This window comes from Sphaerodactylus townsendi, linkage group LG07 (genome assembly GCF_021028975.2).
Source record: "Sphaerodactylus townsendi isolate TG3544 linkage group LG07, MPM_Stown_v2.3, whole genome shotgun sequence".
NCBI lineage: Eukaryota > Metazoa > Chordata > Lepidosauria > Squamata > Sphaerodactylidae > Sphaerodactylus > Sphaerodactylus townsendi.
The window spans coordinates 77818103-77955204 of NC_059431.1; the positions used below are offsets into that span (position 1 = coordinate 77818103).

The 137102-nt window shown below is 47.2% G+C and overlaps 2 protein-coding genes across 2 annotated transcripts; one reads left to right on the forward strand and one right to left on the reverse strand.

Moving 5' to 3' along the window:
* Positions 1-34441: 34441 nt before the first annotated feature.
* On the forward strand, positions 34442-38725 carry TMEM252 (transmembrane protein 252). The gene is made up of 3 exons (XM_048504381.1): positions 34442-34740; positions 37112-37447; positions 38328-38725. The coding sequence occupies exons 1-2, from the start codon at positions 34442-34444 to the stop codon at positions 37371-37373; spliced, it is 561 nt and encodes a 186-aa protein (XP_048360338.1). The 3' UTR covers positions 37374-37447; positions 38328-38725.
* A 12453-nt stretch (positions 38726-51178) lies between these two features.
* Positions 51179-120850, reverse strand: PGM5 (phosphoglucomutase 5). Its single transcript, XM_048504613.1, has 12 exons — positions 120145-120850; positions 103972-104134; positions 102925-103071; positions 101077-101202; positions 99310-99500; positions 97605-97759; positions 78193-78308; positions 71929-72064; positions 67193-67376; positions 66484-66618; positions 54344-54737; positions 51179-54283 (listed from the first exon to the last, which is right to left on the reverse strand). Exons 1-11 carry the CDS (start codon positions 120403-120405, stop codon positions 54648-54650), a joined length of 1704 nt encoding a protein of 567 aa, XP_048360570.1. The 5' UTR covers positions 120406-120850; the 3' UTR covers positions 51179-54283; positions 54344-54647.
* Between the last annotated feature and the right edge of the window lie 16252 nt (positions 120851-137102).

A 137102-nucleotide genomic window follows, 5' to 3' on the forward strand; every position in this document is an offset into this window, starting at 1 on the left:
GCCAGCTGAAACGGAACCCGGAGGTCCTGTGGCTGGGCCAGGGGGACTTGCAGGGAGATGGCTACTTTTAACTCTTGAAGGGGTGCAGCTAACACCTATACCAACCACCAGGATTTGGGTTGTGATTCTTGATGCCTCCTTATCTATGGAGGCTCAGTTCACACAGGTGGCAGTTTTTCGTCTTCCCCAAACCGGGTTACTCGCCCCCTATTTGTCTTTTCCTGCCCCAGTGATCTATTCAACAGTCACCTCCAGATTGGACTACTCCAACTTGCTATATGCAGGGCAACCCTAGAGACTGTTCTGGAAACCCCAACTGGTTCAAAATGCAGCTGCCAGGGTCCTTACAGGGACACCATGGTGAGAGATTATACATCCAGTGCTCTATCAGCTTCCAGTAGAGTACTGAATCAGGTTCACGATTTTATTTCTAACATTTAAAACCCTAAGCGATCTGGGCCACAGCCGTAGCAAGGGGGAACTGAGTCTGGGGCACATGTGTGCCCTGTGCCCCTGCCACACCACGCCTGCCCCGCCATGCCTTGGAATGCCCCTGGAACGCCCCTGGAACGCCCCCGCACTGGTGTATGCCCGGTGCAAGACACCCCCCTTCCCCTGGGCGCTATACCACTGGTCTGGGGCCTTCATATCTTCGGGACCACCTCTCCATGTGTACCCCCCCCCCCCAAGAGCCTTGCACACTGCAAATAACAGCTTGGTGGGCCCTGGCCCCAAAACTATCCAGCTGTCCTCAACCAGAACCAGAGCTTTCTTGGCTCTGGCCCTGACTTGGTGGAATGCTCTGTCAAAGGAGACCTGGCCCCTTAAGGAGACCTGGCCCCTGCAGGATTTATTACAGTTCTTCAGGGTCTGTAAGACAGAGCTGTTCTGCCAGGCCTTTGGCTGAAGGCAGCAACAGCGTCCAACTGACCGTAGTCCTAATGATGTTGCAAGAGACTTAGGGTTCCTCCTTTAGATCAGATGCAGAAATCAGATGTCTGACCAGAAGGAGCTGCATACTGTCCCACAAGTCGAACCAAGGATTTAGCCACAGAACTTTTCAATGCTCGCTTAAACATGTGAAGTAATAATTAAAAAGGCTGGGCCATTAAGAATATGCAAAGTGCACTATTATCTTAGTACAATGCTTCTCCCACATTTAGCTTTAGGAGGATATTATTTCCAGGTAGGCTGGAACCCTGGTGGCCATTTTCAAAATCAAGCCATAGTCATTCATTCATTCATTCATTCATTCATTCATTCATTCATTCATTCATTCATTCATTCATTCATTCATTCATTCATTCATTCATTCATTCATTCATTCATACATTTATTTGATTTTATCCCACCCTATCCACGCAGGGCTCAGGGCAGGTCACAACATAAATTATAATAACAGTCATAAAACATTTTAAAATAGAAGGGTATTAATACAAATTTTAAAACAACGTACTAGAACGCCAGACTGTTAAAACAGAAGTTAAAAACAGATGGCCATAAATAATCCCCTCTACCACCTCTTTCCCCCCAGTATTGTTGTTTTGAAGGCTTCAGACTCCTTTCTAGTGTTTTTGATTAAACAGAACATTTGACACAAGGGGCAGGTAACAGTTTTAATGAAAGCATCACGCTCAGTGAACTTCCTAGAACACCACAGATTGCACCATGGCTATGGACGTCAAACCCATAAAGCAGAACGCTGCTTCCCTGAGCATGTTTTGCGCCAGCTCTTCCTCTGACTAGCATCAACCTTTACACACTATTAGTTAACCAGTTTCCTCCACCTGATCCTCATTAGAGATAATTCTCTTCCTGGTTTACAATATGAGAATGTAGCCTGCTCACTCAGTGTGAAAAATGTGCTTTGCCTAATGCAGATGAGGAAATGGGCTGTCTTCAGATGGAACTCTCTTTGCTCTTTTCCAGTGTTGGCAAATAGTACTATCCTTTGTAAAGATCCTTTCTAAAGAGCCTTCATGGATGGTGATATATCAGTCCGATGTCTTCTCAGAAGTCCTTTAGGCCAGTGTTTCCCAACTGACCAGTCGGGACTCCAAAGTGAGTCATGAAGCCTCTGAAAGTGGATTGAAAGCCCTCCCCAACAGCCACCTCTGCTCTTTCCACTGTTCTCTTTTTGTATAATGGAAACCAAGATCTGATCCTGAAAACAGTAACTTCCATGTCATGTATGAATTGGAATTTTTTTCCTCACTGCATATGCATGTGGATCAAGGAAAACATTTCCTGGTTACTACTAGAGTGAGTTTCTTAGAATCGTAGGAGGGATTAGAAGAACTGGAGCATGAAGGATGAGAGGGTGGTCAAAGGTTGGAATGTAACCTTCCACAAGCAAAAGCTGAATATGTCAGAATGGCACTTGCTTGGAATTCATAGTGGGGGCAGCTGCATTATTTGTATAATGTTTCTTGGGTTTTCAAATACATCTGATTATCCATGGTAGAAAATGGAATGCTGAATCATATGGGTGCTGAGGTCATAGTTTGCCTGGATGGGTCACCATACCAAGTAAATTTGGATTTGTGGGTTACCATACTGAAAACACTGAGAACCACTGCTTTAGGCTGTAATTCTCTTTCCCAAGAGTATTGAATAACATGGGACTCACTTCCAACCAGACTGGTTTAGGATTGCTCCTAGTATCCTTTGGTATCTTGATATTCTTGACAGGGACATCAGCCTGGTAGCATCCAGGTGTAACACCACACAGTTCTTATTATGCCAGAGCTAAATGTTTGCTTCTCCATCACTGAATTATCAAGCACAACCTTATGCAAGGCAACTGGCACAAGTGGCACCACAAAATCCACCTTATTGAGAGCAAACAGTAGAGATGAATAAAAAAAAGAGAAGGAAAGAGGGAAAATGAAAAGGAGGAAAGGACAGTTGTGTCTAGTTATAGGAAAGTATGGTGTTATTAAAGTACAACTAATATACAAAAGTAGCTTTTGTGGTGAAGGTTGTGTTTAAAAGTAGGTCCGGGGTCTGAGAAGGTTAAAGTCCACTGTCTTAGATTACTTAAATTACTTTAGCAAAGTGGCTGCTCAGCATTCCAGACACAAGAGGGAAACAGAGAGCCAGATCAGAGGTCCATTTCTTTTCTTTCTGTTCTGGCTGAATCAAGAGTCTGTTGGAAAGGTTTCACCTATGAGACTTAAGTAAACTTTCAGTTGTTCAAGAAAATGTCTTTTATAATTCCTGATGGGATTCATCTGGAAAAAGAAAGGAATTTGAAATGCAAATGAGCATGCTGACTTTCTTTTTATCTTGCAAGCTGAACTGAAGAAAAAGTAAACGAGTGGCAAATTAAAAATAACTGCCATTTTATTTCAGGAGGGCCACAATAGAGTTGTCGCATCCTCCCTGACCACCAGTGGGAAATGTGGAGCAGGGTTGTCAGTTCTAGGTTGAGAACCTCCAGGAGATTTGAGGATGCAGCCTGAAGAGGACAGAGACCCAGAGGAGTAGCAAGGGGGGGGGATGCGCCCTGTGCACTGGTGCATCCTCCACCTCACCCCGGAACGCCTCCACCCCACCCCGGAACGCCCTCGCCACACCCCCACAGTGGTGTGCGCCTGATGCATCGCACACCCACTGGCCCCCTTGGACCTACGCCTCTGCAGGGACCTTGGTGGGGTGCACTACCATAAAGTCCACCCTGTAAAGCATCCTTTTTCTACAGAGGAACTGATCTCTGTAGTTATGAAATGAGTTCTAATTCTGGGGTATTCCCAGGTCCCAGAAGGCCGGCATCCCTAGGCTACAGCAAGTGTCACTAATAGCCCTTCAGCCACTCATTGTACCTGAAAAAATGGGCTCTAATCTGTAATAGTTTATAACAAAATGTTCCAAGCAGTTACCCTCTGAACTGAAACAAGGTCCCTTTGGATGACTACATTCTACACACCTGTCATTCAGCCGGTACAGCTCTCCCAAGCTTGTCTGCTGAAAGCCACCATATCAGTCGTGTGTGTGTGGGGCGGGAGAAGCGCTGCATTCCAGGCTCCCTGCCTTGCCAGGCCCAGTGAAGGCCACTGCTGGGTGCCCCTGCCTGGCCCCGCCCCACCAGCGAGCCCCCCCTGCCCAGAGCAGCATGGCGAGGCCGGGCCACAGGGCTGGGTGGCGGCCCAACCAGGCTATTTTTTAAGTCAGCTGCTCTTTGCAGCGGGCTGAACTAAGGTGGGTGGGGTGGGTGAGCAAGGGGGGCCGGGCCCTGCCCCCCACACTTCCTGCACCCCTTCCACTCCCCCACTTACCTTAGTTCAGCCGGCGCCTCAAGGGTGGAGCGAGGGGAAGCTGAATCCGGGGCACATGTGCACCCCACGCCCCTGCCACACCCCAGAACTCCCCTGGAACTCTCCCACAGGGGCGCGTGCCTGATGTGTCGCACACACCTTGCCCCCTTAGCACTATGCCACTGCGGTGGCCCAGGCAGGTTGCTTTTTCAGCCGGCTGCTCTTTGCAAGTTAGGTAAGTAAGGGGATGAGGGGCCATGGGAGCCCACAGGGGTGCAGGGGCGGGGCCTGGGCATCATTTTGCCCTGGGTGCCTTCCCCCCACGCCTTTGCACCATAGGTTTCCAAGCCAGAACTAGCCCCTCCTTGTACATTTCCACTCTAGTCCACATATTGTATAAAAACAAATCAAATAACTAGTGCACCTCCATAGCCCTATGGAATAGCCCAGAACGTTAGAACTTTGTCTCCCCAGTGCCCTTTCTCAGTGGTGATGTCATCAGGGATGGAGTTGAGAGACACAGTTGGTAAGAGGGACAGCAACTCTATTCTTAGCCTTGCTTTTCAAAGTGCTCATTGATTTTGCCAAGTCCTAGCCTCTTTTTCTTCTCTGTGGTTTGATTGACTTTGCTCTGCTTTGTCCTTTATTTTGCAGGGTTAAAAATAACTCTTTTCTTCTGGGATTCCATTTTGTATGAAGACTTAATTCAAAATCCCCATCATGCCCTGAGGCCTACTGTGCCACTTTTGAACTACTTGCGATTCTGCTATGGGAGCTTGCTAGGTGACTTTGGGCCAATCGCACACTCTCAGTATAACCCTCTTCATAAAGTCATCGTGTAGATAAATGGAGAAGATAATCGTCTAAACCACTTCGGGTCCCCACTGTAGAGAAAAATATGGTATAAATGAAATAAATACATACATACATTTCCCTCAGCCTGACCTGCCTCACAAGATTGTTGTGACAATCAAATGGGCAGGAGGGGACTGCATACACACTCTTGGAACAATGAAAATTTGATTGATTGATTGATTGATTGATTGATTGATTGATTGATTGATTGATTGATTGATTGATTGATTGATAGAAATTGAAAATTAGTGCTCTGGTGTAGTCGACCCGCGCGGTCAGCGTAAGAACGAGACGAGACGCGGAGATAACATCTGGTGGAGATCGCCAGCAGCGGGAGACCGGAGGTCCGCGGTTCCTAGCGAAGTCTCCCCGTCCGGCCGGGTTCCTGGCACCTTTATTGTTATCCTATTGGGGCGGTAGGAGGGAAGACCGGGGAGTTCCGGGAGAGCTGAGGTCGTGGGAGATCATCATGCGTGATGCATGATCTCATCTGGCTACGCGGGGAGAGGAGCTGCGACATGCCTGAGCTTCTAATCCTCACCTGGGGCAAGACCATTGTCCCTGCGCTCGTGATTGAGTCAGACAGTTCATGACCCGTGACTCATGGGGGATGAGGAGTGGGGTGCGATGGCGACCGGGCAAGGCCGCAGGTCCGCTACGCCCCAACATTCTAGTACTGCGCACTGCTGGGTCGGTGGCACTACTACATCTCCTCCTTACATTTTGTGGTGTTGGGGCCAAACGCTAAAGGGCGCATTTAAAGGACGCTTGTCTCCTCCGCCAACAAGCTTACTGTTGACCAAGCTGCTTGTGTAACATTAGAACTTGCTATGGGTAAGGGAAATTCGAGGGGCTTCTTACACTCGTTACAGGCAATATTAGACACGCATTGAACTAAACATGATCCGATAATAAGGTACACACAATTAAACCAATGCAGAGCTGTACAATAGCACTCAACCATCCTCCCGGCAGCTAGCTCCAGAGGCTGGACCACCAATGGGGCAAAACATCATACTTCAGATTAGATACAACTTCTTGCAGCCTTCACGACTTTCATGTGAATCAACTGGGAACTATCGAAAGATTAAAACAACACATATTATGTACATTCTCACAACCTTGGTGGTGTAACAACAACAAGTAATCAATAGCTGCACGATTGTTCAGGGTCGCTTGACGAAGTTCCTGCTGCCTCGGAGGCCAGGCGCCCAGAGCTGCGGGGTGGAGGTGGAGTTGATGGACTTCGCATAAGCAACAGGCCAGCCGGCCAATAGTCTTAGTGATTGTAGGAAGCGAAGTCCGGGACTCCCACTCAGGGAAGCTGGCGAGGGAGACTTAATCCCTGCTTCGAGAGAGGCGACCGCCACCTCGGCTGCGAGGGTCAAAGGCAGAGCGGAGCGGCGGCGGCGGGCGTCCGCCCCGGTGGAGCCTGGGGTAGGACGATGGTGAGGCGACTGAGGCAACAAAGAGTTCCTCGCAGAGAGTCAAGCGGAATATAATTGAACGCTCTCCCCGGCAGGTCCAGAACCAGCCCCTGGGGAGCAGGTGATAAGCCTCAACATGGGGAATGTCCTCCGTGGTGCGCAGCAGTTCCAGCTGGCCGAGCCGATGAATGGGCCCGGTCGGTTCCCGGGCTGGCGCTCGGTGATGCGGGCGCAGGTGTTAGATTCGCTATGGTTAGCGACAGTCTTGGTGACAAGAGAGAGAGCTACTGCCGGAGGGTTTGGACGACAGGTCCCCAGTCGGCGCCATAGAGTACCTGATGGATGAGGCATTCATGAAGGCTTAGCCCAGACTCGGCTTAGGAAGTCTCCGGCTTTGTGACGTGGGGAGCAGGCAGGAGCTTAGCAGGCTCCCTGACTCCCAGGTACTGGGCCCAGGCAGAAGGATGAGACGTTGGCAGCGGCAGCAAACTGCTCCCAGATGTTGGTCTGGTGAAAGCTCGTCAGGGTGGCCGATCGCCATCGGCAGGAGGCGGGCAGAGCAGGCAAAGTGATCGGTGGTCGCCGAGTTGGCGGTGATGATCGCAAAGAGAGCGTACAGAGGTTCTCGGGTGTCTCGGGTGGTCTTGCTGGCGCAGTAGCTCTAGGGCCTGGCTGGTGGTCACTGGACGCCTCCCCCAGGTCATTCGGTCTTTGGGCATTGGCTAATGCCCTGTTGAGATCAAGCAAGGGATCCTAGAGATGCGCCCATCTCCTGGATGGGGTTGGTTTCTCCCAGCCATTCCATGGGTTGGCCTGTCATGGCTAATCGGAGTCCACGGAACCTGTAGGAAGAGGGACTGAAACACACACCCCTTCCCAGGTTACGTAATGGGTCCCGCCAGGCCTGCCCTAGAGCCGGATGGCGGGAGATCGGATCGAAGTTAGTGTTTAGATTTAATATAGGAAGGAAGAAGGTTTGTTTTGCAGCCTGTGAAGGTTGCTTTAATGCAACCCTCCTAAATTTCACACTCCTCTTCTTTAGTTGTTTGACAGGGAGTGGGCAGGAGGTAGGCACCCTGGTGGGAATTGGCTTCAGAGTCATCAGGGTGCTGGGCGGTGGGTCCCAGCCTCGGCGGGGGAGGGAACAGGCGGGTCCTGGGGATTGTGGGTATGCATGCTTAATCAGCAACACAAAGGGGCTTTGGAAGCACCTTTGGGGATGGGTGCATCCGGGAATGAAGCAATCCGCAATTAGGAGGCAAATTCCTCGCATTACCACAAAGGAAAAAGGGGTGGGGGGTTTCTTTGCAAGGGGAGTTGCAATCTCACCGTGACCCTGGTGGCTAATGCAGGAAGCTGGATGGTGCTAAATTTCAGGATCGACTATCTGAATTGCCGCCGAGACCGCCTCTAAGGGCTGCTTCGGCCGAAGGCAAGTGGCAAACACCACCCACCCAAATCATGAGAGGATCTGTGTTTGCAGCAACCCCTTGTGGGTATTAGGGCATAATGGCGGCAGCCCCTTTTAAACTGGGGCCTGTCCTGATACAGTGCTACGGTATCAGGACGGGCCCAGATTTTAATCCAGGGAGGCCAGTCAGCCAATTGGCCCTCCCGCCTTTACTGGTCGAAAACAGAAGGAGGAGGAGGGGAGAGGGAAACGGTTTTCCCGCGAAATTAGAAAGTAATTTTCGGAGGGCAAAGATTGATCAACGACCCATCTGTGACGGCTTTACCCGGGCCCCAGACCAGAATCGCTTTGACCTGACTCATGAGGTCCCTTCCCCAGAGATTGACATGGATGTTCAGCCGGTCATGGACTGTGAGCTGCCGCCGAAGTCCTGGGTTGTTGGACCGTGAGCGTGGCGGATGCTCCGTCTCGCGTTTGTCTCCCCACCCCCCCAGATGCTGGCAAGCCCTCGGTCGGCCACTGGTCGGGCCACTCGCTGCTCTGATGACGGTAACATCAGCCGTGTCCACCAGGCCCTTGAACTTACACCCTTCTATGGCGAAGCTCCAGATATGGACGGGAGCTTGATATATGCGTCTCCACCGCCGCGACGGTGGTGTAGGCTGCTACGCCATGTTGGCTGCTGGGGCTCGTAGGGCCTTTATTGGGTCGGGCAGCTGGCAGCATGGGGCAAAGAGAATCAGCTGAGCTTGTGCTGGTTCCCGGCAGCTCCTGTGGGATGTTTGTCCAGACCTGGAGATGGATGGGTCCTGGTGCGTGGAGTCGATCACTCGGACGAGCGAACAGTCCCTGTTCAGCGGGCGGAGGTTTGGCAGCACCAGCCCAATAGTCCCGTAGGGATGGGCCTGGCCATACCATTGGGGCGCATCGAACCTTCGGGGAACTTGAAGGAGATGGGCTGGGTGCATCGCAGCCAGATGCCACGAGAGGTGGGTGGTTTGGCAGGCCTTGGCGCTGGGTCTGCTCTAGTACCTCCTCCTTGGTCCTGGTTGGGAGACGCCCGGCGGGAGTTTCCACGGACGTCAGTCGCTTTCTCCAATGGAAGCCCTTCTGGCAACGTGGGCACCGGTTTTAGGTGGTGGCCTTCTCCTCCTGGGAGGACCCTCCTCCATCGGGTTGTAGGCCCCCACCGGCTGCCTACACTCCCTTCGGAAGTGTCCGGGTCTGCCGCAGTTAAAGCAGTCATCCTGAGACTGTCTCCTCACCGTGGAGAGTGCTGCGGCTAGGAGGCTAGCTTGGTGGGCGGAGGACCCGATGGTCCTGGCAAGCCTTAAGCATGTCGGCCAGTTCAGGATTTTCTTTTCCCAGGCCCGTGATTGCTCTGGCGGCATTCCGTGGAAGCTGCTCTCTTTGGCGAGGCGCATGAGGAGCTCGTTTTGGGCCTCCTCGCTATCTACCTGCCTCTTGAGCTTCCTGGAGCCTGTTCGCCAAATTCGCATAGGGCTCTTGGGGTTTTGGCCGAATGGAGGAGAAACTCTGGGTTGGCTGGCCGGCATTGGGGACTTTGACAAATGCCTTATAGGCACTCCAGAGGCTAATCGTAGCGGGGTGGCCTCAGGCAGGACAATCTGATCGTTGGGATTGGCAAAAGCATCGAAAACCGTAGTTGAGCGGCGGGTGTAGGCGCTTCGCCAGAGGTGGCTGCTCTGTTGAAGCACTGCTGGCGGAACTTCACTTTCCCAGACCACAACTGTGCAGGGCTCAGGAGCATCGCGAAGGTGGTCTTCCAGTCATCTGGAACCATTAGGTGGTTCCTTGCGATGGCCTCCAGCATGCCTCTCACGTGAAGGTGACTCCTCTAATGTCCGCATTGCTTTCATGGAGCTCGTAAGGATGTTATAGTTTAGTGCACCGGCTACAACCCGCCGGATGACGCCACCCTCCCCTCAGTATCTGGTGAAGTGGACGGGCACAATGCAAGAATCTCGGCATCGCTCTTCCGTCAGGGTTTCTTCTGCAGATCGTGGCTAATAATGCTCTAAGTAGAGTTTTGAAACCCGCCATTACGCATGCTTGACGGAGGTGCAGTGGTTTCGGAAAATGAAGGGCGGTTGGGAGGGGGCGGCTGAGCCGCTGAGAGTTTGGAAATGGGTGAAGGAGCTTAGGGCAGAAGGAGGACAGGCGCCCAATTTAGTGGATGGAGAAAAATTCCAGGGTTGAAATTGAAGGTGAAAGATCGAAGGGAGGGCTGCCTACAGCAAGGGAGCCATAGGTCTGCAGGCTGGATGGCGACAAAACATTGTCTCCATCGCCAGTAGCAGCGACATCGGCGCTACAGGCTCCCCAGCGTAAGAGTGCGCCCGATGTTTTCCCAGTCCTTAAGATTCAATGTCCCCCTCTGGGTACCATGGACACTGAGCTTCAATCTCTCAACCAATTTATGCAGCTCCCTTCTCCTTACGGGGACTCCTGCCGATTTCGTTAACGCTTTCAGTTCCAACGTGCTTGTCATAAGCCCTGCTTTGCAAGCTCCCATACTCACCGGTGTTCCGCCGGACGAGAGTGTCCTAGGACGCTGTCTCTGGATGCGCCGATCCAGAGGACAGGCGATACCGAAACGGTGGTCCCTGGATGCGCTCGCATCCAGCCGGACTTCGTATCGCTGACCCTTCCCCAGCACGGTGAGCAGGGTGGAGGTTCGAGGATTCCCGGGTTTCGCACCAGCTTGTAGCTCCGACCCGCCGTCAGCGTAAGAACGCAGAGCGACGCGGAGATAACATATGGTGGAGATCGCCAGCAGCGGGAGACCGGAGGTCCGTGTTCCTAGCGAGTCTCCCGTCCGCCGGTTCCTGGCACCTTTTATTGTTATCCTATTGGGGGCGTGTAGGAGGGAGGACCGGGGGGAGTTCCGGGAGAGCGGGAGGTCGGGAGATCATCATGTGATGCATGATCTCATCTGGCTACGTGCGGAGAGGAGCGTACGCGTCTGAGCCTAATCCTCACCTGGGGGCAAGACCATTGTCCCTGCGCCCGGTGATTGAGTCAGACAGTTCATGACCCGTGACTCATGGGGGGATGAGGAGTGGGGGTGCGATGCGACCGGCAAGGCCGCAGGTCCGTTGGCGTCCCAACGTTCTACTGCGGCACTGCTGGGTCGGCAGTGCACTACTACACTCTGGTTTTCTTGATCTCCATTGGCCATTCCATTTCTTCTCCTATAGCCACTGGGTGGATGGTGCATTGGATGGCCTACAAGGTAAAAATCAGCTCCTGGTTTGTCTAGTAGGCCGGAATCCAGTAAAACACACAGATGTGTACACGCCTCTAAGTCATTTCCTTCAACTTCAGCTGTTTGTACAGCTGAAGAGATCAGCAGGTTTTCTCTTTAATTTTTTTTAAAAATATGCCTCTGTTAATAAAATCTCCAAACAAACTTTACCTCACCTATGACTGGTGAGGACCAGTAGCACTGATTCCAATCACTGGCCGTGATCCAGCAAGCTCTTTCATGCACATATAAGGGATTGCCCATCTTCAGGGGGACTTCTGTTTATGTTTCAGAGCAGCAGCAGCAGCAGCAGCAGCAGCAGCAGCAGCAGCAGCAGCTCTCTCTCTCTTTCTCATTGTGCTGCAAGGTTCTTTTAAGAAGGGGGTTTAGTTTTTAACTAGGAAAGTACGGTAATGTGCAATTTGGCCTATAGGGGAGTGACGACAACCTTGCTAATCCTTCTCCTGTTTTCTGGATGTAGGTTTTTCCTAAAAAACAAACCCACAAATGCCCCTCAGAAAGGCAAGAACAATGAAAGCCACTTCATTCCTGATAATTTTTCTGTGCTTGCATGTTGGAATTTCATGAACAATATCACGTATTATACGGTTGCAACTGCACCCCATGTTCCTCTGAATACACTATACATGCGAGTTGGTATCTTTGAGTGCCCCCGGTTTTTGGGCTGTAGACCTGGAATACCTCTGGTAGTTTCCCTGCAACCAACTGAGGTGGCTAGATCAGCCTGTTTCTTTTAAAAGGTGTTCGCAGGTATATGTTTGGGGTAATGCAGAGCTTCCTATCTCCTCAGGTTTTTTTCTGATAGCATGAGTTTGAATGGTCAGTTGATGAGAAAAAATAACCCAGAAAGTTCTGCAAACATAAAGAACAAATTGTGAAAAGGTTTTATTCCAAGGACACATAAATAAACTAATATGTGAGACCCTGAGTCATCAAGCAGTCAAAATGCTGGACTATAGGAAACCTTATGTCTGAATCTCCATTCTATCATGGAAACTCACTGGGTGAGCCAGTTACTCTTTCTCAGCCGAACCTACTTCACAGGGTTGTCATGAGGATAAAATGGAGAAGGGGAGAATGATGCTGTAAACCTCTTTTGGTTCCCAGTTATTTATTTTTTTCACTTTTTTCCCAAGTGGAATCCCAAAGTGCCACTGGGGGAAAAACTGGAGTATAAACATCTAAATGAATAAGCGGAAAAAATCAAACAATCTGACAATTAAAAGTACAGAAAACACAAAGGGAAACAGTTTGCTTGTAGAATAAACTTACAAGATAGTATAGATTTCTCATTCTCCACAACTGAGATTGGGCTTGGCAAAAGTGTAACAAATACTGGCACCTTTTTGGGTCATATTTCAACTGGTCCTCTAGAATGGAAAGTTTGCTTTTGGCCCAATCAGCAAAAGGGAAGTTTATTCAAAACTCCTTAGCATCTCACTTTATTTAGAGCAGGGCCTGAAATTCTCCATTCATCTGTACCTGGGCAGGATTAATGGAAGAAATTTGTAAGCCACTTTGGGTCGTCATTGGGGAGGGAAATACGGTAAAAATGAAGTAAATAAGTCAGGTAGTAGACAGGTCATTGTGACAAATGTCAAATACAACATGTTTGTTGCTTCTCATTCTTTCTTCTTCCCTCAACTGTGCTGCTTACATGCTGTGTGTGTCTTTATGCAATGGAGTTTGTGGCTCAACTGAATGTTCAAAACAGGACAGAACTTTTTCTTCCTAAAACGTAGGGATCCTTCCATAACAAAACTTACTTTTTGCAAGTGTGAGTTGTTTCCCTACTAACAGTGTTGGTCTGATTGACTGTGCCCATAAACACTGCCTTTCCATTGGGATATATAAACACGATAAAAGCACATACATTTGATTTAATAAGTGTTTTATATGATTTCTTTAAAACACATAAAGGCCTGGTGTCTATACTGGACAACCATCAAAAACCAGGTCACAACAATAAGTGGGCCATGTTGTTACATCACTAGATCCCACGCCATGACACCACCATCAGGCCTGGCTCTGGGAATGTTTGGATGCTGCAGAGGTGGCACAGTTAGGATTCATACAGATTACATGACTCAGTCAATTTGCATGACTCTAGATCAGGGGTAGGGAACCTTTAACACTCAAAGAGCCATTTGGACCTTTTTTCCCAGGGGAAAAGAAAACACTTGGAGCCGCAAATAATTTTTGACATTTAAAATAAACACTATATATATAGGGGTTTTTTTACCTTTTACTCCGCTCATTCTGAAAAGCGCATGGATGCGCCCACCCTGCTGCCTGCAGGGCAGGCAAGGATGAAGCCGGCAGCTCGGCCTCGCCAGCCGCCGGGAAAGCGCCCACCCCGCTCCAACGGGGCGGGCGAGAGGGGAAGCCCACGGCACAGCCCAGACAACCGTGGGCAGTTGGTGCACCCACCCTGCTGCCTGCAAGACGGGCAAGGATGGGGCCGGCAGCTCGGCTCGTGGAGCCACAGTGCAAGGGCAGAAGAGCCGCATGCGGCTCTCGAGCCGCAGGTTCCCTATCCCTGCTCTAGATGGCGTGAAGACCATCTTCTAATTCTACAGATACACTGCAAATTGAAGATTCAGTTTGCCTTGGGACTGTACCAAGAAGAGAGGTGGGGTCTGACTCTTCAACTGCCATTGGTTTAACTATTCAAATCTTGGGCCCTGCTTTGTTAAAATGTTAAAGGGAAAAATATCCTAGCTGTCAGTACCTTTTGATAGAGTTCCTGTAATTATTTCTTGTGGCACAGCTTCATTGACAACTAGAACAAGCTGATCTGACTCTTCTGAGCTGGTTCCCGCTGCAGCCAAATGGGGCATAGAGTCAGAAATTGCTTGAGGAATCATCACATTACTGGTAAGGGCTGCAGGCTATACCACTGGTGTTGGTAGTCTGCATGTGGCCACTGTGTTGCATATTGCGCACCCCTGCCTTAAATCTTTTCCATGATCATACAAGTTGATGGCAGTGGGCTTCTGTTCATATGCCTCTTGCTGGAGAAGGACTATTTTCACAAAAGAGCACTACAGCGAAAGAAGCATACAACAGAGAAGCACCAATCAATCCCCTGTCCAGGGAAGGAGAAATGAAGCCAATTGGCTCCACTTTCCCTGCTTTCCTGTACCTGAGCATATGGCAGTGCCAGTATGGATCACTGGTCTTGAGATTTTTCATGTGTAGCTCTGGATCTGCAGTTCATTTAGACTCATGCACACAGCAGTCTACACAACATGTGTTTATCGTTCGATCAGGCCCTGAGGTCTGGGCCTTTGGAGATTCAAATATGGGCGGCATTCCTGGTGGCTTTCTTGTTGGGCAAGTAATTCATGTTTTTAATTATTTTGTTTTGATTATAGGAACAGGCTTCTGATGAGAAACAGGTATATATTTCTAACATGCATGCACCTCTAGATATAATCCAGAAAAGACGAATAGATAATCTTATCTGGCTAGATAAGAAAAGAATATTCCTTATCAGACTCGCACAATCAGAAGGCTCTGAAGAGATAGAGTAATGAACTTGATAATTATTTCAGACATTTACTTACTCCCTTTCCACCGCAGTGTGTTTGGGCAGTCCCCAATAAAACAAAACAATGCAACAAACCAATTAATAAAATAATCCAGAAACAAATGATTCTTGATAAAAACAGATCAACTAAGCATAGGAGACAGAAACATAACTATCAAAGGAAACATCAATCAACCAAGTTAACGAAAAGCCAACTGAATTTTTTAAGGATTGGTTTGGTGCCCAAAGATATTTAAGGATGGTGTCAGGCACTGGGAGAAGGAGAAGGCATTAAAAAGCTGGATGGGAGAAGGAACAAAAGAAAAGGGCTAGCCTTTCATGACCACCTCATTTCTGAAAGTAGAAGATGAAGAAAGACGTGGGATGCTAAGCAAAAGACACCCTTCAAGTACCCTGGCCCTTGGCATTGTTAGGGTTTATTGGGGAACTGAACCTCCTTGATTTGGGGCTAGAAATTAAGAGATAGATAATGAAATTTAAGCCTTGGTAGCCTACATCAGTTTACAATCTTCCTTCTGCATTTTACACTAAAATGGCCGCACAGGCAGAATAATGCACTTTCAGTCTACCTTCACAATTGTTTGCAAGCAGATTTTGCTATTTTGCACAGTAAAATCCAACTACAAAGTGCATTGAAAGTGGATTGGAAGTGCTTTATTCTACATGTGTGAAAGTGCCCTTATTGGATCACTATGGCCAGATGACCCTTCCTATAGAAGGATCACAGCCACGAACTAAAGACTGGTTGAAGTGAGTTGGTGTGGTATAGTGACTGAGAGGATTGTGAAGATAAAATGGTATAGAGGACACTATTGTTAGCTGCTTTGAGTTACCATTGAATAGAAATGTGGAATATAAATGAATGAAAGAATGAATTAAATTGATAAAGATTATATGTACTATTGATGAAATCTGAGTATCCAACCTGCTCTTTCAGGGGAGTACAATCACATTCATTACCAAATGTCATAACCAGCACCAATTAATAATACCAGAGTCTCATATTAAATTTCAGTTTGTTGGTACTCATCCAGCCCATTTCCATGTCTAGATACTGATTCAGAATATCAACAGTATCACTTGATTCAGATGGAAAGAAGAAAAAGAGTTGTATATCCACATATCCACATATTGATTACATCGAACTCCAAATCTCCATTTCTGCCAGCAGTTTCATGTAGACCTGGGATCCCCAACCTTGTGGAATCTGAGGGTACTTTTTGAATTTTGAGAATAGGTAGTGAGTGCCAAAACAAAATGGCCACCATGTGGGTTGTATTCACTCTCAAAATGTTGGAATGTTCCACATTTGGAGGTTCTAAGTTAAGCATCCTAGGAGGGAGACAGAGGTTTCCAAATTGGTGCCTCCTGGGAGTACTTTCCCCTCGAGTGAATTGGACACAAGCCAGGATTGACTTTTTGTGCTAGGGAAGAAGCAAGGGGGCACAGGAAACTCACTGGTTGTCAACATGGCACCCACAGGCTCCATGCTGAGGATCACTGATGAAGACATTAAATAGTACTGGGGGAGAGAAAAGCTTCTTGTGAATGGAGTATTGGACTTCAGCCACATAGATTAAATCTTTATACATCTATTAAAAAACCTTAGGTCCATATTAACTCTCACTCTAACTCTACTGCCATGGTGAGGATGAAATGGATGGATAGACCTGAACACTACGACAGAAGTAAGGGATATTTACCGTATGTATATGCTAATAACAGTGCTGACAAAAATAAACAGCCCCTTTCCATTTTGCTAAGTATCCTAAGAAGATTATGTGCATTTTATTACAGTGTTAAGAGTCAACCCTCATTTTGAAACAAAAATTGCCCTTGAAAATAGCATTCCCATCAGACGTAACAACTTTCTATGCCATATCAGATATCATCTGCAAAGAGTGGCAACACATTTTAGAAACCAATGCCATCAGAACGTTATGCTATCTAATCTCTGATGTTTGGGTGGTGATTCTGCTAAACCTTATGGCAGGCTAATAAAATAAGTCAGTGAGTGCATCACCAATTCTTTCCCAAGAGTCAATGAGTGCAATGTGTGCTCAGCACCTTTATTATTGCTGCTGTTCTCATGTGCGGAGGTCAACCAGGTCTGCAAATAACCTTACAATAATCTTAATTACAGTCATCTCATCTTTCAGTAGACACTATGACCTGTCAAATGTCCACATTTCATGCACTGGTTCAATCAGCAAAACTGCAAGAAGTAAGACTGGGGAGAGTGAAAGTAACAGAAGAAGAAGAACGAAATGGAGAAAGAAAGGAGGCTGGACAACCCCTTTGATTGATCTAATAAATATAAATTCATGTATATTCAGCTGCTATTTGTTGTAACAATATTCAGACACATAAATGGGCTTTAGAGTAGAGCTTTTGTTAGCAGGATGCTAGATGTGCAGAGAAGTGGCAGCCATGCTGATTCAAAGCTAAAGGTAAATGTTTCTAGAGAACTACAATTCAGATAGGAAAGCTGACAGACAGGGATAGCCTGCCGCTACCTTGGTAACTAAAGGAGAAAGGACTGATGTTCTGAGAAGAATGAGGAAGTTGGACATGAACAGGAGCATTTCTACTAAAGATGGCATATGTATTAAAGCAAGCACTGCCCAGCACTGAGGTGTGTACTCCTCCCCCTACCTCCACAACTCCACATGTTTAAGGCTGGGCTTGGCTGGCTCTAGCTTTAAACTGGGGACTCTACTTCCTAAGCCCTCAATTTAAAGCTAGACCCAGCTGAGCACAGGTTCTGCCCTGATGGTGTCCTGCTTTATACTGCTTGTTTCACCTTTGAAGCTCCACCTTCATAGTCACATAAACTTTGAAGGTGGAGCCAGCAGTATAAAGCTGGACTCAGCCAGGGTAGAGCCCACAGTTCAAGCCTGGCTTCCACCTGATTGGATCCAGCTTGATACTGCTGGGTCCCCCTCTTGGAAATGCCATTTCCAAAGTCACATGGACTTCAGAGGCAATTCTAATAGTATAAAGCACAACGTGGCAACAGACTGGTAATTCCTTCTTGTCCTCTTCAGATCTTCCAGACTGATGAGCTAAAAGGAGTATAAAGAAAACTTCCTCCAGCATGACTGCATTGTGAGAGAAAGGGGGAGGACATCATTGGTAGAGAAGGCAGGAACAGTGGGGTAGAATGTAACCACAGTGGGATGGGACGTGGCCACACCAGAAGAAAAAGGCTTGTGGTAATGGGGCCTATAAGACAGCCTTTTCCCAAGGATGCATATAAAACTTGCAACTGGCCCTGCCAACGAGCCACAGGATTATCTGGCTAGAGAATAGATCATCCTGTTACTCGAAGTGGTGGGAAGTCTGTCCCTTCTAGAGCAGGGAATCAGTGAGAGCAGAGTTTTGACTTAGCGAAAGGTTGGGCAAGCTCGAGACCTTGATTGCCTGTCTATATGGGAGTCAGCTTTTGCAAGAAGCTCACAGGAGAGCAAATAAAGTTGAACAATTTTTATTAAGGGATAATGGGGTTACACAAACAAACAATAATCAATGCAGCAGAGCACACACAGAGTCCTAGGATATAAGCAGTTGTAAGGGGATAAGTCTGGAATAGATGAGAAAATTGGGGAGTAAGGGTTATAGTCGCCTGATCTTGGAGTGGAATTGTCTGATGAACAGAACTGAGCAACCTGCTCTTAGCTCTGGAAGAACAGTGCTTCGTGGAGCAATATCACAGGTGTCCAGAGATATTGAACACTAGCTACTAGGAGAAGGGACTTCTCATAGGGGAAAAACGGACCCTTAGGGTTATGCAGATTCTTAATCTCCCAGGACAAAGAGAGTCCTGCCTTTCTGGGGAAAGACAAGAGACCAGGGGCGTAACGAGGCAGCCCTGGGCAAACTGTAGCCCTGGGCAAAACCTGAGTTGGATGCCCCCCCCCCCATGGGCGGCCACTCCACCACAACCAAATATTTTTTTTGCACCAGGACATTGGTGCCTGCAGGGGGTGCATTTTTAGACATATCAGCACCAATATTTCAGCGTATCATCAGCACCAGAATTTCAGGGTATCATCTGGAAACTGTCCTTATGGTACGCCCAAAGTTTGGTGCAGTTTGGTTTAGGGGGTCCAAAGTTATGGACCGTCAAAGGGGGTGCCCCATCCCCCATTCTTTGCTAAGGAGGGGACCCCCTTTGGGCCCCCTGAACCGAACTGCACCAAGCATGGGGAATGCCATCATCTCCAGATGATACCCTGAAATTTTGGTGCCGATACATCCAAAAATGCACCCCCTGCAGGAACATCCTAGAAATTTGCCCAAGAATCTTTGTTCTGCATTGAGTTTTCTGCATTGCTGTCAATTGGGGTTGCAGGCTGTGGGGGGCACATTTCTGAAGACACAGTCTCAAAAATTTCAGGGTCTCATCAGGTGACTGCCATAATGATACCCCCCAGGTTTGGTGCAGTTTGGTTCAGGGGGGTCAAAGTTATGGACCCTCAAAACTGTAGCCCCATCTCCTATTAGCTCCCATTGGAAACAATGGGGATAGGGGCACCCCCTTTGGGAGTTTATAACTTTGGACTCCCTGAACCAAACCTCACCAAACTTGGAGGGTAGCATAAGGACAGTCTCCTGGCGATATGCTGAAATTTTGGTGCTGCCAGCCTAAAAACTGCGCCCCCTGCAGGCCAAAAGTGGAAAACCACTAAAATACCCCAAAACGAACCCAGCATTTTGATGCCCCCCCCCACAAGGTGATGCCCTGGGCAGCTGCCCACCTTGCCCAATGGGCATTACGCCAGTGCAAGAGACAGACATAAAACTTAAGGGCTGGGTCGTTGATCTAATGGATTGAGGCTCCAAGCTTGGGAGTGCCTCCAAAGAGGAAGTTAGCAGATGAAATTACAGTTGTAAACCAATGACAGTGTAAATGAGGTGGTCATTAAAGGTATCAGTCAGAGGAAGAGGCATTGGTTAGGACAACACTGGGCAGGCAAGCACATTAACACATCCACTGTCTACACCAGGAGTCTGCAACCTGCGGCCATGCTGGCAGGGCCTGATGGGATTTGTAGTCCATGAATATCTGAGAGCCGCAGGTTGCAGACCCATGGTCTACACTGAGGTATATGGTACAGGGCTTGAGATGGGAACTTTTTCCAGGGTGAGGTCTTTGTATTCACTTAATCCTGTCAGGAAGGGTGTGAGAGAGATATTATGCAGGGCTGATGGCCCTGCATTGCTAGACACCCCCAGGGTTGACTGAGAGAGGTGTGAGAGATATATTATGCAGGGCTGATTTGGAGGAAGACAAGTCCAGGCAGTTTTTTCCCCTCCTTGTGGGTACACTGAGGCAATGCAAAGAATGGACTCTCCATTTTGGCCCTGCATTGCTAGGCACCCCCAGGGTTGGCTGAGATGAATAGAGACACACTGTGCTCCAGACAGGGTTCCCTTGGTCCACCATAGGTCAGTCTGGCATTAATGCTATCTAATAGAAACAAAGCAATATGCTTATTGACCCAAACACTTTCGCAGTTAGTGGGCTAAATTATGTTCTTTAGGATTCTAATGGATCTCTGTTCTGCCTCTGCAGAACTCTGGTTTTCAGAGGCCTTTATTTCCCAGACACAGCTTTAAAAACACACCTCGATTAATAATAGCTGTTAGTGGGAATCACCTCCATGCTTCTGGACACTGTGGAAAGAGGAAACTGCACGTTCTATGTTCTTTAACAGGCTCAGCAGCACACACATGCGTTATCATTGTTCAGAGCTTTTTTATAATCAGATGGTAGAACACCTAGTACTTGGCAATCGTCCACCAGTCATCAAGCCCTCATCAGAAAACACAATTCCCTGTGTTTGCTGCCTGGTACTCATACTACTCCCAGATAGGGAAAGTAGTTCAGCTTTCTTGTGTATAAGAAGGCCTTAGGTAAATAATCCTTGATGCCTGTTCCTGTTTCACTTCTAATATATTTTCATTCTTTCATTCATTTAACTATTTATATGTTACTTGATTAGCTTAATGCTGTGCTTTCAGACTCTAAAATAGTGAAAGATAGTAGTAATAAAATCACATGTGTAGAACTCTGTAAAGACTTATTAAGCAAAAATAAGAAACTGATAGCAAGTAAGCTAGAAGCAGAATACAGCCAGAAGGCTTCAACGGCTGAATGAGACATCAAATGCTTGCCTGGAAAGGAGAATTTTTTTTGTTTTTGTAAATGCTGAGAGAGAATAGCCAGTCATATCTTTTTTGCAGTAAGGCCTCTTGCTAGCAAATCTGTTTTGGACTTCTCAGTGTTTTTCTTTATGGGGGAGGGAGTTCTGGTACTCATACTTGTGCACCAGTTTCTACCAGTTCATTCCTAAAGGAGAGCACCCCAAAAATGCCAGTACTCAGTACCTGAAAATACCACTGCAAAAGAGTTTTGGAGATTCCAGGTCAGTGGAACAATGAAGTACAAAAAGAGAGCACAGTACCTGTGCCTTTAATAACTATGAAGAAGAAGAGATTTCAGGCTATGTGGCATTCCTCACTTATCAATGATAAAGTGCACCTGTTGAAATATTCTCTTGTGCACAAATTCAAGAGCTCCTTAGTCCACTGTGTGTGGTTACCATGCCTCTCATAGAAGACCTTCATTTTAGAAAAGGTTTGCTCTTTAGCAACAGTCAACTGCGATGTGTGTTTTAAGTGCCATCAAGTCACTTCCAACTAACAGTGGCCCTATGAATCAATTTCCTCTAAAATGTCCTATCATTGACAAGACTTGTTCAGGTCTTGCAAACTGAAGGCTTTCTTTGTACAGTCAATCCACGTCATGTTGGGTCTTCCTCTTTTCCTGCTGCCTTCAACTTTTCCTACCGTTATAATTTTTCCAGTGATTCTTGTATTCTCATAGACCGTTTCCGCACTGGCGGAAGAAGCGGTTGGCCACTGGCATAATTTATGCTGGTGGAGCCTCAGGCCATAGGGGAAGCTCCGCACGAAGCTGCCTCCAGTTTATTTGGTTTACCTACCTTTTCTCCCTGTGAAGCTCTGGACGGAGGAAGGGACACACCCCCTGGGGGTCGGAGGGCAGTGTGGGTATGTCCCTCCTGCCCTCCAGAGATTAGTAGGGAGAAAAGGTGGGTAAACCAAACAAACTGGCAGCACCTAAAAGTGGTGCCCTCATGCCCATGCGCTTCGCTCGGCACTGGTGGGAAGACGCCGCTTTTCCAAAAGACTAGCTCAATGAGAAAGCTGCATTTTCCCGTTTTGGGGGGGGGGGGGAGCACGGCACTGCTGTACTGCAGCAGCATCAGTCATGCAAACAGTGCCGCAGGGATGGTGTTTTTACTGTCCCTGAGGCGCTGTTGTTGGCCTGTGTGGAAACAGCCATAAAGTGACCAAAGTGCAAAAGCCTCAGTCATTTTAACTAGGGACAGTTCAGACCTAATTTGATCTAGAACCCACTTATTTGTCTTTTTGGGTGGTCCATAATATCTGTAAAACTCACCTCCAACACCAAATTTCAAAGGAATCTACTTTCTTCCAGTCAGCTTCACTGTCAAACTTTCATCCCCACCCATAGTAATAGGGAATACTATAGCATGAATTAACTTGTTAATGTTCCTCCTCCCAGTTTTCACTCCACCTTCATATAAATCTAATTCATCTTTTCTCATGATATGTCCTGCATATAGATTGAAAAGATAGGGTGACAAAATGCATACTTGTCTGACTGCTTTGCCAACTAGATACCATTCTGTTTCTCCATGTTGTGTCCTAACAGTAGCTTCTTGTACAGGTTATACATCAGAAAGATCAAGCGCTGTGGCACGCATATTCCTCTTAAAGCCAGCTGTAACTTTTCATGATCAGTCAAAAGCTTTCCTGTAATCTGTGAAACATAAGCTGATTTTCTTCTGAAATTGTCTTGTATGATCCAGTAACCAACATAAATTTACAACATGATCTCTAGTGCCTCTTTCTTTTCTGAATCCAGCTTGAACTTCATGCAATTCTCGTTCCATATATGGTAACAGGCTTTGTTGTAAGATTTTGAGCATCACTTTACTTGTGTGAGAATTTAATGTGATGGTCCAGTAGCTGTTGCAGCCTTTGACATCTCCTTTTTCAGAGATGGAATGTAAATTGACCATTTCCAGTCTGTGGGGCACTGTTTTACTTTCCATATTGGTTGGCATATTCTAGTTAAGATTTTGATGGACTCCATTTCAGTGGCTTAGAATAGCTCTATTGATCTATTCCTAGTGATTTATTTCTTCTGATTGCTCTCAGTGCAGCTTTTACTTCACTTTATATAACTGTAGGTTCACCTTCAAAATATTCTTCTTGGAATGAATCTGTCATGCTTTCATATCTTCTGATGGTTTTTAGTGCATTTGTTCCTATATATTCTTTATTTTGTTCTGTGCAGTTAGTATATTTCCATGTTGATCTTTAAACATTCCAGCTCTCTTTTTACAATTTCAAGTTTACCTTGATTCATGCTTTTCCCATTCCATATTCCTATTATGTCTAACAGCTTTGGACGTTCCTTTTGCATTCATTCACATCAACAACTAAACATTTTCAGAAATATGAACATTTTCAGAAATATGCATTTCAGAAAAATGCATATAAGAAACTGGGAGCTGTCAGAGTTTCTCTTCAGACAGACCAACACTCCTGACAGTAGAACATAAAGATTATAACCACTCCTTGTTAATTTATTATCAGCATGTGGTGACAACCAAATGAGATGTATTGCCTCTTTTCGTGACAGTTCCATTTTACTATCTTATCTAAGAACTGTAGGTTGTCCTATGTACAGAGGCAAACCTATGTCTGAGTAACAGACGTTGAGAATGGTCATTATCTTCATGGAAGTAAATATTTTTCTCATTCAATCAATTAAAAAATGAAGTTAGGATGCGACATTTATCAAAGGTGGCATATTACTGCATGTCACAGATATTACTATTGCAGAATTTAATAACGAACAGCACAGGTAAATGGAGGGGCGCAATCCCCACTAAAACTGTAAACATTTACAAATATTTTTCCTTGTGCTCAAGGTGACCCAAACATGTTGTTGGCCTTTTCTACACACTGCACATACCACATCTAGAAGGTATTTTCAATTGTTTATCATTGACAAAGTTTGTCCACACTCCCCTTCTTCAAACATTGATTCATGGCTGCCATTAATTTTTAAAAGCTTTTTTAAATGCAACAATGCAACAATGATTCATAGCATCGCCAATGTGTTGATTCACATAATGGAGGGGGAGGGGGAGGAAAAGCCAATTAACAAAATTTAAGGGCAAAGCAACAAGGTGAGGGATAAAAAATGGTGGTGCAAGCACTAAAGGAGAGGTTTGGCAACTGCACAGAAGGCATGGTAAATGATTTGTAGTTTTGGCGGGAAATTAAAAAATGTTTCTGTGTGATCACACTGTGAAGGAAACCAGCTAAGAAATGTTTCAGCAAGGCGTTTTTAGAAACAACAGACAAAAAGTTGCCTGGTATCATTTTCAGAACCAAATTGGAAGGGTGTTGTGTTGTGTGTGTGTATGGGGGGGGGGGGGGGCGACATGTGGAACTCCATGGAGGAAACATTTGATTAGTGGACAAGAAATTGATTAAATAGCTCGTGTGGTCATTGTGTCCTTAATGTTAGGCATTAAAATAAAGGGAAAGGATAGTTTCAAACAGAAGCAATTTAATAAGTTCAGACTTTTCTCTGTCTGGAGCTGTAGGGAGAGCAACTCTCTTTCTCCCTGTTTCTGCCCACAACAAATCCTAGAGTGGACCAAGGCAGTCTAAAACACTGACCCAAATTAAAAGAACAGTTATCAAAACACCACACCTATAACTGTGCTACCGGTTACTGACCATTACTGCAACACTTCCCAGCTACAGCAATGAGAAATCCTAGAGAGCTGAGGAAGGCAGTCTGAGGCCTAGTTGACACAAACAGATATTGCCGTGAACTCTGTTGAGCCAGGACCACAATTAGCTGCCTCTTCAAAATGGGAGGTCATAAAGTCACTTCCTGCCAAAACAGTATTAATATATGACTAAGGTGAGCCATAGCATCACTTGTAACAGTTTAATCAAAAGTGGGCTATGTCCTTCTTGTTTTTCCTTGTAATGGGCAAAGCCCACGAACCACCAGTCCCGGTCCTCAGGGGCAGTGCTAATTATAGAAGCCATGCAAGACTTTGGAACGGGAATAACTTGTTTTCTTTTAAAATGGGCATGCTGATGCGCCACCTCACACATTTTTTACAAGCTATGCTTGTAAACATAAATTAAGTAAATAATTATTTGAAGCAAGTCTGCCTCTTTGTTTCCGTGTGCTTGTAGTTGTTTTTGAATTTTTTTATGATCTGGGACCTGTTTGTCCTAATAACAACCTATGTGCTAGTTATGTACTTCACAACACTTTCTCATTGTCAGCCTGTTTACAGTCCTTTTGGGTAATACCTCCAGCTCACTGAGATGGCTTCCTATTAGGAATTGATCTGCTCAGCTATCCTTTAGAAGGCATGCAATGCTATCTTATTTAAGCAGCTTTTTTTTTTTAAAAAAAAAAAAGCTACTGTTTTATTGTTTATTGGCAGCTACTGTTTTATTTTTGGTTTTTGTACGACAATAATTAATAAGGTTGCCAACTTCTAGATGGAGCCTAACTAGGGTTGCCCTGTATCCCCTGGCCACCAGCAGGGAATCACCCCAAAATATAAAAGTTCTCTAGACTACACAAATCAGTTCCCTGGGAGAAAATGGCTGCTTTGGAAGGTGGCATTATGCTAAAGTTCCTTCTTCCCTCAAACCCCCAAACTTTGCCCTCTCTAGACTCCACCCCCATGACGTCAGGAACTTCCAACTTAAAGTTGGCTATCCCACAACAGTACTTATTTGTAATACCGTAGATTAAAAAAATGTTTATAGATGGGTGGGGTTTTTTTGCTATGCCCCTCAGATTCCATTGGGTGACGGAAGGAAGGGAAAAATATATCAGTGAATGATTTATTTAAAATGGAAAGTAGCTCACCAGCGTGAGCCACCTCAAGGCTGTTGATATTTCTGCAAAAGACATCTATCGTAACTCCTTGCATGCCTGTCTTTCCATGGCAGCATCAGAAGCAAGTCTTTTCAGACAGACCTCCCTGAGACATGATTTTGGGCTTCTAGTACATGACTACATATTATCATTCCATAAATGTTAAACACATACACATATTTAAATATAAAGTACAAATATGATCTTATAAAACACACTTCACTACAGTTTATTCAATTGTATATGGATTCTATTGTGACCTTCTTTAGTAACTGCAAAATTATTTTATGACCATTTACAAGATACGTATAAGAATGAGTCAGAAATTCACTGAGTTCATTCTTATCAGGGACCTAGAAAAATATCACGTTTCCCCAATAAACCAAATTCAATAAACCCAGTTCAAATCTCAAGGTAATTTGAAAAATAATTTCATGTAAAGAAATAAGTTCAATGCCAAAAACAGGTGCACTGTATCTTTGCAGAAGAATTATGGGAGAAAATAATAATTGTATTGTTCTTAAATAGACCTAGTATTCTATTTTAGCCTTCTTTAGTGATTCTCTCCCCACCCCTCCCAAAGTTCTAGTTCTAATATAGCAGGAAGGAGTTTATGGTAAAGCAAAAAATGAAGAATGCCGCACAGCTGCATAGGTCTGGGTGGCACAAAATGGGATCTTTAGGCCACAAGGCATACTGGCTGTACCAACATTAGCTGCTGCTTGCAGCTGTCTTGCTGAGGGCTTCCTGACCTTTAAATCATCAGTGATGTATGTTAGGATGACCAGTTAGAGAAGAGGAAAGCCAAGTGTCATTGCTCTCAGTAGCAGTTGGGATTTTCTTGGGGCAAGTAGATAAATGTGCCAATTGCTGCTTGCCCTATTTCTCAGACTCTTTGAGGAATCAGAAGGCAGTTGCTGCTGCTATCCATATGACACAATGTTGACAAGTTCAGATGACAAGAAAGTCTAAAAGTGGCCCAAGTCAAGATGAAACAAGAAGTTGGTGTTGTTGCCTGCCCCCTTTATCTGGATGGCAATTTGTGTCCAAGGGCAGTACTAGACTCTAAACTTTCAGGGGCTCACGTCATGCTAGCTGGGCCCAACTTCAGGTCAGCCCCAATTAGGTTTTGGCACAAGAAGCCACAGAGTGGGGCAGGGAAAAGTCATTCGAGCCCAGCTAGTTGCAGGCTGGAGGAAGGAATGCTGGCAGTCTTGCAGGAGAAAAGCCGGAGGAAGGAACAATTGCCACTCCCCAAGAATAGGCCAGATGTGGTTGGAATGATGAGGATTGGTGAGGGGGTGAACAGTGAAGCTAGACAGTTTCTTTAAAATGGTGCCTATAAGTAGGGTTGTCAGATGGCTTCAACAAAAATACTGGGCATATAATTAAAATGTATTGAAACCTTCCCCCACAAGATATGGGCCATTTAACAATGACATTCTACATTACGAGAATTGCCAGGTACCTCCTGGCAACCAGAAGGGAGGGTGGAACCAACCAGCAGTAAACTTAGGTTGAGACCCTGCAATACAAGCTGGCTCTACATTACAGCAACATCATATCTGGCATGCACCAGAGATATTGTTACCATGTTGCCAGTGACTGCAGGGACACTCTGGTATTTTGGCAAAACTCTATGGTTGAAGCCATTTTCACCATAGAGTTTTGTCCATATATCAGAGTCATTGGTGATGCAATGACATAACTTCTGGTGCACATCGGAAATTATGTTGCCTTGTTGCAGCTGCCAGAGGCCTTGACCTAAGTTTGCTGCTGTTAAGTTTCCCTGCTGGTTGGCTAGATAGCACTGGGGCATGACATGGCAAAATGGGGATCCCCCGCTACCAGTGGGAGTCTGGCAACTCTATACATTACATCTTTTTTCCCCTTTATTAATCAGATGCAGATGACAACCAGCCATTTCAGCATAGACATATAAAATATTGCCAATACCAAACAATCATTACAAATAAACAAATTCAAATAGAACTGATCCTAATGTTTGCCATATCTCAACTTTTCACTAGACCAAAATATAATAAAATGATTCAGTGAGATAACTTGACTGCAAAAAAGAAGGTCTATCATTCAGGACTCTATAAGACAAGTGGAGTGTAAATAGTCTTAGCACTTATTCATATTTTCAACATTTTGCCATAGCTCTAACCAACAGATTTAACTAGACAAGAATAATATTAAATTAATTGATAAATTGACTGTAAATAAGTAGGCATATTATCCAATATGCAAAATGAACACAGCCAGCCCTAATGTTTTTAGATGCCATGTTAAAATACTGCCAGTGTAAGTTGCTATTTTTGTCATTCTTCAGGGTTTGGCTCTCTCCCAAAGATCTCTAGAGGACTTGCTGTTCTGGGATAGAGAAGGAATCAGGTGAAGCAACCTCTTCTCTTCCCATTATGAGGCTTGGGAGACTCACAGGCAGGACCCAGCAGGTTGATCAAAGAGCGGCCAATAGAGCTAGAGAGGAGAGAGCCTCACATATCGGCTCACTAGAAAAGCAGAGGTGGTGAGCAATAGTGACAGATTATAGATGCCCCTTGTCCTCTTGCTTCTTGATGTGTATGAGGAGGAGAGTGGAAGTGTTACTGGCGCTGCCACCACAGGCAGTGGTGTGGCACAGATCAGGGACCAAGGGCTACAAGTTCAGGCGTCATCCATGGGTCTTTCTCTGAGGCCAGTCCAAATTTTTTCTGTCTCAATCTCAACTCTTTCTAGAATGCCAATAAAAAGGGAATTGACCAAGCCAGGGTACAAACCAGCATATCCAGTCCTATTTCCTTGCCAAAACAATGGAAAATGAGGGGCAAACATTCTGGTTCCCATTTAGCACTTACCGGTATTTTTTCACCATCACAATCTCTGAGCTCCAAGTTCCATGCTTTGGATTAATCCTCCTAAAAACACATTTGTATTATTTTCTACTGACACATCAGATCATGAACTAGATCAGGGAACATCTCTTCATCCCAGCTGCCCACATCTATTGGAGGCCAAGTATAACCTTGACACCACAAATGTGCATAATTTTTTAAAAATTAAACACCCAAGTTATATTTTTTCAGTTCAGAATTCATCACATACACAATTGCTTTTTAATATTCGTTTTCCCAAGAAAAGATGACAGTACATTCCTGTATTAATCCACCATTTCCTGGATCTTCTTTGTAGTAGAATGCTCCGCAGGGATCCTAGTGCCTAATAGGATGCTCCCCACAGAACATTCTACTACAAAGAGGGTTCAGGAAATGATGGATTAATATTTAAATTTACTGTCATCTTTTTGTGGGCAACAGTGCAGAGATAGATAGAAATATATATCTGTGCAGGAATGACGAACACTTCCTCCAGTTTCCAGTTTTCTCTGCAAGCTTTCAGTATGCTCCCCCTTCACCCAGAGCTAGCTAATTTTTCAACTCAGAAATGACTGCAGCTTTGGAAAAACACCCCAGTAGGACAGCCCTGCATAAAAGATCTGGCAACTGGGAGAGAGGTAAACACCTGCCTGCTGCTTTCCTCCAACAATTGTCTCACTGCCTCTGAATATTAACATTATGAGGTAAGAACAGTGTTGGAAATCCCACATGTCTCATAAAACGTAATTTCATTTTTAAAGGATTAAAATCAAAGTTTTTTTTAAAAAAAACAATGGCTTGGATCTCATGGAACATTTCTGCATGTGCAACATTTGTTACATTAGTAAAAACTAAAATAAATCTGGCAGTCTACTTGTGCTGTGTAAGGTACTGTTTCTACATGCACAAGATATAGTGTGGAATGTCATTCAGTAGGATCAATAATGTATATTCCTTTATGTTATCAGGACAGTTTCAGGAAGTCACTGGTACAACTTCCTGTTTCAAAATGACCCCCAGAGAGGTCATCTCAGGTTGTACATTTTTAAAATAATTTTCTGTATTATGAAAATGCCCTTGTCCACAGTACCTGTGGTTAGTTGCTAATTTGGATTAGCATACAATTGAAAGTTGAATGTGGACTGTGAGAACCCATGATCATGTGTTCATGATCAATGAGCACAATAGTTGATGAAGCACTATGTATTGGAGTAACTTTTGAACTATTGCTTGTGCATGTAGAACTACACTAAGCGTATGGTCCATTATACATGGGCCCCTTAGCTATGCAGTGGGGCTGTGCTGGGGTCTCCTCACATTTCTCTGTTTACACGTGACGAGCCAGCCTACAGCCTGCAGCACAGCTTTTCTACTGAACTCTGCTAGGCCTTTAGTTCTCCTGGTTCTGTCAACTCCACCCATCAATAGCCTTAAAGGCCCAGATTTCAACACACCCAGGAATCTCAACACTAGAGCTGATAATTTCTCCTCCAAGATTGTTGCAAGAGGTCCTGAGATTACTTCTGCTAGTGCTTTTAATACCCTTGGATAAAGGTGGGGAGGCAAGCAGAAGCCAGCGCCAGGCTGGCAGCCTGCTGCAAGCCCACCAAAGCGCCCTCGAGGCCCGCGGTTGGCTTCAGAGTGTGGGGGGCGATTTTGCGCCCCGTGTGATCTGATGGGCAGCGCCCATACTCTGGCAGATATGCCCCTGCCTTATAGTCTTGACAGGATTCCATCCAGTGGTGGGATTCGGCCACCAGTATATACCATCCGCATTGAAGGTGTTCAATGCTAAATGCGGCTCTCAGCTCCTCTATGGAGCACCTATTTGGATCGGAGCTATAAACAAAAATATAAACACAGCCCAGTCCCGTTTCTTCCACAAAATTATGGGCTTACCAAATTGTGCTTCATATGCAGCCCTATGTTTAGAACTCGGGCAAATATCATATGCCACGATGGCCTGGCTGAGAACTGTCAGATACTGGCTACGTATCCACTATTTGCAGGATCACTCCAGTTTGTTACACCTCATGCTTTCCGACTATGCAAATTCTAGGTGGCTGAAACTAGTTGAGGGAAAAATCAACACTCTTGGCTTTTCATTAGAGTCGTTAGTCCCTCTTTCCCTATCAGAAGCATATAGCTGCTTGAAAACTAAGCTATTAGAACAAGAGTATCGGGATATGATAACAGCTGCGAGGAAAACGTGTTCCCCCCCTGACCCTGCTTATTCCACTTGAACAAGGAAACACGGCCAAGTATATACAGTGGATCACCAACCCTAAATTAAGAAAGAGCTTTAACACTGGCCAGATTCAATCTAATGCCTTCTATGCTGCTCTATGGCAGATATCAACAAATTGATAAACAGAGGAGGCTATGTCCATGCAATATGGGTCAGGTGGAGACACTCGATCATACCCTCTTTCATTGTGTAAGGTTTGCAAAAATTAGAATGTCACAATCTGCACTTATCCCATTTCTGTATAACAATCTAACTGATGCTCTTAAGATACCTATGCTTTTGAACAACATGGATCCCACAGTGTGTGAGAATGTAGCAAAATTTCTGCTAACAATAATAGACGTAAGTCTAGATGAATACCAACCAATGTCTATGTATTATGACCGCATATAGCCAGCAGTGATTTTGCTGGCTTCTGTCAGTGTCCGATGACGTTTGGGTGGGTTAACTTAGCTGAAGGAATGTCCTGTAGTTACAGAAGGACCATGTATATATTTTAGTATTTAGTATTTTAGTACCAGTGTCTATAATTGTGAGCAATAATGGGCAAATTTTGTATGCTGATTTTGTATATTTATTTTATGCCAATAAAGGCTTGTGACTGACAGTGGTGGGATTCAAATAATTTAACAACCGGTCCTGGTGGTGGGATTCAAATAATTTAACAACTGGTTGTTTACAAGCACAATTTTAACAACTGGTTCTGCTGAAGTGGTGTGAACCTGCTGAATCCCACCACTGATTCCATCCCTTCCACCCCATTAACTAGGTCAGTGATGGCGAACCTTTTCAAGACTGAGTGCCCAAATTGCAACCCAAAACCCACTTATTTATCGCAAAGTGCCAACATAGCAATTTAACCGGAATATTGAGGTTTTAGTTTAGAAAAAACGTTTGGCTCCGAGGCATGCGTGACTCAGGTATAAGCTTGGTGGTAGTCGGTGGCTTTGCTTTGAAGCAACTGTGCAACTCTTCCAACGGGTGAATCACGATCCTAGGAGGGTTTACTCAGAAGTAAGCCCCATTGCCAGCAACCGAGCTTACTCCCAGGTAAAGGACCATGCTTTAGTTTTTCACATGAAAATCAGTGCGGTTTAACAGCACTTAACAGGGTTAACTACACTGCTTCCCCAAAACTAGGTCTTAGGTTTAATGCTAATAATCGAGCCCAGCGGCCCAGGCCAGCCTAGGTGGGGGGGGGGCTATGTTTGCACATGCCCACAGAGAGGGCTCTGAGTGCCACCTCTGGCCCCCGTGCCATAGGTTCGCCACCACTGAACTAGGTCATCACTGTTGGGCCCCTTCTGCACATGCAAAATAATGCATTTTCAAACCACTTTCACAACTGTTTGCAAGTGGATTTTGCTATTCCGCACAGCTTTAAAGAGCACTGAAAGCAGTTTGAAAGTGCATTATTCTGCGTGTGCGGAATGAGCCTTGGTTAGGATTGGAGCTAAAATAGCTGATCGCCTTGTTGCTTCGTCCACCTCCTGGACCATGAAACTATCTGTAAGGGAAGTGATGGATTTGTTGGACCTCATAATCTTCCCACAAATATCAGGATAATTGAAATATCCCAATTCTACTACATCTCTCCTTTCTGAAAGGTTGGTCATCTGTTCCAGGAAGGCATTATTCAAGTCTTCAGTCCGGCTTGGGGATCTGTAATAGACTCTCACAATGACATCACTGTTATTGCTCTCCCCCTTAATTTTTACCCAGATGATTTCAACCTGACTTCCAGGATTTAAGTCATGGGCCTCCTCACGGGTGTAATCATCCCTATCATATAGTGTTACTCCTCCTCCTTGCCTATTTGGTCAATTTCTCTGAAATAGGTTGTACCCTGTTTAGTTGTAGTATTTGAATGCAGGTAGTTCATTAGCTGGGATTTCAAACTAGAATTTATGGCTGATTTGCTAATTACAGTTTATCCTAATTTTTACTTCTGAAATCATAAACCTCAAATTGTTGAGTAGAGCCATGCCTGATGGCTAGAGACAACTTAGCAGGAATATGTCTGGGTGGTAGAAGAAAAACAGACAAACTGAGGTTTACATGCAAATTTGAAATTGCAATTTATGTCTGGCAGATTGCCAGAGTTATACCAGGGGGAGTTATACCAGATATGATTTTAATAGACCACAGCTTATCATTGTGCCTGAATGCAGCTTTTAAGTTTGTCAACTGTAACTTTTAGATTTTTTTTTCTGTGTCATATTTTGTATTTAAATTTTGCAATACTTCCTTGTGCACCTTCGTTATTGTTACTATTGTTAAACATTTAGCACATTCCAAGATCCCTGGCAGGTTTGCACAGAGAGATTCTGTGTCGTATAGACAGATACAGTGAGGAATGACAACACTGAAGTTCACAGCAAATGAACTAGCACTGGGTTGATTTATAACAGTTTAATGGTGTGACTGGGTGGCAATTCAGTGACCTTGATTCCTTTGCACATTTTCTTAAACGTGACAAGGATGTGTGCAGTTCCCAGGCAGTGTGCATAATTATAATCACGTTGCAAAACTACTTATTTGGAACACTAACCAAATTCACAGTGGTGAAGATCTAAAAGCAAGCTTTTGTGGAACCCCTGAGCCCTGTTTGATGCAAGTGAATTTCATTCCCCCTCCCCTCCCTCCATTACTCTTTTCACTGTTCATTTCTGTCAGCTTTTTCAAATCCCATCATCACGACATGAAAGGTGCATGAAAGCCAGAGAGAACACCCTCCTTCCTATCCCTATACCTTTATCAAGCCACCTCAAGAGCACAATTTGCCAGATCAGAAACATCAAAGGTTAAGGTTGCCTGCAATGGAACTGGAGTTGGCTAAAAGAGAGTTAGAAGCAGGGCTGCCAAGACAAGTTTGAGCAACTCCAGGGTTTTTTAGACTGTCTGCATTGTGTAAAACATGGTTTCCTGTGATGTCTGAACTCTACCTGACACTTGCAAGCAAACCTCACATATAATTTTAATGTCAGGCATATAGCAGCTGGATAGACTTCACAGAGATCATCAAGATATTGAAAGATTTCAACAGCCAAGAACTGTTTAACATACCACAAAGCTTTCTCCATTCATTGTATTAAGGACAATGAACATTTCTTTCTTTTGTTTTTAATGAAAAAAAAATGCAAGTATAGAACAGACTAGGAAGAGCTTGCTTCTGCTGTTCCAATCCATGTTTCCATTTGCACGGCTAGCCATTTTCAGCCTTAGCAGGAAAAGTTTGCTGAGTTTATTCTGGCAGCAGAACAATACAAGGAAGTGTTTGTTGTGCCTTCTTGAGCCATGTTTTGATTATAAATTAATCTCTTGGGATATTACAGCTGCATCCAATGGTTAATGAGTATCTTAACAGTACCTGCTACTTTTCCTTGTCCAAAGACCAATTGATGCCTGAACGTATAAAACCATCCAAGACCTAGCCAGGAAGCAGAGCTGAAGAAGATCTAATCAGGTGAAACCAAATGCGTGGGCTGACTGCAAAGATGCCAAAGAACCTTTTATCATTTATTCGCTTGTGCGTGCTCCTGCTAGGCTTTGCCGTTATCTGCTCCGGAGCCTTTTGCATCTCGACAGGCTCCTCTACCTGCAAATGCAATAATGTGCCTATTGAATATTTCCTTTTGCCATTGGGGTTTCTCCTTCTCATCTCTGGAATTTTCTGGAGCACTTATCACGAGGCCAGCAAACACAAGAGCTTATTCCACAGAATTATCCAGCGAAATCCTAGATTTCAAGATAGTCACATCACTACTATAGACAGGTATGTCTGATAGGATTCAATGCATAACTTTTAAAAATACTATCTCCACTTTTCCTGTCTTTTCATATCCACAGATGCCTACATCCTTTTCATCTTTCATTCTGTAGCCAGGTCTTCCTTCTGCTGTCTTTCTGTCCACTTTCACTTTAGGAATACCTTCAATGAGCCTTACTACATTAGAATGCCCCTTTATTCTTTGCTTCTACCCCTTTCCAGCTTATTAAGTATCTGCTCATTAATTTCCCCCTCCAACTAATTCACTTTACACATTCTTTGTTCTGTAGACTTCCTGTACATTTTACCAAGATCCCTATTTCACATCTTTGTTGAACTAAATTCCATATATTTATTCATATACATTTCTTTCTCTCATGCCAGCTGGCACAATTACAGGTTTTGCGTACCTACTCTATTTTAATTCTTGGTCTTGATCTTTCATTTCTATTATTTAGTTTCTGGATATTTGTTTCATATCAACCAATCAATCAATTTGTTAAGTGTATGCCCTAGAAACACCTATCCTAAGTGACCTTACAAGGCAGTATAATACTATACTTTCCTAATCATCTGTCCTGTCTACTTCAGTATAGTGAATATTTTGTTCTACTTCAGACTTTTGAAGGATTTTCTTGGTCAATTAATACTATAAAAGAATCCCAATTTCTTGTCTGCTATCAAAATTGTATTTCAAGAATGCCCTTGATCCTGTTTGTTCCTCAAATCAAACTGATTTCAATTAATTTTGGTCCTATCCGTCTTCAGCTTGGATAGATACCAATGGAAACGTGAAATGGTGCTTCTAGCCATTGTGTTGGGAACATTATCTATTTACCACACTCTGCTATGGACAGAGGCAGTGTAATGTTCAAATGTAAGGAAACTAGATAACGTCATTATCCAGCTTCTAAGTTGATTGGGTTGTCTGTCTTGGATATGTTATTGCCTCTCTGGCTGGCCTGCTTCATAGAGCTGTTGTGAGTACAAAAGGCCTCTCTATCTACCTTAGCAGGTCAGCAATATGCACATAAACATATGAAGCTTCCTTATACTGAGTCAGATCATTGATCTATTAAGGTCAGTATTGCCTATGCTGACTGGCAATTGATCTTTAGGGGTCTCAGTTCTAAGTTTTTCACTACCTGAGTTTTTAAACTGGAGATGCTAGGGAATGAATCTGGGACATTCTGCATGGCAAGCAGATGTTCTGCATACACTGCCAAGTCCCACTCATACAACATGTAACAAGTACATAACTAAGTTACCAGGGTTTATAGATTCTTGCCTGGGGTCATACACCTTATCTCCAAGGGCTGCTGGTACGCAGAGTTTCATGATGGGAGAGATGGTTCAGACTCAGTATATCTGAACTATATCCTGGCAGCTGGAATGTGTAGCAGACACAGTGAGTGCATTTCTAGGAGTTAAAGTGCAATTTATATAGAAGCAGTGTATGCATTAATGGGTTAATGTAAAATTATATAACCTGCAGGCTCAAACCTATTGGTGCATTTGGTCCTGCAGTATCCCCCACCCCCCAATGGTAATTTAAATGTTATACTTTGTGTATGTACAAAATGTCACTGAGTCACAGCCAACCTATGGTGACCTCACAGGGGTTTCAAGGCAAAAGATATAAATTACCTGTCTCTGTACAGCAACTTGGTGGTCTGCAGTGCATGTACTAACCAGGGCCAACCCTACTTAGCTTCCAAGATCTGACAAGATTGGACTGGCCATCAGGGCACACTTTGTATCATTCAGTTTATTGCTTCAGTAATTCTCACAAAGGCTTTTCACAGCACAGCCTGTGCCTTAGGTTCCTGTAAACGTCACTTGTCTTTTTCATACCTACGCAAAGACTGGCGCTTTGACAATGAACACTTCCTTAAGTCAATCTGCGCTGACTTGCTGCCTGGCAGAGTCTGTTAATGGACCATGGTTACAAATATCACTTCCTACTCTGTTGTGGTAACAGCACCATAAACACACACAATAGGCAAAGCAGCTGAACTATAAATACGACCAAGCACATACTCTGGTTAGATAAGCAGAGAAAGACTTAGCCATTTGAACAAGCTTGTGGACCATACTGCAAAATAAATCTCCCTATGTAGTCAGCTTAGAAAGAATAAGTATTTCCTTTTCAAGTAGAGGGTTTCTCATAGAAGAAAAGGAGTGGGAAACAACTGGACAAAAATAAGGTGCTTTTTACATTGACAGATGAGAGGGCATTGTGAAGAGCAGACATGGTCTTTGAAGAACAGGGTGGGTGCACATTGGGGTGTGATGCTGCTCCTCTCGAGATCTACAGCCTGTTCCAATTCTACACAGAAATAACTCAGTATGTGTTTGTCTTGATGGTGTCATACAGGCCTGACTTCTACCCCCCATCTTATGAAGACAGCACTGATCCTGGAAAGCAGACATTCCCACTGCCAGATTGCCTACTGGAAGGAGAAATGGTTTCCTACAACATACCTCCCCCACTATACACAGAGAGCAGTCTGCAATTCATTGAGGAGACCAGCTCTCAGGAACAGCAGCCACCATCATATGAAGTTTCCGTGCAGCAACAGCAAGCCACTGAACTTGATTCGGCACTTCAACAGACTTCTAATGTGTCTGTGGCATAGTCCTAATCAAACAGATGCCAAAGGACATACAGAAGAGTTAAACTGTATCTACTGTTGAGGGATAACAGCAACAGGTAAAGCACCTGGTGCAAAGCAACATCAAACAAACACAGGACTGTCCCAGAGTGTGAAGATAAGCTTGCAGTAGTAGCCTTTAATGGCTGGTTGTGTGGAATCGCAAAGTAACTTGGTATTTTAAGATTCCTAGGGCTGATACGGATATGAAAGGTGTTGCTGAGGGAGACTCAGTATTAATGTCCAATATGTATGTTTACATATTATACTTCTATTCCACTTGTAAGAACCAACATTATCTTAAAAGAAGTAGTAGGAGCAAGATGAGGGTTCAGAACCAGGGCTGCACAGAAAGAAAGCACCAGGGGAGAAAAATTCACCACGAAGGAATGAATCTGAGGAGGTCCACATATGTGTACTTAGAGACTGTTGCTAAGAAGCAAACATATTCTTCGCTGGTGTAAGAGGCTTTCCCCCCCAAAGCTGACATTTCTTGGACCACCTTTGGAGGCATTCCTCTGTATAAAGGGATGGATTTAACAGGTCTTACTGGAGAAAGTTAGATCCAGATTGAAATGGATTGTTTAATAAGCTTAAGACATAATTCTGCTGGACCACCCAGCCAAAGTAAAGGTTTGTGATTTACACTGAAGTAGTTCCATTGACGTCTATGCATGTTAAAGACATTAAATCCAAGTTTTCCATTTTCATGTTGCTTTTTCGAGCATTTTGGTACTCTTGTACAAGTTCCGTGTCTAAGGAACGCCTTGTCTAGCCGCAAAGGCATGTAAATTAAGCATTTTGACTGACAGAAGATTCAATTGTACTGTTAAAATGTTAATAGTTCAGTCTCTCTTCTTTTGAAAAAGAGCATTTTTAAAAGCAGTAATAATGTAGCAGCTTCTCACTATGTCCTACCCCTGTTCCAATGCTTCTCAGATTTCTTGTGAAAATGCCCTGAGCTTTAGACTGGCCCACACCTTGAAGGAAGCCCACCAGGGCAGTGGAAACCATGAAGACCAGCACTGCAAGTTTGATGGAGAAAACCTAGCCAGATCTACTCAGAAGAAAGTCCCACAACTCAATGGGACTTCCTCCCAGGAAACTGTTTTTAGGATTGCAGCCTTGAAGTCATTAAAATCCCATATTTATCCATCAATTTCATCTTCTTTTAATGTTGGTTAATGGTAGATTAGAAAATATCTTGGTTCGTTATATAACAGCTGGCATTTATTTGCTGTTGTGTAAGGCATTTGCACTGTGGCTGAAGCTATCTCGTTTACATATTGGTTAATATTGTATTGCATTAACTTTTTACAATAAAATTTTGTATTTTTAAAAAAAAAGTTATGTAGAAAGTGGTATTTGCTTAAAGAATGGAGTAAATGTCTGGTGACCATTATGAAAGCGTAAATGTAACTTGAAACATGTTGTAACACATTTGTTACATTTGTAACACATTTGTTACAACAGAGTTTCCGAAGGTTCCAATCAGTTGCTTCAAGAAAAGATGGCCTGAATAGCGCCTCAAGTTCTGTAATAAACTTTCCTTGATTGGCCTCTGCTTCTCATCAAATCAACTCATCTCTGCGGCAATTTCCCCCCCCCCCCCATTCCTAAAGTCACAGCAACCAATTTTTTAAAATCCATATGTCCTATGGCTTGCCCATATTTACATGCTTTGTCACACAGTTCAATGAAGGAACCATTTTTGGTTTGGAGAATTCTCCTCCAGATCTCTTAGGTTTTTAATTTATGTAGCACTTTACAGGTGTAAACAGCAAACACTTTGCATGCCACTTTATTCTTATGGTCATATTGCAGCTTAGACTGAGACAAAAACTTCTCCGGCGAACAAGAAGCTAAGCATGGACCTGATGTCCAGAGCTCTTGAGGTAAAACCATATTTAACCTCTCCCCTGTGCAATGCTATTTCCATTTTTTCTCCAAAATTTCCATTTTTTTACAAACTTACAACCTGCAGCTAAAGGATGACAGTTACTAAAACAGAAGGAAGCATATTACTAGTTTCTAAGCTCTGGATTTGGGCTTCACAATCCAATTCCCCCACCCCCAACACACACACCTCCCTCCCCCTACAAGCCCTTTCAAAATGGAAGGAAAATTCAATCACAGCAGAAATGCTTTTGATAAATAAAGGTAAAGGTAATTTCCTCAGCAAGCACTGGGTCGTGGGTGACGTCACATCAAATTGCTGATAAAGAAAGTTGCATGCTAGTTGAATAGTTTGGCTTGTTCTGTAAATTCACTTTTAGCTCACAGAGTCCTGGTAAGCTTAGTCACACTATTCTTATGACGGTAATAGACTTCGGGTGTAACCTTACTTAGCATGGTACAGTTAGTGACTGTAAAGACCAGGTTCTCTCTTCTTATTTTATTGCCCCACCTAGGCCTGCAGTTAATTTTCTTACCTTTTCCAATTCCACTTTTTCTATTTTAAGCACATGAATCCTCTGTAAAACCTCACATAAAAAGGTAGCTTTTTTTTTTGCCTTCATGTTGTAGCTGACTTATGTGACCCCACTGAACAGTTAGACAGGTGTTGAGGCATGACTATGCAAGAAAAGTCAAGTAGTCAATAGAATCAGTCAATTTTAACTGATTTGGCTGTTCATCCATAAAGTGTTATAAATAATGACATCAGCGAAGCCTGGGGATGATGAAGCATTAGCAAAATAACGATGAAATAAAGACAATGCCACTCACTCCTCCCTGGCTTCCCCCACCCATACCAATCTACCTCTCACTCTACCTGCAGCCATTTCAGGCAATCAGATTCTCCTGCTGGCTTAAAAAAAAAAATCTAGAGGAGTAGTGAACTTGGTGCAGTTGACAAGGCTGGGTTTGATCTTGCCTGCCTTGCCTTCCCCATCTCTCCCCCACAACTGCCGCCGCCCTCTTTCCCCCTTCCTTCCCTCCAAAGCCTCCAGCAAGACTATTGCTGTTAGTGCTCTTTCCAAGATGGCTTGTGGGTACCTGTAGTCTGAAGTTCTAACTGTACAACCAATTATCAATAGATTAGAACCCACCCACTTCCAAAGAAGTCGCCACATCTCAAAAAGGATATCGAAGAGATAGAAAAAGTGCAGAGAAGGGCAACGAGGATGATTGAAGGATTGGAGCACCTTCCTTATGAGGAGAGGCTGCAGCATTTGGGACTCTTTAGTTTGGAGAGGAGACGTCTGAGGGGGGATATGATTGAAGTCTATAAAATTATGCATGGGGTAGAAATTGTTGACAGAGAGAAATTTTTCTCTCTTTCTCACAATACTAGAACCAGGGGGCATTCATTGAAAATGCTGGGGGGAAGAATTAGGACTAATAAAAGGAAACACTTCTTCACGCAACCTGTGATTGGTGTTTGGAATATGCTGCCACAGGAGGTGGTGATGGCCACGGGGGGGGGGTGGGGGGGGGGGGGGGTGGGGGGGGGGGGGGGTGGGGGGGGGGGGGGGTGGGGGGGGGGGGGGGTGGGGGGGGGGGGGGGTGGGGGGGGGGGGGGGTGGGGGGGGGGGGGGGTGGGGGGGGGGGGGGGTGGGGGGGGGGGGGGGTGGGGGGGGGGGGGGGTGGGGGGGGGGGGGGGTGGGGGGGGGGGGGGGTGGGGGGGGGGGGGGGTGGGGGGGGGGGGGGGTGGGGGGGGGGGGGGGTGGGGGGGGGGGGGGGTGGGGGGGGGGGGGGGTGGGGGGGGGGGGGGGTGGGGGGGGGGGGGGGTGGGGGGGGGGGGGGGTGGGGGGGGGGGGGGGTGGGGGGGGGGGGGGGTGGGGGGGGGGGGGGGTGGGGGGGGGGGGGGGTGGGGGGGGGGGGGGGTGGGGGGGGGGGGGGGTGGGGGGGGGGGGGGGTGGGGGGGGGGGGGGGTGGGGGGGGGGGGGGGTGGGGGGGGGGGGGGGTGGGGGGGGGGGGGGGTGGGGGGGGGGGGGGGTGGGGGGGGGGGGGGGTGGGGGGGGGGGGGGGTGGGGGGGGGGGGGGGTGGGGGGGGGGGGGGGTGGGGGGGGGGGGGGGTGGGGGGGGGGGGGGGTGGGGGGGGGGGGGGGTGGGGGGGGGGGGGGGTGGGGGGGGGGGGGGGTGGGGGGGGGGGGGGGTGGGGGGGGGGGGGGGTGGGGGGGGGGGGGGGTGGGGGGGGGGGGGGGTGGGGGGGGGGGGGGGTGGGGGGGGGGGGGGGTGGGGGGGGGGGGGGGTGGGGGGGGGGGGGGGTGGGGGGGGGGGGGGGTGGGGGGGGGGGGGGGTGGGGGGGGGGGGGGGTGGGGGGGGGGGGGGGTGGGGGGGGGGGGGGGTGGGGGGGGGGGGGGGTGGGGGGGGGGGGGGGTGGGGGGGGGGGGGGGTGGGGGGGGGGGGGGGTGGGGGGGGGGGGGGGTGGGGGGGGGGGGGGGTGGGGGGGGGGGGGGGTGGGGGGGGGGGGGGGTGGGGGGGGGGGGGGGTGGGGGGGGGGGGGGGTGGGGGGGGGGGGGGGTGGGGGGGGGGGGGGGTGGGGGGGGGGGGGGGTGGGGGGGGGGGGGGGTGGGGGGGGGGGGGGGTGGGGGGGGGGGGGGGTGGGGGGGGGGGGGGGTGGGGGGGGGGGGGGGTGGGGGGGGGGGGGGGTGGGGGGGGGGGGGGGTGGGGGGGGGGGGGGGTGGGGGGGGGGGGGGGTGGGGGGGGGGGGGGGTGGGGGGGGGGGGGGGTGGGGGGGGGGGGGGGTGGGGGGGGGGGGGGGTGGGGGGGGGGGGGGGTGGGGGGGGGGGGGGGTGGGGGGGGGGGGGGGTGGGGGGGGGGGGGGGTGGGGGGGGGGGGGGGTGGGGGGGGGGGGGGGTGGGGGGGGGGGGGGGTGGGGGGGGGGGGGGGTGGGGGGGGGGGGGGGTGGGGGGGGGGGGGGGTGGGGGGGGGGGGGGGTGGGGGGGGGGGGGGGTGGGGGGGGGGGGGGGTGGGGGGGGGGGGGGGTGGGGGGGGGGGGGGGTGGGGGGGGGGGGGGGTGGGGGGGGGGGGGGGTGGGGGGGGGGGGGGGTGGGGGGGGGGGGGGGTGGGGGGGGGGGGGGGTGGGGGGGGGGGGGGGTGGGGGGGGGGGGGGGTGGGGGGGGGGGGGGGTGGGGGGGGGGGGGGGTGGGGGGGGGGGGGGGTGGGGGGGGGGGGGGGTGGGGGGGGGGGGGGGTGGGGGGGGGGGGGGGTGGGGGGGGGGGGGGGTGGGGGGGGGGGGGGGTGGGGGGGGGGGGGGGTGGGGGGGGGGGGGGGTGGGGGGGGGGGGGGGTGGGGGGGGGGGGGGGTGGGGGGGGGGGGGGGTGGGGGGGGGGGGGGGTGGGGGGGGGGGGGGGTGGGGGGGGGGGGGGGTGGGGGGGGGGGGGGGTGGGGGGGGGGGGGGGTGGGGGGGGGGGGGGGTGGGGGGGGGGGGGGGTGGGGGGGGGGGGGGGTGGGGGGGGGGGGGGGTGGGGGGGGGGGGGGGTGGGGGGGGGGGGGGGTGGGGGGGGGGGGGGGTGGGGGGGGGGGGGGGTGGGGGGGGGGGGGGGTGGGGGGGGGGGGGGGTGGGGGGGGGGGGGGGTGGGGGGGGGGGGGGGTGGGGGGGGGGGGGGGTGGGGGGGGGGGGGGGTGGGGGGGGGGGGGGGTGGGGGGGGGGGGGGGTGGGGGGGGGGGGGGGTGGGGGGGGGGGGGGGTGGGGGGGGGGGGGGGTGGGGGGGGGGGGGGGTGGGGGGGGGGGGGGGTGGGGGGGGGGGGGGGTGGGGGGGGGGGGGGGTGGGGGGGGGGGGGGGTGGGGGGGGGGGGGGGTGGGGGGGGGGGGGGGTGGGGGGGGGGGGGGGTGGGGGGGGGGGGGGGTGGGGGGGGGGGGGGGTGGGGGGGGGGGGGGGTGGGGGGGGGGGGGGGTGGGGGGGGGGGGGGGTGGGGGGGGGGGGGGGTGGGGGGGGGGGGGGGTGGGGGGGGGGGGGGGTGGGGGGGGGGGGGGGTGGGGGGGGGGGGGGGTGGGGGGGGGGGGGGGTGGGGGGGGGGGGGGGTGGGGGGGGGGGGGGGTGGGGGGGGGGGGGGGTGGGGGGGGGGGGGGGTGGGGGGGGGGGGGGGTGGGGGGGGGGGGGGGTGGGGGGGGGGGGGGGTGGGGGGGGGGGGGGGTGGGGGGGGGGGGGGGTGGGGGGGGGGGGGGGTGGGGGGGGGGGGGGGTGGGGGGGGGGGGGGGTGGGGGGGGGGGGGGGTGGGGGGGGGGGGGGGTGGGGGGGGGGGGGGGTGGGGGGGGGGGGGGGTGGGGGGGGGGGGGGGTGGGGGGGGGGGGGGGTGGGGGGGGGGGGGGGTGGGGGGGGGGGGGGGTGGGGGGGGGGGGGGGTGGGGGGGGGGGGGGGTGGGGGGGGGGGGGGGTGGGGGGGGGGGGGGGTGGGGGGGGGGGGGGGTGGGGGGGGGGGGGGGTGGGGGGGGGGGGGGGTGGGGGGGGGGGGGGGTGGGGGGGGGGGGGGGTGGGGGGGGGGGGGGGTGGGGGGGGGGGGGGGTGGGGGGGGGGGGGGGTGGGGGGGGGGGGGGGTGGGGGGGGGGGGGGGTGGGGGGGGGGGGGGGTGGGGGGGGGGGGGGGTGGGGGGGGGGGGGGGTGGGGGGGGGGGGGGGTGGGGGGGGGGGGGGGTGGGGGGGGGGGGGGGTGGGGGGGGGGGGGGGTGGGGGGGGGGGGGGGTGGGGGGGGGGGGGGGTGGGGGGGGGGGGGGGTGGGGGGGGGGGGGGGTGGGGGGGGGGGGGGGTGGGGGGGGGGGGGGGTGGGGGGGGGGGGGGGTGGGGGGGGGGGGGGGTGGGGGGGGGGGGGGGTGGGGGGGGGGGGGGGTGGGGGGGGGGGGGGGTGGGGGGGGGGGGGGGTGGGGGGGGGGGGGGGTGGGGGGGGGGGGGGGTGGGGGGGGGGGGGGGTGGGGGGGGGGGGGGGTGGGGGGGGGGGGGGGTGGGGGGGGGGGGGGGTGGGGGGGGGGGGGGGTGGGGGGGGGGGGGGGTGGGGGGGGGGGGGGGTGGGGGGGGGGGGGGGTGGGGGGGGGGGGGGGTGGGGGGGGGGGGGGGTGGGGGGGGGGGGGGGTGGGGGGGGGGGGGGGTGGGGGGGGGGGGGGGTGGGGGGGGGGGGGGGTGGGGGGGGGGGGGGGTGGGGGGGGGGGGGGGTGGGGGGGGGGGGGGGTGGGGGGGGGGGGGGGTGGGGGGGGGGGGGGGTGGGGGGGGGGGGGGGTGGGGGGGGGGGGGGGTGGGGGGGGGGGGGGGTGGGGGGGGGGGGGGGTGGGGGGGGGGGGGGGTGGGGGGGGGGGGGGGTGGGGGGGGGGGGGGGTGGGGGGGGGGGGGGGTGGGGGGGGGGGGGGGTGGGGGGGGGGGGGGGTGGGGGGGGGGGGGGGTGGGGGGGGGGGGGGGTGGGGGGGGGGGGGGGTGGGGGGGGGGGGGGGTGGGGGGGGGGGGGGGTGGGGGGGGGGGGGGGTGGGGGGGGGGGGGGGTGGGGGGGGGGGGGGGTGGGGGGGGGGGGGGGTGGGGGGGGGGGGGGGTGGGGGGGGGGGGGGGTGGGGGGGGGGGGGGGTGGGGGGGGGGGGGGGTGGGGGGGGGGGGGGGTGGGGGGGGGGGGGGGTGGGGGGGGGGGGGGGTGGGGGGGGGGGGGGGTGGGGGGGGGGGGGGGTGGGGGGGGGGGGGGGTGGGGGGGGGGGGGGGTGGGGGGGGGGGGGGGTGGGGGGGGGGGGGGGTGGGGGGGGGGGGGGGTGGGGGGGGGGGGGGGTGGGGGGGGGGGGGGGTGGGGGGGGGGGGGGGTGGGGGGGGGGGGGGGTGGGGGGGGGGGGGGGTGGGGGGGGGGGGGGGTGGGGGGGGGGGGGGGTGGGGGGGGGGGGGGGTGGGGGGGGGGGGGGGTGGGGGGGGGGGGGGGTGGGGGGGGGGGGGGGTGGGGGGGGGGGGGGGTGGGGGGGGGGGGGGGTGGGGGGGGGGGGGGGTGGGGGGGGGGGGGGGTGGGGGGGGGGGGGGGTGGGGGGGGGGGGGGGTGGGGGGGGGGGGGGGTGGGGGGGGGGGGGGGTGGGGGGGGGGGGGGGTGGGGGGGGGGGGGGGTGGGGGGGGGGGGGGGTGGGGGGGGGGGGGGGTGGGGGGGGGGGGGGGTGGGGGGGGGGGGGGGTGGGGGGGGGGGGGGGTGGGGGGGGGGGGGGGTGGGGGGGGGGGGGGGTGGGGGGGGGGGGGGGTGGGGGGGGGGGGGGGTGGGGGGGGGGGGGGGTGGGGGGGGGGGGGGGTGGGGGGGGGGGGGGGTGGGGGGGGGGGGGGGTGGGGGGGGGGGGGGGTGGGGGGGGGGGGGGGTGGGGGGGGGGGGGGGTGGGGGGGGGGGGGGGTGGGGGGGGGGGGGGGTGGGGGGGGGGGGGGGTGGGGGGGGGGGGGGGTGGGGGGGGGGGGGGGTGGGGGGGGGGGGGGGTGGGGGGGGGGGGGGGTGGGGGGGGGGGGGGGTGGGGGGGGGGGGGGGTGGGGGGGGGGGGGGGTGGGGGGGGGGGGGGGTGGGGGGGGGGGGGGGTGGGGGGGGGGGGGGGTGGGGGGGGGGGGGGGTGGGGGGGGGGGGGGGTGGGGGGGGGGGGGGGTGGGGGGGGGGGGGGGTGGGGGGGGGGGGGGGTGGGGGGGGGGGGGGGTGGGGGGGGGGGGGGGTGGGGGGGGGGGGGGGTGGGGGGGGGGGGGGGTGGGGGGGGGGGGGGGTGGGGGGGGGGGGGGGTGGGGGGGGGGGGGGGTGGGGGGGGGGGGGGGTGGGGGGGGGGGGGGGTGGGGGGGGGGGGGGGTGGGGGGGGGGGGGGGTGGGGGGGGGGGGGGGTGGGGGGGGGGGGGGGTGGGGGGGGGGGGGGGTGGGGGGGGGGGGGGGTGGGGGGGGGGGGGGGTGGGGGGGGGGGGGGGTGGGGGGGGGGGGGGGTGGGGGGGGGGGGGGGTGGGGGGGGGGGGGGGTGGGGGGGGGGGGGGGTGGGGGGGGGGGGGGGTGGGGGGGGGGGGGGGTGGGGGGGGGGGGGGGTGGGGGGGGGGGGGGGTGGGGGGGGGGGGGGGTGGGGGGGGGGGGGGGTGGGGGGGGGGGGGGGTGGGGGGGGGGGGGGGTGGGGGGGGGGGGGGGTGGGGGGGGGGGGGGGTGGGGGGGGGGGGGGGTGGGGGGGGGGGGGGGTGGGGGGGGGGGGGGGTGGGGGGGGGGGGGGGTGGGGGGGGGGGGGGGTGGGGGGGGGGGGGGGTGGGGGGGGGGGGGGGTGGGGGGGGGGGGGGGTGGGGGGGGGGGGGGGTGGGGGGGGGGGGGGGTGGGGGGGGGGGGGGGTGGGGGGGGGGGGGGGTGGGGGGGGGGGGGGGTGGGGGGGGGGGGGGGTGGGGGGGGGGGGGGGTGGGGGGGGGGGGGGGTGGGGGGGGGGGGGGGTGGGGGGGGGGGGGGGTGGGGGGGGGGGGGGGTGGGGGGGGGGGGGGGTGGGGGGGGGGGGGGGTGGGGGGGGGGGGGGGTGGGGGGGGGGGGGGGTGGGGGGGGGGGGGGGTGGGGGGGGGGGGGGGTGGGGGGGGGGGGGGGTGGGGGGGGGGGGGGGTGGGGGGGGGGGGGGGTGGGGGGGGGGGGGGGTGGGGGGGGGGGGGGGTGGGGGGGGGGGGGGGTGGGGGGGGGGGGGGGTGGGGGGGGGGGGGGGTGGGGGGGGGGGGGGGTGGGGGGGGGGGGGGGTGGGGGGGGGGGGGGGTGGGGGGGGGGGGGGGTGGGGGGGGGGGGGGGTGGGGGGGGGGGGGGGTGGGGGGGGGGGGGGGTGGGGGGGGGGGGGGGTGGGGGGGGGGGGGGGTGGGGGGGGGGGGGGGTGGGGGGGGGGGGGGGTGGGGGGGGGGGGGGGTGGGGGGGGGGGGGGGTGGGGGGGGGGGGGGGTGGGGGGGGGGGGGGGTGGGGGGGGGGGGGGGTGGGGGGGGGGGGGGGTGGGGGGGGGGGGGGGTGGGGGGGGGGGGGGGTGGGGGGGGGGGGGGGTGGGGGGGGGGGGGGGTGGGGGGGGGGGGGGGTGGGGGGGGGGGGGGGTGGGGGGGGGGGGGGGTGGGGGGGGGGGGGGGTGGGGGGGGGGGGGGGTGGGGGGGGGGGGGGGTGGGGGGGGGGGGGGGTGGGGGGGGGGGGGGGTGGGGGGGGGGGGGGGTGGGGGGGGGGGGGGGTGGGGGGGGGGGGGGGTGGGGGGGGGGGGGGGTGGGGGGGGGGGGGGGTGGGGGGGGGGGGGGGTGGGGGGGGGGGGGGGTGGGGGGGGGGGGGGGTGGGGGGGGGGGGGGGTGGGGGGGGGGGGGGGTGGGGGGGGGGGGGGGTGGGGGGGGGGGGGGGTGGGGGGGGGGGGGGGTGGGGGGGGGGGGGGGTGGGGGGGGGGGGGGGTGGGGGGGGGGGGGGGTGGGGGGGGGGGGGGGTGGGGGGGGGGGGGGGTGGGGGGGGGGGGGGGTGGGGGGGGGGGGGGGTGGGGGGGGGGGGGGGTGGGGGGGGGGGGGGGTGGGGGGGGGGGGGGGTGGGGGGGGGGGGGGGTGGGGGGGGGGGGGGGTGGGGGGGGGGGGGGGTGGGGGGGGGGGGGGGTGGGGGGGGGGGGGGGTGGGGGGGGGGGGGGGTGGGGGGGGGGGGGGGTGGGGGGGGGGGGGGGTGGGGGGGGGGGGGGGTGGGGGGGGGGGGGGGTGGGGGGGGGGGGGGGTGGGGGGGGGGGGGGGTGGGGGGGGGGGGGGGTGGGGGGGGGGGGGGGTGGGGGGGGGGGGGGGTGGGGGGGGGGGGGGGTGGGGGGGGGGGGGGGTGGGGGGGGGGGGGGGTGGGGGGGGGGGGGGGTGGGGGGGGGGGGGGGTGGGGGGGGGGGGGGGTGGGGGGGGGGGGGGGTGGGGGGGGGGGGGGGTGGGGGGGGGGGGGGGTGGGGGGGGGGGGGGGTGGGGGGGGGGGGGGGTGGGGGGGGGGGGGGGTGGGGGGGGGGGGGGGTGGGGGGGGGGGGGGGTGGGGGGGGGGGGGGGTGGGGGGGGGGGGGGGTGGGGGGGGGGGGGGGTGGGGGGGGGGGGGGGTGGGGGGGGGGGGGGGTGGGGGGGGGGGGGGGTGGGGGGGGGGGGGGGTGGGGGGGGGGGGGGGTGGGGGGGGGGGGGGGTGGGGGGGGGGGGGGGTGGGGGGGGGGGGGGGTGGGGGGGGGGGGGGGTGGGGGGGGGGGGGGGTGGGGGGGGGGGGGGGTGGGGGGGGGGGGGGGTGGGGGGGGGGGGGGGTGGGGGGGGGGGGGGGTGGGGGGGGGGGGGGGTGGGGGGGGGGGGGGGTGGGGGGGGGGGGGGGTGGGGGGGGGGGGGGGTGGGGGGGGGGGGGGGTGGGGGGGGGGGGGGGTGGGGGGGGGGGGGGGTGGGGGGGGGGGGGGGTGGGGGGGGGGGGGGGTGGGGGGGGGGGGGGGTGGGGGGGGGGGGGGGTGGGGGGGGGGGGGGGTGGGGGGGGGGGGGGGTGGGGGGGGGGGGGGGTGGGGGGGGGGGGGGGTGGGGGGGGGGGGGGGTGGGGGGGGGGGGGGGTGGGGGGGGGGGGGGGTGGGGGGGGGGGGGGGTGGGGGGGGGGGGGGGTGGGGGGGGGGGGGGGTGGGGGGGGGGGGGGGTGGGGGGGGGGGGGGGTGGGGGGGGGGGGGGGTGGGGGGGGGGGGGGGTGGGGGGGGGGGGGGGTGGGGGGGGGGGGGGGTGGGGGGGGGGGGGGGTGGGGGGGGGGGGGGGTGGGGGGGGGGGGGGGTGGGGGGGGGGGGGGGTGGGGGGGGGGGGGGGTGGGGGGGGGGGGGGGTGGGGGGGGGGGGGGGTGGGGGGGGGGGGGGGTGGGGGGGGGGGGGGGTGGGGGGGGGGGGGGGTGGGGGGGGGGGGGGGTGGGGGGGGGGGGGGGTGGGGGGGGGGGGGGGTGGGGGGGGGGGGGGGTGGGGGGGGGGGGGGGTGGGGGGGGGGGGGGGTGGGGGGGGGGGGGGGTGGGGGGGGGGGGGGGTGGGGGGGGGGGGGGGTGGGGGGGGGGGGGGGTGGGGGGGGGGGGGGGTGGGGGGGGGGGGGGGTGGGGGGGGGGGGGGGTGGGGGGGGGGGGGGGTGGGGGGGGGGGGGGGTGGGGGGGGGGGGGGGTGGGGGGGGGGGGGGGTGGGGGGGGGGGGGGGTGGGGGGGGGGGGGGGTGGGGGGGGGGGGGGGTGGGGGGGGGGGGGGGTGGGGGGGGGGGGGGGTGGGGGGGGGGGGGGGTGGGGGGGGGGGGGGGTGGGGGGGGGGGGGGGTGGGGGGGGGGGGGGGTGGGGGGGGGGGGGGGTGGGGGGGGGGGGGGGTGGGGGGGGGGGGGGGTGGGGGGGGGGGGGGGTGGGGGGGGGGGGGGGTGGGGGGGGGGGGGGGTGGGGGGGGGGGGGGGTGGGGGGGGGGGGGGGTGGGGGGGGGGGGGGGTGGGGGGGGGGGGGGGTGGGGGGGGGGGGGGGTGGGGGGGGGGGGGGGTGGGGGGGGGGGGGGGTGGGGGGGGGGGGGGGTGGGGGGGGGGGGGGGTGGGGGGGGGGGGGGGTGGGGGGGGGGGGGGGTGGGGGGGGGGGGGGGTGGGGGGGGGGGGGGGTGGGGGGGGGGGGGGGTGGGGGGGGGGGGGGGTGGGGGGGGGGGGGGGTGGGGGGGGGGGGGGGTGGGGGGGGGGGGGGGTGGGGGGGGGGGGGGGTGGGGGGGGGGGGGGGTGGGGGGGGGGGGGGGTGGGGGGGGGGGGGGGTGGGGGGGGGGGGGGGTGGGGGGGGGGGGGGGTGGGGGGGGGGGGGGGTGGGGGGGGGGGGGGGTGGGGGGGGGGGGGGGTGGGGGGGGGGGGGGGTGGGGGGGGGGGGGGGTGGGGGGGGGGGGGGGTGGGGGGGGGGGGGGGTGGGGGGGGGGGGGGGTGGGGGGGGGGGGGGGTGGGGGGGGGGGGGGGTGGGGGGGGGGGGGGGTGGGGGGGGGGGGGGGTGGGGGGGGGGGGGGGTGGGGGGGGGGGGGGGTGGGGGGGGGGGGGGGTGGGGGGGGGGGGGGGTGGGGGGGGGGGGGGGTGGGGGGGGGGGGGGGTGGGGGGGGGGGGGGGTGGGGGGGGGGGGGGGTGGGGGGGGGGGGGGGTGGGGGGGGGGGGGGGTGGGGGGGGGGGGGGGTGGGGGGGGGGGGGGGTGGGGGGGGGGGGGGGTGGGGGGGGGGGGGGGTGGGGGGGGGGGGGGGTGGGGGGGGGGGGGGGTGGGGGGGGGGGGGGGTGGGGGGGGGGGGGGGTGGGGGGGGGGGGGGGTGGGGGGGGGGGGGGGTGGGGGGGGGGGGGGGTGGGGGGGGGGGGGGGTGGGGGGGGGGGGGGGTGGGGGGGGGGGGGGGTGGGGGGGGGGGGGGGTGGGGGGGGGGGGGGGTGGGGGGGGGGGGGGGTGGGGGGGGGGGGGGGTGGGGGGGGGGGGGGGTGGGGGGGGGGGGGGGTGGGGGGGGGGGGGGGTGGGGGGGGGGGGGGGTGGGGGGGGGGGGGGGTGGGGGGGGGGGGGGGTGGGGGGGGGGGGGGGTGGGGGGGGGGGGGGGTGGGGGGGGGGGGGGGTGGGGGACTAACTCTGTAGTTTATAATGCCAATAAAGGCTTTGGAATTGGAAAAGCAATGAAAAGCCTTTTCTCCCTTCATGAAGATCAGGTGTTTTTCTATGTGCAGAAATGTTTCATGTATTTAAGAGCTGTGTATGTCTGCAGCATGCCCACCTTGTCTTTAAAAGAATTTCACTCATTCTAAAAGAAAAAAAAGCCATAGGAAGGTTGTTGTTTTTTGCAGATCCCCCCTAAATTTCCAATTTTTTCATTGGGAAAACTGGAAAAAAGGCCTTGGGGAGAATTGTTTTGTCCAAATTCTTCCCCTTCCCTCACCCTGGGCATTTACATCCCTCGAATGGACTTGCTAGTGTTATAAAAGGAACCATGACACTTCTTTCGATTAAAAAAAAGATATTTAATAATACTGCAATAAATCATTGTGGTTTTAAAAGTGAGAAAAAAAGTCATTTAGAGCCTCAATAATACTGATGCAGCTACAAAACAATCCGTGTTCTATCAGGTTGGGCTGTGCCCTCTCATCAGCAATTTCATGCAAGGCAATAAAGGCATTCCTCTTTATTAAATGTCATAGTACATTCTGACAAATATATAAAAAAGAAACCAGACCAATTCCCCAAAGCATAAGGTGCTAAAATTGCACTTTAAAGGAACCCCTTGGCCATCACAAAGAATTGCACTATGCTATAAAAAGTGTCAAATTGCACAAAGGCCATCTCCACAAATGACATACAACTACACCTCTGTTCCCAAATAAAACATTCAAATTAGTCACATGCACAAAGAGTTCTTCTCGGTTAAATGTTGAATGATCTAGAATGGAGCAGTGCTATTCTTTCACAAGCAGAAGAATAATTTGTTATAGCCAAATATTTCCTGAGCTATCCTCTCTTTTTCTCCTCTGTTCCTACAACTCTCTGATAAAGCCTCTGGTAGCTACATTAATTAGAAGAGTAGTTTGAAAACTTCATTCAATTTATTGTTGTTCAAGGACAACCACGGCTGATTAGGAATAAAATCCTTCTTAAGACCCAGTGCTCCAAAAACCTCATATGTATAGTGTTCCTATCTATCACAGCAGACGACTATGTTCTTTTATTAAAGAAATCTTCTTGAAAAACAGGGTTGGCATTCATCTGACCAGAGTTATGCAAAATGTCAGCAGCGTGTTTGCAGGTAAAGAAATAACCCAACACAGTTCAATGAACTCCTGTGCACTTCAGATTAAGTAATCTTGTCTGTCTTGTCCAACCTCCCCTCCATTTAAAGTGTCAGGACCATAACCCAATACAGTGTAAATTGTGTTGGAAAAGTTCAAAGAAACCATGTGGAAGTTTAAATAGCTTCAACAGAGGTCTTCTAACATCACAAGCCAAAACAACATTTCATTAATCTGCGTGAGCATCCCACTGTGCAGAGAGCCACTCTAACAGCCGCATCTGGGGGGCGGGGAGGGGTGCAATTCCATCAGTGTGTGACAGCCACCCTCCCCAGCAATGGGATGCGGCCCAGGATGCCACACCAGGGTTCCTGCATCTTCCACCACAGCAGGGGCAGTCTGGGGGAGGAACTGACACTAATCGGCTCCCTCAGGGCCATGGCCCCCTTGTGCCAGTGGCTGCAAACTTACACCACTGAAAAGGTGGTGTTGGTGTATTCCACTCAACGGGAGCTTCCCAGCAGCAGGGAGGCTTTTCAGCATTTTAACCCTCCCCATGCCGCTGAGAAGTCTCCTTGGAGACGGTGGTGTCCCTTCAGTGCTGCAGCCTGGCACTTGGCCCCTTGGATGGGGCTATAACCCAGTTGTGGTTCTTTGAGAGCCATTTCTGATATGATGCCTCAAGGCTATATATATTACTTTAAGGGGGCACATGAACACTAACAGACCAGTGAATTACATGAGGAATATTGGTCACTTCCAACATAACGTGGTTTTTTTAAAAGTCAGCACAAAATGTAATTACAACATATGGAATTGCTATTACAGGGCTTTGATGTTTTTCAGAAGAATCTGTGAATGAAAGATTTTTCAGGTCCTATTCCTAGCTGACATTACTAACCTCTGCCTAATAGTGTTCACATGTATAAAGTCTAAAGTTCAAAATTAAATGTTGGAAATGCTTTTGTTCAGTTACCGTGTACTTATTTAACCAGAGTGCAATGCCAGTTCAGGACTGCATTCTGCTAAATCAGAGATAACTGAGTACGCACTGGGACCATATCTGGCATACGCATTCAAACTCTCAAAATGGCTTTTTAAAGGGGTCATGAGTCCCTTCCAGTATAAAAGTTCTACTGTGCCAATGGCCGATCATCCATAAAGAGGGGGAACACAAGTTCATCTTGAGGGAAGGAAAGGTTTTAAAAAGGGCATAGTGCTGTCTCAACAGAGCTGCACTGAATGTGATAAGAAGGATATAACTCCATTTAGGATGGCAGAGGATCAACTCATAACATATCGCTTATTCTTAAAATGGGGGGGGGGGGGGGGGACGGGACGGGACTACAGTGCTTTCCTTCCCAAAACAGTGAAGTCTAACTGAAGACTAAGATCTTTACCAAGGCAAGTAGCTAAATAGCCATTTTACTGACACTTCCTTTTATACCCACTAAATGAAAATTTAAGAAAATGCACACTCTCTTCAATACAAAAGGTTTAGAAGGGGAAGGAGAAAGAACTGCAATTTTTTCATTATAAGCATATAAATCATACATTCAAAACATTTGTACTGATGGGGGATGTGAAGAACACTGCAAAAAGAGCAGAAAATGAAACCTGTCTGTATGGAGAGTTTATTTTCCACTCTCTAAGTTCAAATGTTTATAAAAATATGAATATGACTGATGCCAGGATTCAGTTGGAACAAAAACTATACTTATTTGTGCAACTTCACCTGTGACATCAAGACTGGCAGCTATCAGTTTGTTCTGGAAAGGATATCAATGACTGCAAATCTCAGTTTAAGGCTATACTCCTAAACCACTTACAAGAGAGTAAGTCCTACTGAACTCACTTGGATTTACTTCTGAGCCAGCATGCATGGGGTCTATAATAGGTAGGAATTTGAGAACCCACTACTGTGGTTTCTGAACATGAGCTGCACTGCTCTAACTTTGTGCCTTCTGGGGTGTTTCATAATGAGGAAACAATTCTTGGCATCTTAGGTTAGTAGGACTAGCCCTTCACAGCAGCTGAGCCTTCCAACCAGCTACAGTGACCAGGAGCCCTGTTATCTCTAGTTCAAAGCATAAGATGGTTTTAAAAACATGAGAAATATAGTCTGTCTTTAAACTTTTTTTGAAAACAATCCATTAAATTTCATATTTACCTCAGATACCATAAGCTCTTTTCATTCTCCCCCTCCCCCACTTCTTCGTTGCAGCCAAGATCCATAAATTAGCAACAAAACGCTGTGCATTATATCAATGTCTAATAAGGGTTATATGTAGCCCATTCCTGATTTTTGCAAGTACAAAACACCTGCTGTTTTAATTATGCCATTAAAGGTTTATATATAAAAAAAAAAAAAGTACAAAACACAAAACTGAGACCTTGTATGTCATGCTAGCACTTTATAATAACTGAATTTAGATCAGGAGGAGCTTTCTCTATGGGGTTTTTTGGTATAAGAAGATATTGAAGCCATAGTAGAGAATTAAATGCACCGCAGTCTTAGCAGAACAGTATGATCAGAAATGAATTTTGTCCCCCCTTCCCTGCCCTCCCTATTGACCTCAAACGCTTAGAGTAATACAGAGGTACAAACAGCTGGCATGTCTGGGCAAGAGCTTCTTTCTCCCTTGTGTTCTCATTTTTGGCCCTGGGTTAGTGATCCTTCCTTGATTCAGGTGATGACAGTAGGGCCCTTGCGACCTGTCCTCTCATGAATCTGAGATATTTTCAGTGCAATTGCGATGAGAGGACTCAGCACAGCCTAGAGGAAAAGAGAACAGTGAAACAGCATTTAGAGGAAGGCTCATGATTAAAAATGTAGGTTTTTTTTGTTAACAGTCTTAAATTAATAGTGGTTCAGCAGGAAGCTCATGGGCAAACACATGTATGTACTTGTGTGTGTGTATGAAATACACTGGCAGCTCTTGAGAACAGACCTCCATAGCACAGAATATGCAATTTGATTGGTTCTTTTAAGAAGAGCCAACTAGAAGTTGTCACACTTGTTTAGAGTGTTCAGTACTTGGCAAGACTGGAAGCCCCACAATTTGGGGTTTCCCATCTTCCTCTGGATTGTGCTCAAACTGTGGCTGCAGATAAAAGCTCCCAAATGCTTTCAACATTCACTTTTTAAATCAACAAAGAAAAGCACCAACAGCATCATGTCTATGGAATCAACATACAGCTTGGGGAAAAAACCAACTGTGTTACTTGTTCTGGCTTTCTGCTGACCCAAAAATATTCTGCACGCTTTTGTCCTGCAGCGCTTATTGCCAAAACCACAGACCTCATATACAATATGCCAAGAGCCTTGGATGTAATCTCAAAATCCTAGCTGACATCACATGCATAGCAACTGGAGATGTAACCTGAGGATACAAACAAGGGACAGGCTGAAAGGGCAGCCAGACTGTATTCGTTGCTAACTATAACAACACGGGATCCTGTGGTATCTGGGTGGAACCTCATACAAGCAACACCTTGTGAGTTTCATCATCAAACATTTTCTGCAAATGAACATATTTCCAGTATGAATCTATGCTGCTGTTTATTTCCCTCATATTGTTTATTGAACAAACTCCTAAACTCCATTCTCCAGAAAAACATATTTGGAGAACACTGAAATACTAAGCACAAACTGTGGGAATTCTCAGGCTCACTCTGCACAGGCATTCTAAACATGGGTTTAGAATGGGGAAAAATCCGTTTTGGGGGCGGCACACAGATCCCATCCCTAAAGCAAGTCTCCCCCATGTTATTTCCCCAAAACTGGTTTTTTTGAGAATCGTGCTATTTTGAAAAATCTCAGGTTGCAGCCGCTTGCGAGCGCACGGCCTGGCAGGAGGTGCTTTATTTGGCTGCTCTTTCCTTTTTTATAATTTCGTGGCTTACATCTGCATAGCTATGCAGGTGCAAGTGGTCATATTGTGGCATGGCTGTGGAGGTTCATTTGTGCATGCCTGCGTTGCTATATATCGATGTTTCTGTGGGTTCTAATCGCTGCCTGCACGAACGCATGTGAACGCGAAAACAGGAAAGTGGGGTACTTTATCCCAACTGCAACCCGCTATACATTTGCTGTGCGGAAAGGGCCTTAGTGCTTCCTGACACACAAACTAAACAGTCTACAGGGATGACTTCAATTTTTCCCCCATTATTGCCTGGCTGTCTCTTTGACTGCAATCATATGGTGATCACACAATGCGATGCACGTGCTACAAGCAATCGCAACCACACCCTTCTTGAGATGGTAAGATGTGCTGGCAAAACTCAGTTTGTTTTACTCAAAGTGCCATCTGTAAGACATTAGCATTGGTCTCATTTTTCATTAATAAGTCTTTTTTTGTCTGCTTTCACATACAAAATCAACACAACGAACAGAACCAATCTATTAATTCAATGTTACATTATTAGTGTGATTTGAGTTTCTAACCCAGCCAGTGGAATATATATCTAATGCTTATCAACTGAACTTTGTATACAATTCATTATTAGCAAGGGCCATAACCAGCCTTCAAGAACTTTCAGACCTTTGAGGGGAGGCACCCTGCATGATTTTGACCAGAGACACAAGAAGCAGTTTTATACTGCTGCTTCAGACGGTTGGTGTACCAAGGTCATTGTTATCTATTCAGACTGGCAGTGGCTCTCCAGAGGCACAGGTCTTCCACATCATCTACTGCCTGAATCTTTTACATGAAGATGCTTGGAACTGAACCTGGGATCTTCTGTATGAAGAGCAGATTCTCTGCCACATGGCCATACCTCTTCTTCAATTGCCTGCTGTAGCTTATCAAAGACATGGGGCTGAAATGTCGTCAAGCCCGACTCCGAGTGCAACAAATATCGCAGGGTAGGGAATGTGCTGAGTTAAGATCTCAACAATGTATAAACAAAGCAACTCAACTATCAGCTTCATGATGCAGGAAACTAGCAGCCCAATCCAAGAAGGGGGGGGGGGCACAAAAGTGTTGTGGTGATAGTACAGTTCTGCTTGCCAGTATAAATGCCATCTACACAAGGGGTATTTACGCAGGGCACTTATACTGGCACTGGGGCGTGGTATGGGAGGGCAGTGCAGGGGCCTAGCACCAACACATTGCCTCACACTGGAACAAAAGGGGGGGATTTGGGGAAGGAACCAATGTTAGTCAGCATCCAGAGGACTTTGTACATGGGAACACTCATTCCCATAGGGTCCCATAGTAGGCATTCCCCAAAAGTCCCCTTTTTGGTGTAGCCTGATCCACAAGCTGCTGAAGCAATTAGGATGTTGACTAGCCCCTTGAGCCCCCAAGCAATCTCCCCAGGAACCAATGGCTGTACCACCTGTCCATTAAAAATCCCATAAGATATTTATGCATGGCACAGGATGCTGCACATCAGCTCCCATGTCCCCATTAACGGTACACCACTGGAAACCACCCAAATGGTTCCACCCCTGCCAGGGTCACACAAACCCCTCCCAGCAGCCACTGCAGTTATTTGCATGTGAGGTGAGCCAGCCCCCTCCAGCTCACAACAAGCTGAACCAGAGCACGCAGCTAAGGGAGTCTGAATGCCCATTTCCACAGGCCTGCCGGGGGCTCTTGGAGCTCCCAGAGGGGTGTGTGTGTGTGCAAGACCACCTTAAAATTTATGCAGTAATACTTGGAAGTGTGTCATTAAGACAGTGAATGATTTTTTGCTCTTGTTGGTTTTTCTTGTAACACCATCCACAGTTTTTTAAAGCATTTCTATTCAAAATAGTTACACTTGGAAAAAAAAACTTGATTAGTTAGGGACATCTTTTTTATATGCTCAAAAGTTTTTAGATTTATCTGATTAACCAAATAATTAATAAAACAGAGCCCTAGCTTTTGCACACACAGGGTTGGATCCAATCAGATTTTCTACTGATGCAACACAGAGGTAGGGCCCCTTTCTGTATCCAGGAGCGCTATTCTAGGGACTGGAGGGTTCAGATAAACAGTAAGCCACACAGGATACAACTGTGGTGAGGAGGGGAATCAGTCCAGATCAACCCTCCTTTCCCTCGCTTTCAGGGAAAGCAGTGAAAAGTTCCAACCTACATTCTCTAAATTAGTTTAAATTTACTTCAACTTAACTGGTCTCTGGTTCTGGTGGGTTTTCTTGGCTGCGTGGTCGTGGTCTGGTGAATCTTGTTCCTATCGTTTCGCCTGCATCTGTGGCTGGCATCTTTAGAGGTGTATCACAGAGGGAAGTCTATGATACACAGTGTGTAACAGACTTCCCTCTGTGATACACCTCTGAAGATGCCAGCCACAGATACAGGTGAAACGTTAGGAACAAGATCCACCAGACCACGGCCACACCGCCTGGAAAACCCACCAGAACCAGTTAAATCCGGCCGTGTAAGCCTTTGACAATAACTGGTCTCTGTCTATTTAGACATGTAAAAGGGCAGATACACACTGTTCAGTTTGCAAAGAGCTAATGAGCTAAAACTGTACAGCTAAATGCAGCTAAAATAGTCCAGACATTAAATAAGATACATCACACCCATTTTATTGCCTTTTTCATCTAGATTAAATTTGGTAATGCTGATGCCATTAAGTGTAGCCATGATTTGCTTTGATAAAGGTCCACAGTGAAATGAAGCCAATGCATAAAAGTCCAAGGTTCTGTTTATTATAACAAGCTAATAAAAGGCATGAAGATTATGGCTATCAATGAAAAGGAGCAGCTCATTCTGATTAGTTCTAATTCTAACACTATGGACTATTAAGAGGGTTTCCAGACACATAGGCTTGGTTCAGAGGATCTTTGAGGCCATGGAGAAGTGGACTAGAAGCAAACTGCAGAACCAACTTAGTTACAGTTGGTCAGTGCTACAGGGGTCAGTGTTATCAGTCACAGACCAGGAAAGGGATTTGGGCACCTTAGTTGATAATTCCATGGGAATGTCAACTCAATGCATGGCAGCTGTGAAAAAGGCAAACTCTATGATGGCGACGATTAGGAAAGGAATTGATAATAAAACTGAAAAGATTGCCATGCCCTTATATAAAGCAGTGGTGTGACCGCACTTGGAGTACTTTGTTTAGTTCTGGTCGCCACATCTCAAAAAGGTTACTGAAGAAATAGAAAAAGTGCAGAGAAGGGCAACGAGGATGATTGAGCGATTGGAGCACCTTCCTTATGAGGAGAGGCTGAAGTGTTTGGGACTCTTTAGTTTGGAGAGGAGACATCTGAGGGGGGGATATGATTGAAGTCTATAAAATTATGCATGGGGTAGAAAATGTCGACAGAGAGAATTTTTTCTCTCTTCCTCACAATACTAGAGCCAGGGGGTATACCGTGTTTCCCTGAAAATAAGACAGTGTCTTATATAAATTTTTGCTCCCAAACATGCGCTATGTCTTATTTTCAGGGGATGTCTTATTTTTCTGTGTTTTGTTCGTCGGGCATGCTCCCAAACAAAAACTTTGCTACATCTTACTTTCGGGGGATGCCTTATATTTTGCACTTCAGCAAAACCTCTACTACGTCTTATTTTCAGGGGATGTCTTATATTCGGGGAAACAGGGTACATTGAAAATGCTGGGGGGAAGAATTAGGACTAATGAAAGGAAACATTTCTTCACACAACACATGATTGGTGTTTGGAATATGCTGCCACAGGAGGTGGTGATGGCCACTAACCTGGATAGCTTTAAAAGGGTCTTGGACAGATTTATGGAGAAGTCAATCTATGGCTACCAATCTTGATCCTCCTGATGTTTGTTTATAAATAGAGCAATTACTGAAAAACTTTATTTGGATCAATTTAAAGGTGCTAAAGTTGAAATTCTATGCACCCTTACTTGGGAGAAAGCTCAAGTGAACAACCTAGGACTCGCTTCTGAATAATCATGCATAAGTCTGGCCCGAAACAAATATTTTCCCTGTAGATTTTAATTGCATTATAAGTTCAAGTACTGCTGGCAATGCTCTCTGGGTTGTGTTTGTGGAAACAGAGGGGTCCAGGCATAATATAGGCAACAGCTCTAGAATTTCTTAACCCCAGCTGACCTTCAAAACAAGAAATCATACAACTCATGCAACCTGTGAGTCGTACGCTGCAGAGAAGGTTCTCAACTTTCTTGATAGGCCCTGGTTTCTATACTTTTCAAGCAGACTCTGAAGCAGCTAAAGTTTTACTTCCCTGGTGTGGAGATAAAAATATAGGAAAAGCCTCTTGAGTGGCTTCACATCTGGGGCTATGAGGTAGAAGTCAGCCTGGGACTTAAATGATAAAATTTAGACTTTATTGCTGAATTTAAACAGACACCCACTTTTAGATGTATAAAAGAAATGAAACAAGAACACTAAATATTATGCCAGTGGTATACCTTTCAAGCTATGCCTGATTTCAGCATGTATGATAGGACCTTTACTGGTGTTGTGAAAGAAATCATGCCAATTTTTACATGTGTTTTGGTTAGTCCAGTAGTTAGAAGTTATTGGAAAGAAATTCTGGGATTAATTTAAAAAATGCATATATTCTATCTCCTAATTCTAAAGTTGTCTTGCTTGGATATCTGAAATACATGGAGACTGGATTCAGTTGAAACTGATGAATCACAGCTGCCCAAATGAGTGTTGTGACCTTTTGGAATAAAGCAGATCTCTTTCCTACTGCCAAGAAGTCGGTCTATTTCCTTAATGTTTTAAGTGTACTTATTATAGGTTAAATCACTTTCCAAGCTAATAAATTCACTGAAAAATGAATACTGTTTAGCCCATTCTGACACAAAAACATTTCAAGACAATGTTTATCCTTATAATTTTCTTTTCTAAGCTATAGCATTTTGAAAGCTAAGTATCTGTATGTTTCTTCTTGTATTCATTAATTGTACTTGGGCTTGTATGAAGCCATAAATGAAGCCACAGAAGCAGTCCAGTGGGGTAAAAAAAAGCCTCATAGCAATTCTAGATGTACCCCATGTGACTTTGGTTTGTTGGCACAGCAAAGCTTCACTGCCCCCTTTGTTCACCTCTAACTCTCTGAAAGTTTTGCTCTCATCAATTGATAGGAAAAGTCATTGTTTAGGTCTTTCCATTTGTGTGAGGGTGCTTTCCCAAATCTTAAGTTGACTGTTTTTTAAATTATTTAAAATGTTTTTTAAATAAGTCAGTGTTTCTTATTGGCACAACATTCATCATTGTTTTTGGGTTCATCTCACAATGCTGTAGAATGTACAGCAGAGGCGTTCCTCCCATTGGGCAAAGTGGGCAGCTGCCCACGGCGCCACCTTGTGGTGGGCGACAAAATTGCAGGTTCGTTTGTGGGGAATTTTGTATTTTCAGTGTTTTTTCCGTTTTTGGCCTGCAGGGGGCGCAGATTTTAGGTTAGCAGCACCAAAATTTCAGGGATGTTTTGGGAGACTCTCCTGATGATATCAGCCAGGTTTGGTGAGGTTTGGCTTAGGGAGTCCAAAGTTATGGACTCCCAAAGGGAGTGCCCCATCCACCATTGTTTCCAATGGGAACTAATAGGAGATGGGGGCTATACCTTTGAGGGTCCATAACTTTGGACCCCCTGAACCAAACTTCACCAAACCTGGGTGGTATCATCAGTAGGGTCTCACGAAGATGCTGCTATCTTAATAATTACACCCCTGACAACAGGCACCCCCTAAATTTCCCCAGATTCTCTTTTTAAATCCACTCCCTTCCTGCCAATGCTTGTTTTCTTTCTTTCTTTTATTCTCTCAATGCCTAATAAAGGTTGTTGTTGTTGTTGTTGTTGTTAAATCCACCCCCTTCAGCATGGATTTAAAGGGAGAATCTGAGGTCCCCAGTTTTAACATTGAAAGAGATGCTGTTTCAGGGTAGGGGAGAATCCATCCCAAAATAGCATCACTTTCAATGTTGTTTAAACTGGGGACCCCAGATTCTCCCTTTAAGGTGGATTTAAAAGGAGAATCTGGGCTCCCTAGTTTAAACACCATTGAAAATGATGCTGTTTGGGGGTGGATTCCAGCATCACTTATTTAAACTAGGGAGGCCAGATTCTCCTTTTAAATCCACCTTAAAGGGAGAATCTGGGATCCCCAGTTTAAATAACTTTGAAAGTGATTCGAGCAGCCCCAAAGTGTGCTAGCAGCCCCAAAAATCTGCCGAACAGGAGAGGCGGCTCCCTCCGGTTCAGCCCCTCCACTGACCTTTCCATCCAGCGCTGCTCTGGAGGGACATGCCCACGCTGCCCTCCGACCTCCAGGGGTTGGATGGCAGCGTGGGCGTATCCCTCCAGAGCAGCGCTGGATGGAAAAGTCAGTGGAGGAGACCTGAAGAGTGGCGTCTTCCTGCCGGTGCTGTTTGCACCACGCCGGCAGGAAGACACAGCTTTTCAAAAACCTCATTCAATGAGTGAGGTTTGAAAGTGGCGCCATCGTGCCGCTTGGGGCCGGCCAGGACAGTGCTGCTGCGATGTAGCAGCGCCTGCTGTGCGAAAAGCACCCCAGGGGACAGTGTTTTCAGCGTCCCTAGGGCGCTGTTATTCGCCTGTGTGGAAACAGCCTCTGTTTCACAAGCTGCAAAACTATTAGAATGTAGCCTCCTCAAATGTGTCTAGAGTGGAAATCAGCTATTAACTCGGACTCTTCCCATGACACAATTCCATTCTCTTTAAGCAGAGAACTGTTCAGCCTAGCAGTATGCTTAGAAACATATACTGTAATATAATTTCTTTTACTGAGCAGATCTTGTATGTCAAGAGAAGAATAATGTATCTGCCCACATGAAAAGTTCTACAGAATTAAATGTGCATATTAGACCATGAATACACTAATTAGCAGTAAAGCCCGTTGTACGAACAAATACAGCGAGCTCTAGCATGCTGGAGAATTCATGGCACTCATCAAGGAGACCTTTTGTTCTACCTTTCCTCCCTGCTTGGCCTCACAGTTTACCACAGATAACGAAAACTTAGCCAAATTATTCAATGGAAAAAAAGCTTACTTACAGATTCCCCCCTCCCCCCCCCCCCACATAGACAGGCTCCCCTAACTTTGCAAACAGGCTCTCCTTTCTCAAACCCCCCCCCCCCCCCCCCACAGACAGGCTTCTCTAACTTTGCAACTCCAGGTCAGGAGTTGGCAAACCTGCTTTACAGACTGACAATTGAGCATCTGTGTAATGGTCTTTCCCCCTTAAGTCCTTTATGGCACAATCTGAGGGGGATGGGGAAAACAGCTCTGGGAGCTCTGCAGCATTGCACTCACACGTTTGCCCCCTCCACCGGAATAAGGGGCACCCCGCCAGTGGACAAAGCAAATGCACTGATGTACAGCTGCTCCACAGTTCTGAAACGTGGAAGTGGGTGCTGCTGTGGAGCTACGCTAAGCAGACGCCAGCACAGGGGTGTGGCGCAGGGCACTCCTGGGGCAGAACCAACTTTAGTTGGATTCTATCCAGGCTTCGGAGCTGGGAGAGCTGTGGCCAGGGCCTAAGAGCACTGCGGTCACCGAACCCTATAGAAGGCTTTCTGGGAAGCCAAGGGCTTCTTTGCATTGACTGCCTCTCTGCCGCATCCTCAGGAGTGGCGCAGCAACACTGTCCTTGGGTGCCAGAGGCCTTTAGATGGGGCTGCCCACCTCTGCAATCTAATAAACACACACAGCTAGTCATATGCACAATTCTACAAAGAAAGTACGACCCTAAGCAGAGTTAAATCCTTCTAAGCTCACTGAGTTCAACAAACCAGATGAGCATAACTTTGCTTAGGGTAGCACTGTTAACCTTTCAATCCAAGAACAATGGATTAATCCAGTCTAATGTACCCATGTTAAGTTTATACCAGCAACCCCTAAACTCATAAACTTCTAAAGGAAATTCCAGAGGAAAAAAAATACCCAACCACAAATAGTGTGCTTTTTGAAATAAACCATTAAATACACTCCACAAAAAATAACGTTGGTAGCTTAAAAACAACACCAGAACATTTAATTTTACCTGAAAGCAAAATTATTTGATACCCATGACCTAGTCCAGGGGTCTACAACCTGGCTCTCCAGATGTGCATGGACTACAACGCCTATCAGCCCCTGCCAGTCCCTGCCAGCCAATTGACCATGCTGGCAGGGGCTGATGGGAATTGTAGTCCATGCACATCTGGAGAGCCGCAGGTTGCAGACCCCTGACCTAGCCAGTAATTAGCATCCTGTATTAAATATTTATAATCAAAATACCATTGTACTCTTAAGATCACAGAATAAATGTACAGTCATGGTAGGCATTCTGGAGTTGAGGCTTAACCCAATTTCTATTTAAAGGGTAGCTTTTATCACCCTGCAGAATTCCAAATATCATATCGTAGTCTCATTCCCTGGGAAGGACTTTCTTGTAAAACCTCCCACCAATCAGGCAACGCTATACAGCTAGAAGTATTCTGCAGATGGTTCTGGTGGGTTTTCCAGGCTGTGTGGCCATGGTCTGGTGGATTTTGTTCCTAACGTTTCGCCTGCATCTGTGGCTGGCTGGGACATGGCTGGGACATGGCTGGGACAATATACCACACTAAACTTTCCCTTCTCACTTAGACACAGTGTGAAACAGACTTTTCTCTGTGATACACCTCTGAAGATGCCAGCCACAGATGCAGGTAAAACGTCAGGAACAAAATCCACCAGACCACGGCCACATAGCCTGGAAAACCCACCAGAACCAGTTGAATCCGGCTGTGAAAGCCTTCAACAATATTCTGCAAATGTTGGCTGAATTCTCCTCTGTGCGCCTTTAGCTCCTTGTAGCAAAGATATATTTTTTTGCTTATAAATACAAGAGGACTTCTCAAGCAGTTCTCCATTTCTTCCTTACAAGGAATCTAGAACTTTGCTGTACTCTGGAATTTGTGTTTCCCAACTGTAATATTATTATGATGAGTCATTGGGATACATTAGTAAGGGATTTGCCAGACTAATTGGCTTGACAGCAAGTTATTTTAAAAATGTTGAATTTAACATCAATTTCTGTGCTATATCCTGGCTCACAGAAAAAAAGAACCTCAAATGAGGATTAATTCACTGCTACTTCCTGGACCTTCATTCTTCTATAGATTGTTAGAGAGTAGCCTAACTCCAGCTCAGCCAATCAAAATCCACCACTGCTTCCTGGACTTTATTTTAGTAGATTGCTTGTGTGGGTCCTAGTGCTTGCCTTATTCTGTCCCCCCCCTTCCCATAATAACATAATAAATAAATAAATAAATAATCACCCTTACCACTTTTTACTGCATGCTCTGTTAATCATAATTATCCTTAGAGGTGGGATCCAGCAGGTTCTCACCAGTTCCCGAGAGTGGGTTACTAATTATTTGTGTGTGCCGAGAGAGGGTTACTAATTGGGTCCACTTTTCCATCTCCACGCCCTCACCTCCCCGAGAGGCATACTGCCTTTGAACATGAAGGTTCCATATAGCAATTGTAACTAATAATGTAACTCCCTGAATTGGGTTAATCCCTTTCAGGTACTGCAATTCATTGATTCTCAGCCTTTCGTACCTTTTATCTCACCAGTCTCTATCAAAGAACCTGTGTGTTTCACCATTGCTGTGTTCAGATTTGTGAGTTGGGGCATTTTCTATAATGTGATGATGATTTAGAAATGACCTGGTGCAAAAAAATTTTTTGGGGTCGTGGTGGGGTGGCTGCCCATGGGGGGGCATCCAACTCAGGTTTTGCCCAGGGCTCAGGTTTGCCTAGGTACGCCTCTGCTTCTACTGCAAACAAACACAGCCACTCTTTGAAACCTGAAGCTGTTTATAAACCACAGTTAGACTTAATCATGGTTTTATGTGATATGTCCCGGCCTCCTGGCTTGTTTCTTGGTGACGTCCTCTCACGTTACAGAGAGAAGCAGCTTTTTTCAAAGAGACTCCAGAATTTCAGTGACCATTTGCAAGCTGGATCTTGGTTTCATGCCATGTATGAACTGAGCCCAATTCTTATACCCTTCCAGTCCTGACATTTTGTTCCAGTACTGATATATTCCACACTCTCCATCTCCCACTGTAAACTGCATCAATGCCACTACTTTGCTCCTCCTTCTTGTGACAGGATTTTCACTTTCTAGATGGGGAAAGGGGCAGATTTTCATCTATTAAATCCTGTTCAGGTAATGTCAACCAATTATCCCCCTAGGCTATCAGCAGGCAGTCTACATAAAGGATATTCATCACTGCAACAACTTATAAAACAGGCAAATCCATTCACGAATCTAGCTAACCTAATGTCAGAGAACTGAAAGCATGAATCAGGCTTTTAAGGAATTTTTTCCCACGTAGCACAAGAACTCTTTCAATGCATACAAGGTCTATCAATCTCATGACACACAGGGGCAGCTTGGGATCACTCTCACAGCAAACGCAAGGAATCTAGGACATACATGGGTGTCAGATTGCACAGAGAGATGCCCGACTGATATTTTAGTTTCCCCAGAACTACTTGCTGAGATCTTCAGCATTCGATTTTACCAGGCTGAATGCAGTTTCCTTTTGATCCTACCTGAGGCTCCTTGTCATGTTTGCTGGGGTCCTTTTCATAGCTCTCTGCATAGATCCTGAGAGTGGCTCGCACATGACTAGAACTGCTTAATCTGAAGATCAGCCTGGATGCATCTGAAAAGATTATCCTTAGCCCCTGCACAGAAAAAAAAATCCCTGTATTCAAACTTGTCACTTATAAATATCATTTAACCTTATTCTACAAGCTAAAACAGTTGTTTTGTAAAATGCCAATATGTTGTTCCCTTCATCTGAACGTTATTCTATATCATTAGTTCCCAACAGTCAGGGCCAGACTCATGGGGGATTGCAGGGTTAGAGTAAGTGGTCCACAAACACACACTAAACATTGCCATGTTAATATTCTTATCTGTATGTCTTTTAATCTATCAACAGATATTAACAGTACAACTACTACCATGTGGGAGATCTGTAATTTTTTTTAATGTTAAAAAGGATATATCAATACAGGTCTGAACCACTTTGCAACTTATGCAGTTATTTTGGCTGTGAGTTGATTAAAGTAGAAAGAGTCTGAATGTTTGCTTCAATTTAGTGTGCTCTTAATGGGGAACAATTCTTTAAAGGAGAAACTTCATGGAAGTCTAAATGTCAAACGGTTGTTTTCCCCCCCAAAAAACTGGTCTTGCCCTGTTGAGGTGAGATTTTTTAAAAACATCTTTGCCCTTTATACCTTTCTCCCTTCTTACCTGTCTTTTGGTCACAGTGCCATCTACGGGATCCACATATTCAAAGCTATTTGCTTTTTGCACAGTGTAGACATTACTCCCAACAGCAAACTGCTGATTGCTGAATGACTTGTCAGTTATCAAAGCTTCCAAGTCTCTCATTATAAAATATGCTGCTCTAGGATCCAGTGCTTCATAATCAAATCTTGCATTGCAGGAATCAAGAGAATAAAAGAAATATAGGAAACACTAAGTTCAGCAGTTTAATGCAAATATGAAAAAGGCAAGTGAGTTTAAACATTTTTGGAAAACCGCGTCTTAACAGTTTGGTCCTGGAGACCAAACTGGTGTCAGCAGAACAGAGATTCTAACACCTGAGGTCATGGCGATAAATTGTCAAGGGTATCACATGTGCACCTAAAATTGTTTTCTGCCCCAATGCAGTGCTACATAAGAGACTGTGAGGTGTGATTTGTGTCACAGTGCATTGGCAACAAGGTATACAAAGCTTATTAATCTCCTGCCCAGCAAAAGCAAGCTTCCCCTTGTTTTTCCTGTCAGACCTCTCTGACCCTACATGTCCCCAGGCAAAAGCTGATGTGGCTACACACCTGACCTTTACTTGCTGAGGAACCACAGCAATGCCCCAGTTAGTGCAGAAAATGTCAGGAGTACAGGAGTCAACAAGACATAATTCATTGTCGTTTCTCACTCCTTCACAGAGGTATTTCAAGTCAACTTTTAGTTTGGGGGATGAGGTGGGGGAAGGTTTAATTGACAACAGTTGTGGGAAAGAAAGGCAAAACAAAATTAACTTAAAACAAAAAAAAGTCATCTCAACTAGCACTATAAGATCTATTTTATTCCAATTTACTTTTCAGCTGGACCGATTGCCAAAGAAACTTAAATTAAAATACATCACAATATATAATGTAAAAATGAATGTGTGAGGTAAAAACAAGGGGCAAATATATCAATTATTTTTATTCTTTCTCTTGTTTTCAGCCGTTTTTGCCAGTGCAAACTTAGCCAGCTGATTTCATCTGCACAGTTTTCAATGAAAGCTAATTGTTGAATCTGAAAACCCCAATCACTATTCTGATGACTGCAGGGAGATGAACATTTCCTCCTTTTTTTCTCAGCAAATACTACAACATCTGTTGAGGCCCAACACAGCCCTGAACTGTAAATTGCTGGAATTGTGGATGGGTGGAGCAATCCAGATGTTACTCTTCACTTTCATCTTCACAAAATAACTTCTGCCACACTCATCAACAACAGGCTAATATCTTTGCTAGACCCCTGAGCCTGCCAGGCACTGGAGGCTCCAGATCACGGAAGAAGCTCTGACCACTGGTTTGATCAGAGTTCCACAATAATGCGTACTTCCCAGTGATCACTCCCAGATGTTTAATTCTTTGTTAAGTTCTGCAGGTAAGTTTCATGAGCTGTTTCCGGCCTGTTTATCAAAATAATTTAGGCTGCTCTATTGATTTGACGCTTTTTTATGTGCTGGGTTACTTTCATTGGCATACTTTTACTGACTTGGTCTTATTCATTTTGTTGGCTTAGCTTGTTTTATTGATTTAGTTTACTGACATGATTTATTTTATTGACTTGGTATTATCATCTTGTTCATTTGGGTCTGCTGTGAGCCAAGGTGTGGAGAGACAGCACATACATTTTCTGAATGAATAAATAAACACGGTATTGGAGTCGGGGAAAGCCTGGGGCTGACCACACTCCCTTTGGACAAGAAGGTTCTATCACATTACCCAAGGAAAGCATAAGACTAGAGTAGCAGTGATGGCACAACTATTACATTTTTTCTTCCAGTACTATCACAGTGGTCACGGTATTACATTTATTTCTTATTGTATCGTGCCTTTGCCTGAGATACCTTAAAAACAAAATAAAGCCATTTTCAAAGATCCAGCACAGCTGACCCGATACATGAACCAAGAATCCTCTTCAAGAAACAAATAGTTTTGCTACTTTTCATAGCTACTTCTAAATTAGGCTGGCTTGGATTGTTTGGAGCTCAATTCAATTTACTTCAAATCATGCACCATACTTGGGCTGTAGTCTGAAAAGTGGGTACTTGCCAGATTAATGTCACCACATAAAAGTTCTTTAGAGAGGCTGCTCATTCCCCTTACTAAATGACAACCACTGAGTATGCACATCAATCTACTATTTTTTCTTTTTTAAGTTTGTGATTTTTTTTCTTTAATAAACATTTCAATTTAAAAATTAAAAAGTTTGAACAGTATTTTCAGTTTGACATGGACAAGAAGCATATAGGTAATGATTACTTCTATAATTATTTTTAGAGCATCGAAAATCTATTAGGTGCTGTGAAAAAAAATACAGTTCCTTGAACAAAGTGGCTTTTCTGAACTGCATCAGGTGTATGCAGAAATCTGCAATGAAATTGATTTAGTTTCATTTCCTTTACAGATAAATGTTTGAATTATCAGTAAGATAAGAACATAAGAACATAAGAACAAGCCAGCTGGATCAGACCAGAGTCCATCTAGTCCAGCTCTCTGCTACTCGCACTGGCCCACCAGGTGCCTTCGGGAGCTCACATGCAGGAGGTGAAAGCAATGGCCTTCTGCGGCTGTTGCTCCCGAGCACCTGGTCTGTTAAAGCATTTGCAATCTCAGATCAAAGAGGATCAAGATTGGTAGCCATAAATCGACTTCTCCTCCATAAATCTGTCCAAGCCCCTTTTAAAGCTATCCAGGTTAGTGGCCATCACCACCTCCTGTGGCAGCATATTCCAAACACCAATCACACGTTGCGTGAAGAAGTGTTTCCTTTTATTAGTCCTAATTCTTCCCCCCAACATTTTCAATGAATGCCCCCTGGTTCTAGTATTGTGAGAAAGAGAAAAATTTCTCTCTGTCAACATTTTCTACCCCATGCATAATTTTATAGACTTCAATCATATCCCCCCTCAGACGTCTCCTCTCCAAACTAAAGAGTCCCAAACGCTGCAGCCTCTCCTCATAGGGAAGGTGCTCCAGTCCCTCAATCATCCTTGTTGCCCTTCTCTGCACTTTTTCTATCTCCTCAATATCCTTTTTGAGATGCGGCGACCAGAACGGGACACAGTACTCCAAGTGCGGTCGCACCACTGCTTTATATAAGGGCATGACAATCTTTGCAGTTTTATTCTCAATTCCTTTCCTAATGATCCCCAGCATAGAGTTTGCCTTTTTCACAGCTGCCATGCATTGAGTTGACATTCCCATGGAACTATCAACTAAGACGCCCAAATCCCTTTCCTGGTCTGTGACTGATAGCACTGACCCTGTAGCGTGTATGTGAAGTTTGGATTTTTTTGCCCCTATGTGCATCACTTTACATTTTGCTACATTGAACTGCATTTGCCATTTCTTAGTCCACTCACCTAATTTATCAAGGTCCGCTTGGAGCTCTTCGCAATCCTTTGTGGTTCTCACCACCCTACATAATTTGGTATCATCTGCAAACTTGGCCACCACGCTACCCACCCCTACTTCCAGGTCATTTATGAATAGGTTAAAGAGCACTGGTCCCAAAACGGATCCTTGGGGGACACCACTCCCGACATCTCTCCATTGTGAGAACTTCCCATTTACACCCACTCTTTGCTTTCTGTTTCTCAACCAGTTTTTAATCCATAGGAGGACTTCCCCTCTTATTCCTTGATTGCTGAGTTTTCTCAATAGTCTCTGGTGAGGAACTTTGTCAAAAGCCTTTTGGAAATCCAAGTAGACAATGTCCACTGGTTCCCCCTTATCCACATGCCTGTTTACACCCTCAAAGAACTCTAGTAAGTTTGTAAGACAGGATTTGCCTCTGCAAAAGCCATGCTGACTCTTTCTCAGCAGGTCTTGCTTTTCTACATGTTTTATAATTTTATCTTTAATGATAGATTCTACTAATTTACCAAGAACAGATGTCAAACTGACTGGCCTGTAATTTCCCGGGTCCCCCCTAGATCCTTTCTTAAAAATTGGTGTGACATTGGCCATCTTCCAGTCTTCAGGGATGGAGCCTGATTTCAGGGATAAGTTGCATATTAAAGTGAGAAGATCAGCAATTCATGCTTGAGCTCTTTAAGAACTCTTGGATGAATGCAATCTGGGCCAGGGGATTTGGTAGCATTTAGTTTATCAATGGCTGCCAGAACTTCTTCCTTGTCTACCACTATCTTCGCTAGTTCCTCGGATTCGCCTCCCAAGAAGCATGGTTCAGGTGCAGGAATTTTCCTCACCTCCTCTTGGGTGAAGACAGATGCAAAGAATTCATTCAGCTTCTCTGCAATCTCCCTGTCATCAAGATGAGTTTAGAGGAGCCGCGTGGCGTAGTGGTTAAGTGCTTGCACTGCCACTCACACGGTCAAGAGTTCGATCCCCCTGTAGGTCAGATATCCTGGCAGCTGGCTCATGGTCAACTCAGCCATCCATCCATTTCTTGGTCAGTAAATAAATACCTAGCTCATAGCTAGAGGGTAAAGAATAGCTGGGGGGAAAAATGGCAAACAACCCCACAAAAGAGGCTTGCCTATGAAATCACTGCTTGCAGTGGTACCCCAGGGTCGGACACGACTGAAGGGGAAACTTTACCTTTTTTTTAAAAAAAAAGATGAGTTTGTATCACTATGTGGTAGACTATTAACTACATTCACTGAAATGCTGCTACCAGGTTAGCAGCAGAGAGTCCTATGGTGTAGCAATCGTACATCTGGTTACTGCTATTCTCACCTGCAGTAATAATGACGGCCAAATTTGGCCCAGTGTTCTCTGACGATCTCTTCCACACTCTGCTTCCTTGCTGCCATAATAGAAAGCCAAACAAGGACAGCCCAAAGTCCATCCTTCTCTCGAATGTGGTCAGAACCTAAGAGAAAAATATCAACGTGTGTTAGGCATCAAACAAATTCTGATGATAGAAAACGAAGACACTAGAACACTATGTCTTATAACTGTCATTAAGATGACAGTTCTGACTACATTTCCAGGAAAACACTAAGTTGTCCACACTATTGACAGAAAACCCATACCCAAGAAACTCCATGGAAACAGGACATCTGTTGGCCTCAGTTACATAAAAATTGTGCTAATACACATGATGTATTTGTCAGGATTAGTAAAATGGCTGACAGAAACAAAATGGATGAATATATGTTCAGCTTCTCAGTCCAGCAGAAAGCATCATAAAGTTAAAGGTTATGTAAAGTTCAAGTGACAGGTAGGCTTCAGTAAAAAGTAGCAAGCGTAGATCTTTGAAGGGATTGGTGGAAAGTTATGGACCAATCGGGGCCTTGTTGCTGAGGCAGGATAATGTATCCAATGTATGAGACTGAGCCTAAGCTGGAGTTGGGAACCTTTATATGTAACCTCCTACACTGCATATTTGTTCTTCTGTAATGAGCTGTCTGAAGAGAAAGATGTGTGCTGTATATAGATTTGAAGTGTTCTGTATAATTAGAGTAGTTTATATTAGTAGTCTTGCATATCTTGCAACTTATTAAGTAAAGGCCTTCCTATGGAAAGAAGAACATGTTTGAAGAGTGTTTATTTCCATGAGTGAAGAAGGTTCCTGTTGTGTGCAAGAAGACTACACCACTCTCTTTGCCACAAGTTCTACCGTTGCATTAAATTACCTCTGCTGAAAAGTATTGTTAAGAAACATGATCCAAAGACAGTTGATAAGCAACTAGGAAACCTTTGCATTTATAACTCTACTCTAATTCAGAGGATTCAACTGTTTAAAGCTATGTAAGCATGCAAAGGCATAAAAATTAATTAATCATATTTCCAAGTACAGAAAGAATTAGAAACCACCATCCAGGGTATCTGATCAGGTTGAAGCGCCAGTGATGGGCACATGCAGCTTGCTTAGCAGAACGAGGGTTGTCCCCGCCATTCCCTTCCTTCGTCCCTAGTCACATGCCTGAACAAATGATTTCTATCTTGTTTAATTATCCAAAATTTATTGCTAGTTTATAAAGTTACTACTCTATAACTTTAAAGTCTTATACACCGATTGTTTGCTGGATCCAGGCTGATCCTCTCCAGCTGTACAACTTCCCTGCACTACTTTTGACCTTGGAGGAGGTTAGCAAGTCTTTCCCTTCACAGTTGTCGTTTCAGATTTTCCTATTCAAGTCACTGCACAGAGTCCCAATAGTTGCTCACAGAAACTTGGAGACAGAGTTTAAACAAAAGTTAAAAAACCTAAAAATGGATTCCTATTACTGCCAAAAAGGATTAAATTAAATATTTAAATCATGTGTGCAGCTCTTTCATTGGTGAAGAAAAGTTTGAAGTCTGGAGTGTGATGGCTGCTGCTGCTCCTTTTCTTTTTAAAAGCCCAAGGCATCACTTATAATACCCACAATTTACTAATTTCAACTGACAAATTCTTTTCTGCTGCTACAAAAAAGGAAGAAGTTACTACAGCATTGGTTGTACTCCAAGATCAGCTGCCAGAGAACAAGTCCAAGAACACAGAGCCCAATGAGACATTTCCAAAAACCCTTTGTCCTTTTATAGCAGAAAGGATGCTTTTATTTACCAAGCAGAGCTTTGTTATAAATACAGGTTTTTACATTACTGAGAAATTATGATCAAGACATTACGACCAAAACCATTCCTTAAATGGGGTCTGCTGAAAAGACTGTTTAGATGCACATTTGTGGAAACATCTTTCACTGCTTTTTTTTAAAGTCATAGAGTAAGGCAGCAATTTGGGAGCCAATTTGAATAGAGCTTCCAAGAACAAATCATAGAACCACCAAGCTCTGCTCTGAAATAAGTAAAGAATTATTCTTGACACTGGCCCAGTCCCCAAATATGTGAGGGGAAAATAATACTAAAGAGAGGGAAAAAACACTTTTAATTCAAGTATTAATCAATAAAAACCACTATAGATTTATGCAGAACTGTTCTTTTCAGTCAAAACCAAAGAGAGGTACAGTATAAACTAGAAATACAGAAGCCAATAAACAGTTTAAATATCCTTCCCTGTTTAATTGCAAACAGGAATGTAAACTTCTTCCTCACTTCTCTGTTATGCACTCATTATCAGCAAATGTCTTGAAAGAAGCAAAAAAATGCTGTTATGCAATAGATAAGTGCAGATGATGTGAAGGAAATAGAGGACCTTAAATGAAGCTGTTATACAGCAGAGAGATGAAGATGAATGCTGAAGGTTTGGAAAAAAAAGCATGAAAAACAAGCCATCCGCGTTATGGCTGTCCCGCTGAGTCTTGACAAGCCTCTGTGGGCATTTCCTACCTAAGCCATTTAATTTATGTTGCGAAAAGTTTTCGCTCAGCGCCAAGATAATTTCTGGCGCTACTGGTTTCTTATCACCCTGCTTTGCGCTGGGTCAACAAAAGTGCCATTTGGAAGAGCTGCTTAGGAATGATGCGCTTCGAGGGGCGCTGACAGTGGCAGCCGGGCGGCTGTGTTGTCACGCCACTCTGTAGTGGGAGTGCTGGGGGACCCCGCGCTACTTGCCTACAGTAGCGTGGAGCAGAAGGTAAGTGGGAAAACGCCCTGTTTTATGGTTGTTTAGTCTTCTTCAGTCTCATGCCATCTATATATATAAAAAGCTAACCATCCGTTTGTTGGTGACGGTCTAACATGGAAATGGCTAGACGGATCGCCCCCAAATTTTCACGCGACGTCCCTTCCTGTGGCGAGCAGGTAATGCACCCTTCTCCAGGGTCCCAGGTCACACCTGAGCCCAGTAAACTGCCCATTTCCCCAGACCTCCACTGGGCCAATGAAAGGCCACCGTTCCAGAGGGGGCGTGGCTTGCCTGCCTTTGCTGCGGCGTGCACATTCATGCCGACAAACCCCCTGCTGCCGGACCCCGGGAGACCAGGGAGCAGCGTCCCCAGCCAAGCCGCGGAAAACCTTGGTATGAGTTTCCTCCTCCCTCTTCCTCCTCCGTCCCCCCCAAAGCCACAGTGAAGCGTGGCTAGGCCTGCTAGTGATTAGTTATTTCTGCGAGGATACATGTCCACAAGAGCTACATGTCTGGGGTTTTTTGACAGCTGAGGAATCCTTGAACAGTTTAAACTAGAGGCCTGATAGCCAGGAATCCACACTCCCCATCAGCCCCTACCAGCATGGCCAATTGGTCATGCTGACAGAGGCTGATGGGAATTGTAGTTCCTGAACATCTGGAGAGCCGCAGGTTCCCTACCCCTGGCCTAAACACATGTTTACTATATGGCACATATGCATACTTACCTTGTATGAACTATACCATAACTTTGGGGAAAGGTTTTCCATGGAGTGATTTTACTAGTCTGTCCTAGACTATCATATTATAAATACAACATGTCTCCAGTATCTTCATACCCTGTAAACACGTAGATATGGGAGACTCCCACTCACTAGCCTCTTCTCCTTTAACCATTATTTTGCTGCCCATTGCTCAGCTCAGGAATCTCCTCTAGTCTTGCAATGTAGCATCATGACATCTCCACATTTTCATATAGCAACCTCCTTTTTTCTATATACCTGGGAGTTCTTCCAGGTCTGTAGAAAAGTATCTAATGTGGCTCCATTCGCTGTGTCTACTGATAGGCTTTAGAAAAGAAGATATGGAGATGATGTGTGGATGTTCCAAAATGAACCCCTGCTATAATTTGGATGCCAAACTGAAGCGAAACCTTCACATGGAAGCAATATATTCTCATGAATATGGGAGACGTCTCGCTAGCGAACATCAGGGAGAGCAACATCAGCATGGATTAACTTAAGACCTGGGGATTCCATCTTCACAAATGAGACTCAAATGTCAGTCCAATATGCTCATATTTGTTTTATATGTGAGTATAAGAATAAAACTGTTTCTGCTAACTACATGTGTGCTTTGGTTAAATTAATGTATGTTTTGGTGAGTGTGTATCTAGAAGATCCTTTTAGGGAGATAATGTATTAGCTGTATTTATTAGGACACTGTGTTGAAACTGCTATTCATATTTGACTTAAATTAATTCTAGTAGAAAGGTGGAACTACTCTTTGACTGCCCATATTTAAGCAATACTATTATTAAATAAAGAAAACTCTCTTCATTTTGGCAGGTTTGAAGTGCTTCTGGTATTATGAAATGGAAGTAACAAGACGGTCATCTTTTATTTGTTTATTGAATTTCTTAATCGCCCCTCCCAGAGCTGGCTTGGAGTGATTTACAGATCAGCAACAAAACAATAAAAGTGTCTCGGTATACATAAACCGTAAAATTGGAAAATGAGTAACAGTCTAACATTTGTAATATAATTAATTCAGTTAGTTAAAAGTCCAATAAAATTTTTAATAACTATTTAAAATTTAATAAATACCAATAACGATCAAATGGTGGACCGATAAATGATGGCAACAATCAGTACTTTGCACCTACAATGGAGTGGCACATACTTACAGGAGACAGATAGAACAGCCGGGCCTCAACAGAATGCTTGGCGGATCAGAACAGTTTTTCAGGCCCTGCGGAACTCCGTGAGGTCCTGCAGGGCCTTGATCTCCTCAGGGAGGCTGTTCCACCAGATAGGGGCCAAGGCTGAAAAGGCCCGCGTTGAGGCCAAACAGACCTCATATGGGCCAGGAGTTAATAGGAGCCCCTTAGCTCCTGATCTTAATGTCCATTGGGGGTTATAACAGAAGAGGCGGTTGAACAAATATCCTGGGCCCAGACCATTAGAACTTTGAAAGTTAATGTTAAAACCTTGAACTTAATCCGGTTCTCAGCTGGTAACCAATGCAGCTTGTGCAGCACCAGAGTCATGTGCATGTGCCACAGAGTCCCGGAAAGGAGCTGGGCAGCTGCATTTTGAACCAGCTGCAATTTCCGAATCAGTCTCAAGAGTAGCCCAGTGTAGAGCGCATTGCAGTAGTCCAATCTGGAGGTGACCATAGCATGGATCACTGTAGCTAGGTCGGAAGATGACAGGTGGGGGCGAGCTGCCTCACCTGGCGTAGATGAAAGCATGCCAGCTAGGCAGCCTTGGTGACTTGGACCTCCATGGACAACATGGAGTCCAGAATCACCTCCAAGCTCTTGACCAGTGAAACAGGCTCAAGCAGAACCCCATCAAGAGCTGGATGCCAACCAGCTGCCTCTCCCCCACCCAGCCAGAGGACTTTGCTGGGTTCCGCTTCAGACAACTCAGTGTAAACCACTCCACCATGGCTCCCAAGCACTCAGTCAGTTGTCCTGGGGTAAAAGACAGGAGGCCACCCATCAACAGAAATAGCTGGGTGTCATTGGCATACTGTCATCTTTGATAGTTAGGCCTAAATATCCAATTATTAATATGGAGCTAAAACTACTAGACCATGGTCATATGGTCCAGAAAACCCACAACAGGCAGATTAATATGGATATTTTATAGTTTGTTCTTCCAGTGTGAACAGAGTGTCTGGGGATTTTCATGCTGTAGACTAAAGCAGGCCTACAAAAGATGTCTTCCTCATCACCATGAAGATGAAGTTAGCAAACTGACTCGATGTTGTGATCTCCCACAACACAGGCAACAAAAATAGGAGGTTTGTGGACCCCTAATGATCCACTGAAAGCCAGTGTAATGTAGTGGGGAGAGTGTGAAACTAGGAACTAGGAAATCCAGGTTCAAATCCCCACTCGGCCATGGAAAATTGCTTGGTTGCCTTGGGCTGGTCACACATGCTCAGCCTCAACCGTAACCAGTATTTGGATGGTGGACTTCCAAGAACTACTAGGGTCATGATGCAAAGGCAGGCAATTACAAGCCACCTCTGAATGTCTCTTGCCTTGAAAACACTATGGGGTAGCCATAAGTAAGCTGTGATTTGATGGCAAAAAAATGGCCCACTATATATACCTATTGGGCTACATTCCAGTAAGTCCAAATATTAGTTGGTCTGCAATATGACATCCAGTCACCATAAATGTCCAGTTCTTGTACAGGGCATGATGCCATGATGTTTGACATACTGTTTGCCACACAGAGTACATGATATCTCACCAGTGCCAAAGCTTTCTTCTCCACAAAGTGAGCATCGGCCAGAATCCATCAGATTTGAGAAGAACCTCCAGCCTGAAGGTGTTTCATACACAGGAACTTTCATGGATTTTGCCACCCTAAGAGAGACATCACATAATACCACAACATCAGGATGGTTCAGGTTTTTTTAAATACATTTTTGCAAACTTATTCTATCAAGAGGCTGTTTGCTGAATGGGAAAAGATATGTCTGCCACATGGGCAGCAGGCGAAACCAACTATTACAACCAGTGATAAACGTATGCCACACAGATATCTTGGAACTGTCAAATGAAGCTTTCTTAGTGTCCAAAGATGAGATTATTACATTTGCATCCTGCTTTTTTCCCATTGTGGAGATCAAAGAGCACACACATCTTCCCAGAAGACCAATCCAGACTTTTGATCACACCTGCCTAGTACATAATTCAGCAGTCTTGATGAAATATTCAGACCACACCAGGGCCCCATTGTACAAAGATTATACATTTGGAGTCTCAAATGGTAGTTTAGCAGTGGTTGATGTATGGTTAGAAAACCAAAACTTAAATATTATTCACAACAAATATCTTAAGAAGGATCCAGACAAAGCAATCATGTATTTAAACCCCCCATTTAAATCAACATGGGAAGGACCATGCCCCCATTTGTGTATTTTCTCTACCATTTTAATTACGATTAGGCAAAATTATTTTATATAAAGAACTGCAAGCAACATGAGTGAGGAAGTCCTCACTCTGCTAAGAATTGTAAATGCCTCAATTCATATTTTCCCCTAAAGACACATGAAAAGAGACTCCTGAGATTTTTTTGCTAAATCTAATAAGTTAGACGATTTATTTTTGCTATGTAACTGGAGCACAGAATGGATGAAAACAAATCCACTCACTACAAAACAACAAGACAGAGGGGTAGCTGGGCCATATTGCGTCCGGTGCGCACTCTACACCCCCGACAGACCTGTGATGTTACAGACCTGTGTTATTTCAAGAAAATTATAAAATGGGAAGGATGGAGATTACATTATCCAAAAGATAAACACATAAACATATCTTGAACTATTTAAATCACTGGAACAGAGACCAAGGATGAGGGTGGTTAATTAGAGAGCACAAAATGGAATAAAGCAAAGAAGAAGGCAGTGAGAAAAATCTCAAGTGAACAAATGGGAGTCAAGGTATGGGGTGGGTGGGAAAAGACTTGAGAAATTCCAAACAGGTTGTAAATTCCAGGACTGGAATAGTAATGAGAAGTCAGCCAGGTCATCATGAATATCTATCTACATGGACACATCACGTCATAAGATTATCAGGGAAGAGCTAAGCCACTCAAAAGGAGCCCTGTGGCCTAGAGTGGTTATCTGTGTTACTGCCGTCAAAGTTCTGCTCATGACCTGAGTTTGATCCCATAGGAAGTCAGTTTTAGGTAGCTGACACAAGGTTGGCTCAGCCTTCAATCCTTCTGAGGTTGGTAAAATGAATACTGAAGCTTGCTGGGGGTAAAATGTGGATGACTGGAGAAGGCAATGGAAAATTACCCTGTAAACATAGTCTGCCTAGTAAACGTCATGATGTAATGTCATCCCATGGGTCTGTATTTATCCAATGATTGCACCTTTGCCTTTTTAAGTCTCTCAAATTTATCAGTGTCAACGGATATCATCTCACCAGGTTCCAGTGCCCCTTCCTCGCGACAGCGAAAGGGCTCCACCGGCAGAAATTATGCCGGGAATAAGCCGCTCGCGACGGAGCTGCGAGCGGCCCCCACAGAGGCCAGCACAGAAGAGGTGGCTCCACACGGAGCCGCCTCTTCTGCGTCCCCCCCACTCACCTCATCCTCCAGCGTCGGTCTGGAGGGCTGCAGGGACCTGCCCATGCTGCCCTCCGACCTCCAGGGGTTTTGCACCGCGCCAATGGGAAGGCAGTGCTTTCCAAAAACCTCCCTTGGGAAGGGAGGTGGAAAGTGGCACCTTCACGCCGCTCAGGGCTGCACAGGACGGCACTGCTGCAGCTGCCCAGGGACTGCGTTTTTGCCGTCCCTGGGCCACTGTAAATGGCCCGTGAGGAAAGGGCCTGAGTTTGTGAATTCTTAGCTTTCATTGGTGAATTACACTTTGCTATACTGCAACCATCAGGATAAAGTAAGCATAGTTTGGATGGAAGACATTTTTTCTTTTTCAAGGCTGGGCTTTTTGAAAAGAAAGTTAGACCCCATGTCTCGTTCTGTTACAGCAAAATGTAAACGAATGTTCTCTAAACACCAGGCAAAGATTTCACTGCTAAACACTACAATTTATTACAGATGGGGAATCACAAAATTAGCTTTAGTAGAAGACTTGTATAAGATATGACATTCAATCTTTCCTGTTTCTTTTTCAGCATAAATTCATCTGTAAAGTTTATATTGCTTATGTATACAAAAGATTCACACACAACAGTTTGTACCAAGGATTTTATTAGTTTTAACTGCTACATACTGAATGAAATAAATTGATTTACTCTTAGAATCCTTGTGGAGTTCAATGGAGTGCATGTACTTCAAACAGTATAATCTAAATACATCGTTCTTTAATGTCCATATTACAGAGATAATAAAATTAGTCCATTTTTTTGGAGTGTTCTTGCTTTGTAATGAAAAATACTGCCAAAATACACCAACACTCTGCCAAAATACACTGCCAATTTGTCCTCACCCACGACTACTTTTGGTAAAGATTTATTCCTTCAAATCAATGGCACATCCATGGGCATCTACATGGCATCACAATATGACAACATATTCTTGGCTAACTTGAAGCAGCACTTCTGCAGCTCCCAACTGTTATCAGTTCTCTTGTACCAGAAATTTATTGATGACAATTTCATCATTTGTACATATGGGAACAAAGAACTGGAGAAATTTTATCAGAACTTCTTCCACTCCACCAAGAACCTGACCATGAACCAATCTATACAGGAAACACTTTTTCTAAACAGCACTGTACAAATAAATAATGGAAGCACTAAAACTACCTCATACTGGAAATCCAATGATTGCCAAACATACCTATATTCCTGCAGTCACCATCCTAAACACACCAAACGATCCACTGTCTACAGTCAAGCACTATACTCCAGATGCATCTGTTCTGATCCCTCAGACAGAGATTCTCACTTGTAGGTTCTACAACAGACATTCCTGGATCTAAAATATTTCCCTGATGTAGTCAGGAAACAGATTAGCAAAGCCATAATGATACCAAGGGAGAACTTCCAACAAAATAGGTCAAAACAAAACAAAAAACCTCCAAAAGAACACTACTGCTCTTAGCTCAAACTGGTTCAACGTATCATTAACAATCTATAACCTATACTGGAGAATGATACTCCCTCTGACAGGCATTGGGAGGCAACCTTTTCTTGTCCAGAGACAGCCTCCTAATCTTAAACAACTTCTCACCCACAGCAATACTATTCCTGACATGGACTCTGGAACCAAGGCCTGCAACAAATCAAGATACCAATTCTGTTCCCATATCCACTCTGACAACCCTGTAAGTGGACCTAACAACACTAGTCATACCATTCTGGGTTCATTCATCTCTTTATGTTACATGCCAGAGTTATCTATGCCAACAAATATCAGCAATGTCCTTCTGCTCTCTACACTTGACAAACATGTCAGTTCCTAAGCAAAAGAATAAATGGAGATGAACCCGACATAAAAAACCACAGTGCTCAAAAAACAGCGGGATAACATTTTAATCTTCCAGGTCATTCCACTGTTGATCTAAGAGCGGTGGTCCTCATACAAAGAAACTTCAAGGGGAAATTAAAACATGAGACTGCTAAACTTCAGTTCATTCACAAGTGGTTTTTTTCCTGGACGTCCTCTGATTTTAAAAGATTTCTGAATTATGCAAACAACTTGCTGAATCCTCCATTTCTGAGTGTTACACTATAATGTCTACATTTCTTTTCTGACCCCATTAAACACTAACACTTTAACAGTGGCAGCCCTGTGAAATAGAAGCTTGGCTTCTGGATATTTTCACTCTGTAGGCACTGTGTTCCCTTAAAAGGCATCAAGTGTATATTCCAAGAGTAAAACAAAACAACTGCCAATCCTCCATATATGGTAAAGTGTTACAGATGCTACTCCCACTGTCTTTAATTAACACACTAAAAAGAAGTGGAATGCTCAGCCTTAAACAGATAACCAGGGACATTTCAGGGAGTTAAGATACTAAATGACAAATAGGTTTCCAGAAGTAGTAGAGGAATAAAATACAATAAAACTGGAAGCAGCAAAGACAATTTACCATGTCTCCCTGCATTCCCTCTCTGCAGGAATTCACCCCCACGCCCCCAGCTGGGGCTCTAACGCCAGAGGCAACCCGTGCTAAGTGTAAGCCATCTGGGAAAATGAGGCACAAGAAGTTTTTAAACAGCACTACCACTGTCATCTCTAGATTTGTATCAAAGACCCTGCTTTAGTTACTGCTTGGTAATAATGTATTTTAAAACTAAGTCACTTTCTTAATTAGTTCCTTGAACAACTGAAAGTTACTTTCCTTCAATGGAGCCCCTGAAGTCATGGAAAACTATTGCTGTGTGCCAAAAGAGCATTCAAATAGTGTCTCCTCCCATTACAAATTGGGCTGTTTCTGTGTATTAAAAGTTTTCAAATGCAAAGAAATCAAAACTGCCTTGAGGGACTAAGGAAAGCCACATAAATATGTACAACCTGCTCTGCTGAGAAAAAATTAGTTCAGATTTGTACACTACACCTAAGACTTCAGCATGCAATTGTTGTTTCTCATCTTTCTGCTCTGAAAAGCTCTTTCACTTTCACCTCAAATGATCTGAATTGAATGCCATACTGTGGGCATAATTATCTATCTATATAAAAAGCTATCCGTTCGTTTGTTGGTCTCGGTGTCACTCTGGATGTACTGGCCCAAATCGTCTGCAACTTTCCAACAACACTGCTCAAACAAGCGAGGGTGTTTTCTCCTCCTCCGGTGACTCAGGCACCCCTCCTGTGCCTGGAAAACCGAGCCGACGGAACCTCCTGCTGCCTCTCCCAACGTGCCCCCCAGCCAAAAGCTGCCTCGCCGCGTGATTTTACCAGCCACTGCGAACACTCCAACTGCCCCGCCCCTCCCCCTCGCCAAACCTCCCCCTCCTCCCACCAACGCCTACTGTGCATGCCCACCAGCGCCGCACTCTCCACGCTGCCGCAACATCAGGTGAGGCGCCGGCTCGCCAAGTATTCCGCTCCATGAGAGAGGGGGAATCCTCTCTCCTCTCTACTGCACAGTCTCCCGTCGCTGCAAACCTCATTTGCGCACAGCCAGCTCCCACATCAGACTGCCTACACACGCTAGGCACACCGTCCACCTCCTCACACCAACTACTCGGGTCCCTCACGGCCCACAGAATGGCTCCAACTGCCCAACCACCACCCACTCCCTCTCCCTCTCTTCAAACAACTCACGTTTGTGTGTGAGACTTTATGGAGGGTTCCATCCCGCCTCACACAGGTAGCCTTCATTCTCTGCTCTGCAATTTCCTATCCTGCAAACCCACTACTCTCTCACATACACACCTCATCCTCACACCCTTCACTCTGACCAACCTCACTTTTCCACATCACGGACCCACTAAATCTCCCAAATCCTTCACAGCTCTCTCCCATATTCTCACTTCTCTCCCACTTCCACAAGCAAATGAACTGCCCCACCTTCTTTTTTCTTCCTCTGCACTATCCATTTCTCCACCTCCTCAACATTTCCTGATCCCTGATTGTTATCGTCGGCGATGTTTTCCAACCACGCGACATTGTCCTCCATTGCAGAAATGCTCAATTAACAAAAGTTCCAGAAACACACCACTGCAGTACCCTATCATTTTTTGGGATGGAGCCGATGGCTATCACTTCAACATTAAAATGACAACCCCAGACAGTGGTACAGAAACACATTTCAAATGCAGCGCAATGAACTACTACTCATACCGCATAATGATTCGCCAGAATGGAGACCACCACATCTTGGAATGCAGGCAACCCTTCCACCAGTACTTTGTCAATATGTACGCTAAAATTGAAACCGAGCGCTTGCTGTTCCTCCGTCTGAATCAGACCAAGCTACGCTCTGAAGAATATGTTCATTTGCGCGATGCAGTTGTACACGACGGCAATATGACTAACATTGGAAGACTAACAATTCTTAGTCTTCCTTTACTGGCAGCCCACGTCATATGCATGAATACGCTCAAGACGTGATTGCATATGTACATCACTATGGCCGTCCGGATTTATTCGTTACATTCACATGCAACCCTGCTTGGGACGACATACACCAGCTCCTACTTCCTGGCCAGTCACCACAGGATAGGCATGACATCACAGCACGTGTTTTAAAACAGACACTGAAGTCCCTGATGGACTTCATGGTAAAAGTCTGCTGTGTGGCTGCTGTTTCCCCTCTTACTTCCTCCGCTTCTTCCTCAGGGAGATGATAAATCACTGATTCCACATTAGCGATGATGTAAATCGCTGATGATGATAAATCGCTGATTCCACATTAGCGATGATGGAGTCTACATAGGAACCACCAAACGAAGCGCAGACACGTACCAAAGAACACGAAAGGCACTGCAGACTATTTCAGCCAGAAAAATCAGCAATAGCAGAACACATGATAAACCAACCTGGACATAGAATATTATTTGAAAAAACAGAAATTCTGGACCACTCTGAAAGCCACTACGTCAGACTACACAGAGAAGCAATTGAAATCCATAAGCACATGGACAATTTTAACAGGAAGGAAGAAACTATGAAAATGAACAGAACTTGGCTGCCAGTGTTGAAAAATACTAGAGTCAAGACAGTGTCTAACCAGCTCCACACAAACACAGGATGACCATAGACAAAAGAAACAAAGGCCAGGATACTTCTATTCAGATGCTCCCACCAGTGACCTTGCTATCTCCATTGACACTCCCATGCTATAGTCTTCATTGTTACTCATACTTCTACTCAGATGCCCTCAACTATTGACCTGGTTGCCTTCTTTGTTACTCACAGACAATGTTTCTCCACCCACCCTGGACACTCCAACAGATATATATACTCCACTTGCTTTCCCAACATCAGATCCTCTGAAGATGCCAGCCACAGATGCAGGTGAAACGTCAGGAGAGAATGCTGCCAGAACACGGCCATACAGCCCGGAAACCACACAGCACCCAAGTGATTCCGGCCGTGAAAGCCTTCGACAATACAAAAGGTGAGCTGGTTTTTTATGGGGGTTATCCCTTAAGCTCAATCCTTATCTGGTGTGTGTGCTTTTGATGGTTTGTGGGTTTGCTTTTTGAGGGCTTGGGAAAGCTTTTGTCTGTGTGGGAGGTCCCTTTGTTGTTGGCTGTGTGTTTGCCTCAGGCTGTTGAGGGATGGGGATTCTGTTTAATCACCCAACCAATTTGAATCAACTGCCACTTGCTCTTAGACTTGCTCAGGTGTGCACAGGTCTTACCCATAAGGACCCATCTTCAGGGAGATAGCAAAATATCAGTTAGTGACTAGGGGCAAAAGTCTTCAATCCTTGGGTCATGGTCTGAAGCTCAGTGAATAGGGCTGGGCTATAAATAAGCAAGGCTAACCTGGATTTTGGGTGGTCAAGTGTAGAAGGGGATGTTTGAAAGGGAGGCCCAGAAATCTGTTCTGCAGAGTTTAAGACACCTAAATATGGATCAAGGAGTTGCTGCTGACACCTGCAACAGCTGTGGAATGTTTGTTTTTCTACCAGAGGATATGGGTAGTTACACCTGCAGCAAGTGCAAGTTGGTTCCTTTGTTAGAAGAGAAGGTACAGCAGCTTGAAACACAAGTATCTGCAATTCAGAACATTAAGAAGAGTTTGGATTTATATTCTCCTTTTTCTCTCCTGTAAGGAGACTCAAAGGGGCTTACAATCTCCTTTCCCTCCCCCGCCCCCAACCAAACACCCTGTGAGGTGAGGGGTGGCGGTGGCTGAGAGAGTGCCAAAGAACTGTGACTAGTCCAAGGTCACTCAGCTGGCATGTGTTGGAGTGTACAAGCTAACCTAGTTCACCAGATAAGTCTCCACAGCTCAAGTGGCAGAGCGGGGAATCAAACCTGGTTCTCCAGATTAGAGTGCACCTGCTCTTAACCACTACACCATGCTGAATTTGAAACTACAGAATTATGTTGAGGTTCTCTCTCTTCTCAATGAGGATAAGGAACAGACACAGGAGGAAAGGACTCTGGTCTCCAGGAATGCACAAGTGACAGAAGGTCACCTGCAAAACCCCAGAGGAGACATGTGGTGGTGGGCAGCTTGTGCTTTGTTGGGCAGCTTGTGCTTTGGAGGGATGGGAGACAGCGGGCAGGGGAATGAGGGGGCTTCTGCCCAGCCCCACAGGAACTTGGGTTTGGGATGGAGGCTGGGTGGGAGAAGGAGAACACTTTTATTGGGGCTGGCAGGGAGAGGTGCTTCCTGCTGCTCTTCCTACCGGGGTTGTTGGTTTGAGTGGTATGGGTGGGGCTGGCAGGGAGGCCAGCTTCCTGCCACTGCTCCGCTGTGCCAGGCTTCTTGTTTGGTCTGGAGGGAGGGTGATTGGGGAAGGGGGGATGGCACTGGTGGGCAAGAAGGCCAACTGGCCGGCCGGCCTCTTGCTCTGTTTTGGTTTTGATGATGAACCCTGAACTAATGGGCATGAAGGGCAGTCCTGCACACCCATTGGTTGAAGGTTCATCATCACGACTCTTTGTATATTACTGAATTATATAGGGTAAGGTGGAGAGAAACACAGCACCTGTTTGTATTTGCAAACCATGCAGGAAGAAGTAATTTCATAAGCAGCTTGGCACTATATGAAAGGCAGAACAATAAGAACTGTGGGTTCTTCAGAGCTCATCTTGGACAGAAAATCATGACAGAGTCAGGATTAGTCACAACCAAGCTATTTGTATGCTAGGACAGTAGAAGATGTTCGTAAAAAACCCCAGTCAGTTCAAGACTGACGACTTTTGTATACCATTTGTATATATATCTGCCCTCAGACCTAATTGTTTCCATCTGCCAAAACTTATAGATCTTGAATGGCCAGCAAGCAGAACACTTGTTGAATTGCAGCCTACTTAGGGTGACACTACATGGTTTTCAAGACGAACGATGTTCAGAGATGGTTTGCCATTGCCTGCCTCTGCATAGTGACCATGGATTTCCTTAGGGGTTTCCCATCCAAATGCTGGCCAGGGCTTAACCTACTTAGCTTCTGCCCAGGTCAGGGCAGCAGAGAATGACTCTATACCTTCAACCTGCGCAATTTATACAAAATGTTCTAGAGGAGCAGTTTCAGACATTCATTTTGGTTCCGCCATTCCTCTAACTGCCAAATGACAAAATCCTTGATGATTCTTTGGTACAAAAGCAATTTAAAATGATGTGCAAGGAACAACCCATCTCAAAATTAATCACATGCAGAATCACATCTGTTGCAATGGTGTACTATTGCTATTCAAATCTTGGCTAATAAGTAAAATTATATCACATTTCTATTTTTTTCTCCAAATAGCTCAGAAAAGCATATATGTGGTTTATCTCCTTTTATCAACCAGTTTGAATTCCAACAGCAGAAAATGTGAATGTGAGGATTTCCCCACAAAATTCAACAGAAGTAAATTTTTAGAAGGATACTTGTCTATAGAGAAACACAGCTAATGCTCACATTTCCCCCCCTAAAAACCCTTTGGAAATGCTCTAACAAAACCAAATGTAAACAGCTTGTGAAAAATTAATTCATTTGACTTTTTCAACTAAAGGTCAGAGAGTATATGCTGATATGGAGAAAAACAGGAGTAGAAAATTGAAGCATTTCGGACAAAGGAATATATTTGTGATTGGGCAGCAGCTTTCTAATAACAAAAGTATTTGGCTACTGGCTCTTTCTTCCTATTGTGTGAAACTGCACAAACTGCACTGTACATCAACAATAATTCTGGTGCCTGAATTTTCCCCAACCTTCCTAAGAACACTGCAAAGTGCTGTGCAGTATGTAAGTTGTTCGACATTTATAAAGGTTATTTTGACCCATGCAGGTCAATGGATTTGGAACTTTTTTTTCCAGCGCTTAGCTAAGAACAGAATATTTTTAACCCATCACTGCAAAGAACAACAGGGTGGGGACCCATGACTCATAAATCCCACTACTTACAATGCAATTTATGATCATGCACTGTACAGCAGCCCATCAAGAATAAAGAACCTGCTCTGGGACAAATTTGTGTTGACAGGTCCCTTTCCTTGCATTCTGCAGCACAGAGACTGTGCCCATGGTCTGAAAGATCTGATCTCATTTTCAACAACTATGTCAAGTTTAGCTGTCACAGCATGTCATTCTCAAGACCACACCTTGTGACTTCTACTTGTCGCAGTATCCATGTCACCAGTTACACATCAGCATCCAGTTTTATTCCTTAGATAGATCCTAAATGGAGCACCGCTGTGCAGGCCTACTCAGAAGTAAGCCCCAATGTGGTTTATTCAGTGTGGTTTATTCCTTCGGAAGTGTCCTCATGATCACAAATAAAAATATCTGAATACTTCTGCCTCGTCTAGAAATATATTATGATAAAAGCATGTATGCGCTAGAACTGACTTCATCACATGCATGAAGTACTTTATGTGCCCAAAGCACACAGTCATTTTTTTAACAACAACCTTTATTAGGCATATAAAATAGGCTCTAGAGCGTTACCAAACATTTGTGAAGTACAAAACAAGAATATATTCAAAACACAGACAGAGAAACTGTATCTAGCATTGGACATTACTTAGAAAGTTCTGTCACTTGTAAAAGAAATTTTGCTACTTTTCCCAAGAGCAGAACATCTGTATTGTTTAACAGAAGCTCCACAACAGAACTGTCAGAGTCTCTTTCAGGTTTGTCCAGGGCAGGGGTCTGATGGGATTTGTAGTCCATGAACAGGGGCTGATGGGATTTGTAGTCCATGAACATCTGGAGAGCTGCAGGCTGCAGACACTGGTCTAGGGCCAGTCAAGGAGAGAAATTCCTAATACCCACATATCTTGGACAATCGAGTATAATATGAGCCACAGCCCTAAAGCTATCAGGCTGGCCTCTACAAGGGCCGCCCCTACCTGGTGGAACAGGCTTCCAAGGGAGATTTCTGCAGGGCCTGTAAGACGGACCTGTTCCGCCAGGCATTTGGCCAGCCTGGTTAAATACATTGCTGCCATTTCATCTGGCCTTCCGTGGGCATAAAGGTAGGGAGGGGGGAGGATGACGCCACCTGATGAGGTATGGTTCAGGTTTTTATTTTTATTATTGCGAATCAGTTTTTATGTTATGTTTTTAAGTTGTTTTATCATTGTTGTTCACCGCCCTGAGCCCCTAGGGGGAAGGCGGTTTAGAAATCAAATCAAATCAAATCAAATCAAATCAAATCAAATCAAATCAAATCAAATCAAATCAAATCAAATCAAATCAAATCAAATCAAATCAAATCAAATCAAATCAAATCAAATCAAATCAAATCAAATCAAATCAAATCAAATCAATAAATAAATAAATAACAACAACAACACGAGAAGGTCACTAGATACCGCAATTTGAAAATCGAGCTTCAGCGTCTATGGCACAAACCAGCTGAGGTCCTCCCAGTAGTAATTGGCACGCTGAGTGCCATCCCAAAAACACTAGGGCAGCACTTGAAACATCTTTGAATTGACAAAATTAACATCTGTCAAATTCAGAAGGCAGCCCTGCTGGGATCCGGACAAATACTACACCGATACATTACAACTTCCTAGACCTCTGGGTGAGGCTCAAATTGTAATGAAGGCCAACAACCAGCTAAAGATCCGGCAGCTGTGAAATCTACAATAATAATCTTTTATTGTCATTGTGCACGCACAACGAAATTACAAGCCTTTCCCGATGCACACTCTTCCAGACCTCATATCCCACCGTCCTCCAACTAACTACACAGCCCCAACCACATCAGCGTGAAACATAAAAAAGAAAAGAGAGCAACAGTTGAAAAAATTAGGCCAAGAACTGAAGCAATGCAAGATACAGCTGTAGAACTCAAATGAATATGTAGTATGGATACTCCATACTGGCAATAAATATGAATAGTTCCAAGAAACACAACAGAGGGGAAACTATTTCCTGTAATCCGTCAGCCACTTCTAGTAACCATTAAATTCAAGATCCTCAGTGTGAAAAACACTAAGTTCTAATTATAGCTCAAGTTACAGGTTTTGCTGCTGAAAGTCTAAAAGTGATTATAAAATACACTAACTTAGCAAGCAGCTTTCAATAGAAAGTGACACTAAGAACACTGCCTCCAATAAGCTTACCACATCACGTCTCCCAATGTGATTTTTCAACCAACCCCATCCTGCCAATGAACCTCTTCAAGGAAGAAAGCTCAAACTCATCCTTGCTACAATTCTCCATTCAAGTCAATTTCATTTCTAGTATATTTTCCTCAATAGTAAAATTGACTTTGTCTTGTAAATGGTTCCTGCTTTGAACAGCTGCTGGAGTCACTAACTTTCTAGTAGCTCTTGGACATCAAAAATGCAAAGATAAGAACAGTAATCTAAAGGGGGGGAAAAGTTAGAAGTTTCCCTTCTTGTCTATGAAATACAGGGTGCAAGATAATTCTTAAAATGTTGTAACTAAAAGAAGTTTACACAAAACAGAAAAGGGAAAGATCAGGTTTACACATATTTGTGAGGGGGAACTTGTTTCCTTGTTTATCATATGCATGACCTCTTACAGCCAAATTTAATTCAGCGAACTATTAGTATTCAGAACAGCAGTATGTTCATAGTATTTACTCCTTTCTGGGGCAATTTTAAAATAAACTTCTCAGTTGATTTTAGGAGTCATTATGTTGTATAAGAAAGTGTTTTCAAAACTAAATACAGGTTTTTGCCCATCTGTAAGAAACAGACCCTTGGACAAAAGCAGCAGTTTTTAAACTGTCACTTATGGGCTTTTATGCATGTGTGTTCTCCTTCGCATTGAGCACTCCCTTCTCGATCTGATTCTTGGTTACACCCATTTCCCCCTCTTCAGTAGCCTTCAGATCAGAGAATTGCTTCATTTTCTGAAAGCTCTCAAAAAGTTTGACTTTTTCCCTCCCTTTGAAAGGACAGAAAAGTAGATCACCATGCGCTAAGCTTTCTTAGGCTCCTTCCACACATGCAGAATAATCCACCTTCAATCCATTTTCAATGCACTTTGCAACTGGATTTTACTGTGTGGAATAGCAAAATCCACTTGCAAACAATTGTGAAAGTGGACTGAAAGTGCATAATTCTGCATGTGTGGAAGGGGCCTTAAGGTTTTCTTCCTTCCCCTACCCACATTACAGCAGTTCTTCCCACTCTTGGGGCCACCATTTCAGAAGGGCTTTATTATTTAAAAAAAATTAATGCTAAAACTGTCATGAGATTGACACGGTCGACTGAGGTAACTCTCTAGACCAAAGCCACCTCCCCCCCCCCAAAAAAAGTGGCAGTGTCTTAGAGGAGGAGGGCCCCTGTGCAGCTAGCCCACAACTGGCAGCAGACAACCAGCAGGGAGATTAGGTATTCCTGGAGGTGCAGCCGTTAGCCCAGAGGCACCTCCAAAACCTGACTAAGGCAGTCAGGGCAGACCAGCCTCCTTGCCCCAGCTCTTCAGGGTCACCAGCCTCCCGGAAGCCCACAGAAAGAGACTGAAGTCACAACTGCAGACACAAAGATGTAGTATATGCGTGGATACTCAGTGCAGGCCAATAGCGAAGATGAGTTTTCGCAAGATGGCTCCAGAGAGGCGGGTTGTATGTGTGAGGTCCTTGTGAGTGGCTATAAAACCTCCTGGAACTTTGATCCTTGGACTGTATTACTGGCTTCTGTACATTCTTTGGCTTCCCCGACCTGGACAGTTAGACTACACTTGTGGAATTCCTTCTGTACTGCTGTTACTTGAGAACTGAGAGAGGTGATACAACTTGATACCAGCAGTTGGCAGGCAGCCTGAACAGGCAGGCAACTTCCACAAATGGAGGTTGCATGGAAACAACAAGGAAGTGACAGGTGGGCAAGATGGTGGATCAGCTCAACTAGGGATGCTCTGTAGGAAGAGAATCCCTGTGAAAACAAAAAAAACCACTGGAAACCCCCACTACAAAGCAAACATCCACTGGATAAGTAATGCATGCACAAATGGCTGATGCTAGTATTACAAATTATATTATTATTAACTAACCGGCGCATAAACAACTACCTTAACACTATAAGCTAGACAGAGTCCTAATAATACTATTGATATCATTCTTGGGATTCAAGGTCAATGAAGAAGGAATAGTATAAGAGTCACTGAACAAGGAGAGGGTATGTTAGTGTATTAGATTTTGGGAGATCAGCAGACATCATGGGGACTTAAAACCCAAACATGGGGCTTCCTTCAAGTAGTCAAAGGCTTGTTCTACCTCAGGTGTCCATGAGAATACTGTTGACTTCCATAGAATGGCACTGTAGAAATTAGCAAACCTATAAAACAGCAGAGGTCTTCCATGTTAGGTAGTTGCATGCTTCCAGTTTGCTTAAGTTTATTTAGAGACCATTTGTGGAACAGCTAAAGTCTAGGAATTCCATCCTAGGATGGCAAAACAAATACTTATCCAGCCTCGCTTATAACTTACATTGTCACAGGCAGTCTGGGAATTCTCAAATATGGATGTTAAGTATAGTCTGTTCATTGGAAAAGATCAGACTGTTGTCCAGGAAGGCAGCCCCAAAACATTCCAGATGTTCCACAGGGTATCACTGACGAAGTTTTGGAAGGTGACTAGCATTGGTTAGGCTGAAAGGCATGATCAAACATTCAGAATGTCCACGTCAGGTCCAAAAGCCAGTTTTCTATTCTTGGCTATGGATCAGATTACAACAGCACAACCACCTCAATGTCTAGTTTAGTGAATATCTGTTTGATCCATAACCAATCACCAGAAGCTCTGCAATCAAGAACAAGGGGTAAAATTTCTGGTATGATGATCTTATTCAGTTCTTTATAATCACACATAACCACAAAGACCCATTCTTTAAACAATAAAAAGCAAAGCACAGTGGGTCCAGCTGGTTGGTCTTTTTCCAGGGGCCTTTCCCCACTCACCATATGCCGCGGGGTAACCTCTTGAAAAGACATGGGGATCCTTGACATTCCCCACCGCACCAGCGGCTACAGCGCAGCTGCCCCAAATCTGCTGCTCTCCCACCTCCTTGGCGCGCGTCAAATTAGCTCCTCTTTGAACAGCAACATTTTCAAAAACGCTGCGCTTGCCGCAGGGCGGTGGGGAACCTCGGCTGTTTGCGCGTGGTTGATTCGCTGTGACGCACAGCCTTCCGGCCAATCAGGCAACAGGCTCCTCCATTTTGTTTAGGAAGGGTGTCCCCATCAGAAATTACACGACATGAAGCTATGTGCTGACGTAGACACGAGGCAACATTTCTTTTACAATGCAAAAACTGCAACAATTGAGACGTGTGCACAAGGCAACGTCCCAACATTGCTCCCTTTGCTCAAGCTCCACAGCTCTGCAGCGCCCATTCACGGCAAAGTGCTGCTGAGTGCACAGACTTGCGGGGAACATAGGCAGTGGAAAACGAAACTGATTTTTGCTTTCACTTTTCAGTCCAATCAGGTCGCAGCGGGGAGGTGCGTGCGCTTTGCGCATGTGCAAACTTTCTTTTCTATTTCAGCCAATCAGAAGGCTCGATTGCTGCGGGACACTTGCCTGGGACCCCACGTTATTTCGTGAATGGCAAATGAGTGGGGAACAAGTTCTCCGTGCTCAAAAGCTGCGGAGGCTTTTCTATGTGGGGTAGCTGCGGGGTGGCACACAAAAAGAGGTAAGTGGGGAAAGGCCCCAGGTTTTCCTGAACAGGCTCCCAGTTTTGGTTCTGATATGAAGTAAATACGACTGTATGGAATCCTTGCATGGGCAGTCACAGGGTCAATGAGGTGATAGTATGTCTCTATTTCATTTTTCAAACATGCCCCATAAGACCCAATTCTTCTCAGACAGTCAAGGATCAACGCGTTTTTGGGAAACTGAAGTAAGGCTACAGAGCATAATAGACTGCAGTGGACATGTTGCTGCTGCAGTTTCTCTTACTGAGAGAGTCTGAAAGCGTAGAGCCTTGCAATATTCTGGTGGGAAGAATTTGGGAGTTCCTGGAGGGGTTTCAGGTGCAACTTCAGTCATGCTGCTCAGATGAGCATCCTCATCAGACTTTGTCATCCTTATGTTGCCCTTATGTTCCATGTAGCATTCAGGAAGCTGCGCATCAATTTTGAAACACAAGCCAGCTCATTCTTCAGTATTTCACAGAGATTCAGTCAGAACTAGTGTAGGACGATGCTGTTATTCCAGGAAGAATCCAGAGTCAAAAACCAGAACTATGCAATATATATGGGGGATGATCTGAGGAACTAGCTGAGCTTTCAAAGAGCAATCCCTGCAGCATCAGTTTTGTGGGAGGAATCTTCCAACAGTTTGATTAACACATTCAAGAATAAATCCTAACTGACAGATCCCTGGATAGTCCTGTTCAAGCAAGGTGATACTTCAGACAACAGCTTCGTTAGTGAGTAGGCTGAAAACCAATCACACTTTCAGTGTGTCAGTAAGGTACACTTGGGGATGAAAGGTTAGCAATGATTTAAGGCAAGTGCCAACACATCATTCAGGCAGCTGAACAGGGTACCTGGGTGGGACTTTGTAGGTGCGAGAGGCTTCATACAACATGAGTTAAGTGACCACACAATCCTTTTCTACAGTCACCTGCAGGGCCAAATGGTACAGTTCTGGTTCTCTACCTGCAGGATATCAATCCATCTTGGGGACATCTCTGTCACATATTTGGTTCGGTTAGCCCAGATAAGACAAGGAGTTTGAGCAAACTCTCCAGTGCTGAGATACACAACTCGTCAGGGAGAAAAGTTCAAAGTCAAGCTAGTTGCCAAAGGGTCAAAGAAAGGCCACAGATCAATGTCTGGCTAGAAGTTAGGATTCGGTGGGGGTCCTAGGCTAGGCAGAGGTGTAGCTGAAGTAAAGCCAGAAGCCAGAATTCACGATAGTCCGGAACAAAGGCAAAGTAGGAGGTTAAACTACTAAATATCAGGAACCAGGATTACCAGACTAAACAGTCTTCATATCACAGACACGTTGTTTCAGCTGAAGACAGTAATTTTATACCTACAGGCTAGGTCTTTTCAGACACTTCCGTCAGCTGATCCCAGAAACCCTCACTGGATCCCTCCAGGTGAGGTGTGCTTCCGTAGCTGACCACCTTTAGAAGGAAAATATGATGCAGGGAAGATTGGACCAGCTGCTTGCTCTGAAGGCAAGAAACTCAGCTGGCCAATAGAACGGATGCAATTCCTCCTTTAGTGGCCATGCATCCGGAGAAGATCAGCGAAGTCACCAGAACCCTGAGGATAATAACTCTAAAGATATTTCTATTATCCTGGCACAAGAGTATTTATAGCAAATTCATCCTACCATGATTTGAGAAAGCTTACCTCTGAGAAAACTTAGAGTTATCAGTATTCTACAGATAAATTTTGGCAGCTTTGAATTAAAATTAAAATCGACATTAAGAAGAAATAGTGCCTGCTCTTACACTGAAGAACAGCCTCTAAACCTCTAAATATAAATATTATCCCTTATCTTTGACACATTATTCATTTTCAGTTGCTATCTACAAAGAGTTCTTGGCTCAAAGTATATAGCCATTAATATGCTCAGCTGAAAACTAACCTAAAGAAGAAAAGAAAATTCTGTATGCATAAGAAATACAGGTTTTGTAATGATGGTGTGAAGGAACGTACTCATTATTACAAGCTGTGATAATAGGATTGCAGACAGGCCTCCAAAAGTACCATTGGCTTTTCCAGTTGGATATAAGTAAATGCTGGATGAGACTCCATTTAGCTGAAGTACAACATTAAAGGCAGCAGAAAAGAGTTGGGCTTGACTCCTTGACAAATGTGTCAAACAGCCCCATCCAAAAGGCCAGGTAGCTGCCTGCCCTGCCACTCCCATACAGGCTTTCCAGCAGCATGGGGGGGCTTGAAAAGCAAAAAAGTCTCCCTACACTTTTTGATGGCATAAGACTAAAGCCCCAGCCGCCAGTGTAACGTGGCTATTGGCCAGGGGGAAGCTGACTAATGTCAGTTTCTCCCTCAGCCGCAACCCCACCATGCTGCTGGTGGCAGGGGCGCTGGGATGCTGGCACCGCAACCAGCACTGAATGCCAGCGGTCACGTGCTGATGGAATCCACCCCTCCACCAGGGAGAGCAAATCCGCCAGCACAGCGCTGGCACCACTCCAACAGGTAGATTTCCCCCACTGTGATGGGGCTGTAACTCAGTGTTTTTAACCTGTGGATTTTGAATCAAAAGTGAGGAAAAAAGTCAGTGAAAGCGGGTCCTATGTTTTTTTACAGTTTTATTAATTTTTACATGATGTATTGTTGTTTTTTAGTGTACCACTGTACCAAATACATTTTGACTTGTTGTTATACTGAAAAGGTTGGAAAATTCTGGCCCAGCTTACTTACTCTAGTTACATGTCCAGAAAACATACCCCGACAAAAAGTTAACATCCAAAGACAATTCACACCTTCCTATATATTTGCTTAAAGAAGAAACAATCCTGAATCACATGACAGTTAGAGGTAACCTCTCCTCTCCAAATCACTTGATTCAAACTGCTACAGTAATAAAACATATTCCTTCACTAATTTATTAGTAGAATTTACTAGATTTAGATTCAAGGACTTTATTTAGCAACCACTTATCATTCAACTCCAAAAAGAATTAGAAAATAAAATTTTAATGTAGCCACAATTGCGATTCTGTTGCTAAAACTGGCACATCACTGGGCTTGTATGACTAGACAATATACGCTGGATGTGTTGAAGAGTGCTGAAGTGCTTACAGACTGTCCTTCTGGTGAACCAGAGTATTGGCACTAACACTGCCATTAGAGGAAATGTTTGCACAGTGAATTATCTAGAGAGTGACATCTTTAGAATTCACAGCAAAGCTGCCTCAGATAAGAGAGACTGGGGGGGGGGGGGGGGCGGATGTACTATCTCTTCCACTTAGTATGTAGAGAATGAGATAGTGGCTAACATTCTTCCTCAGTCACATGAATTCCACCATGACTATAACTTTGACGAACAGCAAGATTAGACTGATTTCCAAAACAGCCAACATATTAATCAACAAAACTCAACCCTTGGTGTACCACCATGAGATTGACTACATTAAGGAATCTTCTCCCCTGTTTACCTGTCCAGTGCAGTACTGGTTGGCATGCTCCTACCAAAGCCTCGCACGGGCATCTGACAGAAATATGGAATGCAATGGAGATTGGCAGCAATGATGGCCAGCGAATCAGAAGGGTTCACAAAAAATCCATTTTGACCCAAGATCATGTAGCGGTCCTGGAATAGAAAAGAAAGCAGAGGGGTGGAGGAATAAATTAAGTAGAGGAGTTCAGCCATAACACCACTGCAAAAATATATCATTTCCATGTCATGCTTTCTCTCCCCATCCAGCAAAGGGAGACCATGGCTCCAGACTGTCTCGAGGCAGTAAGATACCGGGATGTGTATTTCCTGTGAAAATAATCTTTCCACTGATTAGACCTGGCCCAGAGCTCATGGGGGATTGTAACTGTCTGTCTACCTCTCTCCCTCTCTTGACAGGGGTATTTTTAATAGGGGCTCAGTTTCACTGCTGTGTTAGACCAGACTCAAAAGACTGATGAGGTACATAAGAGAAGATGTGTTGAAAATATATTTTAATGAGAGCCCAAAAAATACAATGAGACCCAACCTCTTACTTCCCCTCTTAATAACCATGAATGAGGCCATCCACCATTCCTTTTCTATCTGTTTTGAGCCCTGCACAGAAAAAGGAAAGCCTGCCTGATAGGAGGCACAATCCTAGGGAGAGATCGGACAGGTATAAATTATTCCTTCACTCTACTGCGTTGCAAAAAGGAAGGTACAAAAAATAGTTCAAAGGGGCAGAGTTTCATTTAACTTGCAGTACTAAATTATGATGGCAGTACTGGGTTCCTTGCAATGGAGCACAACCTAGAAGATCTGTATTCCCCATAAGAATTAAATGTACCCTTGAAAAAGTAACATCTTGGTTTTCTGAATAAGAAGAAATATTTGTGTAAAAGAGCTAGATTTGAATCCAGTAGCACCTTAAAGACCACAAGATTTGGGGGGTATAAACTTTTGAAAGTCATACTCAAAACCTTATCCCTTGAAAATCTTGTTGGTCTTTAAGGTGTTACTGGACTCTACTCCTACAGACCAAAACAGCTATCCTCTGAACCTACGTTTGTATAAGCCCCTAACCTTATTGCTTTATTCAATAAAAGAAAAGGCTTCTAACCCTCATAATTGCTAAGAACTTTGAAACTTGCCTGTGAAGAATGAATGAAGATGCTGAGATTTTCACTGAATTTTTTTCCTAAACTGTTTATGTGGCATTGCTCCTGTTACACAGGTTGTTATTCCCTCTCTGGAAACTTCAATTTCATAATAACAAAACAGATGCATGAGTATTCATCATGCACAGCAAATTATATGTGGAATTCCATATATATGATGCTTTAATAAGTTAATACACAGTGAAGCAATATGTGGAAAACATTATCCTGTGCGAAACAAGCCTCATTTACCCAATACTGTGAGCTGGTTCATAGTTTTCACTTATGGTTTCAAAGGCTTTAATTTGGCCTTCCAAAGTCCGCAAAACAGCATATTCTGAAATTTTAAACAATATCGAATTCAATATTGAGTAATACATGAAAAACTGGGCTAGTCATGAATAAAATATGCGATTTTCAAGGACACAAGAGATAGCCTGACAACCTTTTTTCTTCTGAACGTACAGGAAAGCTTGGGATTTTTTTAAAAGCTCATTCTGAATATCACAGATGAACCAACAGATGCGCCCTTGCCCAAATACTTACTCCATCAGCATCAAAAGCAGCTCCAAATCTATACTCTCCTCCTTTCATTGCCTCCAGTAAAGAGGTTGCATATGTCAGGTTTGGGTCAGGATACTGGCCTCCAAAATCCTCCAGAGGAACACAGTCCACTGCGGAATTAGCAGGAGCTCCTAATTCATCACACAGGATTCTTCGGACATAAGGACCCATCACTGTAAAAAGAATTTACATTCATGTATCAAGACAGCACATACACCTCAAACCTTTATATTCATGCAATACATGGGCATTTTATGATCACTAGTAGCCAGGGTAAGTTCAGAACAAAGCATACAGACATCTACTGAATGAGACAAGACCTCCATTTGAAATGGCTAGTACCACAGGAATCTATGAATACACCTACACAGTTCCACTAAGTGGAGTCTCTCAGTCTTAGTTAATGATGAGGCAGCATTTCAAAAAATCTTTTAAAAGCTATTTTTATATTAACCGTATTAGATTAATGTAGTGTAGTGCTTAAGCCTTAATAATTAATACCTTAGAAAAAGATAGGTTTACAATAAATAGAGGTCAGGTTAGTAAGATATAATTGAAGCTTACTGATTGCCAACAGCAGTAGAAGCAGTCAACCAAGATGCTATCTTAGATGGTATTTTTATAGTGATGTTCTAGTAACAGAGACCCCTACTCCCATCTTTCAAGTCACCTGGCCAGGAAGAAAGATGCCTTTAATGCCTGCCAATAGGGGAGGCCTGATGAGTGAATTACATCCTCCATTGAATTGCAGGCAGTAGATTTTGGAAGATGTCACAATGGTCCAACCTTCAAGGATACTACCTAGTCTCTAGGTCTCCATTCCTTGTTTTGGATAACACCTCCTTGCTTCTTCCTGTGATAAGAGTGTAACACTGTAGCTAGTTTACTGTTTTATGGTGTCCACATGGCCTTCACTAGGCGACTGTTATTCTTTTGGATGATGGGGTTGTCCTTAAGATACCAAGTATTAGTATTACCATACTAAAATCCCCACCTCTTTTAAATCATCACCTGTGCATTGGCATGTAGTGGCCTTAACCTGTATTGATATCTAAAGGGATGGATCGAAGTAATGTAATCAATAATGCATTAATGATGTACTAATGAGTGATGAATGTACTCCCATATAATTAAGAGCCTGAGATGTATGCTTTGCCTTGGTCAGGGAGCCTATTTTTGCTGCAGCTAAAATAAAATCTTTTATTCACTTCTCACCCCTGGAGTCTCTAATTGGGTCTGGGGTCTCTGGAGATCTGAGTCATGAATCGAGATATCAATGTCAATTCTTTCACAGAAGCCATTTGCTCCTGTCTGTTAAGATAAAGAGAAGCTATGCCAAATGTGCACAAAGGTACATGGTACACTGCATGTTTAGAAGTGTCTGCACGGCAGGCATCCTACACATGGAAAACTACTGACACGCAGATACTTCTCAGATTTATTTGACTACACTCTGAAGTGCTATTTTTAATAAAAGTGGAATCAAACACGTTTGTATCTATTCCCACTAAAAACACACCACAGGAATTCACTTATGGTTGCCAGATTGGTCTGATCTTTAAGAGGCACCCTTTATTTCAAAACTGCCCATAGAAGAATATTACAGTCCTATAAATATTAGTGATGCCCCTTGTTGCATATATAGAAGAAATACTTATGTGTCCTCAGAGATTATATTCAAACAATAAACACACTACATATTTTGAGGACACTTCTCCATTCTGCCACTTCAAAATTCAGTCTCCTTACCTCCATTCATAGCATCAATCCTTATTTTAAGCTGGTCTGACTCTGTTAGCAAACTTCGAATCGCACTGAAGTCAAACAATGTCCGCAGCAGGCTGAGGTACACTTCCACAGAATCTATTATCTCAACTGAATAAATAAGGCCAAAAAATAATGTCTTGTTAATCAATGCATTTCATCTATGAATAGCTGAAAATCCATTGCACAAACCATCACATACTTGGGACCCAATTATGACCATTTACACACTTGCATTCTGCCTCGCAGCCAAATTACCTTTCCTTCACTGTACACTTTCCTTTATGCATTGTTTTTTGCCCCTTCCAAAGCAACCACAATACAGAGCAGAGAGGTAGTGTAGTTTCCAAATGCTGGCAAAATGCTCCCTTTCCGTTTTGCCCACGAAGCAATAACAAGAAGCACAATTCTTTGTCCAGATTTTTTTACTCCTTCCTGCCTTCCCCAGCTCACCCACCAGCAGTTTTTCCTGCTCTTCTGACCCCATTTCCAAAGGATCAGAAGGGCTTGTTTTTTACAGGGGGTCTTGAATTGTGCAGGACTAACGTTGGAACATAGGACTGATCTACTGAACAGATACCAGGAAAAGGGGGGGAGGGGGAGGCAGCTCTTCTAGCCACCATTTCCGAAGGATCAGAAGGGCTCTGTTTGCATTTGTGTTTTTATACGCTGCAGCTCTAACGCTGGAGGGAAGGACTGATCTATTAAGTTATCAGATGCCAGGAGGAAAAAAGACATGCACAATATAAACTTTTGCCCCAGTTGAACTGGTAGGAGTATTTCAGATAAGAAGAACAGGACCCTTTTGAAAATGCAAAAGTGCAGGCAAAAAAACTCTGCTCCTCCCCTATTTCTGGTGTCTTCCTAGTACCGTGGTGGCGAATTGGCCATGCCAGCAGGGGCTGATGGGAATTGTAGTCTATAACATCTGGAGTGCCAAAGGTTCGCCACCACTGTCCTAGTAAATAAAAACTGTTGTTATGGACCAGCTTGTCACTGCTGAACGGATCTGAGGCCTCAGTACTCTAGTCCAATCTCTTGTGTACACCAAAAACCATGGGGAAAACTCCACTATGAAGCAAACAGCCTTGAGGCAACCAGTAAGTGCACAAAAGCCCATTGTCGTATGGCTTGTGTCCAAGGCAAGTATAAGCCATCAAGTGCTTTTTTATTACTCTCAGATATCATAAACTGCCAATTACTGTCAAGTTCTGAGAGATTCCAGAAGTAAGTCAAATCACATTTCAGAAAATAAAGATATGCAAGATTTCAGAGAAAGTGTCTATTCAAGCTTAGCTGATTACTGCTGCATGGGTTATAGCTCTACAATGCAGAATATTACTTCCAGTCAACGAACTGGATATGTCATAGTACACTAACTGCCAAATGTCTAATTTTGCAATGTTGGAAAAATTCTTTGCAATTCTTTGCAATTCTTTGCAATGTTGGAAAAACAAATTCCACCCTCTATACACCCAGTGCTGAAAGATCTGTGTTCCTGTCAGAATATACATTACTTGGATATCATCACTAGCATGAAAAGGTAAATATCAAGCTATTAGTACTGCCTATTCGTAAAAGTGCTCTGGAAGGGCCAGACTAGACCAATCTCATCAGAAGATTAGCAGGGATGGGAGACTCCAAAAGTCCAATATTGCTATGCAGAGGCAGGCAATGGAAACCACCTCTGGTTGCCTCTTACCTTGAAAACCCTTTAAGTTGGCAGCAACCTGACAGCACTTCCCACCATCATTTGAAAAAGTATACAAAAAGCAAGTTAGCTACTTTACTGTAACCCCAATGGAGACTCAAAATTGCAGAATCATATGGTACCTCGGAAAGGTTTGAATTTGTTCTCCAGATCAAATTCTTGTCTGCCTAGCCGAGATAAGTCAATTCTCAAATCAGGACAAATGGCATATTCTTCTAGGGTCTTGCTGATCTGGTAGATTTTGTCAGAAACAACATCAGGAGCTGGTCCTGAAAGACACATGTCCAGTAAATAATCTATCTATAATAATCCATGTATTCTAAAATGCAGAAAAATTAACAGCGACATATATCTGTAGCATCCCTAGGAAGTAACAGTATGATTAAACATAATAAAAAATATATACAAACTCAATCACATGTCAGATTTTTTGACCTCTATAGTGCTCCCCAACAAAATTCCTATAAAATCCACTGTGTCAACTTCTTGTGCCCTTGGCTTTAAATGCCCTGAAAAGACAAATTAAATATGTTGGGAAATGTCATACAGAAAAATAGTTTTTCTCCCTAGAACATGGAGGGTGTAACTCTCCTTAACACTGTTACCGATATATTTGCACATTTAAGCCCTATTGAACTAGCTGGATGCTCGTTTTGACGAGAAGGAAGCTGTACATCAAATCCTGGTACAACTGATTTTTGTGCAACATTGCTGCCCATAGCTACTGCTGGCCTGAGGCTTAACTTGCTGACCTTTTCCTGCAAGATTTCATGATACTCTGTGTATCAAAACAGTACTGTGTATGGAAACCTGGAAGACCTCCATGTAGAAAAAAATGGGGATTTGTAATAGTAAGTTCCACTGCATGTGCAAGAGAAACTACATTAACATTTTATATCCGGCAACATGTTTTGTTTTGCTTTTATAAAAAGGCAGCTGGCAATGTCCCAGGTCTTTGGAGCAAAGAACACCTGTGGATTTCCCTGAAAAACAACAAAATTAAGCTGCTTAGGAAAAAAGTCTCCCTTAAAATGCTTAAAAATATGCTTTAGACAACCACAGAAAACAGGTGATTACAGCCTACCGGTAATTGCTTTTGATTCCAACTTGTGTTTTTTAACTTTTCTAAGTTTGCAATGATACAGTGACCCATTAAAAAAAACACTTACCTCCATTGGCAACATTAAACTTAACTCCAAAATCTCCTCCAGGTCCTCCAGGGCTGTGACTAGCTGTCAGAATAATTCCACCAGCTGCTTTTATCTTTTGGATGATGCATGACACTGCAGGAGTGGACAGGAGCCCATTCTGACCAATAACCAGTCTTCCAATCTAGACAAAGCAGACAAAGGTGATGAAATCATATTGGATTAAAACGATTTACTGAGTTAAGTAACCTTAATAAACAATCAACCCGGGAAAATATTATAAAAAGGGAGTTTGATTCCCAATATATGGCTTGAAACCTAACACTGTTAAAATTATAACACAGAGGCCGTTTCCGCACGGCCGCCATGCGCCCCCACGCCGCCAAGAGTTCTGCCGGCGTGGGGGCGCAAGCGTGCGAGCAGGCCAAGCAGAAGCCCCCGCAGGAGAGGCGACCCCTGGAGGTCGGAGGACAGTGTGGGCGGGGCTTCCACGGCCAGCAGGCGACGACGGAGACATCGTGAGTGGGGCGGAGAAGGGAGACAGCGTCTTCCCCCCCAACAACAACCCTTTAAAGGGTTGTTGTTTAGGGCGGCCTGACGCCGCCCGGGGGGGGCGCATTGAGGTCGGCGCTGCTGCGTTGCAGCAGCGCCGCCTGTGCGAACGGCGGCCTGGGGGCGGCGTTTTTACCGCCCCCAGGCCGTCGTTTTTGGGCCGTGTGGAAACGGCCTGAGTTTATACAAGATGTGCTCAATATGCATCTTCCAAAACAAAGAAGGGAACTCTACCAGTAGATGGGAACAGTAATGCATGCGCAGCCAACACACGTTCATTTTAATAAATTATATCCCAAGTTCTATCCTCATCCAGGCCACCAAGGCAGCTGACAGATTAAAAACATGATAAAAAACCCTACTAAAACCCAAATAAAATACATCATTAAAACGATTTAAAACCAAAGCTAAAATATACACACATACATGCATGCACAACACCCTCCCTAAACCCTAATTAAAACATAGACTCGGAATGAGGCATTACTGAGGAAATGCCAGATGAAAAATAACACTCTTCACCTGCAGGAAGAAGATAGTAACATAAAGGAACAGATTAGTCTCGTGTCACTGGGGAGAGAGTTCCAGAGTCTTTGTGTCATGACTGAGAAGGCCCTTCCTCCAGGTTGCCATTCCTCTGATCTCAGAAAAATGGGGCACCTAAAGCAGGGCCTCATATGGTGACAATGGTGGTTGGGTGGGTTTGTAAGGGAGTAGACTGGCCTTCAGGTATGCTGTTCCCAAGCCATACACAACTTTAAAGGTCAACATCAGAACTTTGAACTGTCACCAGGAGGAGAACTGGGAACCATATGCAGACGTGTATCGGATTTGCAACCACATCACCAGTTTGGAAGACACTGATCATGCTGGATGTATCGTTGCTGAAGACTATACCACTGAGCTAAAATTTCATTCATCATCAAAAGGGCCACATATCTCAAACTGCTTTTTGAGTGAAACTCTACCAAAAATAAAATTAATAAAATACAGTCAGAATAATCTGTGTAATTATTAAAAAGGGCAAACATTCTGTAGAAACTATTTCATTGTTGACAGAGCTAATCATAAGTAATTTTTTAAAAATCGTGGTAGAACCAAACCTTGAGACGTGAGAAAAATTTGCTGTTAGGTATCCTGGTCACTGAAGTAACTCTAACTAAAAGTAATAAGAAAAACCTGACCCTATGCAACCAGCGTTGTTGGCACTACAATTGGGCCGATCACATTTTCAAATGCACAAAGGCATCTGAAGTACAAGTCCAGGTAGAACCCAACAGAAATCAGCAAATCCCCATGAAGATGCAAGAATCTAAAACATGCAAGTTTAGTTCTTTAATTGGCATGAGAGAGAAAACAGACAGCAACTGCCTTTCACAGTGGCCTTTCAGCTGGATCAAAGAGTTGACAGACTGCTACAACCTGTAGCTGTCTCGAGTCAGATTTCTGAGTTAAAAATAAAAGCCAGGAGTACAGTACATTTCAGTACACTTGGCTTGCAAGGGTGCATTTGTCAAAAGTAATGTGAATTGAAGCAGAAAGGGTTCAAACATAGGAAGTCATTTTTTTAACATGGCAAAATTTCAGTATGCTGTTATTAAATACTGACATGATGTGTTTATCATCAATGAAGGCCATATTTCCAGTTTCACAACTGTTGTTCAGGAGTCTAGTGTTATTCAGTTATTCAATATTAATTTATTTATATGCAAACTTAAAACACAGCAATCATAAATTTAAATGTTTACATCCTTAAGACAGGAGGTATTCAACATTCTTAGAGAAGATTACTAAAGAACGGGACATATTCCTACAGAACATTAAAGAGTCCTGGGAAAATTGATTTTTCTCCTTTAAATGCCAAGAGATCACTGGGAAAAAGTTATTTCCAACTATCTCCTTCTTCTGGATGAGACGGAGATACCCTTGGGATTCCTCTTATCACCAGCTGGTATGCAGCAAAAGCTTTGGAAACACAACAATTCTGCACAAAGAACAAACAGGCTTGCTATGGTCTCAGTTTTCATACGGAGCCAACAACAGTATCACTTCATATGCCAACAACAGCATCATTTTAAAGCAAACAAGAGATGTAAGGTTCGAGAAGGGACAAAATGGGAAAGAAGGAAGGAAAGATAAGTTGAGATACGGTCACTTTTTTAGAAAAGCAAAGAGCAAAAAAAAGAGAAGGAACATGAAGCTGATGAAGCAAACTAAGGAAGGAATGAAAAAAGCCTTTGCCATGGTGCATTTTAGGTAGATACACTCTTGTTTGAAAATGACAGAGTTTAACCTATAATGTTTGGAAGAACAATTGCATTTGAGGAGTAGAAGATTTACACTTTATTATTGGTTTAAAACTGTTGCTAAATTGGAAGTCTAATATTAATGATGATTCAGGTTGTTGCTGATGAAATCCTAAACTGTGGCAACTTAAGACAGGAATAATGGGGAAAGGGAAGGAAGCACGTGATTCTATGCCTTGGTCTCAACGGTCTTAGAACAACTAGTCCAAACTACAGACAGATATTAACTGAGAAAGAGATGTAAGTAAGAGAGCAGAGAGTAGCAGTAACATCCTAAGCCAGTGATGGTAAACCTTTTCGAGACCGAGTGCCCAAATTTAAACCCAAAACCCACTTATTTATCGCAAAGTGCCAACATGGCAATTTAACCTGAATACTGAGGTTTTAGTTTAGAAAAAACGGTTGGCTCCAAGGCACACACTACTCGGGAGTAAGCTTGGTGAAGCAACCATACAACACTTTGAACGGGTCGTGCCCAGTAGCCCAGGCCAGCCTGTGTGTGTGTGTGTGTGTGTGTGTGTGTGTGTGTGTGTGTGTGTGTGTGAGAGAGAGAGAGAGAGAGAGAGAGACGGTGATTTTCCACGCCCCCACAAGACGAACTCTGTGCGCGCATGCCCACAGAGAGGGCTCTGAGTACCATCTCTGGCACACGTTCCATAGGTTCGCCACCACTGTCCTAAGCAGATATACAGCCCACTGACTTCAATGGATGTAGAAGAGTATAGCTCTGCTTGCCCTTACCGAGATAGCCCAAGCTAGCCTGATCTCACAGATCTTGAAAACTAAGCAGAATCAGTCCTGATTAGTATTTGGATGGAAGACCACCAAGGAATACAAGGGTCACTGCGCAGGCAATGGCAAACCACCTCTGAATGTCTCTTGCCTTAAAAACCCGATGAGGTTGACATAAATTGGTTGTGACCTGATGGCAAACAAAACAAATTAAAGCAAAATAAACTCTGTTTGGGATGACACTGGGAAGTTCACAAAAGGCTTTTTAAATAGGGAAGACTGGAAAAGCGAGAATACAATGGACCGAATTAGAGGTAACTATCCAAGCAGAACAGAAGAAACCTTTGTTGCTAGACTGAGAAGCTCTGCGTGCATTAATGTAGACCTGGATTTAGGGTTTTTTTCCTCTCTCTTTTTTGTGTTTCCCTTTTTGTGTGTCTCCCAACAGAAGTCCAAATGATACCGATCAATCTTGCCAACTGCTGAACTCACTCAGATGAAAGTCCTATCAAACCCAATGTAATTCCCTTGGTAGATGAAGGGAATGGTGTGGGCGTAGCATACCTTGATCTTAGTAAAACTTTTGACATGGTGCCCTATAATATTCTCGTAAGTAAGCTAGTGAAATGTGGACTAGACAATGCTACTATTAGATGGATTTGTAATTGGCTGACTGACCAAACTCAAAGGGTGCTCATCAAGTGACTAGTGGGGTGCCACAGGGTTCTGTCCTGAGCCCAGTGCTATTCAATATTTTTATCAATAACTTGGATGATGGAATAGACAGCATGCTAATCAAATATGCAGATGACACCAAATTAGGAGGGGTAGCAAATACCCCAGATGACAGTGTCAGAATTCAAAATGACATGGACAGATTGGAGAGCTGGCCAAAACAAATAAAATGAATTTCAACAGAGATAAATGTGAATACTACACTTATGCAGAAAAAATGCACAGATATTGGATGGGTGACACCTGGCTACTTGTGAAAGGGATCTGGGAGTCTTAGTAGACCACAAACTGAACATGTCAGCAGTTTGATGCGGCGGTCAAGAAAGCCAATGCGATTCTGGGCTGTATCAATATTTTGTCTAGATCGAGTATAGTGTCTAGATCAAGGGATGTAATTGTACCTCTCTATTCTGCATTGGTTAGACCTCACCTGGAATATTGTGTACAGTTCTGGGCATCGCAATTCAAGAAGGATATTGACAAGCTGGAACAGGTCCAGAGGAAGGCAACCAAAATGAGCCTACGACCAGGAGTAATGGGTTCAAGGTGAAGGAAAAGAGATTCCACCAGAACATCAGGAAAAACTTCCTGACAGTAAGGACTGTTCGACAGTGGAATGCACTACCTCGGAGTGTAGTGGAGTCTCCTTTGGAGGTTTTTAAAGGGAGGCTGGATGGCCATCTGTCAGGAGTGCTTTGTTTGTATGTTCCTGAATTTCAGGGGGTTGGATTTGAGGGTTCTTGGAGTTTCTTCCAACTCCATGATTCTAACAGCATATCAGGCAAAGAAAGACGAAGTATGAGAAAAGATCATTCATTAGGTTTTTATTTATGTTGACATTCAGGTTATCTTTGATTGTGTTCAAATTCAAATTCAAAGCTGAAGCAAGATAACATGGTGTTACATCAGGATAGAAAACCAAGTATGCTGCTTTAATGTATCGTTCTGATCAAGGTCACTTTCACTTCCAGACATCTGATGTTTGATAAATTAATTTTGCTGCCTGCTAATAGGGCAGAAATAAACACATACACTAACCACCCTGCTACCTGGAAACTATTAAACTCTGAGCAAACAGTCATCTTCAATTGAAGACCTTTAATGATATATTTATAATGGCTTCATTATTCCAAGAAACTGTATCTGATAAAATAATTACAATTATGCTCTGAATTGGTTTGCAACAATTTTTATCCTTTTATGGTTTCTTTCTCTTTTTTTTGTCTGCGAAGTTACTTTTGAAATCATGCCACTAGACTATTATAATCTTGCCTTCACTCAAAGCTTGCTGCCAAATTGTACTAAAAGGGTGGGGAAAATACACTGAATTTCTTGACTGATTGCCATGGGCGGTTAGTCTAATTGTTTACTTGCACATAGTTCTTGTGCCAGAAACACATGACATATTTACAGTGTTTTTGCCTGTTTCTGTTAAGATCATAATAGAAAAAATGCTTAGGAAAGCTGCCATTCTCAGCAACAAATTTTGGTCCAATGTATGCAAGAGCATTTAAACAATGTTCAATGTGTTTCAGCAAAGAGCAATTGAATTATCCTTTAACAGGAAATACAAGTAACAAGATTGTACAGTTATATTTACAATTAGTAGAAAGGAAAACTGTTTATAAAATTATTTGGAGAAGGATTGATAAAGAGCGTGTGTTTAAGAACATAACCAAGGAAAGTTGGGAAGAAAAATACAACACACACACACACACACACACACACACAGAGTGGTGGGATTCAATGTGTGTGTTTGTGTGTGTGTGCGCGCGATTGTGTTAGCTATAGTTTACTTTTTCAGAACAGTCTCCACAAGCTTACAGAGCTTGCAGAGCCTGAGTCAAGTCTGAATCTAACTATCCTGTATCTTATTTTACCATACTGGAAATTTCTTTCTTCAAGGCCTAACAGCCATGCAGTTAATGTTATGCCGTGCTAAAAACTGATTTAACTATTGTAGCGGCTATTTATCTACCAATACATATATTTAAAGTAGATCATACGACAAGTCAAATTCTGTGTCCCTTGAAACACTCCAGCACTTATCTGTTCTGACACAGACTGACACAGACATCACTCATGAAATACAGGCTAGGCAACATTCACAAAACTACAAAAGCAGTTATCAAGCTGCACATGAACAGCATGAGCATTGGATAAATCCACCCACAAATGACAAACCACATCTCGATCGAGAAAAGTTATTGTTTAAATATATTTAATTATTTTTTATTTTATTAAATTTGTCTCCTTCCCAACCAGGGTCAGGCTCAGGGCAGTTCACAGAATTTAAAACACAATACAAAATATAAATCGCTGTGGCTAAAACCACGACCTTGAGATGGCAACAGAGTGAATTTCCAAATTACCATAATAAAACCAACACTGGAGAGGTTGGCATTAACAATCAATAAAGAAACTTAAATGATAAATATGATTGTGAGTCGGGAGGTCAGCAGATGAAACAGGGACAATGGGAGGCCTCAACCAAAGGCCCAGGTCTTGGATAGGGCTGCCCAGTACATATACATTTTACTTAACAGGGTTCTACTGCTATGACATTCATCTTAGTTAATAAATAAATTCAAACTGTGTAATAATTGCGTGTATGTCCATACCTAGCTAATGAAAACAGGCACATCCATTATTTAAAACTTTTTCCTACCCTAAGCATGTATAAAGCAAGGAGGGGATTTTAGAGCAAAAGAGATACTAAATTCTTATATCTCACCTATTGTTCCATAGCCTGTCCTATCATGAGTCCTATTATGGTCACAATGATTCCCTTCATTAATTAACTGAAACCTGTTGGGTAGCTTCTCTAGGAAAAGTGGGAACAAGCTAGCAAATAGCAAAGCTCCACTTAGAAGGACAGTGTTTCTTTTTCAAAAGCAATCACCTGTTTGGCTTAGTACCATCTGGTGACAGGAAAGAGCACCTATTCATGAAAGGGATGTGATTGCTGAAAAGGTGGTAAAACGTTTGAACGGTTACATTCTGCTTTCCTAGGAGCAAGTAAGGAGAGAAGAAGTTACTTGCTGGACAGGCCCTTGGCAGGCTGACAAGACTCAAGTGCTAAAAGCCAGTAACCAAAAGAATCAGTTTATTTGGGTTACATAAGCTTTTTGTGTTGTTTTATGAATTGCATTTTCTCACGTGCATGACATTTTCCAATTGCCTTTACTTTTCTTTAGCAAGGAGGTGCATCCAACTTCCCTTCTTATCCTGCTTGCTCCAAATAAAATAATAACATTTAAAGAGTGCCTGCTGTCCCAGACCTCTTGGGTGTAAAAGGACTGGTTGATACGTAGGCCAGTCTGAATATTTAACTGCAGGAGAGAGAGGGGGAGGAGGGGAGTCCTGGCAGACTCTGCCTCAGATCTCAAAGCAACAGGAAGTGGCAGCTGCCTGGAGAGAGAGTGTGTGTGCGGGGGGGGGGGAGCAATAACCAAACAAGCCCCAAAGAGTAGGGCTCTGGTTTCTCCGCTGTATTTCTAGAGAGGCCTACTGTGACACCCCATCACCACCACAGATGCTTTTCTCATTAACACCAGAACTGAGCTTGGCAGAGCAAAAGGAAACAATTAGAGCAGTGATTCCCAACCAGGGTTCCGTGGTACCCTGGGGTGCCATGAGCATGTCCCAGGGGTACCATGGCAATGCTACCAGTCCCCCTCACTTTTGCGGTGTCTTCCGCCGGTGCCAGCAAGGACACGGAGCTGGCCCAGGGGGCAGGACCTGCTGCAATGTCAGAAGCCACTTCCTGCCCCACAGTGCTTCCCTTTACCCTGGGAAGAGAAGGTGGGGGGGATGGCAGGGGTACCGTGAAATATGAAGAGTGAGGTCAAGGGTACTGTGACGTCGAAAATGTTGGGAAACACTGAATTAGAGCGTTACTAGACATGGGGTGAGTTCAATTCCCTTAATCTATTTATCCCTTTTAGCATTCAGGTCTGATTCTCCATTTGATATGTGACTGAGGCATACTCAAATTTGAACAAACTTCTCTGCCACAACCACATGTTAGCAGAGTCTCAGGCTATGGCAAAGCTGTATCTGAAGGCAATTCTCCCAGATTTAAATGCAACTATCCATTTGTTGGACCACAGTCTCTCAACAGAAGCATGTCTATGAATAAGGTAAATGCATAAAAAGTCATTGTGAAGCATTTGTTTGTGTGTTTGTGGAAGCTGTTTGCTCCAGTTTCAGCTGACAATACAAAAATCTCATAGCTAAACATATTGTTTTAGAGCCCCATCCTGGAGGGGTGGGAGGATCCATTGGTGGAAGTGGTGCATGGTTGCGCTGACAAATTTGTTCTGCCCAGGGCATTTACCCCGGTGGAAGGTTGATTACGCCGGCGTGTGGCCGCTGCCTCTCCTCCCTGCTAATTGGATTGCAGTGCCAGTCATGGCACCACCATAGCAGGGGCAGGTCAGGGAGGAGCTGACTTTCCCTCCTGGCCATTCACGGTGTTATGCCAGCGGCCAGAACTGTAGACTTATGCAACCCTTTTAAGTGGCATAAGTCTATTGAGTCTTATAGAGGATTCTCGGTGGCAGGGAGGCATTTTCGTTTTTTGAGCCTCCCCATGCCAACTGAAAGCCTTTTAGGGGGTGGCAGCCAAGCGCCTGGCTCTTGGATGGGGCTGCCCAGTATCCATAACTTTTGGTTAACTGCGTTCTATTGATATGACATTTATCTTAGTTGATAAATTCATTCAAATTGTGTACAAATTGCTCTTCAAGCCCAAACTTGGATAGTCAAAACACACGCCCAGCACCCCTTATTGAGCTGGAACTTGACAGATGGACAAGTAGAGTCTTAAACAAACAATTGTGTACAAATTGCATATATGTCCATGAACTGGTTATTGAAATGAATGAGTTTAGACCACAGTAACTCTCTTTAGAATGTCACTGTCACAAACAGATGTGAATGAAAGAAATACACACAGATATAGTTTTGGAGATCATATGAAAACTTTGCCTGTGGGGGTTGATCTAGGATGGCTCATCACACATGAAAATAACCATTTGTTGTAGTCACCAATCAATGAGCATGCATGTGTAAACAGAACCATATATACCTTTGTGCATCCAGGGTTGTATGACTGAATACATCCCAGCATTAAAGATATACTGCTGACTAAAAAGATGTTTGTCAAAGAGAAGTGTTTTAGTTCACTAGACAGAGCAGCATTTATTCACAGGATTCTGCTCTGCATTCTGAAACAGCACACTCTCAAGAGAGATGCAACCTGTCATTTTAATTAACATGTTACATGACATGTAGGGATTACAAAGAAGAAGGACAGTATCTCAGTAAAATTGGACTTGAACTGCTTAGGGCTTTATAGGTCACACCCTGAGTCAGATTTTCAAAATGTTGCACATTTTGTCAATGTACACTACTTTTTAAACAAGTTGTCTCAATATTTGTTATGTTTGGGAAATTAAAAGTGATCCTTCTGCCATTTTGAGCATCAACAAAACACAATCCAACTACTCTAAAGGGGTGAAAATATATCATATTGATTATCATTATATTCCATTGATCAATTTGTATTTTATAATACAATAATATTTTATAATAGACTTAGGACAAAAAAAAGTATTTTGCCAGAGTAACATTTCAAACATAGCTACTCCAGGCTTCTGCGCATTTTCAGGTCATTCTCTTGATTAACATGGAGTTGCGCTTTTTTTTTTGTATGTGAAAAAAACAGCTTCATAATCTTTCAGCCCATTAAGCTTTCCAATCATGCAAGTAAGCAGATGTCAAGCACAGCCCAGTCTTTGCTTTCTCTCCCTTACCACAGCCACCATCAAAACTGAGTGGCACAATGCAATGAACCAGAAACAAGACATAAGCAAGGACAAGAAACAGGCTATATAGGTTAAAGGAAAATTCTGAAAATTACAAATTATTACATCTAATAGCCAAATGTGGTCCCATGAAGATCAGAATAATACACAAGCAGGGGCATCCTGTGGCTAGGAAAACCCCAGGTTTGCAGAAAAATCCAACTTGCTAAAACACGGGGTGACAAATCCCCCAGAATGTTAGTGATGACGTCTGTATATACATTTAGGACTACACATGCACAAACTTTACCAAGTCAAAAAGTGGCAACCCAAAATGCCACATAAAACCACAGTGACTGCAACCAAAACGGAAAGGTAAGGTCAGCTATGGTTTGCCTCCTCCAACCACTTCCTTCTCTTTCCTCTATGCAAGGCAGCGTTTGAGGGGTTAATAAGAGAGGATGGGGGGGACTGTGAAAAGCAGGCAGGCATAAAAAAGGAAGAGCACAGAAGCAGGCAGGTAAAAGAAAGGAAGATAGAGAGAGGATTTATCTTCCCTTGAGATTCTTCATGGGTCTCCTTCCCGTCAACTCTAAAATTATAATGGCATCAAACAAGGCAGTTTTAGTCAACTCTGTAACAGTAGCATAACCCCATTTGTGAAGAGTATCAATACTTATGAAACCCACACGTCATGATGAATTGTGTTTACAGGCAGAGTGCTTTTCCTATTAGACTAATCAAGGCAGTTCCTTGTAGAGGAGCAGTAGTGTTACTGTTCCAGCTTGTAATATGAAGTTTCCACTCGTCCCGCTTGCATCTGATGTGGTATGAATAAAAGACTAATGGTCTGAGATCAGAAGAAATGAATGGTAAAGTCACAAAAGGGAACGGGCGTGACCTGTTGATCCCAGGGTCAATAATACTGTGTGGGTCAGCAGTGACATTTCATCATATTTTAGTCTCTCAAGTAGTGTTCCATACATAAAGCCTAGGGAACCACAATTTTTTTCCGTCTTTCTCTGTTTCTCCAAAGCACTGTAAGGTCTCACTAGTTCCCAAGTCGGCCTTCTCATAACATGGCATCCCTATATAAAACTTCAATCTTTCTCTCTGCAACAGACTGTCTCCCATAATAACTTCAGTTTATTTCTATTTAAACAGACTGTCATCCTGTAAATAGAAACCAGATGTACCTTAATTAACTAAATACAATTGCCAATGTTTGATCCAGGTGGGACCAGGTTTCTGGCATGAGAAAAAGAATTCCTGGGACTCTGGCTGCAAGCAGTCAGCTGGCACAGGGAACAAGATTTGGCACAGGGTCAAGAAGACTCTGAGAAGGTGGGGTGGATGAGGCAGTAGAAGCCAATCACGCAGAATCCAAACCAGTGCAAAGTGGGAAAGGATGCTGTTTTAATATTTTGCTGCCTATTAGAAAATCAATCACAGATGCACCCTGACCATCACTTTTTATTTTAATTGAGTAGCAAGGAATGAAATAACTCCTAAGCTCATTTGTGCCAGACAAAAACCATGCAACACACTTTAATCAAAAATCAAGCTCTTTAGATGTCATTCTCTAAACCAGGGGAGTCCAACTCGGGCACTTCAGATGTTCATGGACTACGATTCCCATCAGCGCCTGGCCATGCTGATGGGAATCGTAGTCCATGAATATCTGGGCACCAGAGTTGGACCCCCTGCTCTAAACTGTTCATTCCCAAGGTATACATCACCAAATCCGATTTCTTATTTTTATTAGAAAGTATGTATGCCCATTAGGCTGTCATCTCTCCATCCAGAACAAGATAAGGAAACAACCAAACTGCTGCAGTCTAAAGATATCAGACACCATCTGAGTGGAACACACTTTGGAGCCAACAGTGTATATTTCCTTTTCAATGCACGTTTGTTTCCGGACTATAAACATTAGTTTGTTTTGTAATCCAAGCATAGGATCTGGCAAATTTGATATTCCCACACACACAAAATATGGTTTCTAGAAATATTATGAGATTGAATTCAGTCTTAGGTTCTCCTTGAAGGAATACTTAATACATTTAAAATATAAATAATTGAAAAACTATGATAAATACATACTTGGCACATGGATTTGTTTGCCTATGTTGTTCTCCTGAACTGCTTTCTGGATTTGAGGGGGAGCGGGAGAGAGGTACCAGAGATGGGAGTGAGCGTGTTAGGAACCTACAACTTTTCATGGGAGAGAAAGCTCTCAAAACCCCATTGCTTCTAAGAAATCATGGGGAAATAAGTTGAGAAATGTAGATAATTTCATACATAGGGATACAATTGCAACCTATATGATCGAACAGTAGAATTCTGTGATTGAGGCTAATACATTATAGTATATTGTCAAAGAAATATAGAGGATAAAGTGGGTAAAGAATGTAAATATGAGTCAGTGCGCAAGAAGACAAATCAAATTAAACTCAGTGAGTACTGTGAAGTATCTATTCCAACCTATTAAGGTATGGCAATAAAACAGTTAAAGACAAGGTGTGAACAGGAATATAGGTCCCAGCATGTGAGAATAGGAGAACAACCATATAGTAGATTTACAGGACCCAGATTTTCTCCATTCTAAGCTCACTGATTTCAGATCTGCATAGGGTTGGGTACAACAAGTAAAACCATCAGAAAAACATTAATAAAGAATATGAAACAATATGAAAAAATTAAAAGGGATTAGAAGAGATTACAAAGCATAACAGCCACCTCCCTCTTTTATAAAATTTTCATTTTCCCCACATATTTCTTAACTTAGCTGGTGAATGCGTTTTATACTTAACAATGGAACCCTTCAACCTAAGTTATGCTGGCAGACTATCTGTCTTTTTTCCAGAGGCATAGCGCCAATAGGGCGTGCGGGGCACGATGCCCTGGGCAGAGCCGCGGTGGAGGCGTGGCCAGGCCGCCGAGGGGGCGTGGCAGGGGTGTTCCAGGGCGCGCGCGTGCCATGGGTGGAGTTTCCCCTCACTCCGCCTCTGCTTTTTTCTAGCAACTGTTCTTCTTTAATTAAACATGAACATTAAGATAGACAGAGATTCTGATATCCAAATATTACTTTGACATTGATTTTTAGATGGTGGGGGGAGATTTACATTTTGAAGATAGTAGGGTAGATCCAACCCATCCTCCAAGTAACCTTCCTCCAACGTTACTGACTCTGCCATAGAATTGCTACAAGATTGAACTCAGGTCATGGGGGGAGTTTAGACTAGAGTACCATAGCGGACCACTCTGCATCATGGGGTTTCTTTTTTTATATATAGAATTGCTACAAGTTTGAAGAAGGCTCCTTGGCCTGGAGGAAGACTGCAAACCTGAGGCAGAATGAAATGTGAGGTATATGTATGTAATTAGAAAAATTAAAAAAAAGTTCTCAGTAAAGTGGGAGTATAGGGGTCGGATCCACCTCGGTGCTTCTAAAACATCTGCCTTGGAACTTTGTGTTGAGACACATACAAATAATTTGAATGGACTTAAATAGACAAGATGGTAGCAGATCATGCCAACCAGGACCCCAAACAAGCATCTTGTTTATTCTTCTGTTTGTTGTCTAGTCCACTGTCATAACTGCTCTCTCACATTAACATAAAATAAGTTTGTTTGGGAATTCAAATAAGCCACACAATTATAAGTCTGTATTCAGCTGGTATGAAAAGGCTTGATCAATGAGGTGGGAAGTAATAAGCATTAGCAAATGCAATAGCTCTATTTGATGCCAATTATGCTGATAAGTATTTTAAAATATACTATTTATTAGGCTTTAGTCTAAATGTAGACTTTTTGAGCTTTGTTTTATTGTAATTTTTCATTTTAACAACTATGATGCTTGGAAACTACAGTGGGGTTTGCTTTTGAGAACACAATACATAAATATATTAAGTCAATAAAGTGCAGACAGATGGAGGTTGACGAATGGGTGGAATAAAGGTGAAACATGGGAATACATCAGGGATCCCTTTGGAGTAAACACAAGTTGCATGTACATAAGGTCAGCTAGCATAGTTAACACTGGTTCAAATCCCAGTTAAGCCACAAAATGTACTGGATGTCCTCGAGCTAACCACAGTCTCTTAGCCACCTATACCCTTTTCCACAAAAAGAATTAAGTAGAATTGAAACCTTATCCACCATGGACCGTCTTTGTTTTAGTACAGTGATGGCGAACCTATGACACGCGTGTCAGCACTGACACGCGTAACCATTTTGAATGACACGCGGCTGCATGCAGCCGCATACAAAGAAGGACGTTTCATCCTGCCAAGGGGCGGCTCGGAGGCCCCACTCCGGACTTGACGAGGCGGCAGCCCCCTCCTGTGTTCCCAGCCCAGTTGGCCCGACAGCCCTGTCATGGGCCCTGGCAGCAGCAGCAGCACAGCTGCAAGCTCAGGCGGAGGCGGTGGCGCCCATCATGGTCCCGGCCTCTGCAGAGGCCGGTTGGGCATTGTTGGGGCGGGGCGGGGCAGGGCACGGAGCGAGCTGCGTTGACGGCGGCAGCGCTCGTTTCAGCCCTGGCCTCTTTGGTAGGAGGCCAGGTGTGATGGGGCGGGGCACCGAGTCGGGGGAAGGGGGAGAAAACATGCCACAGCTGGCCGGCTGCGGCGTGGAAGTGAGCTGGAGGGCGGCGTGGAAGCAAGGCTGGAGGGCGGCGAGAAGGACGCTGCGGGGAGGATTGAAAGAGGGGCGTGGCGGGCGAGCAAGGAGGTGGCCAGAGGGAAGGAGCTAGGAATGGTGGAAGGTGGAAAGAGCGAGGGAAGAGAAGGGTGGAAGAGGACGTGGGGGAGCCAGCAGGGAGTGAGTGAGCTGGGGAACAGAGAGGGAAAGAGCAGAGACAGAGAGCTGGAGGAAAGCAGCAGAGAGGGAAAGAGGCAGATAGCTGATAGAGAGGGAAAGAGGCAGATAGCTGGGGAAAAGTAGCAGAGAAAGAACAAGCAGAGAAGGAGGCAGTGAGCGGAGAAAAGACCCCAGCAAGAGATCATTGACCATCATTACTGAGGTGAAGGCTGGGAGAGTCAAGGGCCTGTGCTATGGGTCCCTTTCCCCTGCCATTAGAAATCAAGAGGAGTGCCACCACGAACAGGAAATTTGGAGTGCCTGGAACTGATTACCAGACACTTTTAGCACTCTGAAAAATATAGCAATGGCTTTACTCACAATTTTTCCCTCTACGTACTTTTGTGAGACCTTATTTTCAGTGTTAAATAATATCAAAACCAACAAAAGAAACAGATTGACAGATGACGGTTAGTAGCGCTTGCTTGGCCTTGAAGTGTACAAAATACCAACCTTCAACTGAAGATTTAGCCAACGAAATTCAGCAGCAAAAAAGTCATTAATAGGCAGGTTAGTTAAAGAATTCCCCCTCCCCCTCACTTAACTTAGTTCACGGCACCCCACACAAGTTAAATAATATCAAGACCAACAAAAGAAACCGACTGACGAATGAACAAAGAAGTCACTAAGCAGGTAAGTTAAATAATTAGTTTTTGGTTTATTAAATACAGTTATATATTACAATTATACATTTTTGTTATTTAAACCATAAATATCACGAAATTATGGTTTATTTCTCGAAGTGACACACCACCCGAGTTATGCTCGGTTTTTTGGCAAATTTTGACACACCAAGCTCAAAAGGTTGCCCATCACTGTTTTAGTATATGCTCTGCTTGGGTCCTAGTGCCTACTTGGTTCAGAAGAAAAAGGATTTAGGAGGAGAAACATTCGTGGTGCCCTAAAATTCTTGGAAAGTCAGGATTATTGGGGGTTTTTTACTTTTAAAAAACCACAGCAGTTTTGCTTGACTCACAGCGCCATCCCAAACACAGTTTAACACTTCTAAACCCACCGACTTCAATGAACCGTGCAATACAGTTTAGGACTGCACAACTGCTCCGGATGAACGATCTCCCCAGGTTGTCTCCACATAATTAATAAACGGGGTCAGACCCCCCCCCCCCACCTGCCACAACCAGAACGAGAGAAAGGGCAAAATCAACCCCTCTCTGCGCGCCGCCTGCTCCCCTTACCCCGTTGGCCGCCGCCATCTGCACCACCACCTCGACGGCCGTCTTGCTGAAGTACCTGCCGTCGCTGCCCACCACCATGGTGCAGCCCTGGCGGTCGCGCAGGTCGATGGAAGAGAGCACGCTTTGGATGAAGTTGGGCAGGTAGTTCCGCTGGCTCTCGAAGACCGCCGTGGGCCGCCTTAGCCCCCCGCCGCCCGTCGGCCTCTGGTCCTCGTAGGGCACGGTCTGCATGGTGAGCACAGGGATCGGGCTCCCCTCCATGGCGCTTCGTCTGCGGCTGCGACCCCTGCGCCGCTTGCCCGACCTACGCGACCCCCGCCGCTTAAGAAAGTGGCTGCTCTGAGTGCCTTACATGTGAGGAAAGGGGCCGCCGCCGAACCCCGCCCGGGAGCTCCAGCCCCCCACCCCCCACCCTGGCGCCTCTTTCCCGCCCAGCTGGCCAGGCGCGTCTTCTAAGGGCTCTGCATCTCGCCCCAGGAAAGCAGCGTTTTTTGCTGCTGGGGAAGTTGGGCAGCTGCTCTGGGGCTGGCTTCGCTACAGCGCTCTGCGGAGCGACCCGCCTGCCCTTTTTGAACAAGGACACGAGGGGGCTGCCAATCTCCCCCCGGCCATCCTGCGGCCGCCTCCTCCCCGGCCAATAATAACCCTGGGAAGAGAAGCCAAGGATTGTTGTCTGCTGCCAGAGGAGTAACTGGAAGCGGAGGGTCGGGCTTTCTGTCTCTCTTTCTGTGTTCAAACACATTTGTTCCCGGGGATCATGTACTGTCAGTTCGCCAGCTTTCCATTTTATACAAAACTGCCCAGCCCTTTCTAGCCCTTGACAGCCGGCCTGCTGGGATTCCCACTTGGATAAGCTGGAAAAGGTGTTTGAACCACACAGGCACACATATTGTGCATTGGGGGGGAGGTGGGGAGGTAGTCCTTTTCTCCACGACTAAACCATTTGTAACTAAAAACTTGAGTGACCTGCTCACACAAGCTAAAACAAGAGAACAAAAACTATATTTGTGATTTTGCAAGAGCAGCAAATAGGCCACATATTACAACAGGACCAAAAGGAGACTTGTGGCACCTCAGCGACTAACAAAATGTTCCAGCAAAAACGTTCACGTGCAGTATTCCACATCTGAGTTCTTTTCCTGTGATTCTGGCTTTATTTCATTTTATATCATTTTAGCTTTGATGCCAGCTTGACTCCCAACTCAGCATTTCAAAATAAAAGTAATCTTAAAATGAAGTTTTGTTCTTCTTTGAATTGCAAGTGAGAAGATTTTTTAAAAGAATATGGAAATCTCTGATCAACAGAAGCCTTGCTAGCATTGCTTTTTTCCAGTAGTTCTGTTGCTCTTTTTTCCGATGGTTACTGGAGACAACAACACTAATAATGATAAAAAGTGGGGGGGGGGGGATGAATGATTAGATCCTGGTGCCATTAAGAACACTGTAAAGTCTGCTTCTGCTGCAGAAGAATCATTTCAGTGAACTTAGTGTTCCTCAATGAATTCATACATTTTAGCAGGTAGCAAAATAGGAGCTCTGTAAAAAACATTTTGACTTTTAAAAATAACCAATAGGTTATTAAGTAATGATATCCTGTCGAAGCTTACATACGTGCAAAATCTGGAGTGGTCCCAAAAGAGAAGTTATCGAATGGCAACTTGCTTCACAGCCTAGTGTAGCCAAAACATTTGGTTTTAAAATGGTCTGCAAGCCAATCTTGTGCATGTCTACTTCAAAATAAATTCCACTGAATTTGATGGCATCTGCTGGTAAATATGTATGGGATTTTAGAATGAAAGAATTCAAATGGCACTAAAACATTTAAAAAGGAAATTCTGGTACAGGACCCACAGGAAATGGAAGGAAAAGCTTTGCCTTGCTCACCCCAATATTTCTCTAGGGATATTGCTCTACGGCTTCAAAGCTGAAATCAAACTATGTAGTGTTGGAGGTACACTAGATCTGACAACATGGATTTTGACTCTTAAAAGCAGCCATTTGATAGGGAGGGTTTAAATTCTTCTGTACTATTTTTCCAGTTGACCTCATTCCCCAAGCTACAATCAACCCTATAAGGAAAAGAAGACAAGTAAAAACAACTCAAGCATCCCTTCAGTTCTTTTTTAGTGTCAAAAATACACAGGAAGATCCAGTTATGCATTTTTAGTATAACTTTGCTCTCAGTTTTGGGGCTTTGTAAGAGGACAGTTTGTTCTATGAAAGTAAATTCTAAACCTCCGGGGGCTTAAAAGAACATTTTTTCCTGTTGAGAAGAAATACCATTCATGTATATTAGCAGCATTAATCATTTATTTGTTTCATTGATATGTTGTGTTTCTCCCCAACGGAAACCCATAGTGGCTTACATTATTTTCCTCTCCTCTATCGTATCCTCACAACCATGTCACATAGTTTAGGCTGAGAATGTGTGACTGGCCCAGGGTCACCCAGCAAGCCTCTATGGCAGAGTAGGGATTTAAACCTGAGTCTCCCATGTTCTGGTTTTATACTATAGCCACCTCACTGCACTGACTTGTGTGATTTCTCTCCATGCTACACAATATGGATTTAATAAGCAAAATCCTTTCTCCCCTACTAAGGGTTGTTACTGTGATAAATGAGAAATGTGTTTTCTACTAGGAATAGGGAGATGAGTCATACTTGTGGCAGGACAAGATAAGACTGCTGGATGACTAGGCTGAAAGGCAAGGCTTGTATCAGATTGTACGTATTGAGCATGCTTAATAGGCTAATGCACATTAACTTCTCCTGCTCTGACAACAAACTGTATTATAATGAACATACAGGAAGAATAGGGGGGCTACATATTAAGGAGGAACATGTACATAGGCAGACTGGAAAGTTGTAAATCTAAGTACTCTTAGCCATTGGGGAAACAGAGAGGGTTTGGCGAATTCAGAAGGGAATAAACATGCTGTAGATATACTGTTTCGGCAGAGTCTGCCCATGTGGGGACGGTTCCCCTTCCTTTGCAAATAAAGCTACTTAAAACTCTCTTCTGTTGGCTTGATATTTGGTAAAGAAATATTGGGCATCACATTACCACCCTTCAACTCCCCGTTCCCCAGTCATTTAAAAATAAATAAAAGTAATTTTTACTTCTAAACTTTTCACTTTATTTTTATTGAAAGATATGTGTGACAGTCATAGTTCACCTAGATCCTGGCAGGAATATATGAATCAGTCCACTAGGGTGTAGTCGACCCACGCGGTCAGCGTAAGAACGAGACGAGACGCGGAGATAACATCTGGTGGAGATCGCCAGCAGCGGGAGACCGGAGGTCCGTGTTCCTAGCGAAATCTCCCGTCTGCCGGTTCCTGGCACCTTTTATTGTTATCCTATTGGGGGCGTGTAGGAGGGAGGACCGGGGGGAGTTCCGGGAGAGCGGGAGGTCGGGAGATCATCATGTGATGCATGATCTCATCTGGCTACGTGCGGAGAGGAGCCGTGGCGTCTGAACCTAATCCCTCACCTGAGGGGGCAAGACCATTGTCCCTGGGCGCTCGCGATGATTGAGCCAGGCAGTTCATGACCATTGACTCATGGGGGGATGAGAGTGGGGAGTGCCCGATCGCGACCAACAAGGCCCATTAGGTCCGTTGGCGCTCCCAACGTTCTACCATTACGTGCTGCTGGGTCAGCAGTGCATTACTACATCTCCCTCCCTTTTTTTTTTATTTTAGAAAAGAGGGGGCCAAAGCAGCTAAGAGGCTGCATTTAAAGGGGCGCTTGTCTCCCCTCCATGCGTCTGGTCCAAGCTGACCAAGCTGCTTGTGTAACATTAGAACTTGGCTGCGAGGTAGGGGAAATTCGAGGGGCTTGCTTACATGCATACAGGCAATATTAGAACACGCATTGAAGCGAAGCAAGATCCGATGCAATGAGGCGCACAGGTGAAACCAATGCAGAGCTGTACAATAGCACTCCAACCATCCTCCCGGCAGCCAGCTCCCAGAGGGCTGACTGACCACCAATGGGAGCAAAACATCATACTGTCAGATTAGAGTACGAAAACTGCTTGCGAAGCTCACATACTTTCCTTATGAAGATCTCAATTTGGGGAATTATCAAGAAGGAATTAAAACAACACATATTATAGCGTACATTCTCCACAACCTTGGTGATGTAATAACAATAAGTAATCAATAAGCCGACCTTGCGATTGTCTAGGACGCTAAACAGCGAAGTTCCTACTGCTGCCGGAGGCCAGAGCGTCCAGAGAGCAATGGAGGCAGAATTGATGGGCTTCGCCAGGGGCACAGAGCCAGCCGACCAATAGTCTTGGTGTTACAGGAAACAAGTCGAGGAGACTCCCACAAGGGGAGGTTCGCGAGGAGACAGGCTCCGCCTTGGAGAGAGCTGACCGCTGGCGTCGTCTCGACAGGAGGGATCCCGAAGGAAGGCAAGAAGCGGGCGGCCCGGCGGCGGGCTCCTGGGGGGTGGAGCTTGGGGTGACAGAGAGTCCCGACAGACAGACAGAAGCGAATGCAGCAATAACAAATAACATAACTTCAAAAAGTGGGGCGTACAATAAAATTCAAACAATAAAACATGGCTACGCTTGATACATAGGCTGGATGATGTGTATGGGAAGGAAGGCAACCAGTGGTTTACATGAGTATTAATACATGGCTCTTGCTGTTTGACTACACCAAAGCTACAGAAGCTGATGGCGTTAGAGTCCATGGATTTCTCAAAGGCGATGGGGAGAGCTACTGATAGTCTTGCTTTAGCATTGCAGGTTCAGTGATTCCTCCACGAGCAAGGTTGTGAAAGAAGAAGGTGTTCCAACAATATTCAGCGGCTGAGAACAGAGCGAGAGTTCCAGGGTTGAAAATCTATCGCAGGAGAATGTCCCCTGGCTGCAACTCAAGCCTCAGCCAGACGGCTGAGAAAGTCGAGATAAGCGATTGTAGATGAGGGAGCAGCAGCGACATCAACCTCTGAGCCACAGCTGGCCCAGGCTGCCGTTCCCCAGGGGGGTGGCCCCAGCGGTGGGCTGTGATCACTGGCGGAATGAAGAATGGGTGTGCCGGCTCCAGAGAATCCCTCCCATCTCGGCCCAGGCTGGGGAGACGGTCGGAGACCCCCCCCTCGACGGGGCGGCGGGGTCGGGATCCTCGAAGCAGGAGGCCCGCTCCATCTCCCGGGATAGGAGCTGTGGTCTGGCATGTGAGCTGGACTTTCCTGTATGGAAGAGAGAAAAGACAAGCAAGCGCTTTTCCCCTAGGGGTTTCGCGTGCTGGCTGGAGTTAGTCCTGCAAATGACAGTGGAAGGCCTTTCGGAAGCCCTGAGTGGGGGGGGGGGGGCAATTTTTTGATAGAGAATAGAGAAGATTACTTTGGATATGGTCTGCTGGCATGAGAAGGATCTTGATTGGGTCAATAGGGTGGGAACCTACTCCCCTTTTCTTCGTTTGTTTTTTGTGAAAGCTTTTACGTTAGCGCAGATTGGCCCCATTCCGATAACGATCACTTTGCAACATATCAAAGTTAAGCAGATACAATAAGGCGGGGAATCTGCCGAAGGCTTGGGAGAAGAGAGAGTCATATCCAGATTGGGATGTTTGTTTGTAAAACAATCCCAATCACCGTCTAAGGTGTGGGTTTTGCAAAAGCAACTTGGAACAATTCACAATTATAGTCATATGAAGTGAATATAGCGTCTATAGGAAAGAATATAGAAGATGCAAGAAAGAAAACAGTTCCCTGGGCTTGAGGTTTGGGATCACAGGAGCAAATTGAGAGGGGTTTGCAAAAAGCCCTTTATCAGATCCCCTAGATCTAGAGGTGGAGTCGCGTCAGCCCATTAGAAAGAGGAGGGTGTGCAGAAAAGGGAGGCCAGAAGGGGAAGGGTTGGGAAGTCAGCTCTACCTTCCCCTCCATAGAGAAGGGGCTTTGGCGGTGCCTTGAGCTCAAGCTTCCTACCTTTACAGGCCGGAGGCTGTGTATGTAAGATAGAGTGATGGCTCGAGAGACCCCCTCGGCACTGTGACTAGCCAGGGAGCTCAGCAGAGAATGTGGGAGCATGAAAATGATTTTGGCTTCATATGTGAAAGCTTTTCGCATCACGCCAATGTGGCAGTGTAATGGCTCAGATGGACGAAGGAAAAAAGGTTCTCAAGGAGAGGTTTGAAGAAAGAAGTTTTGAAGGTTTAAACCAAGATGGAAGCTGACTTGAAGCAGGAGTCCCATCCCGGTATCCTGAGGAGAACATACGAGCTGTGTCCCGTTTAAAGGCGGATGCTGTAATAGGCTGAGCAATGCCAAGAGCATTGGCACACATAATCAAGAAGGAGAGAAAAAACTTTTAATTGAAGCACAAGAACATAGCTTAGAAGCGATGGAAAAATCCCCCTATGAGGGGAAAACTTTAGGGATGCTCTTTGAAAGGGGCAGAGACTTATACCAGAACATATGGCCATAGGCATACAGAGCACATATAAAGTAACGCGAGGAGGATTGCAGCTTTGATTTGAGATTTTGCTCTCTCTGAGGTTAGCAGGCGATTTTGCGCTGCCACTGGGAACTTTGAGGCTTAGGAGGGGCTTTGCACAGGCTCAGGAGGCTATGAGATCTGGTTTGAACCTTACAGCTGAGAGGAACCCAGGGGGCTTCTTCTTCCACGAAGGACTTTTGGCTTAAAGGCCATTGTGCGAGAGCATCTTCCCCTTTCCATGCCTCATTGTCCTGTAGATTGGCTATAGGACATTCTGAGGAAGGGGGCTCAAAGCGGCAGTCCCTCTTCCGTCCAGCATTCCCTTTCTGCTGCAATTCAGTGGACTGTGGACTCTGCAGAGATTTTGAAATGCGTGCCATTCTGGAGGAGCACTGGCCCGGGAGCATACGGAGTGACTTTGGAAGTAGAGAAAGGGGCTAGCAGAGCAGGAGAGTATATAGGCATTAGGGGCGAGGCAGCAACGAGATTTAGATTAGCTGAACTTTAGATTAGAGCTCAAGGTGAGAGAGCATAGAGGCAGGGTGTTCCAGGGTGAACTTGGCAGTTTCTAGCGGGATGTTTGTCCATACTTGGATGTGGATGGCTCCCTAGTTGCATGCTGGGGTCGATGACCCGCTGGGATGATGAACAACCCCTGTTCAGCGTGCGAAGCTTTTAGCAAGACCAACCTAATGGTCTCCGTGGGGATGGGGATCACCTATACTGAGCTGGAGCAGCTGGAGATCTCAGCTGGGGAGCACTCGAGGGGGAGGGGTTTGAGGAGTGCGGATCTTGGTTCCGGGCACAGGGGAGATGCCAGGCGCTGACCTCCCAGCGAGGAGCATTGGGAGGCGCCCGGCCCTGGGCTCCCTGGGGGGTCTTCGCCCTCTGGGGAGAACCCTCCCTCCCGTCAGGGGTTGTGAGCCCCCGCCGAGGGCAGCCTACAATTCCCTCCCGAGGAAATCGTCCTAGCCTACCCTTAAGCACTGGTAAACACTAGACCTCTGCCCGGGGCTGCCTCATGGCAGCGTGAGGCCAGGCGGCGACTAGAGAGCTGGCTTGATGGGCGAAAGACCGATATCCTGGCAAGCTTTGAGCAGCATGTGACCAGCTCGGGGTTCCCTTCCTAGGCCTGTGATAAGCTGGCGGCACTCAGCGGAGGCGCTTCTCCTTGGCAAGGCGCTGCAAGAGTTAGCCTCTGAACTCGTCGCTGTCAACCTGCTCTCGCAGGGCCCTCCTGAACCTGGTTCTAAACTTCGCATACGCCGTCTTGGGGTTTTGCGGATGGTGGAAGAAAACTCTGGGTTGGCTGAAAGCGACATTGGGGACTTTTATTAAATGCACCTTATAAGCACTCCAGAAGCGACCCGCATGGGGTGGCCTCAGGCAGGACAATCTGATACGTTGGGGTTGGCGTATGAAACAGTAAACTGGCTGTGTGGCGCCGCCCGGAAGGCACGGTGGCTACTCCTGACCAGCTTTACTGCTGGCGGAACTCACTGCCCCAGACCACAAATTGTGCAGGGCTCAGGAGCATGGCGAGGTGGTACTTCCAGTGGAGTCTGGAACCGTGGGGTGGTTCCTTGCGATGGCCTCCAGCATGCCCTCTCAGTAGGGGCTAGTGACTCGACGCCGCCTCGCGATCAAGCTGGGGAGCTCGGTGAGGATAAAGTTATAAGCTTAAAGGCGGTGCTGACAGCCACGCCGGGAATGACGCCACCCTCCCCTCAGTATCGTGCAAGTGGGCGGGGCAATGCAGGAGCTACGACATAGATCTTCCGTCCAGGGTTTCTTTCTTCTGCAGATGCGTTAGCTGCTCGTTCCTGCCAGAGTTTTGAAACCAGCGCCATTACGTGGCCCCATGACGAATTACAGTGGCTTGAGGAAAATGGAGCCGGGAGCAAGGGGGGGGAGAGGCGGCTGAACCGCTTGAGGAAAGTTTGAATTGGTGAAGAGGCGCAGGGGTTTAGGCAGTAAGGAGGACAGGCGTCCAATTTAGTGGATAGAGAAATTCTTCGGGGTTGAAATTGAGAAGGTGAAAGATCGGAAGGTGAGGGCTGCCACAGCAAGGGAGCCATGGGTCTGCAGGCTGATGGCGACAAAACATTGTCTCCCACGTCAGTAGCTTAGCGGTATCGGTAGCTGGGCTGAGGCTCTATGCGAAGGGTCGCTTCCGATGTTTTCCCCAGTCCTTAAGATTCCAATGTCCCCCTCACAGGTTACCATGGACACTGAGCTTCAATCTCCCTCAATAATTTGCGCAGCTTTTCCGCTTCTCTTCACGTGGGACCCTGCGCATTTAGTTAATCGCTCGGTTAAGTCAGCGTGCTTGTCATAAACCCTGCTTTTGCAAGCTCCCATACTCCTGGTGTTCCGTCCGGACGAGAGTGTCCCTAGGGCCAGATGTCTCTGAATCGCCGATCCAGAAGGACAGGCGATACCAAGCGGTGAGATCCCCTGGATGCGTACCGATCCAGCCGGACTTCGGTATGTGACCCTTCCCAAGCGTATGCGGTGAAGCAGGGTGGGAGGTTCGAGGATTCTCGAGGGTTTTACGGCACCAGCAGCAGGTCGACTCCACGCTGGTCAGCGTAAGAAACGAGCAGTAGACGCTGAGATAACATCTGGTGCCAGAATCGCCAGCAGCCGGGGAACCCGGAGGTCCCGTGTTCCTAGCGAAATCTCCCGTCTACCGGTTCCCTGGCACCTTTTATTGTTATCCCATTGTAGGCGTGTAGGGAGGGAGGACCGGGGAGTCTCGAGAGCGGGAGGGTCGGAGGAAGATCATCATGTGATACATGATCTCATCTGGCTTCGATGCGGAGAGGAGCGTGGCTGTCTGGAGCCCTAATCCTCACCTGAAGGGGGCAAAGACCATTGTCCCTACAGCCCGGGTGGTTGAGCCAGGCAGTTCATGACCCGGTGGACTCATGGGGGGGGGGGGATGAGGAGTGCGGTCAAAGCGACCAGCAAGGCCGTAGGGTCCGTTGGAAGGTCTAACGTTTCTACCACGGTGATTGCTGCTGGGTCAGCCGGTGCATTACTACACTAGGGCCTAATTCTGATGCAGATACAAAGCACTTTTTTGAGATTGCAGGGGCCTGTAGAGATGTCTCCAATGGACCTTTGGTTGGGAGCTCTGGTCTGTCCACTTCTATCTGCCGATACCCAACAATCCACCATCAATACACATATTCCATCTTGCATTATTGCCTCCTCTTAACTTTCTCCCCCATACTTGGACAGTCCCAAGTAAAGGTACTGTGTGGAGGTGGAGATTATGTTTTTATAGCATGTTAATGTGTGGTTTGCCATCTGTAAGATTATTTGATTGTTATGCCATCCCTCAGATATTTTTAGATTAAGATGGCAAGGTTAGTTTTAATGAATGTTATGATTTTATTGTTGTACATTGTTTGATGTGTGTGCGCCACCGTGAGCCCAACCAGTTATTATGTCTGAATTCTATCCTTTCTTTGAGGAATTAATGGTAGGGTGACAGACATCCCATTTTTTCTTCATTCCAAGGCTACTAAATAGGCTTCACAGCTGGACTTGAGCATGGACCTCTATACTTTGATGCCAACATACCAACTACTATATACCACGCTTGCAGCCATTCTGACTTTTTATTTCAGGATGGGTGCAGCATGTATGTCACAATGCAATCTTGTGAACTGCCGAAGCACAGTTGTTGAGAGAGGCTGTGATTCAGTGAAAGGGCATCTGCTTAGCAAGCAGAGGTTCTAGGTTAAGTCCCCGGCATTTCCAATAGAAAGGATCTGGCAGTGGGTGATGTGAAAGACCTTTGCCTGACAGCCTGGAGAGCCACTGCCAGTCTGAGTAAACAATACAAACTTTGATGAACTGATGATCTGATTTAGTATAAGGTAGCTTCAGGTGTTCATGTGAACATGACAAAATCTGTGGATTTCAATGTGTTGTCAAGGCTTTGGATTTAAATGTATTGTTGAAGGCTTTGTCTTTCTGTGGATTTCTCGCAAGACGACTCATAGTGTGCACAGCAGATATTTGTGCTCAGTCTGAAATGTTTATTTCAGTTTGATGAAAATGGACCCAAAGCAGATGTAAATATATCAGATCTGTGTTGTAGTCCACCCAGCAAAATACTAAAAACATTTCAAGCAACACTGATAGTACCAGACCCAGTCCTCAGGTTTGCAGAAAAATCTGAAAACTTTGCAAAAATTCACTGGAGGGTTTAAATATATTAATTGTCTGTGCATGTTCTTTAAAAAAAGAAGTCCACGAGAGAACAGTGTTTTTTGCTGAATCAAATCTGCAGGTTCATTGTTATCCACTTGAAGTGAAAAGCTCCACCCATCTTGAGTGACTTGACTGCATCATGCTTTCTGTTTATGCTCCATGCTGTATTTTGTGGTTCTCATATTCATCCAGATGAACTTTGTGTATACTGAAAGCACTGCCAATAATTCTTTGTGAGAAGTGACTATTTATAATCTGGTGGGAAATGTAGTCCTGTGAAATTGTTTTCTGGCAGTTCTTCATTAATCACCAGAAAAAAATACATTTTTTTTCACTGCAGCTGTATGCTTTTAATTACTTGAAACACAGCCACGTGGACTGTCTAGTATTTTCTCATGCAGATACATCCAAAATGGCATTCAAACTACAGCTGATAGCAATAATTTTACATATCCCAATAGTTATATTTGACAAGAGTTTTTAAAGCAACATCTGCAGTTCAGTGTAGTATACAATTAGTTGATAATTTTGCTCTCTATGTTTGTATGTGTTTATGTATATATACACAATGAAACAAATTTTAAACAGAACTGTTGCTATACAAAAGAACATTGACTCCCCCAGTACCTTTGGGGGCTTATTTCAGTTCCTGTACCCCAAAACTGTACATTACCATAGTCAATGTAGACCTAAAAAGGCAGGCTGGATCCAATTAGTAGCATTGTCATCCAGTATTGTAAGACTTCATCAGAAACAAAAGCCAAACTTATTTGCTGGCATCTTGTTGGGATTTTGCAAGTGTCAGTCACAACTCAGTTATAAAAGGGTTACCTGTTTGTATGTAAACAAGTTGCTGAAGTTACTGTTTATGACCTGATATATTGATTATCTATTAGTCAGTGAGATAGTCATTGCTTGCATGTTAGTGAGCACATACATCTGAAGTTATAAAGTTAACTCTGTTTCTTTGTTTGACACAATATCAGTGGCGTAGCCACCAGGGGACGGGGGTGGGTGGGGTGCGCGCGTCAGGAGCTAATAGTAGATGGGGCTTCCCTTTGAGGGTCCATAACTTTGGATCCCCTAAACCAAACTTCACTCAACCTGGGTGGTATCATCAGGATAGTTTCCTGAAAGTAGCCTGAAATGTTGGTACTTCTAACTTAAACATTGCTCCCCTAACTGGCACCCTCAAATTGTCCCCAGATTCTGGTCCCTTCTGAGTGGATTTAAAAGGAGAATCTGGACTCCCTAGATTAAAAAACATTGAAAGTATTGTTGAAGGCTTTCACAGATGGATTCAACTGGTTGTTGTGGGTTTCCTGGCCGTGTGGCCGTGGGCTGGTAGATCTTGTTCTTAATGTTTCGCCTGCATCTGTGACTGGCATCTTCAGAGGTGTATCACAGAGAGAAGTCTGTAATAAGAGAAGTCTGGACACAATGTATAACAGACTTCTCCCAGATTTGTGAGTTGGGGCATGTTCTATAATGTGATTGTGACTTTTAGATGACATGGTGCAAAAAATTGTTCTTTGGTCGTAGTGGGGGAGGGCGGCCTTTGGTTGTGGGGAGGCCGTCCATACGGGGGGGGGGCAAAACTCAGATTTTGCACTGGGCTCCATTTTCCCTCTGCACGACATCACCACCATGAGCATGAGACAGTAGATAGGTACCAAGATGTAACCAAATGTGCGGTAATGTAGATGTGTAACAGGAAAGAAAGGATTTCTTATTTTACCTCAATGTAACTTCCTTTTATAGTTAGTAAACCCATATATAAAAAATAACTGAGAATTTGTCTCTTCTGTTCTACTCTGCTAATATGTGCGTGTGCGTGTGTGTGATGTCTGTGTGCGTGTGTGTGATGTCTGAAAAAGGCCTGGCAACTGATTCTTGGATGCATACAACTATTCTTAATTTATACTGAATTCAGTTACAGAATGGTCTGCAAACAGATACAACTAAGGAGAATATGACAGCATATTCATGGCAAAGCTGCAAGAGCATCATATAGGACTTTTATACATACATAAAACCTTTATTAGGCATAATACCAATATAACAACCAGCGTTATCCAGACAAATGTTCCATACATAAAACCATCACAGGTATTATTCCAAAAGTTCCCTACAAAAGGGAACCCTAGCTACAAAAATTCTTAAAATCACTATAGGCAAAAGAAGAGTTGTTTAGTAGGAATGCAACCTTCCCAGCAACAGAGTATTCCTTAAACTTAACAGGAAGAAGAGTCAAAAGCCTGGTCCTAGCTTCTTCGTATTTGGGGCAGTTAAGCAACACTTTATATAAACACCCAACACTTTATATAAACATATACATACCCAACATATACATACCCAACACTTTATATATCCATACCCAACACCCCATGGGATTTTTCTTGTCATAATTTCCCACCTACCCCATGTAATATTGCAAGTCAGTTCATGTTTTAATCAGAGTGGACAAAAATCAGATTTTTAAAATTTAAACCAGGTTTAAAAAAATTAAAGTCAGTTTTTTAAATAAATGCTTTTAGAGAAAAAATATAACTAAAATAGTTTAAATAGTTTTTTTAGGATACATTATAGTCCAAAGGTTATTCATCATGATTAGTTTTTAACTATGTCACATGACCCTGTATATTCATGCAATATTTTTTTAAGTAAATGAATTCCATTAATCCCTTTACAATGTCATGTTCCTCCAGTGGTTTCTGTAAAATTATTTTGGGCATTTTTTTCTATTTAGAAAATATTATTATATATGTTTGTTTTTACAGTTCTCAAAACTACAGAACTAACATGCCTCTCTTTAACAGTAAAAATATTATAAAATAAACATTCAGAGTTGAGAAAAAATACCTTAATCCTATTATTCCTTTTGGAAATCTATGTACACAGAATCAACCCCTTATCTCGTAAGTGCTAAGCTGGAAAAGTTCAATGAATAGAAGATTATTTGGAGTAGAAGAGATCCGCACAAGGAACAAAGTGTGAGGAGGAAGGGCAAGCAGTAAAAATGAAAGTAAAATGTTTTGAGTTGAATACTCCACAAGTCTTGGGATCTTTGTGTGAAAAGCCTGAGGTTTATCTTACTATTCTGTCCCTGGAGGAGAAAATCTATTATTGCAGCAGGCTATAAAAGAGACCCAGGCATGCATGCAAAATGCAAACACTGCAACAAAGAAATGCAAGGCCTGGTGGACTGAATGAATCTGGAGACAGTTCATCTCACAATAATTTCATAATTTCTAAGAGTATAACCAAAGCAGTAACATTTTGATATAGCTGTAAAACTAATCTGAAAAGTTACTTATTCTAAAAAGGAAATCTTTATCTGGTTGTAAATATTACGATTAAATCAAATCCACGCTGTTTTTAATATCGTTCTAGAGTACCATAATCTGGAGCCATTTGATTTGGGACCAACTTATTTTAAAGGCCACCTTCTCCCATAAGAACTTACCCATTCAGTCATGAGCGGAGGTCCTAGTTAGTTGCCCCCGCCATCTGAGCCTATATCGGTGGCAACCCAAGAAAGGGCTTTCTTGGTCTTGACAACAAATCTTTGGTATGCCCTTACCAGGAAGATTTGTCTGTGTCCCTCTATTGGTGTTTTCCACTAGTGGGTAAACACTTTTTTGTTTCATTTGGCATACTCCTAGTAACAGTTTTGGCACTTATCCCTGGTTCTGATGTTGTTTCTGTGAGTTTTTTTTAATTTTTATAATTTTATATTAATTATTTTATAATGTAAATATTTTTAATTGTCTAAATGTTTTACTGCTTTTATGTTCGCTACCTTGGGGACCCTAAACAGGTGGAACGTAGCATAACATAGTTTTAAATAAATAAGTTATAGAACAGTTTTTACTAGTTCTTTTCAAAACATTTTAAATGTGCTGGGTCTACTCCATACTTGTGCCATTAACTAACTGGTTTCTTGTCTCAGATAAGTTGTCTGACACAAAAGGGAATTTGTCCAGGTGAAGCTTGAACTCCTGTCTTTGGCATTACAGCATTGCATACCTTTCAGTTAATCTCAACTAAGCACCTGCAGAAATAATGAAGGATAACTGCTTAGATACAAGTAAGGTGATACTAATGGGGGTTGGGGACATTTTCATACAGCATAATAATCAAAAAGGAGGAAAACTGCAGTTATGGAGAAGTATAAAGTGAGAAAAATCAGTGACTTTCAATAGAGAAAATGATGTGCACAAGGATAATCAGGCTTAAAATAGTGCAGTGAAAATTACTCTACTTTTAATAGTAATTTTGAATTGAACTGAAAAAATATGCCCAGGATGGTTCCTTCTGGTCAAGTCATCAGCATTGCTGTCTACTGAGCCCAGTTGGGGTTTGCAGCATTTTCCACAGAGAGGGGAAGAAAAGGAACATGTGGTTCCATTCCCCTGGGCTGAATCTCTTTGCCACTGAGCCAGTCAACTCCCACCCAAGAGCAGCAACAGACATGGGGAGAAGAGCCAGGAGTAAAATGCCTCCTGGAATGACACTGCTATGCTCCCAATCGGGGCCAGTTGTGGGGGCAGAATGCAGCGTGTGGCTCAGTGGGTGCAGTGAGGTTCTGCTCAGGAGCATGTCCTGCTTAGGTCAATTGGACCCATTGCCAAGTGATTGGGATGGCAGCCTCAAAGACTGGTCTATCTGGTGAGGTCAGGGCAGGGAGGAAAAAACTAACCTAGGTGGGAGCAGGGAAGAAAAGCGTGAGAGTGATTCAAATTGGGGAGAGGGAGTACACAGAGTGAGCACTAGAACATGGGAGTGCTCAGCAATCAGAATTCCCTGATGAAAACGAAATAATTGGTGGTGCACCTATAAGCCCATGGTGTTTCCCCAACACCCAAGGCTTACCTGGAAGTAAAAAAGATATGCCAGATCAGGGTACATATCTCCCCCGCCCCCCACCCCCAGGTACTGGAATCCCTTTCTAGCCAGGGGGTCCTTTGATGGTGTCATTGAGCCTATCACTTTGTGCAGGATACTTGCTTCCCCCCCACACTCCTGAACATCCCTTTGGCCTTCCCCTCCCCTCCTCACCATGTGTGTGCACCCCCCCCCCAATTGCCCTGCTTTCCACCCAGTTTCTGCCATCACTAATCACTTACCAGGAAGCTGCAAGGTATTGTTTTGAAATCGGGTTGGTATCCCAAATAAATCCAAATCAGATCACTGACCACACTCAGGAGAATTGAACAGAAGGTAGCCCACCACCAAGCTAAGAGCTTGCTGAAGTAGAGCCTTGTGGGCAGTTAGCAACTAAAGGAACACCCACATGGCCACAACCACTGCTCTGTATTGGCCTGGGGGAAAGAGGTGCACAAGGGACGGGGTTGTGCATGAGTTCACGGTGTTGACCAGATGGGTGGGCTCAGGACTGCCCTTGTCCTCACCGCTCAGATCTATAGCTGCCTGCTGCAGGGCAATCTGTGAATGTAAGCGGCAAGTAAAATCCGGGGAAAAAATTACCTCAGCTTCTTCTCCACAGCAACTGGTGATCCTGAGAATGCTGGCATATCACCCAAAATGTTGTGGCATGTCACCTCTAACACACGAGTCATAGGTTCGCCATAGGGGATTGCATGGTTTGTTAGCGGAACTATGATTTGCTTTCTTTCTGAAGTGTATACTTGATAGGAATTAGCACTCGCCTGTTTTCTACGTTTTTGTCTAACTGGTTGCATGATGATCTGGCTTAATGTTTCTTTCCAGCTGATAGTTCATCGATCACAACAGCCACAACAGTATTTTTCTTCTCCATGGTTCATGGCATCAGTAACCATCTTAAATTGGTGACTTCAATCAGCTGCTCCTCACTTCAGATAGGACAGGTGCTGTTGCCAGCTCTCCTTTCCATGTGAAAAAAAGCCTTGAAGTCACACTGAGAAACTTTCATCTTGGGCAAACAATGATTTACTTATCACATTTCCCCCAGCTTTTCCTGCATGATAGGTTAGGCTGAGAAAGAATGACTAGCCCAAGGTCATCCAGGCAGCTTTATGGCAAGATGGGGATTTGAACCCAGGTCTCCCACTCCTTGCCTGACACTGTAAACGTTAGGCCACACCAAGGGGAAAACAGGAGGGATGTACATATTTGTACCAGTACTTGACCAGTTGCTTGGGTTCCAGGCTTGATTGTACATTATGTCCTCTGCTTTATAAGCCTCACACACTGGCCAGTTATGTGTGTGCTCAACAGATGGTGGAATACAATGATATTGTTAAGAGTGTGGTCTCTGTAAAAGCC

What these genes read in the sequence shown, in the direction of transcription:
- TMEM252 (XM_048504381.1), top strand. Translation starts at nt 34,442, where the DNA reads ATGCGTGGGCTGACTGCAAAGATGCCAAAGAACCTTTTATCATTTATT. An exon ending in CACATCACTACTATAGACAG is followed by an intron (nt 34,741 to 37,111) that starts GTATGTCTGATA and finishes GGTGTCATACAG; the next exon opens with GCCTGACTTCTACCCCCCAT.
- PGM5 (XM_048504613.1), bottom strand. Translation starts at nt 120,405, where the DNA reads ATGGAGGGGAGCCCGATCCCTGTGCTCACCATGCAGACCGTGCCCTAC. An exon ending in AGAAGAAAGCTTTGGCACTG is followed by an intron (nt 72,065 to 78,192) that starts GTGAGATATCAT and finishes TTTTTCTCTTAG; the next exon opens with GTTCTGACCACATTCGAGAG. An exon ending in GGCCGTCATTATTACTGCAG is followed by an intron (nt 67,377 to 71,928) that starts GTGAGAATAGCA and finishes CTGCAATGCAAG; the next exon opens with ATTTGATTATGAAGCACTGG.